The sequence below is a fragment of the Perognathus longimembris genome, chromosome 6 (genome assembly GCF_023159225.1).
Source record: "Perognathus longimembris pacificus isolate PPM17 chromosome 6, ASM2315922v1, whole genome shotgun sequence".
NCBI classification, from domain to species: domain Eukaryota; kingdom Metazoa; phylum Chordata; class Mammalia; order Rodentia; family Heteromyidae; genus Perognathus; species Perognathus longimembris.
Genome location: NC_063166.1, coordinates 43,490,760 through 43,612,655, shown reverse-complemented (window position 1 = coordinate 43,612,655; position 121,896 = coordinate 43,490,760). Strand labels below are relative to the sequence as shown.

General features: G+C 44.8%; 2 protein-coding genes and 2 long non-coding RNA genes across 4 annotated transcripts; 1 reads left to right on the top strand and 3 right to left on the bottom strand.

The window, feature by feature from the left end:
* Nucleotides 1-6,261: 6,261 nt before the first annotated feature.
* On the bottom strand, nt 6,262-73,884 carry Cmtm8 (CKLF like MARVEL transmembrane domain containing 8). Its single transcript, XM_048348614.1, has 4 exons — nt 73,391-73,884; nt 8,799-8,972; nt 7,849-7,965; nt 6,262-6,510 (listed from the first exon to the last, which is right to left on the bottom strand). The coding sequence occupies exons 1-4, from the start codon at nt 73,535-73,537 to the stop codon at nt 6,427-6,429; spliced, it is 522 nt and encodes a 173-aa protein (XP_048204571.1). The 5' UTR covers nt 73,538-73,884; the 3' UTR covers nt 6,262-6,426.
* On the top strand, nt 10,121-15,695 carry LOC125352404 (glycerol-3-phosphate acyltransferase 3-like). The gene is given in 3 exon segments (XM_048347491.1): nt 10,121-10,130; nt 13,760-14,617; nt 14,620-15,695. Coding segments are annotated over 3 exon segments (1,488 nt in total). The 3' UTR covers nt 15,240-15,695.
* On the bottom strand, nt 32,261-39,124 carry LOC125353137. Its single transcript, XR_007211274.1, has 3 exons — nt 38,864-39,124; nt 38,092-38,570; nt 32,261-32,317 (listed from the first exon to the last, which is right to left on the bottom strand). It is a non-coding gene; the product is annotated as an uncharacterized LOC125353137 (long non-coding RNA).
* LOC125353138 lies at nt 62,827-71,662 on the bottom strand. The gene is made up of 3 exons (XR_007211275.1): nt 71,066-71,662; nt 64,095-64,097; nt 62,827-62,838 (listed from the first exon to the last, which is right to left on the bottom strand). It is a non-coding gene; the product is annotated as an uncharacterized LOC125353138 (long non-coding RNA).
* Nucleotides 73,885-121,896: the final 48,012 nt, after the last annotated feature.

Below are 121,896 nucleotides of genomic sequence, written 5' to 3'. Positions count from 1 at the left end.
GGCAGAATGTTGTAGGTTGAATCATGAAATTGCCATTCTTGTAGGTCAAGAGTTTAATAGTGGTAATTTCACATGGCTCAGCCTAATAGTCTATCATTAAATGGGTGAAAATTATTAGCCCCTGCGGCTCATAAACAAAGAGCCATCCATGTGTTCTAGAAGCTATCAATAGTTGTATTTTCTTGGACATTCAGCTCATTTACCACTTGGTAGCTGTCATTTGTTAAGCATTTTTCTGCCAGTTTATTTCCCAGCACTATAAATGCTTCCACAGATCTGCCTCTGTTTCCAGGGTCTCTGCTGAAGCTGCCTGGTGCCATCTACCCAGGGACACGCTGGGACCTCCTGACCTACATTTAACCCTCTCAATCCCTCAGCAGGCTTCACAGGACCTCTCCTGGGGTTCCTTGTTTCTGACTTGCCAGAGCTGTGTGGGGTCCCAGGATTCTTCATGCACTTCCTGGTACCTTCGGCATCAGCAGATGCTTATGGTGTTCCAGGCACTGTGCTGAGCTGGTGGGGGCTTGGATGGGGGAGCCGGGCAGGGGAGAGGTAACAGGTGGGGAATAGGAATGAAAATCCACTATCTCCAAAAGATCCTAAACCAGATAGGCAGCAGATGCTAGTACACGATTTGATGGTATGGCAGATGGCCTAACTTTATATACTCTCCAACTTATAATAATACACACTATCATCTTCCTTGGTTATTCTCTTTCACAGGATTCTCTTCACAATGCACCACAGGAAGGTTGAAGGTGATCAGGAGGACTATTATTTGTTTATTTAGGTGCTGCTACTGGGGCTTGAAATCAGGGCCTGGCGTTCTTAATTGGCGTTTTGCTCAAGGCTAGTGCTATTCTATTTGAGCCACAACTCTACTTCTGGCTTTTTGCTGATTAATTGGAGATAAGTCTCATGGACTTTCCTGACCAGGCGGGCTTTGAACCTTGATCCTCAGATCTCAGCCTCCTGAGTAGCTGGGATTACAATTGTGAGCCATCGGTACTGGCTGCAAGGATATTTATTTAAGGCTAAACTACATGCTTAAACCGTCTCCTTCCAGTGGTCATGTATGTAGCACTATACTTCAATCTTTCACAATCCATCCTTTCCATTAAATTTCAATAAACCTATTTCTTCTATGAAAATCCATCGTGTTAATTAAAGTGGCAATTGCCTAAGGAACAGAAACAGACTTTAAGTTGATTTTCAACCCACAGGTGCATCTTCAGTTAGCATTTCCAAATATCTGTGCTCTACATAAATATTTTAGTAATTAAAATCTTTTGCTTCTTTTTTTTTTTTTTTCCCCTGGGGCTTGGACTCAGGGCCTGAGCACTGTCCCTGGCTTCCTTTTGCTCAAGGCTAGCACTCTACCACTTGAGCCATAATGCCACTTCTGGCTTTTTCTGTATATGTGGTGCTGAGGAATTGAACCCAGGGCTTCAAGTATGCTAGGCAATCACTCTACCACTAGGCCACATTCCCAGCCCAGTACTTAAAAATCTTTTATATGTTAATACCCTTGGAGGGATTTTCCTGGGAAGGGAGCAATTTATAAATCCAAAAATGTCTGAAATCAAATGTTCATGTCTCTGCATTTTCTTATAGTTTTCAAATGTTGGCTATTTTTGGGGGGTATGAGTTTGAAATAGCAATGTAAAATGATTAGTTGCCTAAAGCATTTTATTGATTTCCCATGAGTGGGTAAATATATCAAACTACCTTCCCCAGCTGCATCTCAAAGGCTATGAGAAGCTGAGCTGTGAACACAATGTTCCGATGTTGATATATTGTATATTGTAACTATTCCTGTAATAATATTTTTCAATCCCCCAGAAACTTCTTCTTAATGTTGTATTTTGTGAGGCTTTTTTTTGTTTGTTTGTTTTCGTCTTTCCTCCTTCCTTCCTTTTCCCTCCTTTCCTTTTTTTTGTCGGTCCTGGGGCTTGAATTCAGGGCCTGAGTATGGTCCAGGAGCTTTTTTGCTCCAGGCTAGTGGTCTACTACTTTGAGCCAGTGTCACTTCCGGTTTCCTGGTGACTAATTTGAGATAAGACTCTCTGAGACTTTCCTGCCTGGACTAGCTTTGAACTGTGATCCTCAGATCTTAGCCTCCTGAGTAGCTAGGAGGCGTGAGCCACTAGCACCAGGCCTGCCTTCCTTCCTCACTCCCTCTCTCTTTCTCCCCCCCCCCACCTAGTTCTGGGGCTTGAACTCAGGGCCTGAGCACCATCCCTAGCTTCTTTTTGCTCAAGGTTAGCACTCTACCACTTGAGCCACAGTACCACTTCTGGCTTTTTCTATATATGTGGTGCTGAGGAATCGAACCCAGTGCTTCATGTATTCGAGGTGAGCACTTTCCCACTAGGCCACTTTCCCAGTTCCCCCTTTCTTTTTTCTTTCTTCTCTCTCTCTCTCTCTCTCTCTCTCTCAACTCAGGGCTTGCCATTTGATAGGCAGGTGCATTACTATTGGAGCCACACCTCTAGCCCTTCTCTTTATTTTTCAGTTAGTGTCTCATGTTTTGTCCTGGGGGCAGCCTTGGACACATGATTCTCCTACCTAGGCCTCCTAGTGATGGAATGACAGGTGTGTACCACCAAGCCTAACTTGTTGATTGAGATGGGCTCTTTCTGCCTGGCTGGTCTCAGATCTTTTTTTTTTTTTTTTTTAATATATCTCAATTTCACTCTTTTTATTTTATTTTATTTTATTTTTTTTGGTTAGTTCTGGGCCTTGGACTCAGGGCCTGAGCACTGTCCCTGGCTTCTTCCTGCTCAAGGCTAGCACTCCGCCACTTGAGCCACAGCGCCGCTTCTGGCAGTTTTTCTGTATATGTGGTGCTGGGGAATCGAACCTAGGGCCTCGTGTATCCGAGGCAGGCACTCTTGCCACTAGGCTATCTCCCCAGCCCCCTGGTCTCAGATCTTAATCCTCCCGATAAGCATCTTCTAAGTAGTTGGGATCACACGTGTGAGCCACTGTATTTGGAGTCTATTTTCTTTAAAAAAATTTAATAAATCAAAACCAGCTCAAAGCATACAGCTTCATCTCTAACAATGAAGAAACATTTTATTGTCTTAAAACCCTAAACATAGAAATCTAAGATCAAGGTCTTTCAGTAGCCAAAAGAGGAACTAATGCTTGTTTTCTGGTTAAAAATAGATGCTTACTGTTGTTTTGGTGAATTCTCAGGGTAGCTTGAAGAGTCATGCTCCTGAAAAACCACAAATAAACACAATATGGCAAGTGCCTCTAGTTGAATGTGCCTTATCCTGGGCCATAGAAATCAATCTCTTCAGTGGTGTGTGTTCAAGAAAGGTATACAATTATAGTGTGCTTGGAGGACGTGAGTGTGTCTGTGTGTGTATGTGCATGCACGTGCACACATGCGCTTGCATGTCTGTCCTGGGATTGAACTCAGGGTCCAGGCACTGTCCCTAAGCTTTTTAGCTCAAGACCAGTACTCTATCTCCTGGGCCATAGCTGGATTTGGTGACAAGAGTCCCAAGGACTTTTCCTGACCAGGTTGGCTTTGAATCTTGACCCTCAGATCTCAGCTTGCTGAGTAACTAGGATTATAGGTGTGAGCCCCCAAGGGCCCAACATTGGGGTACACTTCCTACTCTGTAAGTTACCTCCTATATATCTGGCCATGACTATAGAGGCCACATTCTCCCTTGGCACATAGAAAAGGGAATCCTTTTAATCATTTAAAAAATCCTGTGGGTTATTGTCTTTCTGCTTTTTATGAGGTCTTGCCCCTGTGGGCATGTGAAGGGCGCCCATACCCCTGTGAGTGTGACAGGGAGCTGTGGGTAGAGAAGCAGAGCACACAGCTGATGTTGGTCATTTTGGCTTTAAAAAAAAATCAGTGTGGGGCTTGAACTTGCAGCTTGGGTGCTGTCCCTGAGCATCTTTTTGCTTAAGGCTAATGCTCTACCACTTTCTAGCCACGGCTCCACTTCCAGTTTTCTGGTGGCTAATTGGAGATAGAAGTTTCATGGACTTTCCTGCCAGGGCTGGCTTCAAGCTGCAATCCTCAGATCTCAGCCTCCTGAGTCCCTAGGATTACAGGCATGAGCCACTATCTTTGTGCACGTGGATGACAGAGGCAGCGCCACAGATGGCATATGGAGCTGCAGGCTGCCACGAGGAAGCTGGCCTTGCTAACTGCTGGCTCAGACTTTTCCTGTGTGACACTTGCCCACCCCCTGACAATCATTTTTGGAGTGCTCTCTCCACTACCTAAAAGAATCCTTCATTGGCACTTTTGAAGGTCTTGGGTGCTACTGTTAGATATTTCAATTATCTCACATAGGGGTAACGAGCTTGGAGAAGAAGCTAGAATCAAATAAATAGGAGGATGAACCCAAGCAACTCCAGCAGGAAGAGCTGGCACTATTTTGTCTGTGTGTGTGTGTGTGTGTGTGTGTGTGTGTGTGTGTGTGTTTGTGTATTGTGTGCCCAGGCTTAAACTCAAGACTTAGCTTTTTTTCACTCAAGGCCGGTGCTCTACTACTTGAGCCACAGCTCTACTTTTGGCTTTTTGCTAGTTAAGTGGAGATAACAGTGTCATAGATCTGTCTGCCTGGGATGGATTTGAACTGTGATCCTCAAGATGTTAGTTTCTTAAGAAGCTAGGATTATAGGTGTGAGTTAGCAATACTACTAAACAAGTGAGAGTCCAGGAGAAGTCTGGGGGAGCACAGGAAATCAGCAATAGCGCATGGCTTCAATTCTCTTTATGCCACCAATGCAAACATTTTGTTTCATTTTGTTTGGTTTTGAAGTTCATGTTGAAATTAGGTCCCAGTAGCTCACACCTGTAATCCTAGCTACTCAGGAAGCTGAGATCTGAGGACCACAGTTAAAAATCCAGCCCAGGCAGGAAAGTCTATCAGATGCTTAACTACAATTAACCATAAAATGCTAGAAGTGGAGCTATGACTCAAGAGGCAGAGTGCTAGTCTTAAGCAAAAGAGCTTAAAGATAGTGCCTAGGTCCTGAGTTCAAGCCCTAGGACCAGCACTAAAAAAAAAAAAAGTTCATGATGAAAATCATGCAAGATATCTGCTGTGCCAGCAAGAACCTTCCTGCCTAAAATCACCTTCTGTAAGTCCACACCTGCCTCCCTGTTTTGCCTTCTCCCCACCATTCGCTAACAAGCTTACAATACATTGTGCTAAAGATTTGAGATGTTGAAACTTTCTTGGTCCAGAAGTTTCCACAAAATTATGGTACTTAAATATCATCTCTAGGATCAGCCAGATGATTTCAAGGCAGATGCACATATTTAACCTTTTCAAGACCATACACGTATTTTAACTTGTATTAGAAGAACCCCATTTAGCAGGAGCTCATTAGTTGAAGGTGAAGTCTCAGTGCACGCTTTCTGGATTATTTGCAGGGATGGAGAGTCACAGACACTGAGATTCCTAGTTCCAAGGAGATCAGTCTCTCCTGCCACCCTACCCTGGTGACTGTGGACAGCATTCCTGGACAAAATCGCCCCTGGGCAGTGATGTGAGGGCTGGAGTTTTCTTACGGACCTGGCCTTAGCTTCTGTTTCGGTCTCCTTTTTCAAGCAGACACAACCTTAGTTGAGATTTTCCAACACTGAATCACAAACAAATCTGGCATTTTAAAAGTTAGGTTTATAGAGACCTACCTGCTTCCCTTCTAGCCCCAGACTTACACAAGCTGCCACTTGGATTAAGGTGCAGACGCCATATTGCTCCCTCTCCTGTAGGAGATATGGCCCCACTAAGGGGGCAGGGGGAATCAGGGAGGTAACAAATTGTACAAGAAATGTACCTACTGCCTTACATATGAAACTGTAACCCCTCTGTACATCACTTGACAATAAATAAGTAATTATTTTTAAAATAAACCCTCAAAAGAAGGTTAGGTTTATAAACTTGACCTTTTTTTGGAGGGAGGGGTGGAGGGGTGTGTGCTAGTAGTGGAACTTGTACTCCAGACCCCATGCATTCATTTAACTGGTGTTCTACTGCTTGAGCCACAGTTCCATTCTAGCTTTTTGCTGGCCAACTAGAGATAAGTGTCTCACAAACTTGTCTCTCTGGGCTAACTTTGAACCTCAATCCTCAGTTCTCAGTCTCCTGAGTTAGGAGGATTATAGACATGAGATACCAGCACCTAATCCTTGACACATTCTTAACATTAGCAATTTTATTGTCATATTATCTATGAAGACATCAACAAAATACTTGAGTTCATTATAAGCTACAGTACTTTGCAAATAAGTATCCAGTTTAATTGTAACAAACCACTGCCAGCAAATTTAACTAAGTATATAAAAACATTAGTTAAATACAATTTTGTGGAAATATACATTATACCTACAGCTGTTTTTACAGTGAGATTCCTCCCCTTTTTAATTATCAAAATGGTAAATCACTGGACAGTTCTGGATCTCCATGCTATAAAACTGAAGTAGGTGTTTCCAGCATAGCAGATGGTAACCAGGAAGGCAAAGAACTAGAGAAAACAAAGCATAACAGAAAGAGAGTCAGAGCACATTCTCAGTAGAATGAGTTCCATTTGACCTCCACTGAATCACTCACTTATAGCATGCCAGCTTTCTCAGACAAAATTACTTAATTGGCTCAGTTGTCTTCCTTTTCAAATGATTTCTGTTTTTTCTAGTTTCTACTTTTTAAAACAAATCTGAAATGGAATTTTACTCAAATAATGTTGAAGAGTTACTTAGAAGTGAATGTGAATCCAGATGCCGGTGGCTCACATCTACAATCCTGGCTACTCAAGAGGCTGAGATCTGTGGATGAAGGTTTGAAACCTGCTCAAGCAGGAAAGCTCATGAGATTTAATCTCCAATTAATCAGTAAAAAGCCAGAAGTAAAGGTATGGCTCCAGTGGCAGAGTACCAGCCTGGAGTAAAAAAAGAAAAACTAAGGGACAGTGCCCAGATCCTGAGTACTAAGCTGGGCACCAGTGGCTCATGCCTGAAATCCCAGCTACTCAGGAGGCTGAGATCTGAGGATCGTGGTTCAAAGCCATCCCTGACAGTCTGTGAGTCTGTGAGACTCTTATCTCCAATTAACCACCAGAAAATGGAAGCGACAATGTGGCTCCAAGTGGTATAGCGCTAGCCTTGAGCTAGAGCTCAGGGACAGCGCCCAGGCCTAGAGTCCAAGCCCCAAGACAGACCCCCCCCCCCCGCAAAAAAAAGGTCAGTATTGCTGTGCATACATGTGTGCACATCTCTCCCCCCCCACACACACACCCAAGTGAATGTGGTGGCTGTGCATCTGAGAAAAGAGAGAGCATCACTTCTAATTCATTTCTGGTGGTTAGTGGGAGGTAAGAAGCTCATTGACTTTCCTACCCAGTCTGGCTCTGATCTTCATCTCAGCATCCTGAGTAGCTAGGATTGATCACAGACATGAGCCACTGGTGCCCTGCTAAAACCAATTTTTTAAATTGGAGAAATTATACACCGTTATGGTTTAATAAACAGTATATAGCCATGTGCCAATGGCTCACATCTGTGTTTATACTCACTTCTTGTGAGCTCCCACACTTAGTAACTCACAACAGCTCTTCCCCTTCCATTCCTTGATCTAGCATTTGGCTCTCACTTACCAGCTTGGCTTTCAGCCTTGTGACTCTGGAAGGCCACCAGGAGGTCCCAACGATTTTTTTATCTTTTCCAACCAATCAGCCAATTGCCCATTGGCACTACTGCAAGTGGCACTCTGTCCTACAGGTAACTTGACCCTTTCTCTCCTGGATGCCCAGAAGGCCCTGGGGGAAGGAGATAGAGGACTGAGGGGTATGGGTAGAGAGCTCACTCACAGAGGAGGCCGCCCAGCTGTTGAAGTTGTGACTGTCCTTCTCTGGGGAGACAGAAGATGCGTCCACCACGGCAGCTGAGAGGTACAGGATGAAGGCACTGCCATTAAAGCACAGGCCCTGGAGAAGGTGGAGGGACAGTGTGAGCGAAGGGGGACCTCGAAGGTGGCCAGAACTGCACCCAGTGGTGATAAGGGCAGAGCCAAGTGCACAGCTGGGGAAAGGGGGGGGGGCAGTGCCTTACACATGCTAAACAAGTGTTCTCTGCTCCACACCAGCACCTAGCCTATTAATTTAAGTAGTATTGTTATTTTGCAGTCTCTGTGTTCACACATAGTATTCTTCAACATCCAAGAGCTTGACATACCATGGATTACAAAGAAATTTGAAGCCAGACCTCAGTGGCTCCTACCTGTAATCCTAGCTACTCAGGAGGCTGATATCTAAGGATCATGTTTTAAAACCAGCCCAAGCAGGAAAGTCTGAGAGACTCTTATCTTCAATTAACTACCAAAAAACCAAGTGGAGGTGTGGTTCAAATGGCAGAGTGCCTTGAGTGAAAAAATCTAAGGACCAAGATGTAGGCCCTGAATATGAACCCCAGGACTTGTATATAAAACAGATTTGAAGGAAAGAGCATCCTGCAGGGGCTGGGAGCTGACACACCTTTTTCCAGGTGGTACCATTTATAAAAAATTAATCAAAACAAATGTTTATCTGGAGAACCCAGCTGATCGTGATTCATCTTGAGAACTGGTTTGCTATTGGGCCTCAAAGGAATTCTAGATCTTCCAGTGTGCCTGGTTTCACGCTCAAGTGACACACTATAGAGGCTAACATGGAGATGACTTGCTGACCAGGGTCTCCAGGCTTGGCCCCTGTGTGCACTGAGTGGTGATCCTGAATTGATGATTGGATATGGGGCCCACCTCCCAGGCACCTGGCTTCCTTACCACCATTGTCCAGGGTACTTGCGGAATCCGGGTGTAGGTCATGGTGATGTAGATGATGAGGAAGAAGACAGTGAGGACCCAGTAAAAGACAGCCACAAACATGACCCAGCCAAATGCTGGGACCCGGAAGTACTCAGTTCCAGCAATCAGTGTCCATACCAGCAGGCCCAGGACCTGTGAAATGGCAGAGGCAGTGGAAAAAAAAGGAGGAAATGAAGAGAAAGAAGCAGAAACACAGAAAAACATAATCATTCAGAGGGACAATGACAACTTTCCTGAACACATATACAAGTTACAAATAGGGGCTGTAGCTCACTACTATAATTATAGCTACTTGGGAGAGTGAGAATGAGAGGTTCATAGTTTGAGGAGAGCTGGGCAAAAAAAATCCCATGATCCCTTCTCAACCTGTAACTGGGATGACGGCCTGGGCCTCTCAGTCTAGCCATGTGGGAGGCTGAAACCCCAAGGATCATACTTTCAGGCCAGCCTGGGCAGAGATCTGCAACACTCTATCTCTATGGAAAACACTGGAATGGTGGTGGCATGCCTGTCATTCCAGCTATGAGAGGAAGCCTAAAATAGGTGAATCAAAGTCCAGACATATGCTCAGGCAGGAAGTGCAGTCTAATCACAAAACAACCAGTGCCTAAAAGAATTAGAGGCTCAGCTCCAGAGCTTGCCTAGTAAGGGCAAGGCCCTGAGTTTAAACCCTAGTACTACCAAAATATAAATACAGAGGGGCTGCAAACTCATGTGCCCACAAAGGCCAGGAGGGTGAGATAAATGTATTTATTTGGGGGTTCTATGTAGCTCTGGCCAATTTCAGTAGACTAGTGTCACCCCTCTCACTCCCCAAGGAGAACATAGGAGCTGGTCTCTAGTGGCTCAAAGTGGTAGAGCGCTAGCCTGGAGCAAAAAAGCTAAGGCATAGTGTTTAGGCCCAGAGTTCAAGCTCACAACCACCACTACCACCACCACCACCACCACCATCATCAAAGAAAATGATGATATATTAAATGATTGTGACTCCAGGGGCAGTGGGCCGCACATCAGTGGGGTTTTTGAATGTGAGCTCATGCTGACAGGTGATCTATACACATTCCTGTGCATTGGTAGGACTGAGTGGTAATGGAAGTGATCAAGCAGAGCAGTGTCTGAAATTACACTGGGACCTCTAAATTCAAACTGAAAGGGTCAGAGCCCTTTGTTGATGAATACAGTAAAGATGTTTCTTGGGTTTCTCCCAGAGAGAGACAGGGTATAAATTGCTTGTACAAACTTGGGTCTTGCTAAACAGGTTCAAGTAACACCTCTCAACTATGAACAAAAGTAGGTAGAGCCTACTGCCTTAGAAGTGTATGGCTTCCTTTGCAAGCACTGGTTATCTTTCACATACACAATCATCATGCCTGTAATCCTAGCTACTCAGGAGGCTGAGATGTGAGGATCAGAGTTCAAAGCCAGCCTGGGCAGGAAAGGACTCTTACCTCAAATTAACCACCAGAAAATCAGAAGTGGAACTTTGGCTTAAAGTGGTAGTTGCTGGCCTTGAGCATCAAGAGCTCAGTGATGGTGCCCAGGCTGCAAGTTCAAGACCCATGACAGACAGGAAAAAAAAAAGTGCAGGAATACTTGGCCCATGCAAAAACAGCATAGAGGATGCCCCAGTGCAGAAGAGAATTGAAGGCAAACCTTTTATCTCCCACTATAATCAATACCAATGAAAATCGCGCTAAAAAACGTTACCTACTTTAAGAAATGTGTGTGTAGCTGATCATCTAGATTAAAATGGCATTTTCAAATTTGGCTTTCTCCTAGCAATGTTTATTTCATAACTCTGCCTATTTGTGGTCATGCAATTCACAGTCATTTAATTTAGTGTGTGTGGCACTACTCTAGGAGCCGTACTCCTTCACTTGTTTAGCCTAGGCTATACTACACACCATTCATTTTTCAGCTCTAAGGACATAAGTGGACACCTAGTATGGACTGTACCTGTAGCCATGTAAAGATACTTAGAATCTTTTCAGCATCAGTAAGATTTCACTTAGACACACAGATAAATTAGTCTATATAACATATGGAATTTTACCACTAAAATGTTCAACTGAACATTCAGTCCCACACTGAAATTAGCATTTTATTTTGAAAGAACCAGATTGTTTTGCTCTTCATTGAAACAAAATGATGTGCGCATTTTTTAAATGTCCTACAATTATGGGACACGTGACATGCACACAATTGGTCTTTGTTGAAGGCGCCCTAATTAAGTCCTAACTTCCACCATTTTGGATCCATTCTTTAGCTCCTCCCAAATACATGTGAAAGAGCCAGGCTAGTTTTCCAAAATAAAGAAATAAATTTTTTTTTAAAAGTAAACAAAAATAGTAGAGAGCAGTGGCGTGACAGAGGTGCCTAGCTGCTAGCCTGGGTGGGACTCTCATCTCCAGTAGCCACCCTCAAACCAGAAATACAATTATGGCTCAAGTGGTAGTGCGCCAGCCTTGAATGAAAAAGCTAAGGGATATTGCACAGGCCCTGGGTTCAAGCTCTAGTACCAGAGAAAAAGAAGTACAGTGGGCTAGGAATGTGGCTTAGTGGTAGAGTGCTTGCCTAGCATGCATGAAGCCCTGGGTTTGATTCTGCAGTACCACATGCACAGAAAAGGCTGGAAGTAGCACTGTGGCTCAAGTGATAGAGTGCTAGCCTTGAGCAAAAGAAGCTTAGGGACAGTGCCTAGACCCTGAGTTTTGACCCAGGACCAGGGCACGTGCGCACACACACATGCATGCACACACACACACACACACACACACACACACACACACACACACACAACCCACTAGTGTATTCTCTGTCACGGTCTCTCTCCTCCTCTCTCCTTCCCTCCTCCTTCCCACCCCCAGGTTTGAACTCAGAGCTTCAAACCTTTTCAAGTACAGCTAGCACTTACCACTTGAGCCATGCCTCCAGCTTAGCTTTATGCTGGTTATTTTGGAGACAGAATCTCTTAAATTTTTCTGCTGGCCTGACTTCAAACCAAGATCTTCCCAGTCTCGACCTCCCCAGTAGCTAGGAGAGTGACCTACACTTAACTCGTATTCTGTTTAGGAAGGTATTCTCAGCACATTACACAAACATCCTCTGTTCTTCTTGTAGCATTCTGTGTGTGTTTCTACCTCAAACGCAACTAGAGGTAAGTGAGAAAAGGTCAGTTTAATTTTTTTCCCAGCAAACTGACCCCTATCACCTATCGGTACCCTCTCACCTGCTGGGCAAGGGGGTGGCTCTGGGATCTTTTTCCATCCCATCGATCCGTGTCCATGCCAGGGCACACCACTGCAGCTTACACATGCACATTGTGCATTTAGCCTTCTAGGTCAAGAGGTCAGGCCAGACATGCTTCCTCCCCTAATGCTTCTAAAATGATAAAGAAGATGAATAGGAAAAAGGACAAATGACCTATTTTTGGAAATAACGCATATGGACAAGGGACTATGATGGACTTGGCTGCCCTAGAAACTTGAATTCTAAGCTGCTTAACAGTTAAGGAAGAATCAAACTAACCCCACTGCGAAGTCTGAAAGACCTAGTCTTCTTGGGGCAGAAGCAAAGGCTGGAGGTTAAACAAAGGCAAACTCACCTCTGATTGAGAACCTCCATAAAGAAGGTAAAACCAGAGTCTCTGGATTGAAAGACAAAACTGAAGGTCTAAGCATCATTCTGAGAATCAAAGGCTTAAATTCAGTGGGAAGACTCCCTCACATCATCAGTCCCAATCCTTCCTTTTTCCCCCCTGCCAGTTACAGGGCTTGAACTCGGGGCCTGAGTGCTGTCCCTGAGCTTTTGTGCTCAAGGCTAGTACTCTACCACTTGAGCCACAGCTCCACTTTCGATTTTCTGGTGGTTAATTGGAGATGAGAGTCTCATGGACTTTCTTGCCTGGGCTGGCTTTGAACTGCAATTCTCAGATCTCAGCCTCCTGAGTAGCTAAGGATTACAGGTGTGAGCTACTGGCACCCAGCCCAACCCTTCCTTTCTTCTTAGCTCTCCAAATATTAGCAGCCAAAGAGAACTCAGTATAGTTTTGAGATACTTTACTGGATTTAAATCACACTGCCTCATCAGTTCCTTACAACAGAGAGGCATTGGAAACAGCTGTTATTGACTTTTATGTGCTTTGCTATGAGACCACACCAGCTTCGCTATCTGACATGTACTCTATATTAGTACCCTTCATTCTCTTGAAGATGGCACTGAGAGATCTGGCCACCATCCCCGACAAGTCCTAACAACTAGCATTTAATTATAAATCTTGATGAGTCTTATGAAAACAAAGTCCAAGGATCCAATCAAGTTTGGATAGTTGGAGGAATTTGAGATTTAAACAAAAGTAGCCTGGCAAAATTTGGGTGGCCAGATGGGAGGCCAAGTTTCCCACCCCAGCTTACCAGAAGTGTAAGTCTCCTTTAAGTCCTGACCTCATATGATCATGGCCCCACAGAAGTTCAGTTTCAAAGGCTGCCCTATGCCTGGCATCTGATTCTGGCCTCTGAGGATGGCATCTTTTCCTGAAGATTTAGTCTATAAAGGGTTTGAAGGCCAAAGAATGTCGGCACTGGAAATGTATAAGTCTCTCTCTTTTTGTCTGTTGGGGGGCTTGAACTCAGGGTTTGGGTACTGTCCCTGAGCTCCTGTGCTCAAGGCTAGTGTTCTACCACTTTGAGCCACAGCACCACTTCCAGTTTACTGGGGGCTAATTAGAGATAAGAGTCTCAAAAACTTTCCTGCCCAGGATGGCTTTGAACCATGATCCTCAGATCTCAGCCTTCCGAGTAGTTAGGATTACAGGCATGAGCCACCAGTGCCCGGCTCGTTTATGTTTGTGTGCTGGTATTGGGGCACAGTAACTCAAAACCTGGTGCTCACCAAGCCCTTAGCTTAGCCTTGGGTCCCAGTGCTCACTGGCGGGGATCTGGCCTCGGGAAGGCCTGGCGGTGAGAGCCGGGAGGGGGCTGCATTGGTGGCACCGGAGCTGCGATTGGACTGCCTGGGGACAGGGACCAAGGGCGCCCTCAGCTCTCCAACACAGACCTCCCGTCCCGAGTGGGTGCGCGGAGCCATAGAGGGAGCAGATCTGGCGGGGAAGATCCTGTCCACCTGGCTGACTCTGGTGCTCAGCCTCATCCTGCTGCCCTCAGCATTCGGAGTATCCCTGGGCATCTTGGAACTTTACATGAAGATCCTAGTGAAAACTTTAGAGTGGGCCACAATACGAATTGAAAAAGGAACCCCAAAAGAATCGGTGCTTAAAAATTCAGCTTCTGTTGGTATTATCCAAAGAGATGAGTCACCCATGGAGAAAGGACTCTCTGGCCTGCGAGGAAGGGACTTTGAGCTCTCCGATGTGTTTTATTTTTCCAAAAAGGGGTTTGAAGCCATAGTAGAAGATGAAGTGACCCAGAGGTTCTCCTCAGAGGAGCTAGTGTCATGGAATCTCCTCACAAGAACCAATGTCAACTTCTAGTACATCAGTCCAAGGCTCACTCCGGTGTGGGTGCTGGGCGTCCTAGTACAATATTGTATTCTCCTTCCTCTGCGGGTTACTCTCGCTTTCATTGGAATCAGTTTGCTGGTTATCAGAAAGACACTGGTTGGTCAGCTGCCAGACAGCAGCGCCAAAAACTGGCTGAGTGAACTGGTGCATCTGACTTGCTGCCGCATCTGTGTTCGCTCCCTCTTGGGCACCATTCACTACCATAACAAGCAGCACAGACCCCAGAAAGGAGGCATCTGCGTGGCCAACCACACTTCTCCATCGATGTTTTGATCTTAGCAACAGATGGATGTTATGCCATGGTTGGCCAGGTTCATGGTGGGTTGATGGGAATTATTCAGAGAGCGATGGTCAAAGCCTGTCCACATGTCTGGTTTGAGTGCTCAGAAATGAAGGATCGACACCTAGTTACTAAGAGATTAAAAGAACATGTTGCTGATAAAAAGAAGTTACCCATATTAATCTTTCCTGAAGGAACCTGTATCAATAATACTTCTGTCATGATGTTCAAAAAGGGAAGCTTTGAAATTGGGGGAACCATCTACCCAGTTGCAATGATGTATAACCCTCAGTTTGGAGATGCCTTTTGGAACAGTAGCAAATACAACATGGTGAGCTACTTGCTTCGTATAATGACCAGCTGGGCCATCGTCTGTGATGTGTGGTACATGCCCCCCATGACCAAAGAGAAAGGAGAAGATGCTGTCCAATTTGCTAACAGGGTTAAGTCTGCTATTGCTGTGCAAGGAGGATTGACTGAACTTCCTTGGGATGGAGGGCTGAAGAGGGCAAAGGTGAAAGACACCTTTAAGGAAGAGCAGCAGAAGAATTACAGCAATATGATCGTGGGCAATGGATGTCTCAACTCAGAATTGGACTGACAGGCCCTATAGATAAACCCCGCTTCCCAGAGCTGGCCCATGGGTGTGGAGGGTATCCTCTACCCCAGGAATTTGCTTTATTTTATTGTTTATTGTTAATCGTTTCTACATGATGACTGTCTCTACCTCTTTGTGCCAGAGTCAGAACTTCCAGGTCCCCTTTTTGGCCCTTGTTGTTAGAGCACCAGCCCAATGAAATGCCAGGTAGTTTTCTGAGTTCAAGCTGAGTCTGCCTTCTATGATGGTGTCATTTGTGGTTGAATGAAATATTTACATGGGGGAAAAATACTTCTCCAGTGTGACTGCGACATGTGGGTGGGCCTTTCCCTCCATAGAGCCCAAACTCTTGTCTTCATCATTTTCTTTTCGTCCCCCTCCCAGCATCTCATAGTGGCACCCTATGTCAGTGTGGGGTTAGCATTATGGTGACATTCTGTTGGAAGGTTGGTTGAAAAGCAAAATGGGAGGTTGTCATGAAGGATAAAGACAACTTGGGCAGAAAGTGGGAAGGAACTATAAACTACTTCTTACTAGTGGATTAGAAGAGAAATGCTATTTGGTAGGCCTCTCGAAGGAAATTACATGGAAGTAAATGAGTGTGTGTGTGCGCATGTGCATGTGCATTTATTTATGTGGATGCAACTCCTAACACATTTCAGCAGCATCAGTGACAATGAGCTGAGTTTTTCTTGAGTACATGTTAGGGATCCTTTCCTATCTACTGATTTGCTTGTTTTTGTAACCAAACATTTTTAAATGGAAAGAGCCTATTTAAAAAAATATAACATATTGAAAACCAGATGTCAATGGCATGTGCCTGCAATCCTAGCTCCTCGGATCTCACATCTGAAGTCAGGATCCTGCCACTTCAGGCAGGAAAGTCTGTGGGATTTTTATCTTGAATTAACCACCAAAAAGCCACAAGTAGAGCTGTGGCTCAAGTGGTAGAGTGTCAGCCATGAGTGGGAAAAACTAAGGGAGAGGGCCCAGGCCCTGAGTTGAAGGTTTAGTACAGGCATACATGCACATGTGCGCGCGTGCGCGCGCACACACACACACACACACACACACACACACACACAATCATGTCGAATATCTTTGGTATGAATGAGTGAAAGTGTGTAGCTGTGCTGCCATCCTTTCCCCCTCACCTGCTTGGTTTATTCCCGAACTTTCCTAGTTACTTAAGCAGAAAAGTAAGTGGTATAATTATCTTTTGGAAACTGAGCCTTAAATTTTTGAAAGGGGGAAATAAGCATTCCCCTATTCAACTCGCATAAACACATGTGATAGCAATATGATACCATTGTGAACTCTTACGAGTATTATACCTATCTCTTGTGGTAACCCATGTACAGAATGTGAACTATCCTACCATAAATATAAATAAATTTTATATTAAAAAAAACAAACCTGGTGCTATTGCTTAGCCTTTTCCACGTGAAGCTGATGCTCTACCACTTGAGCCATAGTACCCTTCTAGCTTTTGGCTATTTAACTGGGGATAAGAGTCTCACAGACTTTCTGTCTGGGTTGGCTTTTGACTTTCATCCTTAGATCTCAGCTTCCTAAGATTCTTTTTTTAAAATTTAATTTATTTATTAATTGAACACAAATTTTTTTGACAAGGTGTTGTGCAAAAAGGGTACAGTTACATAGTAGTTCCTAAGGTTCTTGGAGCCCAGTAATCTCAAGGATTTCCAGCCCTTCATGTATAGGCTGAACACAAGGACCCCCCATCTTTCCTCTCCTTACATCTGCTTAGTTCTTTGTTCAGTTAAAAGGACTTCAAATGAGTCATCTCCACTGCCTACCAGGTGAGTAACAAGCATGGTTCCTGTCTCCACTTGTACACTAGAGGGCACCCAAACACTGCTGGTGAAGGACCACGCAGGCCCTGCTCACAGAGAGATCTGGGCTGGCAGGAGTCAGCATGTGTTCTACCAGGAAGGGGCATGGCGCAAAGATGCAGGATTTGGAAGAATACACACATTCTCACCGATGGGAACTGGACATTGCCTAGAAACACACCTGACTTGAGATAAAAATGACTGAATATAAAGACCTGACAGGCAAACTCACCTTATGGCCTCCTCTTCCCTGTGCCTGGGGCTTTTTTTTTTTTTTTTTTTTTTTTTTGTCATGAGGCTTGAACTCAGGACCTGGGCTTTTTTACTCAAGGCTAGTTAGTGCTCTACCACTTTGAGCTACAACACCACTTTGGGTTTCCTGGTAATTAACTAGAGCTAAGTCTCACTGACTTTCAACTACTATCCTCAGATCTCAGCCTTCTGAGTAGCTAGGATTAAAGGTGTGAGCCACCAGTGCCTGGCTGCTTATTATTATTATTTTTTCCTTCCTTCCTTCCTTCCTTCCTTCCTTCCTTCCTTCCTTCCTTCCTTCCTTCCTTCCTTCCTTCCTTCCTTTCCTTCCCTTCCTTCCCTTCCTTCCTTCCTTCCTTCCTTCCTTCCTTCCTTCCTTCCTTCCTTCCTTCCTTCCTTCCTTCCTTCCTTCCTTCCTTCCTTCCTTCCTTCCTTCCTTCCTTCCTTCCTTCCTTCCTTCCTTCCCAGACTTTAGCCTACTGTAACTAGGATTACAGGCCTGAGCCTAGCTAGAGATTATTTCTTGCAAAAAGCATAGCAGAGCTGGTGGCATCTTAATAGTAACCATCTTAGGAGACTTGTCATGAAAGATAGTGGGGCCTGGCTCCTGTGGCTATCATTAGAACCAATGGGCTGGGGGGCAGGGAGGGGAACTTCTGTAGCAGATATTGACACAAGTTTTTGGTAAAAGGCCAAGTAGTAAAAATCTCTGGCATTGTGGGCCATATGGTCCCTGTCCCAGCTATTTATTCTGCCATTCCAGTCTGGCAGCAGTCATGGACAATAACGGGGAGCTTGGGACTGCCCTGCCCAGGTTCCTCTAAAATGTTGTTTACAAACAGGTAGCAGGCTATAATTAGCCCTGCTTCTCTCTGTGTGTGTTCACAGCCCAAGTGGAGAATCCGCTTCCCTACAGCCTGTGAGGAACATAGAACTCAGTGGGCACCGGTGGCCCACGCCTGTAATCCTAGATGTCAGATGGCTGAGATCTGAGGATCGTGGTTTGAAGCCAGCCTGAGCAGGAAAGTCTGTGAGACTCTTATCCCTAATTAGCCCCCAGAAAACTGGAAGTGGCACTGTGGCTCAAAGTGGTACAGCACTAGCCTTGAGCAAAAGAGCTCTGGGACAGTGCCCAAGCCCTGAGTTCAAGCCCCATGACTGACCAAAATTAAATAAATAAATAAAAATAAATACATAAATAAAGCTTCAAAAGATTATTAGCATGGTCAGCCTCAGTACCCACCCACTTCACCCCTATACCCTCATCCCTGAGAAAATGAGTTTACTCAGATTGGCGCTATTTCACTTGAAAACTCTGTAAGTCTAGGTTTTATAGAAGAGACTTGTTAATTTAGATACCCACTGTGACATTTCCCTTCCAATAAGTTAAAAGAAAGAGAGAGAGAGAGAGAAGTCCTCTGCTGGGGGAGGCGGGGAGGCTCAAGGCTCAGCCTGTAACCCTAGCTACTCAGGAGGCTGAGATCTGATGATCCTACAGTTCAAAGCCACTCCAGGCAGGAATTAACCATCAGAAAAGCCAGAAGTGGTACTGTAGCTCAACTGGTAGAGCACTAGCTCAGAGACAGTGCCCAGGCCTCAGGACTGACATAGCCCCCCTGCCTCCAAGTCCCTCCCCTGCTCTAGGAGCAAGAATTGGCTATGCATGGCCTTTTATCAAAGAACAGATGCATTATAGAGGGCTTGCAGCTGCCAGTGTCGCTGTCCAGGCCTGCACTGGGACTCATGGTCCAGGGTCCCCCCCTAAAACACTGCAAAGGAGTGGAAATGTAAACAGCTCATTGAAGGAGGGCAGGATAGGCTATCCCCAAATACTTCACTTTGGCATAAAGATTAATTTAGAGGAAAAGCATCTGAAAAACAGCCACTGTGAGGAAAGTTCCCCTCTTTTCTTCCTGAAAACAGATACACCCATTTATGGGAAACATCTTTCCCTGTATCAGAAGACACACTGAGTGTACAAACAAGGAGGCCTCTCCCTATATTCCTGCATCAGGAAATTGTATCACTGTATCACTTCCAATCAGGAAGACAGAAACACTGTCATCACCCAGTGGGTGATGTCACAGCTCTCCTTGCACAATCCAGTTTATAAACACATAGACTTCATTTTCTTATGTGAGTTCCCAAATATATTGTCTGTCTGTCTATCTATCATCTATTTAGCTATATCTTGGTGTCCTTTTTTCCTGTCTCATCCAGCTTAAACCTCACACCCAGTCTTGGAGGGGGAAGTGCTGCCTTTCAATATTACCAAGCTTCTTCCCAAGCAAATTATCTGGCTAGTGAAGAGGTTGAATAGTGAAATGTTCCCTATCGAGGAAGACTGGGGCTATTGACATGGGCCTGTTAATGTCCTTTCCACCCCCCAGACAGGCCAGGGTTATACAGAGCAGCAGGACATGCCACCCCATGCTGGTGAGCCTGAGCAGATTACACTTCACCAGTGTCTAGCCCCAGCCCACCAGACTTCCTGTACGCCCTCCCACACCCCACACCCCCAATTTGGCACTGGGGCTTGAATTTACAGTCTGGGGGGCTCAAGGCGGCTCAAGGCTGGTGTTCTACCACTTGAGCCAAGCCTCCATTTCTGGCTTTTTGTACATGTGTTTGTGATTAATTAAAAATAAAAGTCTCATGAACTTTCCTGCTTGGGCTGACTTTGAATCACAGTCCTCAGATCTCAGCTTCCTGAGGTAGCTGGGATTATAGGCATGAACCACTGACACGGGACTTCCTGTTCACTGTACAGGGAAGAAGAGGAGAAACACTATGTTTTCCTTTTTATCAGTGTTTCTTGCCTCCTGGGCTGGCTAAGCACCACCACAAACTTCTGTCACTACTTCACAATGTCATCACTTCATCTGCCTTTGCTAAGTGGAGAAACAGAGGCAAAGTCAGATATTTTGGGACTATAAGGTCAGTCAGAACTACCACAGCACTAAAATCAGCAAAATTTTCTGAGACAGGGCCAGACAACATCAAAACCAGTGGGCACAACTGTGTTGGAATGACCATTACCAAAAGCAGTAGCTACTCAGGAGGCCGAGATCTGAGGATTGAGATTGGAAGCCAGTCAGGGTAGGGAAATCCATGACTCTTTTAACTCCACTAAACTTGAAGGTCAGGGACAGAGCCCAGGCCCTGAGTTCAAGCAAAAAAAAAAAAAAAAGCAAAGCAGATCAGATTGGCACCTAGATGTTGTTTACCAACTCGTGATGTAACAAATACAGCCACAATTTCCCTTCATGTTAAATAGAGTCTAGGGAGGGGGGAGGGGCTTGCCCCAGGAACAGAAAAGGACCCTTCAGCAGAACATAGCCCTGCAGAGCCCAGGGGCTCCCCATCACTTGCATACACAAAGTTCCATGAGCCCATTCACACCAGTGTGATCACACACATTCTGCTGGTTTCTGCTGGTGCCCCTCTCCCCACGGTGGTTTCTCTTTCAGCAGCTTTGGTATAAAGGATGAGCTTCCCCTAGGCCCCGGGTTATGTAAACAGTGCTTTTTGTTTCCCTGGGAACAGGGCTTGTCCAGCTGTTTCACCAGTAGGAAAACACACCATGGACTTGGTGTTATTTTTAAGTCTGTGGATTCATACAAATAAAAGGGTCTGTCATTAGCTGATACCAGCACAGTGTTTTGAAGACCGAAGCAATCAGGATTGCAGGAGATGAAAAGGAAGCCATTGACTGCCTTCCAGGAAGCACAAAAATGCTTTCCAATGAATGCATGTGAGGGGAGGGGAAGAAGTAAAGAAAGAAGGAAGCTACAACTATCAGACTCCTAAAGAAAGGACTGGAAGCAAAATAAGATTTCCTGGCCAAGGCTGGGAATATGGCCTAGTGGCAAGAGAGCTTGCCTCGTATACATGAAGCCCTGGGTTCGATTCCCCAGCATCATATATATAGAAAATGGCCAGAAGTGGCGCTGTGGCTCAAGTGGCAGAGTGCTAGCCTTGAGCCAAAGGAAGCCAGGGACAGTGCTCAGGCCCTGAGTTCAAGGCCCAGGACTGGCAAAAAAACAAACAAACAAACAAACAGATTTCCTGACCAAGAAAGTCACTACTGATTTACAGGTGAATTTGTGGAGGAAGAAAACCACAGGCCCTGGTGGCTTATGCCTGTAATCCTAGCTGCTCAGGAGGGTGAGATATCAGAAGATGGTGGATCAAAGCCAGCCAGGGCAGGAAAGTTCATGAGAGTCTCATTTCCAATTAACCACCCAAAAAGTACAGCTGTGGCTCAAGTGGTAGAGTGCTAGCCTTGAACAGAAGAGCTCAGAGACAGAGCCTAGGCTCTGAGTTCAAGTCCCTGGACATGTAAAGAGCTGAGGATCTGCAGGGAACAGACCACAGACTCAAAAATAAATCTTAACTAAGAGGTAGTTTATTAGCAAGAAAAATAAAAAGGAATTTACCAACAGCCAATCATAACTGGCCGAGATTGCTCCCAGGTATCAGAAACCCAGAAGCAGCCCCGAGTTTCAACAGGGAGGGGTTTTTATATGCCAAGAAGGTGGGAGGTCATGCCTCAGTGGAATTTACCTTCTCAACATTATGTAAACTGACTACAATCTACATCCTGTATTCGCTAATGGGTCTTTTGCAGGCGCATCCAATGGTTGGTGACAAGGCTTTTTCAACCTTTCTCATGACATCTCTCTTGCTAAGTGCCTCCTTTCAGACATATTGCCACACTTACAACCCCACACACCCATAACCACCCCCACCCCCCACAGGCACAGGTTAAAAGGAAGCCATCTCCTCTCCTTCCTCATATTACTTAGCACTTGTTCCCAAAACTCCAAAATAATCATACATGCCAATGAAGACACTTGGCCTATCTTGAGGCATCATATGTAAATAAACTCTGGTTTAATTTTGTTTTCTTTTTAGATACAAGAGTCTTGATTGCAGGTGTGAATCACTGGTGTCTAGCTTTCATTTCCTCTTAATGCAGTGGGGCTTTCAGACTTAGGGGCTCCATTAATTCCTTGTGGCCAGTCCTGCTACTGACCTCATTCCCAGGTGAGGACTGGGCACAGGTAGGGGTGAGTGACAGAGGATGCCCGGTGGGCATCACCTTCTCCTGGTACTGCACAGCCCTCCTGGGGGCTGGAAAACGTACAACTCGAGACTTTTCCCAATACTCCTCTTTTTTTCTTTAGGTCCGAGACCAAAACTTGAACTTGGTACTTGCTGCTTCCACTAACCAGCTAGCACTCTACCGATTGAGCCACACCTCCAGCCCCACTATTCGGTTCTTTTACAGTCATCTGTAAGTCTGGGCTCAGTGTCCAGACACTGGCTCATCCTGAATTTTTACTCATCATTAATGGAAAAATGTATTTCCACTACAGGAAATCTGGATTCACTAAAAGATGTTTGATCTAAACATTGAGCCCTGATAGGTTTATAATATTATAGTACAATATTATATTACAATATTATTATATTTGTAGTATTTATTTTCACAGCAAAAATGCTTAATAGTTCATATATTTTATACCTGGGGTGGGGAGGACTTAGGCTAGTTAATAGGAGTTCTCTAGCCATGGAAAAACTGATTTCTAAAAATGTGACTTGAGCTGGGTGCCAGTGGCTCACACCTGTAAATCCTAGCTACTCAGGAGGCTGAGATCTGAGGATCACAGTTTGAAGCCAGCTAGAGCAGGAAAGTCTATGAGACTCCTATCTCCACTAAATTACAAAAAAAAAAAAAAAAAATCCAGAAGTGGAGCTATGGCTCAAGTGGTAGAGGGGAGGAGGGACTAGATTGGTGCTTAATTAGCATGTGCAAGGCGCTGGGCACCCCCAGCACTTGGGGAGGGGAGAGTAAGAGGCATTTGGATTGTGTGTGTGTGTGTGTGTGTGTGTGTGTGTGTGTGTGTATGCATGGACATATGTATATGCATGTTTACATGTGCATATGTATGTGTATATATGTATGTGTGTGTGTGTGTGTGTGTACTGAGGCTTGATCTCAGTCTTGAGCCATAACTCTACTTACTGCTTTTTGCTGGTTAATTGGAAATAAGAGTCTCATGGACATTCCTGTCTGTGCTGGCTTCAAATTGTGACTTTCACATCTCAGCCTCCTGAGTAGCTAGGATTAAAGGGCACATTTGGCTTTTTTTTTTTTTTTTTTTTTTTTTTGCCAGTCCTGGGGCTTGAAGTCAGGGCCTGAGCACTCTCTCTGGCTTCTTTTTGCTCAAGGCTAGCACTCTGCCAAATTGAGCCACAGCGCCACTTCTGGCCATTTTCTGTATATGTGGTGCTGAGGAATTGAACCCAGGGCTTCATGTATATGAGGCAAGCACTTTACCACTAGGCCATATTCCCAGCCCCACATTTGGCATTCTTGAAAGTTATAAAGTGGCCAGAAGTTGGTGGATCAGGCCTGGAATCCTAGCTACTCAGGAGGCTGAGATCTGAGGATCATGGTTCAAAGCCACCCTGGGCTTTCCATGAGACTCTTACCTCCAATTAACTACCAGAAAACTGGAAGTAGAGCTGTGGCTCAAAGTGGTAGAGTGCTAGCCTTGAACAAAAAGCTCAGGGACAGTTCCCAGGCCCTGAGTTATTCTCTCTCTCTCTCTCTCTCTCTCTCTCTCTCTCTCTCTCTCTCTCTCTCTCTCTCTCTCTCTCTCTCTCTCTCTCTCTCCCCCTCCCCCACAGGACCTGTCTTCACACTCATAGCTACCCAAGGGCTGGCTCCTCCAGATTATATTCCAAAGACAGAACTCAAACTTCAGAAAATCTAGACAACCACGAGAGGAAAGAGGTCTGACTCATTTCCCCCTAAAACTTGAATGAAATGTCAGTTGCCCATAATAAATGACATTCATTTAAAATGGAGTTTCACAAGTTGACATATGTGTCATGTTCCATGACATCCATGGAACTCACATAAAAAAATAGAAAAATTTCATCAGCCCTCAAACTTGTCCCAAGTTCCCTTTAGCTGTCTTGAATTAGCTTTGCCATGCCCGCCCCTGGCAATCACCCATCTGTTTCCTGTCACTGTGGAAGGACTTGCATGTCACGTATATGGAGGGGCCAGCAGACAGTAAATATTTAGGCTTTGTAGGTCCTGTTGTCTCTGTCCCAGCTTCCCAGCTGGGCTCTAGGAGCACAAAGACTGGGAGACAGATCATAAATGAATGGCCCTGTGTCAACAGAACACTATTTGGTGACACTTGTGATGGAATTTCAAGTAAGTTTTGCATTTTGCAAAACAGTATTGTTTCAAAATTTTCCTAATCCTTGAAAACAACATAAAGTCATCTTAACTCATGAGCTTTCCAGAAACACAATGTGTCTGATGTAGCTTTTGGGCGAAAGTTTGCTGTCTGGACATTGTACTCTAGGATCTGGTTCTGATTACACAACACCAGGTCTGCAATTCACCTCTGCAGTTATGTACATCTGTAATTTATGATGCTGAGGCCTTCCATTGTACGCATGCTTGTTCATCCACTCGACTGTTTACACTTTCTTTGTTATGATTGTTAAATATTAAACACACAGTTTATACAGGTCCAAAATGAAAAGCAATAATATCTATACTAACACAGGTAGCTTTACATTTGCTCCAAGTTTCTTTTTTGCTGGTCCTGGGGCTTGAACTCTGGGCTGGGGTGCCATCCCTGAGCCTCCTTGTGTTCAGGGCTAGAGCTCTACCACTTGAACTCAGGGCCTGAGTGCTGTCATTAAAATTTTTGCTCAAAATTGGAGCTCTACCACTGGAGTTACAGCTCCACTTCCAGTTTTTTGGTGGCTCATTGGAGGTACGGGTCTCATGGACTTTCCTACCTGGGCTGATTTCAAACTTCAGTTCTTAGATCTCAGCTTCCTAAGTAGCTAGGATTATAGGAGTGAGTCAATTGTGCCTGTTCCCCCCACCCCCAACTTTCTATATGTCTGAATTTATAAGTTCTCCCTTCAACTTTCTACAATTTTGCATACGTGTATAACTTGTCACTCTATAGTCTCTTCTATTTTCCACTCTCCTTCCTTTTTAAATTAAATTGGTTTTTTTTTTTTTTAAATAATGCTAAAGATCAAATGCAGAGCCCCACACATGCTGTTGTAAGGCAGTAAGGGGGCTGAATCTAAGTAATTTCTCACAGCCATCCCAGGGCTTGGCCAGGTGCTGGGGACTTGGTTTCACAGACATCCTGACTCCTAGCCAGGTGACTGGGGGCTGTCCACCCAGATCCAAAGCCTAGAGGTTAGAGGCGCCATCCTTTGAATTCAGATGCCTGGACCAATGGTGAGAGCCAGGAGGGCCTTGCTTCAGAGAAAAGCAGATGTCATAGCCTTAGGAAAGCTTTGCATATAGAGAATGCTCTGGTTCGGCCTTGACTCCCTAAATGAGTCACCTGCCTCTGGGTAGCCTCTAAGTATACCCTACATGGGAGGTTGAGGCCTATCTTTCCTATATGGAAAAGTTCTGCTGGTACCTGGGTGCATCCATTTAAGGTCTGGCATCTTGCCCACATGGTGGGGGAAGGTGAAGCCCACCCCCACAGGTGATGGGCATTCCTAGATCCCTGGAGACAGGGGTGGGCACACTTGGCTGATAGGTTGCTAAACCTAGTGCCTGGTTTTAGGAGCTTCCTGTGACCCTGTGCCCTGCCCTGATCCTATTTAGGGTCAGGAGAGTTCAGGTGTCATTACACCATGCCATGTGTGTCCCTGTTGGCATTCTGTGTCCTGTCTCCTGGTTCACCTGCAGTCACCATGGCATCCCACTTCAGCTCTTCATTTGAGTTGAATTAGTTTGTTGGTATTGCTTTTGTTCTTTCTTTCCTGTCGGCCTGTTTCCCAATAGTGGTAAATGTATTGTGGGCTGCAGGCCTTTGTAACAACTGGCTGCCTGCAGACTGCTAATGCTTTAATAATGACTCCCAAGATTCGATCCTTCAAAATGTGGTGTCTCTGACAATTTACCTTACAACAATGTCAGTGCTCTGCCACTTAGCTACAGCCCCTTTTCCCTTTAGAGGAGAGCTTCTAGAAGTCTAAAATGAGTGCTTTTCACTGGCATCATGATCTCCATTTATTTTTCCTATTTTTAAAAAAGATATTTAATATACAATAAACAAATGCCAATATAAAGACAAGTACAAGAGCATGACTCCCTACACTTTTACACATAATAAATAGAACTTGAAAAATCAACCAATGTGGAAACTCAGAATTTCTTTTCTTTCTCCCTTCCTCCCTCCCTCCCTCCCTCCCTTCCTTCCTTCCTTCCTTCCTTCCTTCCTTCCTTCCTTCCTTCCTTCCTTCCTTCCTTCCTTCCTTCCTTCTTCCTGCTTTCCTGCCTTCCTTCCTCCCTTCCTTCCCTCCATTCCTTCCTTCCTTATGCTGGAACTAGGGCTTGAATTCAGGAACTCAGGCTCTTGCTTAGCTTTTTCACTCAATGCTGGCATTCTACCACTTGAGCCACACTTCCACTTCTGGCATTTTGCTGGTTAAGTGGAGATAAGAGTCTGTTGGATTTGTTTGCCTGGGCTTCAAACAGAGATGCTGGGATCTCAGCCTGCTGAGTAGCTAAAATTATAGGGTATGCCACAAGCTCCTGGCTCATCTGTCATTTCTTGAGGCAGCACATCCACTTGGTTTGGTGATGGTGCTGTGGATGTCAGGCTACTCATGATGTCTTCCATTTGTCTGTTGTATCCTAACATCCAGTGTTTGAAACTGGAGTTCAGATTTTGTTGATCACGGCAGCAATCTTTTCAAGGTTCACATTCTTCACTGCAGTCTCAACAGACAGAGACCCCTACCAAGGACGAGGCTACTGTAACCCATTGTTACATGGACCCTAGCACTCATTCTAGACTACTTGGGTTTTCTGAGAGATTACACTGTCATTGTCAGCATACATTCTTACAACTTCTCAGTTGCCATTTTGAATGCCTTTCCAAGAGGACAAGGATACTCTCCATTTTTGGTTTTGCGGGGGGCGGGGGGTGGGGAGATGACACCAAGGCAGGGGCATAGGTTAGATGAGAAGACACCCAGAACACTATGCTAGTCCACGCTACCTGTAGCTCCATGTGTGGGTTTACAATCCCACTTCCTCTCAGCCCTATTCTCTTGTCTGCCAGAAGCCTAAAGTCTTTGCGGTATCTTTACTGACTTGTTTTTCTTTGTCTACTTCTTGAACATAGTTCTCTAACATCTTCTCCGTTTATACTGATTCCCTAGACTGATTTTCAAAGTGTGGTCCTAAACCAGCAGCAACAATGCAACTGGGAATTTGCTAGAAATGCAAATGCACTGGGTACCAATGGCTCACGCCTGTAACCCTAGCTACTTAGGTGGCTGAGATCTGAGGATCACTGTTAGAAGCTAGCCCCAGCAGGCAAATTGAAGAGACTCTTATCTCCAATTAACCAGCAAAAAGTCAGAAGTGGAAATGTGGCTCGAGTGATAGAGCACCAGCTTAAGAGTTCAAGCCCGAGTAACAGAAAAGAAAAGAAAAAAAAAGTGGAAGCGTTGACTGTAGGGCTGGGCACAGTGGGTCACAATTGTAATCTCAGTACTCAGGAGGTGGACATTAAGAGGATCAGTCCAGGCACAAAGGGAAGTGAGATCTCATGTCAACTAATAAAAGCTGGATGTGGTGTTACATGCCTCCCATCCTAGCTACTCAGAAGGCAGAGACAGGAGGATCTTGATGAGAAGCCAGCACTGACAAAAAAACATGAGACCCTATCCAAAAAAATTAGCAGAACAAAACAACAACAAAAGGGCTAGGGGTGTGGCTCAAGTGGCAGAGTACCTGCCAAGCAAACCTGTGAAACCCTGTGTTCAATTCCCAGTTCTGTCCCCTCACCAAAAAAAAAAATGGTTGTTGTTTTAAATCACTAACGTTTGGAATGCTCAAGCAAAAGCATGCTAACCAAGCATAACCTACGGAATACCAGGAAGCAAACAGAAGCAATAGGAGATAAGTCCACAGCAATATGACTTGATTAGCACAGCACAGGAAGAGAAATGAAATGAGATAATACATGGGAACAGGATTGTACTGAAGCATGTATACAAGTGTGTGTGTGTGTGTGTGTGTGTTGGCCTAGGGCTTGAACTCAGAGCCTGGGCACTGACCCTGAGCTTTCTTCTCAAGGCTAGCACTCTACCACTTGAGCCACAGCTCCATTTCTAGCTTTTTTTGAGTAGTTTATTGGAGATAAGAGATTTATAGACTTTCCTGCCGCAGCAGGCTGGCTTTGAACTGCAATTCTCAGATCTCAGCCTCCTGAGTAGCTAAGATTACAGACCTAAGCCACTGGCACCCAGCTAAATAGGTTAGTTTTTTAAAAACACTAAACATCCAACATTTACACTTAACACCTGACTCTGGTTCCCAGTGGTGTGGAGGAATGAGTGGGGAAGCCTCCACAGCTCAAGGCCAATGTTGTATGACCAGAAGAGCCATTTCCAAGCCTCTTACTCAGTCCTGTCTGCTACACATAGCCTGAAAGCTATAGCCCAAAGGAAGCGCCTGTTTATGGCCCCATATTCTCTGAGTTAAGAGATGGTAATTACCATAGTTAGTGATTACCTACTGCTTGTCTTCACAAGACTTAGTTTTCTTGGAACACTAATACCTCATATACTCTATTATTTGGAAATAAAAGAACCACTCCATAAAGCAGTTTTACAAACCTTAGCACTAGTGGCATTTTGTGCCTGATATTTCATTGGGAGCAGGGAGGAGAACAGAAGGAAATTTTAGGAGAGCATTGTAGGAAATTTTAGCAGCATATCTGGCCTCTATAACCAAGCAGCAAGCAACTGCACACTCCAACTTGTGACAACAAAAAGTATCTTCAGCCAGGTGCTGGTGGCTCAGGCTTATAATCCTAGGTACTCAGGAGGCTGCAATCTGAGGGTCACCGTTCAAAGCCAGCCCAGGCAGCAAAGTTGGAGAGTCTCATCTCCAATTAAGTATCAAAAAAATCAGAAGTGTAGGTGTGGTTCAAGCGGTAGAGCACTAGCCTTAGGCAAAAAAGCTCAGGGACAGCGCCTCTCCCGCCCTGAGTTCAAACCCCAAGACTGGCATAAAACAAACATCTTCATCTGGGCACCAGTGGCTCATGTCTGCAATCTAGCTATTCAGAAGGCTGAGAGGTGAGAATTGGGGTCCAAAACCAGCACCAAAGACAAATCCAAGAGAATCTCATATTTTATTATCCAGCCAAAAGCTGGAAGTAGAAGTGGCTCAAGTGGTGGAGCTCCAGCTTTGAGTGAAAAAGTCAACCAAGAGCACGAGTTCAAGCCCCAGTACAAGCACAAACAACAACAACACAACAAACCCACATCTTCAGACATTGGCAAATGTTTCCTGGGGGAACAAAATTGCACTCTGCCTGCGAACCATTGCTATAAATGATGAGGCTACAAAGCTACAATTCTAAGATGGCTTTGTAAGAAACCTTTACTGTATCTTACATAAATCATATTTGAGATTATTAAAAGTCATCATCCTCTACCTAGTTGTGCTCAAAGCGGATTTAGATCGCCAACATTTTTCCTTCTTAGATGCTTCTCCCCCACTAGCCCAAAGCTAATGTTTTAGCTCACTACCCTATGGGGAAAGATTAACTACAAAATGCACTAGAGCTTTTGTGTCTGCAGAGAAATATTTCTTCCTATAGGCTTCAGTGAAACTTTTTATTTACTAAGTTTAAATCTGTCTCCTTAAGTCAATGGTTTGTAATCTGCTGCTGGTTTGTCTCTATGACGCTGTGGAGGCTGTTTATCTAAGCTGAGTTGCTGAAGCCATTCCTGTTCTGTACTATTAACTAAAACATGAAAGGACAACATGCAACCCAGCTACAGGAATCTGACCTCGTTTATCTTGTGAGTAGCACCGGGGCAAACACCAAGCTTTTAATAACCTCTTCCTGACCTTCAGCAATCAGATCATTGGAGCCTCTTGGTTCCAGACAAATATTTGCCATGGAGGTTTCTCTATGGAGAGACGAAAAGTAAACTAAGCTTTTTTGGTTCATATAGATTAAATCTGAGTATTAACAATTTAGAAAACCTGGGTGCCAGTGGCTTATGCCTGTAATCCTAGCTACTCAGCAGGCGGAGATCTAAAAAGCATGGTTCAAAGCCGGCCTGGGCAGGAAAGTCCATGAGACTCTTATCTCCAATAAGCCCCAGAAAACTGGAACACGCACTGTGGCTCAAAGTGGTAGAACACTAGCCTTCAGCAAAAAAGCTCAAAGTGCCCAGGCCCTGAGTTCAAGCCCCATGACTAACAACAACAACAACCAACCAAACAAAAGCAAAAACAACTTAGAAAATATAGAACATTCCTCTGACTTATTTCTTGCAACTATCCAAGTAAAAGAACAATAACAATTCTTTCTTTATGTGTTTCCTTTCCCCTGGGTCTCCTTCAGTAAAAAATAAGCTGAGAAGGTAAGGGCCTCGCTTTATGCCCTAGCCAGCCTGGACTGTGATTCTTCTACTTGTACCAGCCATTGTGCGTGCTCCCTCTGTAGACTTGTACCACAGCACTAAGCCACTGGCTGATAGGAATCTTGTGAACTTTAATGCCCAGGCTGGCCTCAAACCCCACCCCCTAATTTCTGCCTTCGAAGTAGCTACGTTTGAGCCACCACACCTGACTAGTCAGTTTTTATTTCATTTATTTCTTTTTTTGCTGGTCCTGGGGATTGAATGTGGGGCTTGGGCTTTATCCTTGAGCTTTTCTGTGCTTAAGGCTAGCACCCTATCACTTGAGCCACAGCACCACTTCTGGCCTTTTCTGTTTAATTGAACTGAGGGCTTCATGAATGCTAGGCAAGCACTCAACCACCAAGCCACATTCCCAGCCCCTGAAGGTCAGTTTGTAACAGAAGATATCTTTATTTTTATTGTTTTTTGGGGGGTCAGTTGTGGTTGCTCTACCACTTTGAGCAACAGCATCACTTCCAGTTTTCTGGTTAGTTGAAGATATGAATTTCACAGACTTTCCTGACTACACTGGCAGTGAACTATGATCCTCAGATTTCAGCCTCCTAAGTAGCTAGGATTACAGGTGTGAGCTACCAGGGGGTAGGCTTGACGATATCCTTTCTAAAGTGGTGGAACATTCTGGGGGCAAACATAATTTGTGTGGCTTTGTAGAATCCCAGGCGCTTCTACAAGATCTAGCCAACTGCCCTGTAACTAAGTGGCCATGCTTGATGCACTAATGTCAGAAAACCTGTGATTACACACTACCTAGTGTGACCACATACTTTTGTATGAACTGTTTAACCTAACTCTCATCATGAACAACAAAAAATCAGGCTGTGGAACACTGTAGAAAACAACTGGCCTGGATGCTTGAAATACATGAATTTCATAAGGCAAGAAAAGGCAGGAGATTTCTAGAGTAGAGATCCCAAAGAGACTTGACAGCTAAATGGAATTCGTTGGGTTTTTTTGAGGGCTTGAATTGAGAATCTGGGTGCTGTCTCTGAGCTCTTTTATTCAAGGATAATGATCTACCACATAGAGCTCTATGTCTTACAGACTTTCCTGTCTGGGCTGGCTTTTAACTGAGATCCTCAGACCTCAGTCTCTGGAGTAGCTAGAATTATAGCATAAGTGACCAACATCAGGCTAAATTTGTTGCGTTTTGATTGGATTTTCGAACAAAGACAAATATAGAGGTCATCAATAGGATGCTTTGAGCACTCTAGTATATATGGTTGGTAAAGTGTGATGAAGGCCTTACAGTTATTTAAGAACCCCTCTTGCCATGCACTGGTGAAAGTGGTGCTGTGGCCCAAGTGGTAGAGTGCTAGCCTTGAGCAAAAAAGCTCAAGGACAACGCCCAGATTCTGAGTTCAAGCCCCAATACTAGCATACACACACACACACACACACACACACACACACACACACACACACACACACACACACACAGTACCCCTTGCCCTCAATCTAAATAGGCTCACTGGAGTGTCAGGTCTCTCTTTAAGAGGGAACACATGTATGCCAAATGCCCTGGGGTTCTTTTATACAATGTAGGAAAAAGACTAGTCAAACAGTCCTCAAATTCCAGACAAAACTTGTGGATCTCAGCTCTTCTCTGCCTCCAGATGAGACCAATGTCTTGTGATATCTGCTGTAATCTCTTTCTTGGGCTTGAACCACCCACCCACCCACCCAGGAAATTTCAAGCAGCACAGTGTTCTTCTAATCTCTAATTCTGCCTGTCTCTTCACAGATGTTGCCTGGCAGGGTGCCAAGTGCCTTCAGGAGCCCCATTTCCCTCATGCTTGCTTAGCCAAAGAAATCTTGGCTCTCAAGCTTAAAACTAACACAGAACAGGAAAGAGGACTAAGGGAGAGAAAATAGAAAGGTCCTTTTAAAGGCACTCTGTGCCATAAGTTAAACAGTAAAGGCAGGTTTTATCACATTTTATTAAATATATGTATATGCTTATTTATATATATTTACTACAGCTAATGTTCCATACAGAAAATCAATGCAAAAGTGGTTACTTATTTTTTGTATATTATTTCATTACATATGATCTCTGTGTGTGTGTGTGTGTGTGTGTGTGTGTGTGTATGTACTGTTGCATGAACATTAGGGCTCTGCTGCACTCTTGTTTGACTTTCCCCCCAAAGCTGGCACTCTCATCATTTGAGCCATACTTCCACTTTCAGCTTTTTTGCTGGTTAACTGGAGATGAGAGTCTTTCAGATTTTTCTGCCAGAGCTGGCTTTGAATTTCAATTCTTAAATCTCAGCTTTCTAAGTAGTTAGGATGATGAGTCGCTGGCATCCAGTACTTTGGCTTTTATTTATTTTTTTTGTTTTGTTTTTTGCCAGTCCTGGGGCTTGAACTCAGGGCCTGGGCACTGTCCCCTGGCTTCTTTTTGCTCAAGGCTAGCACTCTACCACTTGAGCCATAGCACCACTTCCGGCTTTTTCTATATATGTGGTGCTGAGGAATAGAACCCAGGGCTTCATGTACACGAGGCGAGCACTTTGCCACCAGGTCATATTCCCAGTCCTACTTTGCCTTTTATATAGGAAGTCAAAACTGGAGCTCTAGAGGAGGGGACCATTAGATTCTCAGTACAGACAATTTATATACATATATTATATAATATATATACATACATATACACATATATGCATATGTATATCATATATATATATATAAAATTTTATCTTTATTTTTTGTGCCAGCCCTAGGGGATAAACTCAAGCCCGGGCGCTGTCCTTGAGCTTTTTTGCTCAAGGCTGGTGCTCTACCGCTTGAGCCATAGCTCCGCTTTTGGCTTTTTGGTGGTTAATTGGAGATGACAGTCTCATGGACTTTCTTGCTCAGGTTGGCTTCAATCTATAATCCTCAGACCTCAGCCTTGTGAACAGATAGTATTACAAGTGTGAGCTACTGGTGCCTAGCAACAATGCTTGTTGTGCCAAGTTGCAAGACCACCCCCAAGAAGACCACCGAGATTCAGACACTCCGAAATGCAAAAGCAAGGCAAGGCTTTATTTAACGAGCTGCCAACTCGGGCCTCGTCCTACCCACCGACACAGCGGAGGTTAGGAGGAAGCCCCGAGCTCTGATTACACAGGGCTTATAAAGGCAAAGAACAAGGTTACAACCATCAGCTGTGCAAGCAAGATTAGAACACAGGTACAAATCTGATTGGCTCGGGGTTCGATTCTAAAATGGGGTTCACGTGGTGGGGCCTGACTTCAAAGTCTGGCACCTCATTTCCCCCTTTTTCTTTTTGGTACCTTGGGAGCCAATCATGGCTCCATTCTGTCCATTTCAATGGCTTGCATGTCTAGGGGATGATATAGAGGTAAGGCATGGGCCAGTAGGACCCAATGTAGTAACCAAAAGGCCTGTCACCATTTCTTACAAGAATATTCTCTGTACCTCTGTTCTGCATGTCTCTAGTTTATCCTGCCTCATCTTCCCAAAAACAACTCTGGTCCCTTGATTTTAAAGGGGGGCTGATGGGTGAAGATCATCCATCTTCTGTAATTTCTTCAGGCTGACTCAGGGGCGTTGACCTTACCTAGCCAGGAACCTATAACCTTAGTCTCAGTCTAACTTTCTTTTCTTGAGGCAAAGGCAAAGCGGCTGAGTTGGGTGCTTGGAGACCTCCCATGTTCCATCACGGTAGTTGTCATCCAGGGCAAAGGGGTCAGCTGGCCTGGCGTGGAAGCAATGAACCCAAGTGGCGATGCCGTCTAGGGTCCCTTCCACCGTGGTTAATCTGTTGATTGAGGGCATTGGCAAGCTGACAGGCCTTTAACAGATCTCAATAAGGACACAACACAATCTCAGGTCTACAAGCTTTCTTTCCTAAACAGATGTATCAGCTTAAAATTCTTACTGCCAGTCAGGGCTTTGAGTAAATGTGGGGGGTGAGATTTTAATCTATCTCATTTGACAAACTTACCCTTACTAACCACTATCACAGATGACTGGCAAATTCCTGCCCAGTAGACAGACATGTGCATTGGAAAGGCATGCTTATGAACTATTCTAGGACTTCCCGGCTTTGATTAACTTTTGAAAGGCCAAATAGGAGTGACTCTAGGATCTGACACCATCTCTGCCATCCAAGCAGTGGCTTACTGCCTCTGGATGCTCCATCACTTTTGTCCCAGGAGTGACTTTCGACTTGGACTCAGGGCCTGAGTGCTGTCCCTCAGCTCTCCAGCTCAAGACTAGCACCCTACCACTTTTGAGCTCCACACCACTCCGTTCCCAGCACTCTGATGGCTGATTAGAGACAAGTCTCTCACAGGGACCTTTCTTTGCCCGGGCTGGCTTCGAACCGCAGATTCAGATCAATGAGTCTTATAAGGGGCCACTTTACTCCAATTATAAGCAACAAGGTAGTCCACACAGAAGTAGTTTTTAAGCATGCTCTCTTACCTGGAACTTATTAAGGGCCAGTATTAGATCTTGACAAACTTGTAGGAATCACCTGTGCTTCTCTGTGGGCCTGCTGGAAACTGTTACAAAAAAAACCTACAAAGAAGCTGGAATGGCAATTAAACATTTTGGTAGCCATAATTCTCCCTTTCTTACTTTGCAATAATTACTTAGGACAATTTTACTTCCAAACTTCTTATCTAGAAATGTATTCTTGATTTCCAAAGCCTTTTTACTAACCCAACACTTTAGCTTTTATCTGCATTGGAAAAACTGAAGCTCACAGACATTCTGAAACCAGGTGCCGCCCTTTGCCTACAGACTGCTTGTTTCAAAAGAGCCTCTTTTTTTTTTTTCAGTCCCAGTTACTGCATGGCATGAAGACCTTTGAACTCACATGACAATTTTTCCTTAATGCAAGAATTACAATTAGAAATACTTATCCGTTCAGCTTTCCAATATATTAGTGAGAAACATTGGCCCATTTTGCCATTTCTTCCTACATACATAGAGTTAATGAGAGTTTACTTCTATGCCATTAGTTTAATATATATTCTGCTTAAGAAGGCTGGGTGGGGGTCCCCCCAGAGTTCTTTCTGTGGACACTCATACTCTAATTGTGAACCATCGCCTGTACATCTTTCCAATGAGCTATGCAGGTTTGACACAAGAGACTGTTAGACTTACAAACAACACAGAGATGACAGCGCGGCATGGTGAGGTCACTCCCTGCCACCTGTGGGTGGCTTGGGCTGGCCCTACGTCCACCCTGTCGGCGGCTGTGGGTCAGGACTTGGACTCGGGGCTGATGCGTCCGTGTCCTGGGCTGTCGGTGCCGTTGAGTTGACTGGGCAGGACCCTCCGGAGCGGAGGGCACAGCTGAAATATTTTCCTCAGAGTCCTCCTCTTGTAGAGTTAACTGGGGTGGGGAGTATGGAGCGGGAAACATTTCCTCCTCTGTGCTTCCTCCCTATGTCAAAGCTCCCTCAATTTCCTCAAAGGTGGACCATTCTGACTTGCACAGGGTGATCCACTTTTCCTTCTTAAGGGCCACACCTTGGTTCTGAGCTATCTCCTTAACCTCCCTCCAGTGAGCTAGGATCAAGTCTAGGGGGCTAGATGGAGGTCCTCAAGATAGAACGTTATCCATAGCTCTGATCAGATGTTCAGTCCAAAAGGCTACAAAAAACAAAACAATACAAAAGGAGGAAAACACACAGGCCTGAGAACAAGAAAAGCTACGAGTTGATCTCCCAAGCTGGCCCACAACCTCCTACAAGGGTGCAGAAGGAATGGACCCGAGTTGGCCCACAACCTCCTGCAAGAAGGAGTGGACCCGAGTTGGCCCACAACCTCCTGCAAGGGTGCAGAAGGAGTGGACCCGAGTTACGAGTTGGAGATCTCCCAAGTTGGCCCACACATCCCCCTGCAAGGATGCAGAAAGAGTGAATTCAAGTTGAAAGCGGGGCTCCAGAGATCCCCCTTTAAGGGTGAAGAGTCTGGGACATCCCCCGGTCTCACCAGGATTGTCAAGTAAGTACATCTGCTTCGACAACCCCTTCAAGAAATAAGCAAAAGCAAGACAAACAAACAGGCACATTACAGGACAAGACAAATGAACAGCGCTGTTTTCTTACCTTCGGAGTCTGGGATCTCGGGGTCTCTGGGGCTATCCCGGACGAAACCCCAAATGTTGTGCCAAGTTGCAAGACCACCCCCAAGAAGACCACCGAGATTCAGACACTCCGAAATGCAAAAGCAAGGCAAGGCTTTATTTAACGAGCTGCCAACTCGGGCCTCGTCCTACCCACCGACACAGCGGAGGTTAGGAGGAAGCCCCGAGCTCTGATTACACAGGGCTTATAAAGGCAAAGAACAAGGTTACAACCATCAGCTGTGCAAGCAAGATTAGAACACAGGTACAAATCTGATTGGCTCGGGGTTCGATTCTAAAATGGGGTTCACGTGGTGGGGCCTGACTTCAAAGTCTGGCACCTCATGCTACTCCTACTTTAAAAAAAATCCTGACTGCTCTTCTACCAAAAAGCATGAGTCAACTTCCATTACCTAAATTTCAGCACCAGAAGAATTGCTAGCAGCTATAGGATTTAAGCATCTCTTACCCTACATTTGCAAAACCAAAGAGTTGTGATTTACCAATATCCATGCTTGACTTGTCACAGACCCCAAACTCTTGATGATTACCCAGGGTTCTCTGGGGTATCACCCAGCTTCTCCACATGTATTTCTCTTTGGAAAAAACCCAAACAAACCAACAAATGCTAGTTTTCTTTTCTTCTTGGCTAAAAGTACTATCAGTGATGATGAGAACTACCAGGCAGAAAAGAAAAATCACTTGAGTAAAACTGTTAGCTTCAAGAATCCCCTCCCCCAACAAAAAAAAATCCAAGCACCAGTGGCTCATGCTTATAATCCTAGCTACTCAGGAGGAGACTGAGATCTGAAGATGGTGATCCAAAGCCAGCTTGGGAGGGAAAGTCCATGAGACTCTTATCTCTAATCCACCTGGTATCTTGTTAAATGAAAGAATTAACAGTAGGGCACCAGTGACTCACACCTATAATCCTAGCTACTCAGAAGGCTGAGATCTTAGAATGGTGATACAAAGCCAGTCTGGGCAGCAAAGCCCCCAAAAATGAAGCTGTGGGCAAGTAGTAGCACTAGTTGAGCAAAAACAGTCAGGGACAGCGCGTAGGCCCGAGTTCAAGCCCAAGCTCAAGAACTGGTGCTCACACACAGATACACACACACACACACACACACACACTACAGTATCCTTCCTGATGCCTGGAATAGCCATACTGGAGGTAGTAGGGCCAACTGAGACCAGGTGGGCACAGGAAGACCCTGTTTATTAACCCACAATCTCTCTTGATTATTTTCTGTTAAATCCCCTGCACTGCTTTAGATAAATCTCTCTCTCTCTCTCTTTCTGTCAAATTATAATTTTTGAAAGTTATATACTCAACCCACATAAATATAGTGTTAACATGTCAGCTGTTTCTATAATCATTCATGAGGAAATGAACAGAATGACAGGGCTGCCTCATGGAGGGCACAAAACCTAAGTGGAGAGAAATCTATAGGGAAATGAATGCTGAATGGAAATAGAAACCTAGAGTTGGCCTGGCACCCGTGGCTCGCACCTGTAATCCTAGATACCCAGGAGGCTGAAATTGTAGGACCAGGTTCAAAGCCAGCTCAGGCAGAGAAATCTGTGAGGCTCCAAGTAACTATCAAAATACTGGGAGTAGAGGTATGGTTTAAGTGGTAGAGCTCTAGCCTTGAACAAAAAAGCTAAAGGGCTCCAGAACCAGGAAAGGATGGAAAGAAGGGAGGAAGGGAGGGAGGGAGGAAGGGAAGGAGGGAGGGAGGGAATGCAATAGAGAAGGAAGGAAGAAAGGAGGAAGGAAAGAAAAGGAGAGAGAGAGAGAGAGAGAGAGAGAGAGAGAGAGAGAGAGAGAGAGATCCAGCCTCAGAAGTGGTTAGTGTCCTGAATGTGGGAACAGAGAAGGGCATCAGACAGAACTTTGCTACCTGAGGAAATGATTAACATCCTGACTAGACAAATCATTAGCAACTTCCTAATATTAGCCTTCTGTTTTGTAGGGCACACAAATATATAAATATAAAAGCAAATATAAATAAAAGTAAAAATAGTATTTCATACATGTTAAATGGTATGAAATCTAGGTTTCAGCATCCATAGTAAAACCCTGAACTCATCATCTTTGTGCATTTCTGCTGTTTTTACACTACAATGGTAGAGTGAAACAGCTGGGGCAGGGTGGGGGAATGTTGACCTGCAAATCTAAAACATTTTCTATCTAGAACTCTATAAAAAAAAATAAAATAATGCTGGCTTCTCTTCTATAACACCAAGTAATCAGTGGTGTGTTCGTTAGACAATGTTCCAGCAGGGGCTGAAGGGCACTGTCATCCTTTTCTTTTCTCCATTCTTTTCTGCCTTCTTTCCTTTTTAAATTTAAATTTCAAAATTTTCTGTTTTATTTTGTATTTTGGTGCTGGTGCTGGGGCTTGAACTCAGGGCCTCAAGCTTTTGCTTAGCTTTTCTGCTCAAGGCTGGCACTCGACCACTTGAGCCACACCTCCACTTCAAGCATTTTGCAGTTAATTGGAGATGAGTCTTTTGGATTTGTCTGGCTGGCTATCTCCACATTTTGATCTTCAAATCTCAGCTTCCTGAGTAGCTAGGATTGAAGACATGAGTCACTGGTATTGGACTTCTCTTTTTCTTTATCTTTTTGTAGTTGGAGAGCTTGAACTCAGAGCTTGGACACTGTCCCTGAACAGAAAAGCTCAGTTTAGCATGCTTTTCCCACGCACCAATGACTCTCAGGAAAGAGAGCTTTGGCACAGAGAGTGCTGAGCTAGGCAGAACTGTGCTTCCTATGCATTCACAAAACACAAGGTAAACTAGCCCAGCACTGCCATTCATTCTAACTAATGCGCCCTTTTAATATTCCTCTCCAAAAAGGAGGGGTGAAAGAAACATTACATTTTGAAATGTTGCCTTCGCAGGTGACATTGCCCAATAAGAGAAATATACTCATAACCTAACTTATGAATGGTAACCCCTCCGTGCAACACCTTAATAATAACAATAAAATTACATCTAACAAAATATTGCCTTCACAATCTCATCTCACACTGTGAGGGCTTTTCAAGGTGTGACTCCAAGAGGAACTTCAAGTAGCAATTTGGTGAGGAGGTGGATATAAGGTAAGAAAAGCACATAAAATATGAAGTACAGGATTGTAGGAGATTTGTGTTTAATTTTGTTTGAGACACAGAGCCCAACTATGTATTCCAGGCTGGCTTAGAACTCAGGATCCTTTTGCCTGGGCCTCATGAGTGCTGGCATCCAGTTAAAATTGTTTCAGTTTAATCAACAGAGCTAAATAGGTGGCGGGGGGGAACCCCAAAACTAAAAAGGATCCAAGTCTCATTCTGAATTTTTTTTAGAGAGGAGAAAGATTTCAGAAAGCCAAAATTCATATGTGTTCATAGTAGTTCTGTGTTTCAAATGCTCAAGTATTTATAAAATGGCTTTAAATCCTATAATCTTAGCTACTCAGGAGCAGAGATCTGAAGATTGCAGTTTGAAGACAGCCCCTGGCAGGAAAGTATCCATGAGACTCTTACCTTTAATTAACTAGCAAAAAGGTAAAAACGAAGCTGTGACTCAAGTGGTAGAGTGCTAGCCTTGAGAAAAAAAAGTTCAAGGACAATACCCAGGCCCTGAGTTCAAGCCCAGTACCATCATTAAAAAATAAATAAATAAAAGATTGTAGAGCTTTTATTGAAATTTAATGAGCGATGAATGCTGCAGCTAACATGCTTAAGAATATAAACCAAACCCCTTAACTTTTGCCCTTGAATTTCTCATTGCCTTTGATGGTTCATCTGTATTCTAACCCTGGGCTCCCTCATAAACACTTCACATCCTTAAATAAGCACCCAAACATTTCCCCAAGCCCTTCCCACCCACACACCCTACTTTCCCACGTGCAAGCTTTTATCTTAAACTGCCAAATCCTGGAGTTTAAGAACTTTATTTTTCCTTAGCTACCACAAGCTGATAATTAAATATTCCTCTAGACAGAACTGGTGAACAATGGAAGAACCAGTTTTCTCTCTCATGGTGGTCAGCCATGTCTGACCGCTCTCCAGGGATCCGGAGAACAGGCCAGCCCAGAGTGCCCACCCCAGCAGCAAGTGGGGTGGATGCCAGCAGCCCCATAGTGTGAGGTTACCGCAAGCCACAAACACGGTTTACAGAAGACAAGGGCCTTGTCAAGAGTGCAAGAATGAACTGTATACATCCAAGGGGAGAAAATGGGGTGGGTTTTCTTCAAATATAGAGGGTAATTTCCTCCAAATTATCTTGTTTTCACCAGTCCTGGGGCTTGCACTCAGGGCTTGAGCACTGTCCCTGGCTTCCTTTTGTTTAAGGCTGGCACTCTACCACTTGAACCACAGCGCACTTCTGGCTTTTTCTATGTATGTGGTGCTGAGGAATCGAACCCAGGGCTTCATGCATGCTAAGCAAGCACTCTACCACTAAGCCATATTCCCATCCCTGATCTCTCTCTCTCTCTCTCTCAAACACACACACACACACACACACACACACACACACACACACACACACACAAATACAGCCTAGGGAGATTTATTTTCCCTGTTCAGTGGTTATACACAACTCTTCTACATATTTAGAAAAGGCCAGAAGTGGCGCTGTGGCTCAAGTGGCAGAGTGCTAGCCTTGAGCAAAAAGAAGCCAGGGACAATGCTCAGGCCCTGAGTCCATGCCCCAGGACTGGCAAAAAACAAAACAAAAAATGTATGTATATATGTGTTCTCTGTCTCTGTCTCTCTGTCTGTCTGTCTCTCTCTCCTTCTCCCTTTTTTATGGGGGAAAGCCTAGGGAGATTTATTTTCCCTGCTCAGTGGTTATACACAACTCTTCTAGAAAAACATTCTTTTTTTTTTGGGGGGGGGGGGGGTCAGTTGTGGAGCTTGAATTCAGGGTCTGAACACTGTCCCTGAGCTGTTTTGCTCAAGGCTAGTGCTCTACCATTTTGAGCCACAGCACCACTTCCCAATTTCTGGGGGTTCATTGGAGGTAAGAGGCTTACAGACTTTCCTTCCCCGGGCTGGCTTTGAACTGTGATCCTCAGATCTCAGCCTTCTGAGTAGCTAGGATTATAGGTGTGAGCCACCAGCACCTGCCTTACTTTATTTTTATTAAGAGGCAACTTATGGTAGGAAAGAGGCACTGTGAACTGTAGCAGTTTCTAGATGGCTTAATAAAATAATTACAGGGCTGGGAATATGGCCTAGTGGTAGAGTGCTTGCCTCGCATACATGAAGCCCTGGGTTCGATTCCTCAGCACTACATATATAGAAAAAGCCAAAGTGGCACTGTGGTTCACGTGGTAGAGTGCTAGCCTTGAGCAAAAAGAAACCAAGGACAGTGCTCAGGCCCTGGGTTCAAGTCCCAGGACTGGCAAAAAACCAAAACCAAAATAAAATAATTACAATGTGGACTTAATGGAGGGTAGTTCTGCTACCCTCTACTGTTTAGGAAAAACACTGTCCTCCTCAACCGCATCCACATCTGCCACTTGAGCCACAGCGCCACTTCTGGCCTTTTCTAAATATGTGGTGCTGAGGAATTGAACCAAGGGCTTCATGTATACGAGGCAAACACTCTTGCCACTAGGCCACATTCCCAGCCCCTACATACATTTTTTTTGAGATTATATTTTCAAACTGTTTGGGCTTATACACAAAAACTGATTATGTATACTATGATCTTGCTCAACACTATAATTCTAGATCATATGGACTAGGAATAATGACAGGGTTTTTTTCTTTCAAATTCTTACATTTCTTATTTCTTTTAGTCTTACTGCACTGGTGAGGGTTTCTGGTGCTATGATAAATATAAAGGATGGTAGTAAGCATCTTTATTTTCCTGATTCTTAATGTTCCTCTCCTTTAGAGGACAAAGCTACTCAGGTTACATTACTAAATGTGCAGTTTGCTGGAGGTTTTGGTGGCTGGTCTCACATTTCTATGGATTGGTGTCACTGCTGGTATTAGGACATCAGATAACATTGAGTGTTGTGTCTCCTCACCCCCACCCCCAAACTTTTTTGTGTGCTGATACTGGGGCTTGAGCTGAAGAGCCTGGGCACTATCCCTTAGCTTTTTTGCTCACGGCTGGCATTCCATCACTTGAGCCAGGCCTCCACCTCCAAGCTTTTGGGTGGTTAAGTGGAGATAAGAGCCTCACAGACTTTTCCTGATTGGGCTGGCTTTGCACTCCAGATCTCAGTTCTCAGCCTTCTCTGTAGCTTGGATTACAGGTGTGAGCTATACATTCTCTCATATCACTTCTCCAGACTGGAAGGTTTCTCTTAAGGCCCCTTTCTGATTTTCACCTGGAAGCCTTCCCTAACACAATGGTTTTATGAAGCTTCCTACTCATTTGGGGGAAATGCCGTCGGAGTTTTTCTTAGTGGCTACTGAGTAGAACAGAAAAGCTCATTGCCAAAATTGAGGCTCAAGGCCAGGCACTGGTGGCTCAGGCTTGTAATCCTGGCTACTCAGGAGGCTGAGATGTGAAGATCTTGGTTCAAAGCCAGACGGAGCAGACAAACCCAAGAGATTCTTATCTCCAATTGGCTAGCAAAAAGCTGGACGCAGAGTGGTGACTCAAGCAGTAGAGTGCTAGCCTGGAGCAAACAGCCATGAGTGAGAGTCCCTGAGTTCAAGCCCTAGTACAGACAGACAGACACCGACAGATAGTCAGACAGACACAGTCACAGACACACAGACACAGACACACAGACACACACACACACACACACACACACACACACGGCATAATGACCAATTCTGTTTAGTAAGTATAGTGTTGGTAAATATAGTATTTTGAGAAAATCTGAAAAGATTAATAAGTTTTTAAGTTAAAATTCAGATTGACTGCTTCTCTGAACCATCAGATCTGCTGCCATTGAGTCCCTCACTTCTCCACAGTGACATTCAGTGTGTGGTTGCCAAGGATCAGGGCCCTCCTCAGACAGAATCTGCAGTCTCAGGTTCACAAGAATCCTTGCTGCCTTATAACTAGCAACTGTGTTCGCTTATGTGGCCTGCCTGACCTCCGCATGCAGCATGTAGTGATTTTATGAAAGCTGGTATAAAATGAACTTTAAGAGACAAGATGGAGACTTGTGGTTTTAGCACTTGCTGCATAACCTTAGGAACATCACTTGGAGTCTTGTTGAGCTGAGGGTTAATCCATAAATGTGGCAACTTCAAGTGAAACAACCTAAGTAATTTTGAAGTGCCTAAGCAATGAAAGCTGTGTGTTCATCTTGTTACTCTCATGTATAAATTCCTCACCTATGTTATAAGCACCAGGGCAAAGATAAGTCCTGGACACAAAGAACAAAATAATCCTCATGGCTCCATCATAGTCAAAGTTGAAATCAACATCTCTTCTCTCACCATTTTTTTGTGGGGAAGGAAGGCTGGGTTTGAACTCAAGAGTCTTGCACTTGCTCAGTTTGCTTGTTCACAGTGGTGCTTTGCCACTCAAGTCATGCCTCCAGCCCAGCTTTTTGCTGATTTCTTGGAGATCAAGTCTCCTGGACTTTTCTGCTAGTTGGTACTGATGGCTCAAGCTACTCAGGAGGCTGAGCTATATTATGGTTTGAAGTCAGCCCATGCAGACAAGGCTCTGATCTTCAATTAACCAGCAAAAAGGTAGAAGTGGGGCTATGGCTCAAGAGGTAGAGTTAAGGGACAGTGCCCAGGCCCTGAGTTCAAGTGCCAGTATGAACAAAAAATAAATCAGTTGCTGGGTGCTGATGGGTCATATCTGTAATCCTATCTACTTAGGAGGCTGGGATCTGAGAATCATGACTCAAAGCCAGCCCAGGCAGGAAAATCATGAGACTTATCTCCAATTAACCACTAGAAAACCAGAAGTGGCACTGTTGCTCAAAGTGGTAGAGTGCTAGTAAAAGAGCTCAGGGATAGTGCCCAGGCCCTGACCCCTCCCCATCCCCCCCAAAAGAAACAAAAATCAGTTGGTTAGAAAACAGAAAAAGACACAAGTAGCACTGTGGCTCAAGTGGCAGAGTGCTAGCCTTGAGCAAAAAACTGTTCAGGGACAGGGCCCAGGCCCTGAGTTCAAGCCCCAGGACTGGCAAAATAAACCCCAAAAAACCAGTTAGCTAATCAATCAATCAATCAATCATTCTTGGAATTGTTGGAACTGAGAAGCCCCAAGACTAGCACAAAAAAAACCCAACAAAACAAAGCAAAGGGATGGGGGTAGACAGCTAGGACCCCCTGTGCATACCTCTGTTTCAGAGTGGCTGACAGTTTCCAAAGCCTAAAAGCCATGGCTTCATGGAGTGGGAGAAGCTGAGAGGGAGGCTCTGTACCCCAATTCATTGGGCCTCTCTACCACACAGAACCCTCCACAGCAAGGGACCTAGAACTGAAGGAACCTCTGTAATTACTCCCCCATACAGAAACAGTGCTCCCTAAGGAAAATACAGGTGGGTTTTCTTAGGCCTCACAGTGGCCTTCCTCCTAGCCCAGAGAAACTCAGGATGCAGCCCCACTTTGTGGAGTGCTGACATCTCCACCAAAGCACAGTGTTTTTCATCCACGAGAGAGACAATCCAATACCCTGTGGATGCTGGAAATTGTGCACAGTACCAAATTCTACCTAGCTATAGCTTTTGCTATCCATACTTACCTATAATAAAGCTTATTTATAAGTTAGGTTCCATAGAGATGAACTACAACTAGTACTAAGGTAGAACAATTACCCCAGGATACTCTAATGAAAGTTAAATAAATATTCATTGCACTACCCATGCTCACCTCAGGTAAGTGAAAACAGAGCAGGACAGCAATAGAAGGGTGAAACCATTTGTGCCTACAGTGACTCCCATATTCAAATATTTGGGCTCAAAAATATGGGTGCCGGGGCTGGGAATATGGCCTAGTGGCAAGAGTGCTTGCCTCGTACACATGAAGCCCTGGGTTCGATTCCCCAGCACCACATATATAGAAAATGGCCAGAAGTGGTGCTGTGGCTCAAGTGGCAGACTGCTAGCTTTGAGCAAACAAGTGAGGGACAGTGCTCAGGCCCTGAGTCCAAGCCCAGGACTGGCAAAAAATGTGTGTGTGTGTGTGTGTGTGTGTGTGTGTGTGTGTGCCAAGCACTTATACCAGCTGCTGGAAATTCAGAATTAGAATCAAACAGACCTAGGACTCTGCTTTCAAGGGATTTCTTTTCCCATGGGGGAGTAAGGCTAACAGCAAATATAATCATGTGCAGCAGAATGATGTCTTAGTCCACAGAGGGTAGCTTATGTGAGGAAGTGGTCCTATCAGGTCATTCTGCAGCTGAGATTCCTATTGTCCACTGACATCAGAGCTCTCCTATGTTTAAGTGAGTGCATTACTGATCTGCTCATGGTGTTGCTGATATAAACAAACTGCCTGCACTACACTCATATGAAAGTGGAGTGCAGACAGGTGCTAGTGGCTCACACCTATAATCCTGGCTACTCAGGAGGCTGAGATCTAAGAATCTTGTGTTGATATCTAGCCTAGGCAGGAAAGTGTTCCACTCTGATCTCCAATTAATCACAAAAAGCCAGAAGTGGTGCTATGACTCAAGAGGTAGAGCACTAGCACAAAAGCTCAGGAAAACACCCAAGCCCCAAGTTCAAGTACAAGGACCAGCAAACACACACAAACGTATAGTGCAGAGTTACACATGTCATACAATATTTAATAATGATGATCTAATTATGGATTCATATATTTACTCTACAATGGTTTTTATCATTATTTTACAACATACTCCTATTTATATTATTTATATTTTTTAAAGTCCAGGCATAAGTAGCAAACATTTACAATCCCAGCACTTAGAAAGCTGAAGGAAAAGGAGCTCACTCGCATTTGAGGACAGCATGGGTTTCATTATGAGTTCAACACCAGCCTGAGCAGGAAAGACCAAAAGGCCCTTACATCCAACTAAGAAGAAAAAAGCCAGAAATGGAGCTGTGGCTCAAGTGGTAGGGCAAAAAAGCAATAGACAGTGCCTAGGCCTTTTCAGGTCAAGGCCCAGTACCAACATAAAAAAATATTTGAAAGTTAACTAATTTACCATAAAACACTATGCTGTTTATTGTGTCACCAGTTTTTGTGCTTCACTTAATCTGTTTTTGTCATCATGGTTCTAACAGCCTTACACACATGCATGTGTGTGCATGCGCACACACACATTTATCTGTGCACACTGCATTAACAAGATGTGTAGGCTGTACTACCTAGGGCTGTACAGTACAATCTATGATATTCCTAAAATGACAAAACTGCTTAGGGAGCCCATTCAAATAACCTCTGGGTTGGCCTGCTCTCCCCTCACACAAGGAATGGGAGCAACAGCTCTGCATCTGAATTTCTCCCAAGGTTCCTTGAGAACAAGACAAAGGACACATTCAAAGTTCTTGATTTAATGGCTTACACTAGACCAAGAGTCCCAAAATAGAGACAGGAAAAAACAAAAACCAAAACCGTTCCCTCCAACTATTGTCTGGCTTCTTCCTTTCCAGCCAGAACAGAGAAACCAGAATGAATTCAGCGATTTGCTCTTACTTCCAGGTGCCTCAGGATAACAAACATACACAGTTCAGGTACCCTGGGAGCTGTACCACAGGCAGAGGTGGAGACAGGCAAGAATCACCTAAAATCACTACTGGAATCTACCTTAACAATGATGCTATATATTTATATGAACTTTAAAATACAAACCATGGGGGGGGTGCAAATGAGGGAGGAGGTAACAAGTTGAACAAGAAATATACTCACTGCCTTATATATGAAACTGTAACCCCTCTGTACTTCACTTTGACAATAAAGAAAAAAAATACAAACCACAACTTGTGAAAAGAAAAAGTATGAATGACAACAGAAAAACCAGCAAGACTGCAGGCCTAGAGGAGGTGAAGCCCCAACCATCCCTCCCAGATCTAGGCCTGGCTTTCTATCTCAGCCCTGCCCACACTCAGGGCTCTCCTATCTGCTTTCCTCCCTCTATTAATTTAATTTTGTCTTATTTGGCTTTATTTTAGAATGGGGGGGGGGTGTATGTGTATACACAGGAAGCTACTTCCAAGCCTAGCACCAGTGGCTCACAGCTATAATCCTAGCAAATTAGGAGGCTGAGATCTGGGGATCACAGTTCAAAGCAGCAAGAACGTCTGTGAGACTCTTATCTCCAATTAGCCATCAAGAAACTGGAAGTGGCACTGTGGCTCAGTGCCATCCTTGAGCAGAAGAGCTCAGGGACAGTGCCTAGGCTCTGAATTGAAGCCCCAGGACCAAAAAAAAAGAAAAGAAAGAAAAAGCTACTAGGGGCTGGGGATATAGCCTAGTGGCAAGAGTGCCTGCCTCGGATACACGAGGCCCTAGGTTCGATTCCCCAGCACCACATATACAGAAAACGGCCAGAAGCGGCGCTGTGGCTCAAGTGGCGGAGTGCTAGCCTTGAGCGGGAAGAAGCCAGGGACAGTGCTCAGGCCCTGAGTCCAAGGCCCAGGACTGGCCAAAAAAAAAAAAAAAAAAAAGAAAAAAAAAAAAAGAAAAAGCTACTACCAAACCTTTCTGAAAAGTGAACTATAAATATTTACAAATTGGAGTTTTCCAGAAAAGATACCATAGTTACCTTCTTTTAAGCACATTTATGATCATAATCCAATAAACCTTTCTCCAAAGGCTGATACATTGTAACATTAAAAAAAATCATTGTTAATGTTGAATTAGCATAAGTAAGTTGACCGACTCATTTTGTTTGGCACTTTGAAATAAAATTATTGAAGTGCAAAACAATAAAAAATAAATGAATTAAACCAGCAGTGTAGAGGTGCACACACCTACAATTCCAACCTTCAGGAAGCTGAGATTCGAGGACTCCAAGGTCAAGGCTAACCTGTACTCTATAGTAAAACCATCTCAAACAAAACAACCACAAACAAATAAACAAAAAGCCTGCAGATCATTTGAATCCTGCATAGGTTACATCCACCCTCTCCCTCCTTTCTCTTTGAATACCAGTACTGGGGCTTGCTTAAATGCAGGCCTAAGCACTATCTCTTAGCTTTTATGTCCAAGGCTAGCTCTCTACCACTTTAGCCACAGCTCCACTTCTGGTTTTTGGTAGTTAATTAGAGGTAATTAGACTTTCCTGCCTGGACTGATCTGGAAAATGAATCCTCAGATCTCAGTCTCCTTGAGTTAGTATTACAGGCGTGAGTCACTAGTGTCTGGCAACAATCTTTTTGTTGTTGTTGTTATTCCTGTTCAGAGCCTCACCGACACCTCACTTCTCAAACTGAGTGTAAGAAACAAGTAAAATAAAAGCCTAAGAGCCAGAGAGGGCATCCACGCAGCCATGGCACAGTCCCACCCACAGGCAACTGACCACTGTAAAATGTCAAGGTAGGATTCCTTCCCATTCTGCTCTGCAGGCTCCCATTCAGGTGTGGGGAAGATGCTAACTGCCCTGAGATGTGCCATTCACTCTACACATACCCACAGCAGGTGACAGCCTCACCTCCAGCAGAGCACAGCCTGCTACACCTGCTGCACCTCCTCACAGGACCAGACAAGGTGACTGTAAGCCCCAAAGCACAATCTCAAGACATGGGCCCACTGCCTGAAAGGAAGAAATCCATAAAGTATTTCCCTCAATTAGAGCCAACTCCAAAGTCTTGCTGTCTGCCATCTGCCATGTTGATGCTGCAGATAGAGCAGACTGTCTATAGGAAAAGCAGAAAGAAAAATGCAAATACAATAATGACTCTAAAGGCAGATGTAAATGATTCCTTCACTTGAGGTGAAACCCTTTCTACATTTTTTAAATTTTTATTTTTTTAATTATCTGTAAATGTGATACATGGAGGGATTACAGTTATATAAGTCAGGTAATGAGTACATTGCATTTTGGACAATGTCACCCCTTCCCTCTCTCTCTCCCAGTTTTTCCCTCCCAACCCCACCCAAAAGGTGCACAGTTCATTTTCAGCATAGTGCCTAGTGAGCACCACTGCTGCATTTATTCTCCCTTTGTCCCTGCATTTCTGCCCCCCCTTTACTCTCCAAAAGACAGATAAACAAGAAAAAAAGAGAAGAAAACAAGAACAAGGAAGAAAACTGTCTTATTTCCTTTTTTTTTTTTTTTTGAACATTTCTACCTTTTTTACATTATTACCCATGATCTCTTTTTTCTTTTTCTTTGCCAGTCCTGGGGCTTGAACTCAGGGCCTGGGCACTGTCCCTGAGCTGCTTTTTGCTCAAGGCTACTCTTACCACTTGAGCCACAGCACCACTTTTGTCTTTTTCACTTTATGTGGTGCTGAGGAATTGAACCCAGGGCTTCACACATGCCAGGCAAGCACTCTACCACTAAGCCACATTTCCAGCCCCTCTTTTTTTTTCTTTTTAATGCTGGTGGTTCATGCCTGTAATCCTAGCTATTCAAATAGCTGAAACCTCAGGATTGAGGTTTGAAGCCAGCCTGGTCAGAAAGTCCATGAGACTCTTATCTCTGATTAACCAGCAAAAAGCCAGAAGTAGCTGGGCACAGGTGGCTTACTTCTATCTACCAAGGAAGCTGAGATCTGGGGATCAAAATTTGAAGCTAGTATGAGAAGAAAAGTCCATGAGACTCAGCTCCAATTAACCACCAAAAAGGTGGAAGTAGAACTCTGGTTTAAGTAGTAGAGTCTTGAGCAGAAAAAGGTAAGAAAGAGCTAAGGCTCTAAATTCAAGCCCAGCTACCAAGGAAAGGTGAGAGAGAGAGGAGGGGGGGAGGGAAGGGCAAAGGGAAGGAACCTTTTTAAACATCTGTTCCCTAAAGCATGCTGGAAGACTGGCAGGAAGTGGACAGGAGGTCACAGAAGCTCCAGGTTTGCAGCTTGAACAGACTTTGCTATTCCATGACGTGTTTCTCCAGGATCACATGGCTGTTATGGCCTGGGTGGGGGGTGGGGCAGGACTGGAGGTAGAGCTTAATGTAGAGGACTTACTTTAAACCTCAGTACCACCAAGAGGGGGGACCTGAAATATTTTTCCTCTAATATAATCATACTATCACTATCACAGGTGAAAATAATTAACAGTAATTATTTAATATAAAATATCTATTTGATATTAAAATATTCCTGACCATCTTATAATTATTTTATTTATTTATTTATTTATTTTGGCCAGTCCTGGGCCTTCGACTCAGGGCCTGAGCACTGTCCCTGGCTTCTTCCCGCTCAAGGCTAGCACTCTGCCACTTGAGCCACAGCGCCGCTTCTGGCCGTTTTCTGTATATGTGGTGCTGGGGAATCGAACCTAGGGCCTCGTGTATCCGAGGCAGGCACCCTTGCCACTAGGCTATATCCCCAGCCCCATCTTATAATTATTTTATGTGCTTGTTTGAATCAAAATCCAAATCGAACCTATACATTGAGATGTTTACCTCTGAAATCTCTTTTTAGGCTATAGGTTTCTCCTTTATTACTCTCCTCTCCCATTTTTCCTTCAAATTTGTCGTGTGTGTGTGTGTTCTGGGATTTTTTTTTGGTAAATGTAAGTTTGCTGTAGACACAGTCTGAATTTTGCTAATTGTATCTTTACAGGTCCTTTTTGTATTTTTCTGCTCCTTTGCCCCAAACTGGTTCTTGGTGTCAAGCTGCCTCTGAGACAATCCAGAGTGAGTTTGGGACTCAGGAGACAGGAACTGGAAGTCACAGACATGTAGAAATTTAATAGTAATGAGGAAACAGTGATCCTGGCAGAACCCACTGAGGGACTTTAAGTAGACAGAGCCAGAGCCCAGTGCTCCAGTATATAGGGCAGATAAAGGGACTAGGAGTAGGCCTGGGGGTTCTTGCCTGTAATCCTAGCTACTCAGGAGGCTGAGATCTGAGAATCACAGTTTGAAGTCAGCTCAGGCAAGAAAGACTGTGAGACTTTTGTCTCTGATAAATTACCCAAAAAGGGCCCTATCATTGCATAAAACAAGCTCAGGATCAGCACCCAGGAAGATACTAGGAAAGCAAATGAGATGCATATACAGAGAGAGAAGAGACAGAACAAGTGTGGGAGAGTGACTTCAGCCTCAAAGCCATGAAGGAGGAGGAAGTGGCTGGCTATGTCCATGTCCATGCGCTTCCTGAGCTTAGCAAGGCAAGGACTGAAAGTTTACCTTGGTTTGGGGAAAATGATGGAAGCAGTTGGATGGAGCAGTGACCAGCCAACTGCAGTGATCTGCAAGGGGTGGCAGGATTCAAAAGCAGAGAAGAGAGGCGACAGCCAGTGCTAATGGCTCTGTGCTTATGGCTCATGCCTGTAATTCTAGCTACTCAGGAGGCTGAGATATGAGGATCACGATTCAAAGCCAGCCCAGGTAGGAAAGTCTATGAGACTCATCTCCAATTAACCACTGAAAACTAGAAGTAGCGCTGTGGCTCAAAGTGGTAGAGTGCTAGCCTTGAGCAAGAGAACTCAGAGAGAAGTGTTCTGGCCCTAAATTCTAGCCCCATGACTGACAAAAAAAGAAAAAGGAAGGTCTGTTACTTCCTGGTTGTCACTGAAGCCCATCACAGTTCTTTTCATCCTTACTTGTCTCGTCTGAAAAATTTAAAATGCAGTCAGACAAGTCTGCCTGTTCCCAAGGAAAGATCTATCTTTCCTTCCATGTAAGCTGAGTGGAGTTTACTCCACCTCCTGGCAGCAGAGGAGCTAGGTGTGACCAGAGCACTCTGACCTGGGTCAACAGGGACTAAGATTAGCCACGTGACCAAGCTGGTCCCTCACAGACCTCCTCCCATGTTTGGTTTGTACCTGGCATAAACAAACCCCAGTTCCTTTTCTCTGGAATCAATAACTGTAAGGATAATGCAAACCATCATCACACACAGGAAGCTTCAAGAGACTGAAGCCCACATGGAAGAAAGCACAGCCAAGAGATGGTGAGACAGTCCTCAAGCACTTAGCTTCCAGATCCAGCCATACTGAACCTAGATCTATGCTAGTACAGAACCTAAATCCATCACGGTAGGGAGCCTAGATCCATGCTAGTACTAAACCTACACCCATGCCTGTTCCAAACCTAGATTTATACTTTACAGAATCTAGAACCATGCCTTTTCTGAACCTAGACTTATTCAATTTGTCAGCTACATCAATTTCCTTTTTGCTGTTTAAACCAGTTTGGTCAAATTTTCATCATCTACAACTGTGAAGGCCAAAATTAGTACATGATTTCACTGTTCAGTATTAAAAATAATGCTGGTCTGCCAGGCACTGGTGGCTCATGTCTATCATCCTAGCTACTTAGGAGGCTGAGATCTGGGGATCATGGTTCAAAGCCTGCCCAGGCAAGAAAGTCTGTGAGACTCTTACCGCCAATTAAGTATCACAAATGTAGAAAGTTAAAACTGTGGTTTAAGTGGTAGAGTGCTAGCCCTGAGCAAAAAAGCTCATGGACAGTGCTCAGGCCCTGAATTCAAGCCCCAACACTAGTGCACATGTGCATGCACATGCATGCATGCGCACCCACCCTACATCCCCACAGCAATAATAATGTTGGCCAAAGTTGTAGGGAATGTCTTTCTCTGAAGGAACACCCAGCAAATGGTACTGATCACTGTCCTATTATGTAAAAATGTTGTGCCAAACAGAGTATATAAAGGGAAGAAAAACTAGTATAAAATAAGGCCAGGTACTGGTGGTTCATGTCCTAATCCTAGTAGCTACTTGGGAGGCTGAGATCTGAGCATTGTGGTTCAAAGTCAGCCATGGCAAGAAAGCCCGTGAGACTCATCTCCAATTTACCACCAGAAATTGGGAAGCAGAGCTGTGGCTCAAAGTGGTAGAGCACTAGTCTTGAGCAAAAGAACTCAGGGACAGCACCCAGGCCCAGAGTTCAAGCCCCACGACTGAAAAAAAAAAAGTAAAATAAGATGTGTCTATATTAGGATAGGCTAAAGGAAGGTAATTCTAAACAGAACCAACTACATACATAAATCACAGAAGTGCCTCAAGAGTGACTGCTGGTATATACATAAGAACACATGTCTATCAAGACCAAGTAGGCAACAGAAATAGTGAAACACATGAGGCAATGAAAGGCCTCAGTCAAGAGAGACTTGGAGTAAGAGCCGAAGACAGCAGAAGATAGGAAAGTGCACAGGATATACTTGTCCACATTCTCTACTCTCACCTTCTCACTTTAGTAAGAAGTTTTCAGATACTCCCATGGGCACTTAGGTGAACCCATATTCCAGATTCATCTATAGCCAAATGTGGCCATGCCAGTATGTTCCGACCAATAGGATAAGAAAGAAAATGATCCATGCTGCTCCCAGGTAGAGACTCAAAGAGGGATGCTCTACTTCCCCTTCCTCCTGTAGGCTGGACAAACTGACCAGAGAAGGGCCCAGAAGAAAGGACGTACAATAGAAAACAAAGAGAAAGCAAGACAGAGGCAGCTTGTGCCTCTACTGCAATGAAGCCATCCAGTCTACCCTGGGCAACAAGTGCTTTGACTATCAAATGAGAGAAAAACAGCTATCTGCCGTAAGCTGTTTACTTGGTCTTAGTTTTAGCAAACACACATCTTCTAAAACTTGTTCACAAGTAGAGGGCGGCCACTTCTCTCCACAAGGAGAACCTGTGGGCTCAGGATGCACAAGTGTTCCAGCTGCCAAAAGAGCTACACTGGATTTTGTTGTTGTTTGTTTTTGCTGCTGCTACTGGGGCTTTAACTCAGTACCTTGAGCTCTCCTTTGAGTCACTGGCTCAAAGTTGGTGCTCTACCACTGGTATCACACCTCCACTTCTCTCTCTCTCTCTCTCTTTTTTGTTTTGTTTTTTGTACTTGTATTTGACCTGTTCATAGTAGCCCAAAATTCAAATTAATTTTTCATCAAAAGAATGGAATAAAAATAAACTAAGGGTTAGGATTGTGGATTAATGGTAGTGGTAGTGCCTAGCATGCACAAAGCCCTGGGTTTGATTTCTCAGTACCACATAAACAGAAAAAGCCAGAAGTGGTGCTGTGGCTTAAGTGGTAGAGTGTAGCATTGAGCAAAAGAGGCTCAAGGACAGTGCCCAGGCCCTGAGTTCAGCCCCAGGACTAGCAAAAACAAAAAAACTAGGAAATACTGATACAATAAAATACTACTCAGAAATAACATAATAAACTATTGTCTAACATAGGTGTGTCTGTAGTTCTAGAGAAGGAAGAGAAAGAACAGAGTAGCTAAGCCAGGCATTGGTGGCTCATGCCAGTCTCATGCCGGGCATCCTAGTTACTCAGGAGGCTGAGATCTGAGGATCAAGGTTCAAAGCTGCTGAGGCAGAAAAGTCCTTGTGAGACTCTTATCTCCAATTAACCACCAGAAAACTGGAAGTGGCTCTATGGTTCAAAGTGGTAAAGGCTAGCCTTCAGCAAAAGAACTCAAGGACAGTGCCCAGGCCCTGAGTTCAAATCCCACAACTGAAAAAAAAAAAAAGAAAAAAGCTGGGAATGTGTCTTCGTGGTACAGTGCTTGCCTAGCATGGAGGAGGAGGAGGAGGAGGAAGAGGAGAAGAGAGAGGAGGAGGAGGAGGAGGAGGAGGAGGAGGAGGAGGAGGAGGAGCTGGGAATGTGGCCTAGTGGCAAGAGTGCTTGCCTCACATACATGAAGCCCTGGGTTCGATTCCCAAACACCACATATATAGAAAATGGCCAGAAGTGGCGCTGTGGCTCAAGTGGCAGAGTGCTAGCCTTGAGCAAAAAGAAGCCAGGGACAGTGCTTAGGCCCTGAGTCCAAGGCCCAGGACTGGCAAAAAAAAAAAAAAAGAAGAAGAAGAAGAAGAGGAGGAGGAAGAAGGACTAGCTGCATTTTTTTTATAAAGGTGATTCTGAGGACTTTTCAAAGCAGATTATATACTTTAAGCCACATAGCCACTTAATGCAATGAACTGCAATCAGGCTAAACACAAAGGGAAACAACAGATACATAAAGTTTAACTGTTGGAAACCAAAGCAGAAATCTCAAAAAATTCAATGAAACAACAATAAGATTGAGAGCCGACTTCTTAACAGGGCTGACAGAAGCCAGAAGCCAATGGAATAACATCACTAAAGTGACAAACATGGGTAGACTAGAACTGATTTATTTGTGTGCCAGGCTCTGGGATAAACTTTTTATGATCTAGCTTTTTTTTTTTTTTTTTTTTTTTTGCTGGTTAACAGGAGATGAGTCTTACATGTTTTTCTGGCTGGGCTCTCTTGGAATCTCAATCCTCAGGTCTTAGTCTCCTCAGTAGGCAGGATTACAGTCACAGGGCACCAGTACCTGGCTTAGACATCCTTATAGATGAAGTTCTTTTACATATTGGTAACTAATTCTGATTGTTTTCAACACTAAAAGCCTATACTTGTCTGAGAGACAGCACCATTTTCCTCTATTAGAACAAACAATATAGAAGGTTAACATTGACAAGATAAAGTCCTGCCAATCTGGGCAACATCCCAGCTCTCGTCACCATAGAAAGCAGAATGGTCTGACCGGGTCCCTGAAGTCAGTAGCAGCAAGAGCTGTGCAGTAAATACTGCAGTGTTCAGTCCTCTTGCAGGGCCTCCCTCAACACTTGTGGCCTTTGCCAGGGTGAATCATATTCCTTTCCCTCCTATTCTACCACCTTTCAAGATAAAAAGTTCCTCCAGATGAGCACGTGGCTCAAGCTCATACTACTAGCTACTCAGGAGGCTGAGATATAAAGGTCACAGTTCGAAGCCAGCCCAGGAATGAAAGTCAATGAGACTCTTATCTCCAGTCAGCCAGCAAAAAGCTAGAAGCGGAGGTGTAGCCCAAATAGTAGAATGGCAGCACGGAGCAGAAAAAACTCAAGGAACAGCACCTAGGCCCTAAGTTCAAGCACCAGTAGTGGCACGCACAAGCACACAACGACAGAGTTCCTCCAGAAACCAAGCTAGAAAATAATACATGGGAATGTTAGCCACTTATGCAAAAGCAACAGCTAGAAAAGGCAGCCCTCTGTGTCACCTGGAAGTCTGGGAGCCTCACCAAACAAGTTCACCCAGACAAACAGCTCCTTGGAGGAGTGGGAGGTGGGCAGAGAAACACATAGAAGGGGGCAGTGCCCAGTGCTCACAAAGTAGGAACGGATGACAAGATGGGCTACCAGGTGACAACCCAAGTCCCACAGGCAGGATGCAAGTTGATGCTCTAAAGAAGGAAGATTTGGGTGACCTCACCTCAGCTGAGCCCCTTTCCTCCCCAGGATTCAGGTTGAACAGCTTAGCAAAGGTTCCTGGGCGGCCACAGACAAGTGCTGTAATTGGTAGCTGGGCAGGGACTCCATAAAGAAGTTGCCCACGTGGGCTCAATCCCCTCCCCCCACACTAAACCCCTCAAGCCAATGAGAAAACTGGAGGAATGCCACAGCACAGTCTTGAGGCTGCACAATGAACCAATTTGGTATTACACAAAAGAGGATTCTATTTAGCACACCATCAGCCCTCCAGGGAGCTGGGAGCTGGTTTGGCAGGGCCCTGTGTGGGGATTCCTTCCCCAGGTTAAATGGTGTAAGTCTGCAGGAAAAAGCTGGAGACAGCAGCAGGAGAGGAATACGAGGGAGGATGACAAAAACAAAATGAGAGCAAGGGCAAAACAGAGTGGAGGTGGGTGAAGCCTCCCCAAAAGCTCCCTTCTCCCACTCTGGTCAGACACTAAAACCAGCCCACCCACTCAGGGTGTGTAGACTCCCTGTGGACCTCAGAAATGGCCCACAGCAACGAAGAGGGCAGAAAATGCTAACTCTGCTTCTTTGAAATTAACTCAAGGATGTGGAAGCCAGTGAGCCAGTGGCTCACACCTGAAATCCCAGCTTCTCAGGAGGCTGAGATCTGAGGACCGCAGTTCAAAGGCAGCCTGGGCAGAAAAGTCCATGTGACTCTTGTCTCCAATTAACCACCAGAAAACTGAAAATGGAGCTGTGACTCAAAGTGGTAAAGCACTAGCCTTGACCAAAAGAGCTCAGGGAAGTGGGGTCAAGACGCACGACTGACCAAAAAAAAAAAAAAGCTGGGGGCTGGGGATATAGCCTAGTGGCAAGAGTGCCTGCCTCGGATACACGAGGCCCTAGGTTCGATTCCCCAGCACCACATATACAGAAAACGGCCAGAAGCGGCGCTGTGGCTCAAGTGGCAGAGTGCTAGCCTTGAGCGGGAAGAAGCCAGGGACAGTGCTCAGGCCCTGAGTCCAAGGCCCAGGACTGGCCAAAAAAAAAAAAAAAAAAAAAAAGCTGGAAGAGGTTCTTATATCCAGTGAACCATCAAAAGCTGCAAAAGGCCAGGTGCTAGTGGCTCATACCTGTAATTCTATCTACTCAAGAGACAGAGATCTGAGGATAGGAGTTCAAAGCCAGCTGGGGCAGAAAAGTCCATGCAACTCTTGTCTTCAACTAACTACCAGAAAACTGGAAGTGGAGCTGCCCTTGACCAAAAGAGCTCAGGGAGGTGGGGTCAAGACCCATGACTGACCCCCCCCCCAAAATAATAATAATAAAAAGCTGGAAGAGGAGGTATGGCTCAAGTAGTAGAGGACTAGCCTTGAGTGAAGAAACTGGCACACACACACACACAAAAAAAAAGATGTAGGAGGACTTAGAACTCCTTACACAGAGATGCTGAGATCTTAAACCTTCACACCAACACCCTTGAGGGACCATGCATTACTTATTCCATAATATCGTCTCTCCCAAAGCAAGAACTATGTGTCAGGCACTGGGCCAAACAATTCGGAGGCATTCGTACTGAATTCTTTCAAGCCACCATGCCCAGCTGGTACATTTTTTTGAATTAAGAAATGAAAGGAATTCTATTTGTTTCCAGGATTATGACAGACTCCTCCCAAATTAAAGAAAGAATGGATAAAAATTTAAAAACATCTTAAAAGATGTTGCTAAGGCTAAGGTAGTATGAGAATTGTCAAGAGGCAGAAAAAAATGAAATAAAAGAGGAACCCTAGGGAGGAGCTGCATGCTAAAGCCAAGTGCCAGGTGCCACAGGAGAGGCTGTCGAATCTTGCGGATCCTTGTTGTCCTTTTCCTAAATAGTTTCTCTCTCTCTCTCTCTCTCTCTCTCTCTCTCTCTCTCTCTCTCTCTCTCTCTCTCTCTCTTTCTGTGTGTGTGTGAGAGAGAGAGAGAGTGATGGGATTTAAACTTAGGGCTCTCTAGCTCTTCTTGACTTTTTCACTCATGGCAGGTGTTCTACTACTTGAGTAACAGCTCCACTTCTGGCTTTTGGTGGTTAATAGGATATAAAAGTCTCATGGGCTGCCTTTGAACCTTGATTCTCAGCCTTCTGAGTAGCTAGGATTACAGGAGTGAGCTTATTTGCTTTGCCAAGCTTCTATCTTAAGATGGTAGAAAACAAAGTTCCCAAGGATGAAAAGCCTAATAGGCAAGCTCTTGTGTAAAGCTGAGATGGTCTGTAAAAGGCCATTCCTTCAAGGTTAGAGTAGATGAGAGCAAACACCCCATCCAGAGGGGCCAGCATGGGAACTCAGATACCTGGTCATGGCCATGAGTAAAGTGGGAGGGGATCTCTTTCCATTTCCAGCCAAGTTCAGTCCCTCGTTTGGGTTGGGTCTGTGTCTGTGGAAGTTATAAAAAAACATAGTAGATCTGAAAAAGTTAAGGAATTCCAAGAAACATAATTAGAAATTCAATGGATGAATTCAGTAACTATTTCAAAGAAAAGGTTATTAAAATAGAAGATTTACTGAGCTCTAAGGACCACAGTGTGATGCTATCCCAGGCAGGAAAAAAAGCAGGAAGTGGAGCTGAGGCTCAAATGGTTAGAGTATCAGCCTTGAGTGGGAAAAGCTAGGAGAGAGCACCCAGGCCCTGAGTTCAAGCCCCAATACTGGTGAAAAAAGTACATAACAACAGTAATAGTGTATCCCAGAGAGCCAGACCTGGAACTTATCATTTCACAGACATGGCAGGTAGAGCCTGATTATTTAACACATGAAGTCTCAAAAGGAGTTGAAATAAAACAGGAGTAGCAGTATATGCAACATGGCTAAGACTTTTCTGGCTAGAGGATCAATGATTCCAACCAAACCCAAAGATAAGAGATCCTCAGCTAGATATAATGAGGGTGCTATATACAGAGATGAAGGAAAATTTCAAAACAAAATTAAACAGAAAGAAATGGCAATGTACAATGTGACCGCTAATTTTGCTACCACGGAAACCAGTGAGACAGAAGAATGACACCTGCAGTGCACCGACACAAAAATAGCTATCAGTCTGGAGTTCTGGAACCTGTGTGATTATCTTTCAAGAATGAGGAAGAGGGGGCTGGGGATATGGCCTAGTGGCAAGAGTGCCTGCCTCGGATACACGAGGCCCTAGGTTCGATTCCCCAGCACCACATATACAGAAAACGGCCAGAAGCGGCGCTGTGGCTCAAGCGGCAGAGTGCTAGCCTTGAGCGGGAAGAAGCCAGGGACAGTGCTCAGGCCCTGAGTCCAAGGCCCAGGACTGGCAAAAAATAAATAAATAAATAAATAAATAAAATAAAAAATAAAAATAAATTAAAAAAAAAAAAAGAATGAGGAAGAGGGGCTGGGGATATGGCCTAGTGGCAAGAGTGTTCGCCTCGTATACATGAAGCCCTGGGTTCAATTCCCCAGCACCACATATACGGAAAAATGGCCAGAAGTGGCGCTGTGGCTCAAGTGACAGTGCTAGCCTTGAGCAAAAAGAAGCCAGGGACAGTGCTCAGGCCCTGAGTCCAAGGCCCACGACTGGCCAAAACAAAACAAAACAAAACAAAAGAATGAGGAAGAAAATGAAAAACAAAAACAGATGGGAGGTCTGAGATGCAAGAAGAAGCAATGAGCAAAAAGCAAGCGTGTGGGTTGTACGGACAGCAAAATTGTTGGCTGCATAAAACAATTGCAATGCCTAACCTGTAGGTGGAAACTTGGACAGAATTTAAAAGAGAAAATACTATAAATTGTGAGGAGTGTTGTGTGAGCTTGACTTCTGAAGTCTTCATTTAGTTTAGGAGCAGGGTACAGAGACTGATTCATTTAACCTGAAAATTGACTTAGGTGTGCATGACTGAATCCACTAAAAAGACTACATAGAATGACTTCCAAAGTACAGAAAAAAAGGAATGAGAAATAGAAAAGAACTGAATCTGAACCCAGGAGGTGACAACACAAAATAACATGTTATGGTAAATGCATAAAATGGAATATTACATAACATTAAAGTTAATGAAGAACAGCTACATGTATCAACATCAAAAATACCCAATGATGAATGCACAGAACACATCATATAAGAAAATACCCATGTGATTCTACATTCTGCAACATTCAAGATTGGTTAAGGCTTAGCGACACAGTAGACCTTTGGTGTCCCAAGTATGAGGTTCTCAGGAGACCACTACTGAGGAAAACCCACACAGTGAGCACTGCAGTGTGCCTGCCCCATTCATCTCGCCTATAACACCACTCAGCTTCTGCTGAGGACAAGCCATCTTTGAACAAATGCCATACTGTCACTTCATCAAGTGGGCATTGGTGGTTCACCCCTATAATCCCAGCTACTCAGGAGGCTGAGTTCTGAGGGTCACAGTCTAAACACAGGCTCGGCAGAAAAGTCCAGGAGTCAGTTATCTCTAACCAGCAAAAAGCTGGAAGTAGAGCTGCGGCTCAAGTGGTGGAGCATCCTGAGCAAAAAAGCCAAGCAAGGGCTCCAGGCACTGAGTTCAAGTCCTAAATACTGGCACGCACGCGCGCGTGCACACACACACACACAGAGCGTACTACACATAAAGCAAAAAAGCTGGGAGTGAAGCTGTGGCTTAAGTGGTAGACTGCTAGTTTTGAGTAAAAAACTTCAGGAACAGCATCCAGGTCCAGAGTTAAAGCCAGCTAGAGACTCTTACCTCCAATTAACTAGTAAAAAATCAGGACTAAGGTGTGGCTCAAGTCAGAGAGCACCAGCCTTGAGTAAAAAAGCTAAGCAAGTGTGCAATGCGCTAAGTTCAAGCCTTACTACCAGCAGACAGACAGACAGACAGACAGACAGACAGACACACACACACACACACACACACACACGCCCATACAAATAGGAAAACCACTCAAGACTCATGTCACAGCCAGGCACTATTCTCACTCCTGTAATCCTAGCTACTCAGGAGGCAGAGATCTGAGGATTACAATTTGAGGTAGAAAAGTCTGAGACTCCAATTAACCGACCAAATGCTAAAAGAAGAGTCATGGCTCAAACAGAATGCAAGCCTGAAGCAGAAAAAGCCAAGTGAAACTGCCAAGCTCTGAGTGCAAGTCCCAGTACCAACAGGGACACATGCATACATACACACATGGACACATAATACACATGTGCACACACACATACACACACACACAAGTGAGAGCATCACATGTCAGGTTCATGCTATAGTTAAAGAAACTTTAGACAGATTTCCAGTGTATATGATAATAGAATATTCAATACAAACTACGTAAAGCATTTCCATCTGGAAACACAAGGGCCAGACTCTCCAAGCTACCAGACACCCGGCCCACACCAGGACTAAGCAAACCTGGGCTGAGGGGATGAGCTGAGCAGAGGAGCATTTCTCCTCTGGACTTTCGCCACGTTGACAGGCAATACACCAGTCTTCTGTCTCTGGAATATTTTATGCCACATTCCTTCAAACAAACCCTGCTGGAGGATTAGTGCCTCCAATCAAGCCTTTGTTTTTCTCAAGTAATCCAGTGGTTTTCAAGCCCTGATTGATACAGATTTTTCATTGCAACCTTTAAAGTCTCAATTTAAAGATCTCTGTCCTACTTCGCACTATTCAGAAAACAAGGCTGGTTTTAAATAAACACTAAAGTTGCCCTCCTCTGAATTCTTTTCCACCCCTCTCCCACATAAGTAGAACCTCTTTTAATTAGATTTTGGAGACATGAAGGAAAAGTCAAGGTGAGATAAGGAACAAGGTTTCAGCTGTGCAAGTTTTCAAACACAAGTCATTAAACCTAGCTGGAAAATGAACACCCCCTCCCCCAACACTAATGCTTTTAAGCTTCAAATCAAACCTATGGGAATGAAAGTAATATCTTTCTACTGTACCTACAAAGCTGTACAATTGGTCATTGTGGCTAGATTGTTCTGTTAATCTTTTACAAAGTCTAAATGTACTCACCATGTTAAATGCTAAAACACACACACACACACACACACACACACACACACACACACACACACACAGTAACTGAGTCTTAACCAGGCAGAGGTGGCTCACGCCTGTAATCCTAGCTACTGAGGAAGCTGAGATCTGAGGATCGCAGTTCAAAGCTATTCTAGGCAGAAGGTCTGTGTGACTCTTGTCTCTGATTAAGTACCAAATGAAAATGTTTAAATTGAGTAAGAGATATATAAGAAATACCTGTGGCAGAGCTGGGCATGATGGCCTATGCTTGTAATGCCACCAACTCAAGAGGGAGGAGCAGGTCAGAGGACTAAAGAAGAGTCAGGGCCACACAACAAACAAACAGAAAAGCTCACAACCTACAAAAAATTAGAACAAATGAGGTTAGCGAAGTTGTAAGATACTAGATCAAAAATGCAGAACTCAATTGAATTTCTAGCACTGAACAGTCTGAAAATAAAATCAAGAAAATAATTACAGGGGCCTGTAGATGTAGATCAGTTGTAAGTCACTTGCCTAGTACGTATGTACGTGTGTGGAAAGAAGGAAAGGAGGGAGGGACGAAGGGAAGGAGGGAGGAAGGAAGGAAGGAAAGAAGGAAGAGAGGGAAGGAGGAAGGAGAAAGGAAGGAAGGCAATCTCATTTGCAATAGCTTTAGAAAAATGAAATTATTAGGACTATAATTAATTTTTAAAAAGTACACGATATTTTGCTAAAAACTACAAAACATTGTTCATGGAAAATAAAGAACTAAGTAACTGGAAAGACATCCATGCTCATAAACTGAAAGACTAAGCGGGCACTGGTAGCTCACACCTGAGATCTGAGGATCAAGGTTCAAAGCCAGCCTGGGCAGAATAGTCTCCATGAAACTCTTCAACTAACTACTCAAAAGCCAGAAGTGGAGCTGTGGCTCAAAGTTGTAGAGCTCTAGACTTGAGCAAAGTAGCTCAGGAACAGTTCCCAGTCCCAGAATTCAACCCACAGAACTGGCAAAAATAAATAAGTAGAAAGATTTCGTTAAGATGGTAACACTCCTAAAATTGATCAGGAGTCAATACCATTTATAATTCATTCTTAATTTCAGTACCTGAACCAAATATTCATATAGAAATGTTAGAAGCTCAAACTAGGTACAATAACCTTGAAGAAGAATAAAGTTCAAAACTTATCACAGAGCTACAGTGTTAAATAGTGTGGTACTGGGGCTGGGAATATGGCCTACTGGCAAGAGTGCTTGCCTCCTACACATGAAGCTCTTGGTTCGATTCCCCAGCACCACATATATGGAAAACGGCCAGAAGCTGTGGCTGTGGCTCAGGTGGCAGAGTGCTAGCCTTGAGTGGGAAGAAGCCAGGGATGGTGCTCAGGCTCTGAGTCCAAAGCCCAGGACTGGCAAAAAAAAAAAAAATAATAATGTGGTACTGGCATTAATTAGAACATATAACAGGTCAATCACATGTGTAGTGAAGAAACTGAACTCAGAAGCCAGAAATAAGCCTTTATGTTTATGGTGATTTGATTTCCACCATGAGTGCCTAGAAAATTCAATGTCAAAAACAATCTTTTAACAAATGGTGTGGGACAGTTAGGTACACACACACACACACACACACACACACACACACACACACAGATGTATGCAAAAGATTGACATTAAACCCTCACCTCAGCTGGCGCCAGTGGCTCACGCCTATAATCCTAGCTACTCAGGAGGCTGAGATCTGAGGGCTGCAGTTCAAAGCCAAACTGGGCAGGAAAGTCCATGAGATTCTTATCTCCAATTAACCACCAGAAAACTGGAAGTGGCACTATGGCTGAAAGGGGTAGAATGCTAGCCTTGAGCTAAAGAGCTCAGGGACAGTGTCCAGGCCCAGAGTTCAAGCCCCACGACCCAAACAAAACAAAAAATAAAACCTTACCATACACATAAGCAAACTCAAGGGCTGGGAATATGGCCGAGTGGTAGAGTGTTTCCCTCATATACATGAAGCCCTGGGTTCGATCCCTCAGCACTACATATATAGAAAAAGCCTGAAGTGCTACTGTGGCGCAAGTGGTAGAGTGCCAGCCTTGAGCAAAAAGAAGCCAGGGACGGTGCTCAGGCCTTGAGTTCAAGCCCCCGGACTGGCCAAACAAACAACTCAAAATGAATCACAGACATACATGTAAGACCTAAAACTAAAAAATTCTTAGAGGAAAACACAAGAGTGATTCTTCACGACTGTAGGTTAAATAGTCTTCTTAGATACAACACCAAAAGCATAGACAACAAAAGAAAAAAATACAATCCAGGTGCTGGTGGCTCACATTTATAATCCTAGCTACTAAAGAGATCTGAGGATTGCAGTTTAAAACCAGCCCAGGTAGGAAAGTCCAATATAACCATCAAAAAAGCTGCAAGTGGAGCTGCAGCTCAAGTGGTAGAGCACTAGCTTGGTGCAAAAGAAGCTCGGGGACAGTGAGGCTCAGGGACAGTGCCCAGCCCCAGTTCAAGCCCCAAGACTGGCACAATAAAGGAAAGAAAAAAAAACCTCAAAACCCACATACATTGGACTTCATTAAAATTAAGAACCTTCAAAGGACACTACTAAAAAAGTGAATGGGGGAGGGGAGTTGGGGAGGAGAAAACTTGGAAAAAATGAGGGAAGATGACATTGTTAAAAAAGAAATGCGGGCTGGGGATATAGCCTAGTGGCAAGAGTGCCTGCCTCGGATACCCGAGGCCCTAGGTTCGATTCCCCAGCACCACATATACAGAAAACGGCCAGAAGCGGCGCTGTGGCTCAAGTGGCAGAGTGCTAGCCTTGAGCAGGAAGAAGCCAGGGACAGTGCTTAGGCCCTGAGTCCAAGGCCCAGGACTGGCCAAAAAAAAAAAAAAAAAAAAAAAAAGAAATGCACTCATTACCTGATCTATGTAACCATAACCCTTCTGGACAGCACCTTTACAATAAAAATATTTTTTAATTTTATGTACTTATTTTGTTTATATGGCACTGAGGAATTGAACCTAGGGCATGCATGCTGCCACTAAGCCACATTCCCAGACCCTAAAAATACATGTGGTTTTTTTTTTTTTTTTAAGTGAAAAGGACAACCCACAGAATGGAAAAAAAAAATCTTTTCAAATCATATATCTGATAAGTTTGTACCAGAATAACGTCAACAATAAAAAGCAAAATAAGCTAGGGGCCAGCTACAAATGCCTATAGTCCTAGCTACTCAGGAGGCTGAGATCTAAGGCTCTCAGTTTGAAGTCAGCTCTGGCAGGAAAGTCCATGAGATTTTTTTATCTCTAACCACCAAAAATCCAGAAGTGGAGCTGTGGCTCAAGTGGTAGAGTGCTAGCCTTGAGCACAAAAGCTCAGAGACAGGGCCCAGGCCCTGAGTTCAAACCCCAGGACTGGCACATATACACACAAAAAAAATTAGAGCAAAATAATCTAATTATTGACAAAGGACTTAAATAGATGAAGGCCCAACAGAACATAAAGATGCTCCACATCATTAGACATGATGGAAAAAACCCAAGCCACGAGGAAAAGTCACTTCATGCCACCAGAATGGCTAGATTCAGAGACAGAAGTAAGTCTTGGTAGGGGTGTGGAGAAATTGGAACCCTTTTATTGCTGGTGGGATTATAAGGTGGAATGAGTCCAGCAATGCCTTGAAATATCAAACATAGTCACATGTGACTCAGTAATTCCATTCCTAACTTATGCCCAAGAGATCTGAAAATATGACCACACAAAAGCCCTCATAGAAAGGTTCATTGCAGTATTTATAGTTGTTTGTAATAAGCAATACAAATATCCACCAAGTGAGGAATGGATAAACAATGTGTTAAATTGATAATGGATAAATAATGTATAAGATAATGTGTCCATCAGTACAATGGAACAGTATTTGACAAGACTCAGCCATCGTACAACATGGACACTGAGTGACAGGTGCCAGACTTATTGTCATGTGGTGCAGAGCTCCACTATTGAAAATTGTGCAGAGGGCTGGGAATATGGCCTAGTGGCAAGAGTGCTTGCCTCATATACATGAAGCCCTAGGTTCGATTCCTCAGCACCACATATACAGAAAAGGCCAGAAATGGCACTGTGGCTCAAGTGGCAGAGTGCTAGCCTTGAGCAAGAAGACACCAGGGACAGTGCTCAGGCCCTGAGTTCTCCAGGACTAGCAAATAAAATAAAATAAAATAAAATGATAATAATGTGGACTTGAAATTTGTGCAGAACAGGCAAGTCCATCGATGGAAAATGGATTACTGGCTATCCAGGGCTGAGGGAAGAGAGCCATGGAGAGCAACTCCTAAGAACCATGGGGGTCTTTTTACACTGAAGTTCTAAACTTAGATAATGGCTGCAGCACTCCGAGATTATCCTAAAATCTCCTAAATTGCAAACCTGAAGGAAGATCAATTTTATTTATTCATAAGTTTTTTTTTAGTGCTGGTACTGGGGTTCAAACTCAAGAGTCTCACAGTCTTCCTTAGTTTTTTTGGCTCAAGACTTCTACCACTTGAGCCACACTTCAACTTTCAGCTTTTTTTCTGGCTTAATTGGAGATAAGAGTCTCAAGTTTGTCTGTCCAATTTTGCACTGGGATCCTCAGATGTCAGCCTCCTGAGTGGCTAAGATTACAGGTGTGAACTGCCAGCATCTAGCAAGAAATATCAGTTTCATATATGAATTATATCTCAATAAAGCTACTTAAAGATGGGCATTGGTAGATCACACCTGTAATCCTAGCTGAGACCTAAGGATCGAGTTCAACAGACTGGGCAGTTAAGACCATGAGACTCTATCTACAATTAACACTAGAAAATGGGAAGTGGAGATATGGCTCAAAGTGATAGAGCACTAACCTTGAACAAAAGAGCTCAAGGACAGCTACCAGGCCCTGAGTTCAAGCCCTATGACCAACAAATAACAAAAAAAGCTATTTAAATGTGCACATGCACACACACAGACAAACTCATAGAACTTTATGCTAAAAACAGTGAATTTTACTCTATACCTAATCAACTTAGCTCTTAATAAGATTCATTACCCTTAAAAAAAAATCAATTCCCTTTAGAAAGCATTATAGAACATGCAGACAGAATTGATTTAAAGAATGTTTGTTACCATGGTGTTAAAAGGAGGGAATAAGTATATGTATTGGAAAGGAAAAACCTAGAACTTTATGGAATACTGTGTGGACATTAAGCATGTGGGAAGAAATTAATCACTTGAGACAAGGGTGTTAGTTTCAGCAGGAAGCCAGGCACATTCAGATTGGGTAATGACTGGAACTGGATTAAGGCATTTATTTGTAAAGCCAGGTGCAGGAAAACCACAGCAATAGGGCAATGATCAGAGCCCGAGCAAACAGCATGGAGAGGGCTGCAGACAGCCTACCTCCTGCCTTCCCTAGACAAGGCCAACCTGCTGAGATGCAGCAGCGGGGAGAAATCTACAGAAAGGATCCCCAGAACCTGTCTCCCTCTTAGCTACAACCACCTGCTGGAGTCCCAGAGAGTGGGGGAGCCCATGAGAGTCCAGGAGGTCAGCCCAGGAGAGCAGGTGAAGAGTATATCTAATGAAAAAAGAAAATATTCCAGCACTGATAGTGGCAGCAATAAACAAACAAACAAAAGGCATTTATGTACCTAAAAATTACATGTTGATAGTATATAACCACTTAAATTCTGGGAACAAGCTGGGTTCACACCTGTAATCCTAACTATTTAGGAGACTAAAGTCTGAGGATCACAGCTTAAAGCCAAGTCCCAGCAGGAAAGTGTGAGATTCTTCTGATCTCCAACTAGTCAACAAAAAGCCAGAAGGGGAGGTGTGCCTCAAGTGGTAGAGCACCAGCCCTGAGCAAAATACTAAGGGACCATGCCTAGACCCTGAATTCAAGCCCCAGGATACGAACACGAACGAACACACACACACACACACACACACACACACACACAGCACGAGAGAGCGAGAGAAACAGAAGCATTTACAAGGGATTATAATTTTTTCCCTAAAAAGTACAATATATAAGTACTTAAATTCTGGGAATGGTTCCGTTCAAAAGTTCCTCAAAACAATTAACAGTGAACCAACAGCTATTGGCAACCGGCGAACAACTCTTTGTTGTAGGAGCCGGTACCATGCATTTCAGGACGGTTAGCATTCCTGGCTCATAGGGCGCTAATCCCCAGGAGAAACCCCCAACATTTCTGTCACCAAGACAACTTTCAAACCCCTTTCTGTACCTGGGGAGGCAGGAGGAGCCACTGCGGAGAAATTCATGCTTACCTGCATTTTCTTATGTTTCTACAAAGACTAGGAGATATTGCTTCTTTTTTTAAAAAAAAATTCAATAGCACACATTAGTTTACAAGAGGAGGTTCATTATGACATTTCCACACGTGTATGGAATGTATCTTGATGAACCTCACCTCCTCTTGCACCCCCAACTCACTTCCTTTTGAAAACAACTTCAGCCAGTGTCATTGTTCTATTTTCACACATGCAAATAAAGGACTTCTACATATTTATCCTTTTTCACTCATCTTCATTCACCCTTTTTAGCCTCCTCCCTCCTCTCCCCAAACATCTAAGGCTGTGCAGGTGTTGCTTTTATTCATTCTTTTTCTGAGAAACTCACAAGATAGTAATTTAAATTCCAGCTCTCAGTAAACCCTATTTGTCCTTCCCCAGCTAAGTTTGCTCATGTCAATAAGTAAATACAAGGTGACCTAACATTATTACACTGATGCTATAATTGATTTTAAAGTCACCAGTAACAGAATGGGAATAATTAGCTTCTAATAAGTCACTTTTATTCTCCAAGTGAATGTTTACAATTCATGCAAGTACTGGAGCCTCTTGCTGTGTGTGTGTGTGTACTTGTACTAGGGTTTGAACTCAGGGCCTCATGCTCTTACTTGGCTTTTTCACTCAAGGCTGGCAGTCTACCACTTGAGCCACACCTCTACTTCCAGCTTTTTTTTTTTTTTTTTTTTTTTTTTGGCCAGTCCTGGGCCTTGGGCTCAGGGCCTGAGCACCATCCCTGGCTTCTTTCTGCTCAAGGCTAGCACTCTGCCACTTGAGCCACAGTGCCACTTCTGGCCGTTTTCCATATATGTGGTGCTGGGGAATCGAACCGAGAGCTTCATGTGTAGGAGGCAAGCACTCTTGCCACTAGGCCATATTCCCAGCCCCTACTTCCAGCTTTTTAATTGGCAATAGAGTCTCTAGGATTTGTCTGCTCAGGCTGGTTTCAAACTGTAATCCTCAAGATCTCAGTCTCTGAGTAGCTAGGAGCCACTGCAGAAATTTCTGCACCTGCAGAAATCAGGACCCTAGAGTAGTTTGGTTGTTTTTTATTCTTTTTTTTTTTTCCTGAACTGAGAGTAGCACTTTCTGAGAGCAGGAATCTTTTAATCTCAGGGACGCAACAGGGAGAGTTTGAAACATACGGATAGCCCTCCAGTTGCAGACAAAGAACCAGAGGTATTGTATCCCATGACATCCAAAGAAACATCATCTGTAAGTCACATCCTCAACTAGATGTTAAGCCATAACAAGAACAAAGAAATTTAGGCCAGTGGCTCATGCCTGTAATCCTAGATACTCATGAGGCTGAGATCTGAGGATGGCAGTTCAAAGCCGGCCTGGGCAGGAAAGTCTGTGAGATTCTCACCTCTAATTTATCACTAAAAAAAAAAAAGCTGGAATTGGAGCTATGACTCAAGTGGTAGAACACTAGCCTTGAGCAAATAAAGCTCAGGGACAGTGCCCAGGCCCGGAGTCCAAGCCCCAGGACTAGCATGCACACATGCACGTGGGTGCACACACACAATAATACAGTATATCATTTTAGGTGATATTAATATTTTGAATTTGAAGAGTCCACCTAAGAAAAGCACAATTAGTTTAACAGATCCACACTAGTGATGATAATTTAAACTTGCAAAATTTTAAGGAAAGAAAATTTCTAAATTACACACTCTATTAGTATGCTTACTTTTTGGCCCAAAAATTCAACTTTAAGGAACCTTTCTTCAAGAAAATCATTGAATGTGTGGAAAGATGGACAAAGGGTAACTGCTACAGCATTTGATAGTAAAAAGCTAGAAACATATTAATCCTAAAATGGAAGAGTGAGTTCAAGTGCAATGTTCTATTTTTCTTTATAATAGGAAAGTGTGGTCATGTGAGAGATCAGATGCCCTGACAAACATTGATAGCATAGTAAGTGTGAATAGGAGGTCACAAGACAGTGAGGAAAACTGAGAAAATATTGCATGGGGCCAGGTACGAGTGAGTGACTCATACCTACCTGCCTACCTAGTAGCTAGTAATCCTAACTATTCAGGAGGCTGAGATCTGAGGATTGCGTTTCACTCGAAGCCAGCCAGAGCAGACAAATCTGAGAGGCTTTCATCTCCGATTAACCAGCAAAAAGCCAGAAGTAGAAGTGTGACTCAAGTGGTAGAGCACTAGCCTTGAGTGAAAAGCCAAGTGAGTGTGTTGAGGTCCTGATTTCAAGCCCCAGTTATCATCACAAGCAAAATAAAAGTAAACTAAAAAAACCTTAATAAAATCTAGAAATACATGCCAACAGTGGTTATTTCTAATGGTGAGACTGGGATTCATTTACATCTCTTCTTTGCCTTTATATTTTCTGCAAAAAAAAAAGTACAATAGAGGGGATATTGATCCAAAATCAGAAAAAAGTCATTATGTCTGGTCCAAACTGGCCCCCTCTGTCATCTTAGCTTGTTTGCTCTGCTGTAGCAAGCAAGCAAGCCTGCCCACTTGTTCACTTACATAGCAAATATTTGTTGAGTTCTTTAAAGCCAGGGCTTGCAAGGTAATTCCAATACATTTGCCTAGGTATTGGGTCTCACAGATGTCCCCAGTATGGCTGAGAGAACCAGCTGGGAGATGGCTAAAATAGGACTTCCCAGAACTACCTGGGTTTGATTCAGTGCATCTGTGGTGACCTAAAATTTCTCAGAGGGGCTGTGCAAGTCGTGAGCCATTCATTCTCTAGCTCTCACCAATCCCACAAATGTTCACACCGAGTCTTAGAGATACAGCAGATGGGGCATTGGTTAGACAGCTGGAAGACATAGCTCTCAACAGTAAATAGCAGGAAAAGGTGGGCCTTGTTTTGAATGCAAACTCCTCCATCCTCTCCAGGCCTGAGTTTCTTCACATGGAACGTGGGCTTAACTGAAGGTACCTTCACCGGGAGAGTGCTGTGTGGACTGCGAAGGCGAACACCAGGCCTCTGAAAGTCCGGGCCCGGGTGCTCCCAACCCGAAGGACTGGCACAGACGTCTAGGGATATCTAGTGACATCCCCAGAGTCTCAGCCTCCAGGCCCCGGGACTGCACATTCCTGCCTCCTTCCTGGAAAGGTCTCCTCCCCCCCCCCCCCACCGGTCGGTGCCAGGAGGAGTGCTGCACCAAACCGGTGGCTCCTGAGTTACTTCAGTCTCACAAAGAGATAACTTAAAAGGAAAGCGTCCTCTTTCAACTGGTGTGTGTGTGTGTGTGTGTGTGTGTGTGTGTGTGTGTGTGTGTGTGTGTGTGTGTGTGTGTGTGTGTGTGTGTACGCGCGCGCCAGCCAGTACTGGTGCTTGAACTCAGGGCCTCTCGCTCTAGCTTGTTTTTTCACTCAAGGCCAGCGCTCTATCATTTGGGCCACTTCCAGCTTTTTTTCCCCTGCCAGGGATGACTTTGAACCAAAATCCTCCCATCTCAGCCGCCTGAGTAGCTAACATTTAAGCGTGAGCCACCAGTGCCAGGGCCCCAACTGATCTAAGCTCAGCTTTGCTTCAAGAAGTCATCTACGTGTAGCTCAGGTGTGTGGAGTCACTAGGTGTCTCCGAATCAACACAAACTCCATGTCCGCCAAGCATCCTGCTCCCAGCCTCGTCAGCGCCACGGAGGGGCCGCGCAAGCCCCGTGACTGCCCCAACACACAGCCTGCGGGTCTTGATCCTCTCCCCAAGGAAGCACAATGGACACGGCTTCATCCAGAGTCGTGCACTTTGTGAACAAGAGGAAACCGAGCAAAACGGCTTTGCCCGAAGCCCGGCCGGGAAGGAGCGCGCGGTGCCAGAGCGGGCGCGGGGACCCTCCGCCTCCCCACCCCCGAGGCGCGGGACTCACGATCTCCGCCACGATAAGGAGCCCGGGCAGGGTGCGGAGGAATTCGCGGTCGTAGGCGAAGCTGCTGCTGGTGGTAGAGAAGTTCTCGGCGAAGGAACTGGCGGTGGTGGTGACGGTGTGCGAGCGGGCGCGCTGAGGCTCCTCCATCGTCTCCGGGGACCCCGGCGCGTCCTCCGCTGGACGCGCGGCCCTGGGGCCGGGGTCGCCGGCGAGCAAGCGAGGAGCGCGCCGGGGTGGCCTCCGGTGCCAGGCCGGCTGGCACGCGTGTCCCGGGAGGGTCTGGCTAGAGCGCGGCCCCCGACCGTGGGCACGCGGGCTGCGGGGCTGCGCTGGGGCCCGGGGAGGAGGAGGAGGGCGCGAGGGGAGGCCGCGGGGCGGCCGGGAAGGCGGCGGAGGCCCGGGGGAGGGGACGGGAGTAGGAGAGGGGAGGGGCGTGGAGAGGGAGGCGGGTGGCGGGCGGAGAGGGACCGCCCCGGCGAGGTGCTGGGACTTGCGGCCCGGTCACCTGTTGCAGCCCCCGGAGGGCGGTAGCCACCGGACTGGCCGGGCGAAGGAGAATGCACCTCCTCGCCTACGCCCCGCCTCCCCAGGGCCCGCACCGCCTCCGACTTGGCTCCGTCCACCTGCGGGCGCGGGGCCGCGGGGACCGCGGGTAGCCGGCCTCTCGGGAGCTCCGGGGCCTGGGGGCGTCGCGGCGCCCAGACTCGGCCGTTGGGAGGCGGGGCGACGTCGGGCTGGAGTGGTGGCTGGAACTGCGACCCAGCCGGACCTTCGATCCCAGATCGATCTGGGATCGATACGGGCGACCTGGACTGCGGGAGGCGCCTGTCCGCCTCCGGCAGCGGCCGCCACGGTGGCCCCGGGCTATTTCCTGCCCCTTCTGTTGGGAACAATTTGAGGAACAACTGACTGGCCGGACTGCGAAGGCAAGAGGCTTCCAGGCGTGGAGCCCTGGAGCCTGGGCGACGTGGTCTGGTCTGGAGAGGAGGAGGAGGGAGACATTTTTGGGGTCCCTGGCCAAGATGAATCCGAATGACCTTTGGGGAGAAAATGTTTTATGAAAGGCTGTGCCAGGTGAAGGTTAGGACCCCTGGGCTGCACTTTCCTGGGTTCGAGGTTGCGGACACGAGGGTGCCTTGTAAGTAGCAGGTAAAGGTCAGCGCAGACCTGGGTTCAAGCTTGGGTACTTGCCCATTTATCAACCTTATATCTTAAGCAAGTGGCTCTATTTTTCTAGGCCTCAGAGGTGCCATCTCTAAAAATGCCAGGCATTGATGGATGGACCTCCAGCCAAAAAAAAAAGACCACCCTGTGCCCCTCCTGTTTTGTGAAAGGTAACAACAGATGTTTTAGCCCGAAGTATTCAGGGGAAAAGAAAGGGTCCCACCAAGGAAATTTCACAGTGAAGGCATTCCTGACCATCTGTTCCAGAACAGGTTTTAAAAAGAGGAGGGAGCTGGGCACTGATTACAGGCTCATGCCGGTAATCTTAGCTACGCAGGAGGCTGAGATCTGAGGATCACCATTTAAAGCTAACCCACGGCCAGGAGTCCCTGAAACTCTTTATCTCCAATAAACTACTCAGAAAAAAATCCGGAAGTGGCGTTCTGGCTCAAGTGGTAGAGTGCTAGCCTTGAGCCAATGAAGTTCAGGACAGCACCCAAGCCCAGAGCTCAAGCTCCGGGACAGGCAAAAAATGGTGGGATACTCACTGGACACTATGTTGAAAGTGAACTATACAACTTGCAGGGGAGGGGTGGGAGGGAACCGGCACACTATCCAAAGAGAAATGTACTCATTACCTGACTTATGGAACTAACCCCTCTGCACATCACCTTTATAATAACAATTTTAAGACATTTTTAAGAGGTGCGAAGAGGCATTTTACTCCAAAGTCTTATCAACTGAGATAAGAAGAAAACACTGGCAGCCAGACAAACTAATAAACTATGATTTCTTTTAAGTCTAAGGTTTGCCCAAGAGGATCTGAGAGAATAAAGGGCTTGAAGGCATAGCAAAGCTGAACCTTAGGGGTTCATCACCTTAGATATGGTAAAGACAATGAAAATGTTCATTGTAGCACTCCTTTTACAGCAACAGTTCTCAAAGTGTGGTCCCTGGCCCAGCAGTGTCTGCATCTCCTGGGAACTTGCTGGAAATGCCCCACCTCAGCTCCACTGAAGCTGAACAGCTGGGCGTGGTGCTCAGAACTTGTATAGGAATAAATCCTTCAAAGACAAGATTTGAAGCTGAAGCCTGAGAGGGACAGGTTTAGAGAAGCTGCTAAACTACTGAAAAATAAGACACTCAGAGCAACATGCATGCATGACATTTAGCAAATGTCTAAGATTGGAAGGAAGTCTAGACAATTCTATTTACACAATACAAAGGGCAATCCCTCCGGAAAACCCTTAAGGACAGATGGACTTTGAAACTTAGATTTTTCTTTAATAGAGAAAGGTAAACTGGATGCCAGTGGCTCACACCTGTAATCAGAAGTACTTTAGGGGCTGAGATCTGAGCAATGTGGTTTGAAGCCAGCTTGGGAAGATAAAACTAAGAGACTCTTATCTCTAATTAACCAGCAAAATGCCCAGAGTGGAGGTGTTGGCTCAAGTAGTAGATCACCAACCTTAAGCAGAAAAGCCAAAGGAGCACATGAAATCCTGAATTCAAGCCTTATTACTGGCATAAAGAAAGAGAGCCAGGTGTGTGTGGGAGGGGTGAATCACACCTGTAATCCTAACTACTCAGGAGGCTGAGATCTGAGGATCGCACAGGAAAGCCCATGAATCTCTTATTTCCAATTAATTACCAAAGAGCCACTGTGTCTCTAAGTGGTGGAGCACTATCTTTGAGCACAAAAACTCAAGGACAGTGCCCAGGCCCTGAGTTCAAACCCCAGGATGGGTACAAAAATAGAAAGAGAGAGGGGGTGGAGAGGAAAGAAAGAGGGAAAAAGAGAGAACTACAACCTACATGTATCATACATCACATAATGCCCTCAGTGAGGTCTAGGTGGCATTCTAATTAAATCTTGTATTTGTGAGGGAAGGAGGCCTTAGTGCTGTCACTGAGCTTTTTTGCTCAAGGTCGGCTCTCTACCACTTGAGCCACAGTTTCACTTTTAGCTTTGTGGTGGTTAATTGGAGCTAAGAGTTGCTATTTTTGTCTAGGCTGGCCTTGGACTATGATCCTCAGATCTAGGCCTCCTGAGTAGCTAGGATTATAGGCATGAACCACGTGTGCCTGGCTCCAGTCTTGTATTTTCTGCATTGAAAACACATAAATAATGTAAGTCTGTATTTCAGTCATCTATTGCAATGTAACAAGTGTTCCCAAATAGTGTCTTTGCTTAGGAATCAGGCTAGGAATTTGTATAGGGCTTGCCTGGTAGGTTCTGCTCCATTTTCTTGCAGGGCTGGGGATCACTCCATCCTCAGCCCTCCATGTGGTATTGATGGGAGGCAATCATCCAGCTACTTTCTGTTGAGGTCTAGGCAAAATGTCTCAAAAGGCTTTCCTCCCATTTTGGCTCTTCCGGGCACTAGCCTTCCTCCCCCACATCCCTATGAAGCTTGGCATGGTAGACTCGGGACTTCTATAGCAGCTGGCTACTATAGTGGACTTCCCAAAAGAGGCAAAGAAAATATTGCTGCTTTCTTAAAGCCTAAAATCTCAAAGTTCGTAACATCATTTCTCCTCCATTCTTCTGCTCAGTCTGCGATAAGGCCAGCCAGATTCAAGTGATTAACAATAGATCGTATCTGTGCCTGTGAGAGCAGGAGAGAGTTGTGACCTGCCAGGTGCCAGTGGCTCACACTTATAATCCTAGCTACTCAGAAGGCTGAGATCTGTGGATTGTGGTTCAAAGCCAGCCCTGGCAGGAAAGTCCATGAGACTTATCTCCAATTAACCACCAGAAAAATGGAAATGTAGCTGTGGCTTAAAATGGTAGAGCACTAGCTGCCTCGAATGAAAAAAACCTCAGGGACAGTGCCCAGGCCCTGTGTTCAAGCCCTATGATCAACACCCCCCCCCCCAAAAAAAAAGAATTGTGACCCTCTTCTAATTCACTGGGATAAATGAAGATGATAAATAATATCACGTCAGCTTCATTGGCATTTCTTTTCTTTAATGGTACTAGAATTTTTGTTTGTTTGTTTTTTTTTTTTTGGCCAGTCCTGGGCCTTGGACTCAGGGCCTGAGCACTGTCCCTGGCTTCTTCCCGCTCAAGGCTAGCACTCTGCCACTTGAGCCACAGCGCCGCTTCTGGCCATTTTCTGTATATGTGGTGCTGGGGAATCGAACCTAGGGCCTCGTGTATCCGAGGCAGGCACTCTTGCCACTAGGCTATATCCCCAGCCTAGAATTTTTAATTCAAGGCCTTATGTTGCTAAGTAGGTCCTCAGCTAATTGAGCAATATCCTCAGCCCTTTTTTGCTTTACTCTTTCTTTTTTTGTTGTTGGATAGGATTTCCTGCTTTTGGTCTGGGTTGTCCTCCAATTCATAGCTCCTGTGTAGCTAGAAGTATGAGCATGCATCACCATGTCCAGTTTGTGAGTTAATATGGAGTCTTGATAACTTTATGCCAGGGTGTCCTTGAACTAAGATTCTCCTGATCTCCACTGGCTGAGCAGATGAGACTATAGTGGGAGCCACCTTACCCAGCTTTGGATATTGTTTCTAACAATTACATTTTCTGCAAATTTAAGAAAAAATTGTTGGTTTTCAGTTTGGGGATTTCAGAATTACAGAGTTGTGATCATACCCAGTTGTCTGGAAGTTGGCTGGACCTTTCCAAAATGCTTACTTAAATTCTGGTGCCCAGCAAAGTTTCACGCCTATAATCCTAGCTACTCAGGAGGCTGAGATCTGAGGATCACGGCTCAAAGCCAGCCTGAGCAGGAAAGTCCATGAGATTTTTATCTCCAATTAACCACCAGAAAATCAGATTATTATTTTTTTTAAAAAATAGAAAAAGTCACCTTTTTTTTGTATATTCCTCTGAATTCCCATTTATTCTTCTTTGTCTTGTACTTCACTAATTCTATGTCCTCTATGTCCATGTGTGTGCACGCGCGCGCGCGCGCGCGTGTGTGTGTGTGTGTGTGTGCCCATGTGCGCGTACGTACTAGTACTGAGGGCTTGAACTCAAAGCTGGGGCATCACCCTTAGTTTTTTCTTTCAAGGCTGGTGCTCTACCACTTGAGATACACTTGTATTTCTGGCTTTTAGATGGTTAGTTGAAGATAAGAGTATTAAGGACTTTCCTCCCCTTGGCTGACTTTGAACCATAATCCTCAGATCTCAACCTCCTGAATCGCTAGGATTATAGATAGGAGCCATCGGCATCCAGCTTTTCTTTACCTCTTCTTTCCCTCACCCCAGCCACATGAGTTACTACATGAATACTGAGGTTCACAATGTATATGTGAGTGCAGAAAAAAGATGTCATGAAGAACAGGTCTTAGATCTGAAAATGGTGGGATATTTAAGTATAACAGGAAGCAGCAGGTGGGACATCACCAGGCCCCAGGACAGGCACAGAAAAGAAAAAAACAAACTCAGGGCCTAGGTACTGTCCCTGAGCTTTAGTGCTCAAGGCTAGTGCTTTGTCACTTGAGCCACAGCTCCACTACCAGCTTTTTGGTGGTTAATTGGAGATTGGAGTCTTATGGACCACCTTGCCTATGCTGGCTTGGAATCGTCACAATCCTCAGATATGCAGGCATGAGCCACCAGCGCCAGGCTCCTTCCTGTTTTGAACTGAATGACTGAAGCAGAGCAATCTCTGGGACCCCATTGGACACCTGGTATTGAGAAGAACTTCACACCACTTCCATGATATTCTCATTCCCAAGCACAACCTGTGATTAGTCATGAGAAAAGAGAAGGCACACCAAAATTGTGGAACGTTTTGGTAGGTGTGAAGCTTATGAAAGGCAGAAACTGAGAAAGTAGATCTGACAGCATAACACACTGAGAAGTCCTAGATAGATTGTGGACCTGAAAAAGAACAATATGGCCATTTGGTGAAATCTGCATAATTTTCATAAATCAGATAGTAGCATTGTATCTATAGTCATTGCATGATTTTGATTCCTATACTTCAGTGAAGTAAGAGATTTAACAATTAAGGGATCAGAGTGAAAATTTACAGGATATCTTTTTTTTAGCTTTAATTTTTTAAAACTTAATATAATTTTGGGGTTGGGAATATGGACTAGTGGTAGAGTACTTGCCTCATGTATATGAAGCCCTGGGTTCGATTCCTCAGCCCCACATATATAGAAAAGGCCAGAAGTGACGCTGTGGCTCAAGTGGCAGAGTGCTAGCCTTGAGAAAAGAGAAGCCAGGGACAGTGCTCAGGCCCTGAGTACAAGGCCCAGGACTGGCAAAAAAAAAATTTAATTTAATTTTATGGTAAAGGTGATATACAGAGGGATTACAGTTACATAAATAAAGTAATGAGTTTAACAAGATATCTCTATACATTTTTGCAATGTTTTGGCAAGATGATTATTTAAAAAATGAAAGTGGCTGGGTGCCGGTGGCTCACACCTATAACCCTAGCTACTCAGGAGCTGAGATCTGAGGATTGTGGTTTGAAGCCAGCCCAGGCAAGAAAGTCCCTGAGATTAATCTCCAATTAACCACCAGAAAACTGGAAGTAGAGCTGTGGCTCAAAGTGGTAGAGTGCTAGCCATGAGCAGAAAAGCTTAGAGACAGTGCCCAGGTCCTGAGTTCAAGCCCCATGACTGGGGGAAAAAATAAAAAAATAAAAATATCTATGATTGGGCTGGGGATATGGCCTAGTGGCAAGAGTGCCTGCCTCGGATACACGAGGCCCTGGGTTCGATTCCCCAGCACCACATACACAGAAAACGGCCAGAAGCGGCGCTGTGGCTCAAGTGGCAGAGTGCTAGCCTTGAGCAAAAAGGAAGCCAGGGACAGTGCTCAGGCCCTGAGTCCAAGGCCCAGGACTGGCCAAAAAAAAAAAAAAAAAATCTATGATTCATTAAAAAGTGGTTCTCAAGTCCCAGTTGTAGCTCAGTCTCCAAGCACATTGGGTTCTATGGCTTCTCCACCCCACAGCTTCCTGCCTCCCTTCATATTGATAATCATATTGGCCTTCTGGGGAAACCTAGACATTGGCTAATAAGCCATTAGGCGTCAGGTGCTGGGCACAAGTGGCTTACACCTGTAATCCTAGCTATTCAGGAGGCTGAGATCTGAGGATCATGGTTCAAAGCCAGCCTAAGCAGGAAAATCAGCAAAACTCTTATTTCCAATTAGCTAGCAAAAAGCTGCAGTGGAAGTGTAGCTCAAGTGGTACAGCACTAGCATTGAGCAAAAAAAAGAGGAGGGGTGGGGAGGGGGGAGACAATGCTCAGGCCTTGAGTTCAAGCCCCTGTATAGGCAAAGAAAAAAAAGTAGTTAGGAAAGTGGCTGGTCAGTCTAGTAGGAGCCAAACCTACTAGCCAGTGAAGTCTTGGATTTGGGGTTTGTTTGGGTCCCAAGAGGCCCTATCAATTTGATCAGAAGTCTTCAAACTATGCGGGGTTAACACATGTGGCCTTAAATATTAACTTGTAAAAGTCCTTTACTTAACACAAAATATATTCTCTCCTATTTCTTCTTGAAACATAAGACTTTCTGTGCCTTGCTGTCATATTTCCCTTTTAGTTTGTGACATATGGATAAGAAATATTTCACTTTTCTCTTTCTATAAAAAAATGAACATTTGGGGAACCTGAGAATGCCATGTAATTAGCCCTCCACATTCAGACTCTCCTGGGGGAGTTTTAGGGGTGATGGGCTCTGTGAGGAACAGAAGGACAAATACTCAAACCAGTTATCTTGGGTTCTTGTGCACCTGATGGTTGCCATGTAGAGCCTGGCATTGCCCCAAATCCTGATTTTTAAATAATGACAACTGCTGAACACAGGTGACTCATGCCACCCAGCTACTCAGAAGGCTGAGATCTGGGGATCACAGTTTGAAGACAGTCCAGGTAGAAGTCCATGAAACTTTTATCTCTAATTAACCACCAAAAGTCAGAAGTGGAGCTGTGGCTCAAGTGGAAGGCCTTGAGTGAAAAAGCTAAGGAACAATGATGAGGTCCAGAGTTCAAGCCCTAGTATTGGAAAGAAAAAAAAGCATAAAGTATAGAGTAGTGGTTAGCAGAGCCTGGGAAGGGTATGAGGCAGAGGGATGGAGAAAGGACCAGTACAGGTACCATTAGATAGGAAGAGCAACTTCTAATGTTCTGTGAAATAATTGGGTAACTATGGTTATGGTTGTCAACTACTAATTCAATATTTCAAAGTAGTAAGTAGATAGAATTTTGGATATTCCTAACACAAAAATATGATAAATGTCTCTAGATAATATGCCAATTATACATTGTATTCATGCATTGAAATGTCATACTGTGCCCCATAGTTGTGTACAACGACTATGTCAATTAAAAATAAAAAATATTTTTTAAAATCTGCTAGGACTGGATACTGGTGGCTAACATCTGTAATCCTAGCTACTGAGGAGGCTGAGATCTAAGGATTGCCATTCAAAGCTAGCCCTGGCAGGAAAGTCCATGAGACTCATCTCCAATTAACCACCAGAATACTAGAAGTGGAGCAGTGGCTTAAAGTGGTAGAGTGCTAGCTTTGAGCAAAAGAACTCAGGGATGGTGCCCAGGTCCTGAATTTAAGCCTCACAACCAATTGGGGAAAAGAAAATCTGCCAGGGTGCAGTATAGTTCAATGGTAGTAGCATAGTTTTGCTTGGCATTCATTGGCCTTAAAACCTCTGAGAGGCTTGATCTCAATGAATAAGATGGACCCTTCACAGTTCTTAGCTGTATTCATTGGCTCATTATTGGTTTACTGCCCCTGTTCCATGCACTACTGGAATACACAGCTCAGTAAAACACTGTTCCTGTCCCCTAGTGAACTCCTCACTGGTGGGATTCAGCAGCAGCCTGGGGAGCCCATCGGGCCAGCCCCACACAGGAGGAAGATGGGCAAGGTCAGCCTAGAGCTCAACCAGTTCCTTCCAGCCTGTTCTCCAAGGCCATTCATTCAAAGTTGGCTAAGCAAATAGCAAGAGGAAATTCCAGAAGGAATATAGCTCTTCAGCAGGAAGTTTTGGACTCAGGGTTCTCTTTCTGACATGCAGCTGGAGGGCCTTTCAACCCCCATGCCTTCCAAGAGGATGACAGTGGGCCTTCCCCTGTTGCATTCCTTCCATGAACACCCATCCAGCTGTTCTTGGCAAGGAAGGAGGCATAGAGCAATTCCACCTATGCCATCTATGAAATGGAAGGTCTGCCCACACGCCATGCTGTTTGAAGTAGGAGAGGTACTGATTATGTTATCATCTTTAGGGGCCCTGTACTTAAATATCTCTTGGTCTGTAGACTTGTTATTTCAGCAATTACTTTAATAAGCAAGAAGGAAACAAGGACCTATCAGTGTAGGAAGGGTCCTGGAGACTTTCTCTTCCAGGCCAGGCTACACAGCAGAAAATAAGAGATATGCACTGAAGAAAGGAAGGTCGAGTGTTCCTGGAGCACATCTGGCACAGAACTATTCATGGCATTCGTGCAGGAAACATACAGCCTTAGTCACAAGCAGGAGGCCATGGGTGAATTGCATATGAGCCTAAGGCCCAAGTGACATGTTCTCTGGTTTCCAAGAAGCAATCAGCTGAGTAGAGGAGCTGCCTGGAACCTCTATAAAATGTTGGGAACCTGGAAGGCAGGCTGCTAAGAATACCCATTCTTGTTACTAGCACCTTGTTGTGCATATGTGAGCCAGAGTCTACATGCTTTATTAGTAGCGCTGAATAGAATTCTAGCACTTGACAAAAATTCTAAGTGCTTTTTTATGTGCTTGTACTGAGTTTGAACTTAGGACCTTTTGCTCATTTTTTCCCCCACAGTGGCCGATGTTCTACCACTTGTGTCATGTGGCTAGCCTGAATTTTTGATGGTTATGCATTACTCTCATAGACTTTTCTGCCCTACCTGGATTTGAACCATGATTCTTCATATCTCAGACTCCTGAAAAGCTAGGATTATACTTTTATCTCCAATTAACTATAAAAAAAAAAAGATGGAAGTAGGGGCTGAGAATATGGCCTAGTGGCAAGAGTGCTTGCCTCGTATACATGAAATCCTGGGTTCAATTCCCCAGCACCACATATATACAGAAAATGGCCAGAAGTGGCGCTGTGGCTCAAGTGGCAGAGTGTTAGCCTTGAGCAAAAAGAAGCCAGGGACAGTGCTCAGGCCCTGCCTGAGTCCAAGGCCCAGGACTGGCAAAAAAAAGAGAAAGAAAAAGAAATGTACTCACTGCCTTACGCATGAAATTGTAACCTCTTCGTACATCACTTTGACAATAAAGAAATAACTAAAAAAATTTTTTTAAAAGATGGAAGTAGAGCTGTGGCTTAAGTGGTAGAGCACTAGTCTCCAGTGAAATAAAGCTAAGGGACAGAGCCCCAGGACTGGCACCAAAAGAAGAAAAAAACAAAAGAAGAAGAAAAGAAACAAAAACAGGAACTGAGCACTGGTGGCTCATGCCTGTAATCCTAGCTACTCAGGAGACTGAGATTTGAGGGTCAGAATTCAAAGCCAGGGCAGGAAAGTCCATAAAACTCTTATTCCCAATTAACCACCAGAAAACCAAAAAGAAAGTGCTAGTCTTGAGTGAGAGAAAGCTCAGGGACAGTAGGCTCCGAGTTCAAGCCCCATGACAGACTGGAAAAAAAAAAAAAAAGGACTTGAAAAGAGATGAATTTGAAAGTGCCAATGCCCATATCTTGCATTCATTAGTGTTAATTTGGCATTTAGTTGGAGACTACTTTACCCAAAGTGGCTGAATACACAAAGATCCGTCTTTCAGTACTGACCACACCCAAAAAGGCAGGATGCTTCCAAACACAGTCAGAATTAGACAGCAGAGAAGAAAAGCAGAATAATTGTGCCAAGCAAAGGCCTCACTAAGGCTTTCAAAAAGAAACTCATTAAACAAAGTTTACCAAATGGTTACTTGCTTGCCAACTACTTTTTGCTTTAGAAGAATTAATTGGAGGGTTCTTCTGAGCCCCAGAAGCCAAAAAGCATTTCAATGTTTGTTTATAGACGATTATCTACTTGTAGAGATAATAGAGCTGAGGAATTTAAAAATGATGAAGTCATCACAAAAACCATCAACAAGAAGTTAGGTGCCAATAGCTTAGACCTGTAGGCCTAGCTACTCAGGAGGCTAAAATATGAGGATCACAATATGAAGCCAGCGCAGGCAGGAAAATCCATGAAACCCTCATTTCCAACTAACCACTAATAAGCCAGAAGTGGAGCAGTAGATGAAGCAGTAGAGAGCCAGCCTTGAGTGAAAAAGATAAGGGACAGCGCCCAGGCCCTGAGTTCAAGCCCCAGTAATAGCACGAAATAAACAAATAGAGAAAAGCATAAGTAAACCACCTTTTTTTTTTTTTTTTTTTTTTTTTGCTGGTCCTGGGGCTTGAACGCAGGGCCTGGGCTCTGCCCCTGAGCCTTTCTGTGCTCAAGGCTAGTGCTCTAACACTTGAGTCACAGCGCCACTTCTGGCTTTTTCTGTTTATGTGGTACTAAGGATTTGAACCCAGGGCTTTGTGCATGCTAGGCAAGCACTCTACCACTAAGCCATATTCCCAGGCCCTAAACCACCAGATTTGTACAAAAAATATATTTATGTAGTCTTTAAGAATTGCTGGCAAATAAAAGGTAAGATGTACTATAAAATTGTTGTGGATATCCTATTGCTTATTTGTTTATGCGAAGAATCATGTTGTACTTTCTTTTGTCTTTTATCTCCAGACTGAGTCCCCTTGACTAGAGTAACTGTTCTTTTGGTCCTGGCCTGGACTTGCTTGGGAGCTGGGTTTGGCTACAAGGCCTCAGTTGCATGAGCTGAAGTAATAGTAGCATCAGGCTAATTACTAGATGACAAACCCCTCTGTTGACCTGAAGCATCTGTAACCAGAGAAGCCTGTCAGCTCTCCTGGCTCAGTCAGAGTGTGGGGGTTGGTGTGAGGAGCTGGGGAGCCCCCTTCACAAGAGTAAAGGATTCTGGGGCCTTACCTGGGAGAGCTGTAAGAAGTATCAGAAGCTGCTAGAGAGCAGAGTCAACTGAAGACGCTAGACCATGTTACAGTCCTGGCCAGATGTTAAGCATGCAACAAGAGCTCAGGAGAGGAGGGAGGAGAAAGGATGCTTTGCTGGGTGCAGGTGGCTCATACTAACAATCCTAGCCACTCAGGAGGCTGAGATCTGAAGATCATGGTTCAAAGCCAGTCTGGACAGTACAGATCATAGGATTCTTATTTCTATTTTAACCACCAAAAAGCTGGAAGTGGAGCTGTGGCTCAAACTGGTACGGTGCTAGCCTTGAGCACAAAGGCTCAGGGACAGCATCCCAGGCCTTGAGTTTAAGCCCCAGTTCTGGCTCATACACACAAAAGAAATGATGTTTTTCACAAAACCAGAGCATTGTAGGGCTGTAAACAATATTCCTGGACAACGGAGACAAAGATTCTTCATTGTTATTGTTACCTTCTATCTCCAGGAGTAGTTCCCATTCACCCCAGAACACAGGGAGGAATACATGTGGGCTAATTAAGATAGCTGGGCAACAGTGGCTTGTGTCTGTAATCCTAGCTATTCAGGAGGCTGAGATCTGAGTATCATAGTTCAAAGCCATCCCAGGCAGGAAAGTCCTTGAGACACTTATCTCCAATAAGCCACCAACAGGCTGGAAGTGGAGCTGTGGTGGTAGAGTACCAGCTTGGAGCCAAAAAGCTAAGGAACAGTGCCCAAGACCTGAGTTCAAGGCCTCCTACAGGCACACACACACACATACACACACGAACACACACAGAAGAATTCTAAAGTTTTAGCTGAGTACAACACCATCTAGAAACAAGTATTTCCCATATTCCCTTGTAGTTAGGTTTGATCATGTAACTAAACAAATAAAAATGACCAGGCCAGGACCAAAAGAACAGTTATTCTCTAGTCAAGGGGACTCAGTCTGGAGATAAAAGACAAAATAAAGTACGACGTGATTCTTGGCATAAACAAATAAGCAATAGGATATCCACAACAATTTTATAGTACACCTTACCTTTTATTTGCCAGCAATTCTTAAAGACTACATAAATATATTTTTTTGTACAAATCTGGTGGTTTAAGGGCTATACTCTCAGGGATATGCTATGTAGCCATTCCAACCACTTAGTTTCCACAATAACTTCACGAAGTGTTAGGAAACAGAGGAACAGAGACTTTAAGTGACTTGGTCAAGGCCACACAGCTAGAGAGAGGGCTGGGCTTCCAGACTGGAGGTTTTTCATGTATCTCTGCTTTTTAGCCTGCAAGGTGAGTGCTGGCTGGATCCTCAAGGGAGGAAGGGCTTGCTAGCCCCTCTCTGTCCTTCCTGTAAGCTGGAACTCCTAACTACAGTTTAAACTGTAAGATGGAAGCCATGGATTTAGGACAGCAGGACAACAGGAAAGAAAGAGACTGGATGTCCAGTGCAGCAAATATCTATTAGCATTGTGATGCATGAGAAGGAGAGAAAGTTTTATCTGACTTTTGTCATTGCTATTTGGGGAGGAAGCAGTGTTTATTCTAAGAAACAATAACAAAAAATATAGCCTGAGTGGTCTACCTTATATAAACTGCTGGGTCAGGAATGGAAGGGAAACATAACTTTGAGCACCTATTATAATCCCACATTCTCCACCCATGATCTCATTTAACTCTCAGAAAAGTTCTATAGTTGGGCACTAGTGGCTCATGCCTGTAATCCTAGCTATGCAGTAGGCTGAGATCTGAGAATCATAGTTGAAAGCCAGCCTGAGCAGGAAAGTCTGTGAGACACTTATCTCCAATTAACCAGAAAAAAGCCAGAAGTGAAGGTGTGGGTCAAAGGGTAAAGCTCCAGTTTCCCCCCCCCCCTTTATTGTCAAAGTGGAGTACAGAGGGGTTACAGTTTCATATGTAAGGCAGTGAGTACATTTCTTGTCCAACTTGTTACCTCCTCCCTCATTTTCTCCCCGCCTCCCCTCTCCAGAGCTCCAGTCTTGATAGAAAAAAAAAACAAAACAAAACAGAGTACAAGAACCTGAGTTCAAACCCAGTACTGGCATTAAAAAAAAATTCTAAGGATCAGAGAGGAGGGTAATAATGGGGAGAGCAATGGAAAAAGTGACACAAATCTAGATTTTTATTAAGTTCTGCAATGCCGATATTGCTAACCAGTATCTGCAGTGAACAATCTGGCCTGAGTAGTTGAGTGATTTGCTTCAGAACACATAGCTGGCTCAGCAAAGAGACTAGGATTTCAACACATCTCCAAAGGCTCATTTTCATTCTACAGCAATGCCTCTTTGCAAAAGGTGAGCCATTCCTAGGAGGCATTTCTACAACACCTGTATCATGATTTACAACCCTTTCATTTGTTACTCTTTGCAGCAACCTGATCTGCTTGGTTCTCTTCGTTCCATTTTATAGGTAGGAAAACAGGTCAGACAAGCAATTATATACCCAAAGTCAGCAGAGGGCCTAGATGGAGAAATTCAAGGCTTGCAATTCCTGTACAAGTAGAACTAGTCTGGATACTGTCTCAAAGCTTGAAAAAGCCCTGATCCCTCCTCCCTCTCTCTCTTTCTCTCTTTGTGTTATAGTACCAGGGATTGAATTCAGAGCCTCACTTGTGGCTAGACCACTTGAGCCACACCTCCAGCTCATAATTCTTATTTTCATGCATTTCAAAGGAGGACAGCTAGCCACTAGGGACAACACAGTGTGTTGTGTTTGATTGAGTTTAAAAGAGTTTTCCTAAGCCTAGTGCTGGTGGTAATGCCTGTAATGCTATCTCCTTTAAGAGGCTCAGATCTGAGGATCCAAGTTCATAGCCAGGCCCAGTAGATGAATTTGAGAGTCTCTTATGTAACTAGCAAAATGCCCCAGTCTTGAAAGGAAAAAGCCAAGCTAGAACAGAAGCCTCAGTCTCAGCCCTCCACCCCCCAAAAAAAGTTTTGTTAACAAGTTGTTGTCAGTTATGGGACTTGAACTCAGGGTCTGGAAGGTGTCCCTGAGCTCTTTTTCTCATAGCTAGTGCTCTAACACTTTGAGCACCACTTTCAGTTTTCTGGTGGTTAATTGGAAGTTAGAGTCTGATGGACTTCCCTGCCTAGGCTGGCTGTGAACTGTGATCCTCAGATCTCAGCCTCCTGAATAGCTGGATTACAGTCATGAACCACTAGCACCCAGCTGCTGCTGCTCCTCCTCCTCCTCCTCTTCCCCCTCCTCCCCCTCCTCCTCCCCCTCCTCCCCCTCCTCCTCCCACATCTTCCTCCTCCTCCTCCTCCTCCTCCTCCTCCTCCTCCTCCTCCTCCTCCTCCTCCTCCTCCTCCTCCTCCTCCTCCTCCTCCTCCTCCTCCTCCTTCGTTGTGGGGCTTGAACTCTGGGCCTGGGCACTGTCCCTGAGCTCTTCAGCTCAAGGCTAGCTCTCTACCACTTTGAGCCACAGCACCACTTCCAGTTTTCTGGTGGCTTATTGGGGATAAGAGTCTCATAGATTTTCCTGCCCTGGCTGGCTTTGAATCACGATCTTCAGATCTCAGCCTCCTGAATAGCTAGGAATACAGGCGTGAGCCACTGGTACCCGATGTACCCAGCTTTCTTAATGAATTTTTAAAAAATAATTTATTTATTTATTAAACAAATTTTTCTGACAAGATGTTGTGCAAACGGGGTACAGTTACATAGTAGGGTAGTGTGTGCATATCTTGTGATATCTTACACCCTGTTTTTCTTTCCCTACCCTAGGTCAAGTAGACATATATACAATACACAGTGTACCAAAAACATATACAGTAGCCACGTGGCCTACGCCAAAGGAAATTCGCCTAGGGCTTGAAATGTAATGTTGGCAATAGGGTTTGCTTATCCTTCTCTTATATGAATGTACATACATAGCTTCTGAGCTATTGTGATACACTGAGAGGTCTATTTTTGACCTTTATATGTTGAGTAATTGTTTGGTTTTAGTTACATAATGTAGGGTCACTGACCCAAACCTGTGGGCAATACCATTTGAGAAGAAGTTTTTGGTTGCACAGACCTGGTCTCTACTGTCTCCCCCTCCCTCCACCTTAACAGTCATATATCAAGGAGATCATGCCCCTTTGTTTTCTGTGTGCTAGGCTTGTCTTGCTCAACATTATTTGTTCAAGTACTGACCATTTCCCTGCAAATAACAATATTTCACCATTCCTAATCGCTATGTAGTATTCCATTGTGTATAGGTACCATATTTTTTGGATCCATTCATCTGTGGAGGGGCATCTGGGTTGTTTCCATATTTTGGCTATTGTAAGTTGTGCAATGATAAACATGGAAGTGCAGATGACTTTTTGATATCTTGAGGCCTGTTGTTCAGGATAGATGCCTAGGAGTGGTATGGCTGGGTCATAAGGAGGTCTATGTTGAGTTTTTTGAGAAAACTTTATACTGTTCTCCAAAGTGGCTGTACTAATTTGCACTCCCACCAACAATGGAGAAGGGTTCCTCTTTCCCCACACCCCCTCCAGCATTTGTTGTTGCCTGAGTTCAAAGTATAGGCCATTCTAACTGGAGTGAGGTGGTATCTCAGGGTTGTTTTTATTTGCATTTTCCTTTACTGCCAGGGAGGTTGAACATTTCCTCATATGTTTCTTTGCCATTGTTATCTCTTCTCTTGTGAAGTCTCTCTTTAGCTCCTTTGCCCATTTCCTAATTGGTTTACTGGGCTTGGAGGGGCTTAGTTTTTTGAGTTATCTATAGATGACAGATATTAGGCCTTTGTCTGTTGCTGTGCTGGTAAAGATCCTTTCCCATATGGTTGGCTGTCTTTCTAGTTTGGTGGCTATGTCCTTAGCTGTGCAAAACCTTTTTATTTTGTAGTAGTCCCATTTGTTGAGTCTCTCCCCTATCTGTTGTGCCCCTGGGACTCTGTTCAGGAAGTTCCTTCCTGTGCCTATAAGTTCTAACGTCTTTCCTACTCTGTCCTTCAGTAGTTTCAAGGATTCAGGTCTGATGTTGAGTCCTTGATCCATTTTGAGTTGATCTTGGTGCATGGTGATAGGCTAGAGTCTACTTTGAGTTTTCTGCAAATGGCTGCCCAGTTTTCCCAGCACCAGTAGTTGAAGAGGCTCTGTTTTTTCCATTGTATGTCTTTAGCTCCTTTGTCGAATATCAGCTGACTGTAAGTATGCAGATTTATTTCTGGGTCTTCAATTCTATTCCATTGGTCTTCAGGTCTGTTTTTATACCAATACCAGGATGTTTTTGTTATGATGGCTCTATAGTAGAGCTTGAAGTCTGGTATTGTGATATCTCCTGCACTGCTTTTTTTGCCTCAAATTGCTTTGGCTATTCTAGGTCTTTTGCTGTTCCATATGAATTTATGGATTGCTTTCTCTATTTCAGTGAAGAATGTAGCTGGGATTTTGATGGGGATTGCATTGAATTTGTATAACAATTTGGGCAATATGGCCATTTTGACTATATTGATTCTGCCTACCCATGAGCATGGGAGGTCTTTCCATCTCCTTGTGTCTTCTTTGATTTCCCTTATTAGATTTTTATAGTTTTCATTAAATAGGTCCGTCACGTCCTTGGTTAAATTATTTATTCTTTTTTTGGCTACTGTAAATGGAATTGTTTCCATAAATCCTTTTCTGTTTGAACATTGTTGGTATACAGAAAAGCTGCTGACTTTTGTGGATTGATTTTGTATCCTGCTACTTTGCCAAAATGTTTTATTAGGTGTAGGAGTTTGGGGACTGAGTTTTTTGAGTCCTTCAGATATAAGATCATGTCATCTGTGAATAGGGATAGCTTGATTTCTTCCTTGACGATGTGGATCCCTTTGATGTCCTCCTCTTGCCTTATTGCTATGGCTAGGGATTCCAGCAGTATGTTGAAAAGAAGTGGGGAGGGCTGGGAATATGGCCTAGTGGCAAGAGTGCTTGCCTCCAACACATGAAGCTCTTGGTTCGATTCCCCAGCACCACATATATGGAAAACGGCCAGAAGGGGCACTGTGGCTCAGGTGGCAGAGTGCTAGCCTTGAGCAGGAAGAAGCCAGGGACAGTGCTCAGGCCCTGAGTCCAAGGCCCAGGACTGGCCAAAAAAAAAAAAAAAAAAAAAAAAGAAGTGGGGAGATTGGGCATCTTGTCTTGTTCCTGAGTTTAGGGGGAATGATTTTAGTTTCTCCCCATTTAATATGATATTAGCAGTTGGTCTGTTGTATATGGCTTTTATTGTTTTGAGGAATGTTCCATCTACTCCTGTTCTCTCCAGAGCTTTTAATAAGTATGGATGTTGTATTTTATCAAAGGCTTTTTGGGTATCGACTGAGATAACAATGTGATTCTTGATTTTAGTTCTGTTTATGTGGTGAATTACGTTGATTGATTTACGGATGTTGAACCATCCTTGTGACTGTGGGATGAAGCCTACTTGGTCATGATGTATAATTTTCTTGATCAGTTTCTGGATCCTGTTAGCTAATATTTTATTGAGGAGCTTTGCATCTGTGTTCATTAGTGATATTGGTCTGTAGTTCTCTTTCTTGGTTGGGTCTTTGCCTGGTTTGGGGATGAGTATAATATTAGCTTCATAGAATGGGTTTGGGATTTCTCCCTCTGTTTCCATTTCGCGGAAGAGTTTGAGGAGTATTGGTATTAGCTCCTCACTAAAGGTTTTTATAGAATTCGTTGGTGAATCCGTCTGGGCCTGGGCTTTTCTTTGTTGGGTGGCTCTTGATTACCCCCTGTATCTCACTGTAAGTTATTGTTTTATTTAGTTGATTTATTTCTTCTTGATTCAGTTTGGGCAGTTTATACTTCTCTAAGAATTGATCCATTTCTGTAAAATTATTGTTTTTTAGTGAGTAGAGGTTCTGGAAATAGTTCCTTATGATTGTTTGAATATCGTGTGTATTTGTTGTAGTTTTTCTGGTGGAGTCCCTGATTTTACGTATATGAGTCTCTTCTCTTCTTTTTTTGTAAGTCTTGCGAGGGGTCTGTCAATTTTATTTATTTCCTCAAAGAACCAGTTTTTAGTCTTATTTATTTGTTGAATGGTCTTTCTATTTTCAATCAGATTTATCTCTTCTTTAACCTTTGTGATCTCTCTCCTCCTAGTCATTTTAGATTCAATCATTTCTTGTTTCTCCAATTGTTTTAGTTTCATCGTGAGGTTATTCACCTGCTCTGCTTCCATTCTTTTAATGTGAGTGCTGAGGGCAATGATCTTGCCCCTCAGTACTGCCTTAGCTGTGTCCCATAGGTTTCTTTGTGATGTATTTTCATTGTCATGTGGCTTATGAATTCATTAATTTCATCTTTAATTTGGTCTGTGGCCCAAGTGTTAGATAACAGTGAGGGGTTTAGCCTCCAAGAATATGTATAGCCTCTGTGGTATCCTTTGTTATTGAGGGTTACCTTTATTCCACTGTGGTCAGATATAATACATGGGATGATGTCAATACTTTTGTATTTGCTGAGGTTCTTTGTGTGGGCTATGACATGGTCTATTTTGGAGTATGATCCATGGGCTGCTGAGAAGAAGGTGTATTGGGTCTCTGTAGGGTGAAAGACTCTGTACAGATCTATCAGATCCATTTGGGATATGGTGTTACTAAGGTCCTCATCTCCCTTGCTAATCCTCTGGGTGTTGGATCTGTCTCTTGGAGAGAGTGGGGTATTAAAGTCACCCACTATGATTGTGTTTGGGTCTGTCTTGCTCTGTAGTTCTGTGAGAATTTGATTGACATACGTAGGGACTCTTTTGTTCGGTGAGTATACATTTATCACCATAATGTCTTGATTCTGGATTTTTCCTTGTATTAAAATGTAGTGTCCTTCTTTGTCTTTTTGAGTTGATTTTAATGAGAAGTCCAGCTTGTCTGAAATCAGGATGGCAACTCCTGCCGTTTTGGTAGGTGTGTTTTTTGGAAGATCTTGCTCCATCCTTTCATTTGGAGCCTGTTTTTATCCCTTGCTGTAGGATGGGTCTCTTGAAGAGAACAGATGGCAACTTTTTGTTTGTGGATCCACTCTGTCAGTCTGCTCCTCTTTATCAGAGAGTTTATGCTGTTTATATTCAAAGAGATCAAGGATAAGAGTGTTTTTTCCCCTTCCATTTTCCTGTTAGGCTGTTTTTCCTCTCCTTTTTTTGTTGTTGTCTTTAATGAGCTGCTCTTTCTGTTGGGCTCTGGCTATTGTAGTTTCTTTCTGTTTCTGTCTGTGTGTTCTGTACAATTTCTGTTGGGTGGGGTTCCCCTCTTAGAATTCACTGTAAGGCTGGTTTATTATTCACATACTCCTTTAGATCTTCTTTGCTATGGAAAGATCTGGTTTTTTCCTCAAATGTGAATTCTAGTTTCGCTGGATATCTAATTCTGGGTTGGCAATTATTGGCCTGTAGGACTTGGATTGTGTTCTTCCACACTCTTTGTGTGTGGTAGGTTTGTGTGGAGAGGTCTGCTGTGATTCGGATCCTTTTCCCATTGTAGTAAATCTCTTTCTTCGCTTTGGCTGCATTCAAAATTTGTTCTTTATTCTTGAGATCTGAAGTCTTGTATGTGCCTGGGCGAAGATTTTCTAGGGTCTGGTCTGCCAGGCATCCTATAGGCTTTGGTTACCTGGGTGAGGTCCCTTGTGAGATTGGGGAAGTTTTCTGCAATAACTATTGAAAATATGTTGAAGTCCTCTGCTCTGGTATTCAGTTCCTTCTTCTATTCCAATTATGCACAGATTATATCTCTTGTCTTTGTCCACTAGCTTCTGATTAATCTGCCCTGGAGTTTTACCGTTTCTTGGAGTGTGGTAATTTTCTGGTCCTTATCGGCTGCATCATCATCCAACAGCGCGATTCGGGTTTCAATATGATCTATTCTTTGTGATGTGGTTTCAAGTGTGGAGTTTATGGATGTCAGGGAGCTATTTTTTTTTTTTTTTTTTTTTTTTGCCAGTCCTGGGGCTTGGACTCAGGGCCTGAGCACTGTCCTTGGCTTCTTTTTGCTCAAGGCTAACACTCTGCCACTTAAGCCACAGCGCCACTTCTGGCCGTTTTCTGTATATGTGGTGCTGGGGAATTGAACCCAGGGCCTCATGTATACGAGGCAAGCACTCTTCCCACTAGGCCATATCCCCAGCCCCGTCAGGGAGCTATTTATGGTTGCCAGATCAGCTCTGATCGTGGAAATTACTTCCTTTAAAGAGTTGTATTTTAAATCTATTTTTTCATGCATTTTGTTTCTCAGGATGTTAAGGTCTTCTTTAACGGAGGTTTGCACTGTATCCATTTTTGCTTCTATTTCTTTCTTGAGTTCCTGAAGGTCCTTTGAGAGTTCCATTCTAAACTCCTGGAATTGTTTTCTGAATTCATTCCTGAGGCTTTCCATCATTTCTGCTATCATAGCCTCAGTTGTTTTTTTTATTCTCCATCTCCTCTCCAGTCGTACTGCTTTTTGGAGCTGGCGAGTTGGCTTGCCCTTTCATGAAATTTGTAATATTTCTTTGTGATTTGTGCATCTGGAGATCTGTAGGTGGTGTCCTTGGCTTGGCTTTGTGCTGGCTCCCACTGGTCCATGAGTGGAGACTTGTTTGTGTCCTGGCTCTGGGTTTGAGTTTGGCTGTTGAACCTTACTGCCCAATGCGTGACCATCTCGGTTGTTGCCGGGGTGGTCACCCTCACTGCACTTGGGGGTGGGTAGGTTCTGTGTCTTTCTCTGCAGGACAGTGACCTGACGCTGTGTTGTGCTGACCCTAGTGTGCCCCTAGTGGGGGTTTGCAGGTCGCTGATTCAGCATGGCGTGGAGACTTTCCCTTCTTTGGTTCTTTTTCCCACTTGGTACCGTGGTCAGAGAAGCTCACCTCTCAGATTGAGATTTGCTGCTGAAAGGCAGCTTGCCCACCTGTGTGGAGTGCTCCTGTTGAAGCAGGTGTTGCTGTTGAGGGGCGGCCCACCCACCTGTGTGGAGTGCACCTATCAGAGCGGGTGCTGCCACTGGGGGGCCCTGCCCATCTGTGAGGAGTGTGCCAATCAGAGCGGGTGTTGTAGTTTGCCCGCTTGTGCGCTCCCGCTGGGGTGTTGGGCAGGAGATCCTCCTGCTGGAGGGCTAGCACGCTGGTCCATGCTGGCCCTTGTTGGGTGGGGGGCAAAAGCGTGTGCTCTCTAGTGCTTCCTTTGGGGACTTGCTGCCCCGACTTGTTGGAGGGTGCTTGTGCCCTCTCACGAGTCTGCTTTGGGGGGCAGTATGCGTGGACCCGAGCAGGTTCAAGTGTCTGGGCGCGGTTTGGTGCCCACAGACTCTCTGCGCCTCTGCTGTGAGGAGGGCATGTGTTTGATCCCAGGTGTCCCTGCTGGGCTGGTATTGCACACCAGCAAGCCTGTGACTGTTGTTCAAAAAGTCCTCGAGGACCAGGTGCCTCAGGTGGGGCTTCCAATGCCTACCAGTCTCCGGGCCCCTGCTGAGGAGGGGGCAGGGCTTGTGTGGCCAGATTCAGGCTCCTCCGCTGGGGATTTGCGGGGATGCCTGACTAAGGTGTTTCCCAGTCCCCTTGTTGGGCGCTGCTCCACCTCTGCTAGCTCCCGTGTCCTCCCAAAGGCTGTAGGTCCTAGAGCCGCAAGATATGGGGCTCTTTTGTTCCTTCGAGGTAGGGAGGGGGAGGGAGGGAGCTCTAGCTTCTTTGTAGGGTTTGGATCTCTGCTAGAGCTGGCCTCCCATTGCGGGGGAGGGGGCAGTAATGGGGAACTTACTGGTCCTGGATTGTGTGTGTCCCGCGCTGCTGTGGGCTTTTCGGGGCTGGGGTGCTGGGGTGTGGCAATTGGTCCTTTGGTGGTGGCGGTCCCGGCTCTCCCCATCTGTCTGGCTCTCCCTGTCTGTGCCGCCTGGTTCCCCTGCTGTTTAAGTCTGTTCCTGGCCGTTTGGTCCCGCGCCACCGTCTGTCGGTCGGTCTGCACTCTGTCTGGGGTCCGTGGAGCTCCTGCTGTCTGGACTCTGCACTCCTGGTATGCACTTTCGGCTGTTGGTTTGCTGGCGCTGGGTCCCCTTTCCCAGCCTGGCCCTGTTCCGGCCGGGGTCAGCGGGTGGGTGGGGGGTACCCCGGAGATTTTCTGGCTCCGTGCAGGTTATAGGCTCTTCTTTTTTTGTTCTTTTTCGTTTCCTGTGTTTCTCTGTTGCTTCTGGTTGTTGGGTTTGCTGGATTCTTTTTTGTTTTGTTTTGTTTTTGTTGCCAGTCCTGGGCCTTGGACTCAGGGCCTGAGCACTGTCCCTGGCTTCTTTTTGCTCAAGGCTAGCACTCTACTTCTTGAGTCACGGCGCCACTTCCAGCTTTTTTCTATATATGTGGTACTGAGGAATCGAACCCAGGGCTTCATGTATACAAGGCAAGCACTTTACCACTAGGCCATATTCCCAGCCCCGGGTTTGCTGGATTCTTGATGGGGTGTTGGGTGCTGGAGTTCCCAGCTCACTATTCGGTTGGAGCGAGTTGGGGTGTCTCCCTATTGTGACGGCGCCATCTTCCCTCCGAATTTTTTAAAATTGTTGTTATAAAGGTGATGTACAGAGGAATTACCATTATGTAAATCAGGTAAAGAGTACCTTTCTTTGTGGACAATGTCACCTTTTTCTTCCCTCTTTTAGCGAGTGTTTAAGGCATGTTGATTACTTTGGGCCTTCCAGGCTGCAAAGGCAGTCTCATGAGGCCTCAGCATGGAAGCTGGCCCTCTGCTAGAGACTAGAGTTTTGACAACTGGAGTGTGAGCCTCACACTGCCACACAGAGACGCAAAGTCCTAAGTACTTCTTGGCAGCTTCATGGGTTTCCTGTAGGAAACAAGCTATCTCTGCTTGGAGACTACAGGGGAAAGTGGTGCTCAGCAGTTCCAAGGACCCATTTCCTGGGATAACAAGGTCAGCCAAACTACTGCCCCCTCCCCAGGGAGGGAGCCCAGAGTTGTGACTTAAACCCATTCACTGCCTGTCCCCCCATTCAAGCAACAGTGGTCTGTGTGCTGAGACCATGTTGGTGTAGGAGGAGGTTGTTCCCATGGAAACAGCAGGAGCCAGCTGACTGACACCTGGGCTCCTCAACCTTGGCTAGACAGAAGCATTCCCTGGAAAAGTTGAAAACCTCCCACCCTGAGACAGTGACTGCTTAGTGTGTTAACAAAAAGTGACTCAGGTGATACTTTGTGCTTTTGAGCATTAGCAGCAAAGAGAAACCTTTCCAGAACACTGCCAACAGGAGCTATGTGTTAAAAAGCCGTTTTTCCCCTGCTCTACAATTTATCAGTGGCTCCATTCACTTCTAAGGTTAAAGGAATATCTAAAGATCTATTAACAACTGGATGTTGGTGGCTCATTCATGTAACCCTAGCTACTCAGGAGGCTGAGATCTGAGGATCACAGTTCAAAGTCACTAGGGGCAGCAAAGTCAGTGAGACTCTTATCTCCAATTAACTACCAGAAAACCGAAGTGGAGCTGTGGCCCAAAGTGGTAGAGTGCTAGCCTTAACCAAAAAAGCTAAGGGACAGCATCCAGGCGATGAGTTCATGACATACATACATACATACATACATACATACATACATACATACAATCTGTTCACTAAAGGAATCCACAGACCAGTGCCCTCACCTGGGTGCTTGTTAGAAATACAGTTCCTCTACCCCCACTCCAGACCAGTGGGACTAGTCTCAACTCTATGTGTGTGGGGGTGGGGGTAGGGTGGGGGTGTGTGCACATGCTGATACTGGGACTTGAACTCAGAGCCTTGTGTTTCACTTGTTTTCTTTTTATTCCTCAAGGTTGGTGCTCTGCCACTGGAGCCATACCTCCACTTGAGTTAAGGGATTTTCTTGCCCAAGCTTGCTTAGAATCCGTATCCTCAGATCTTAGCCTCTTGAGTTGCTAGCAGTTCAGGCTCCAGCCACGTGTACTGGGCTTAGTGTCTGCATTTGAATAAGGGCAAGACCCTCATTCCCAGATCTCCTTGTATATCAGAGTTGCTTGGAGACTTTTGTAGCACACTGAGGCTTGGTCTCTCCTCCAGGGGCTCTCACTGAGTGGGTGTGACATAGGGTCTTGGAGATAGGCTTCCTAAGAACTTTCTGGGTGACTGTAACAGTCAGGAAATAGCAAACTTGAGGTCCCTGGCCTGAAGGTCTTCCCTCCCCTCATTCCCACATTCCACTTTCTTCCAAAACTACAAGTCTATACTGAAAACCCCATTTCTAATACCATAATGAGTTCCAAGAAAATAATTACACTCTTGTGCAATTTGATTTAGAATGAAGGAATGTAAATAGCTCAAGGCAAAAATATAGCCCTAAAGATCCCCTGGAGTCTTTACAAGAACTGATAGGAAAAATTCTGCCTCCTTCTGTTCCTCAAATCTTTGGAGCTGCTCACACCCCTAGGGATCAACATGTACTTCATTTGCACGCCACTTTTTGAAGGCAGGGGAGAAAAATATAAATATTAGGCTTTTTGTTTACCTCCTGTTCATTTGTTATTGACTTGATGTCTTAGCCTGGAAAAGCTTTGATTTTTGCCTAGGGCCTCAACCATTTCTGCTGTTCAATTTATATTTCACCTGCTGTGAACAGCTAGACTGAAAGGACCTGCAGAACCCATAGGCTGACCTTGATTTTCTCTAGGCAGGTAACATAGGGAGGGTATAGCTGAAAGCCACAGAGACAATCATCCTTGGATGGGTGGTGGTCCTTAAGGGGGTGTATGTAGGGCTCAAGAGTGGCAAGGGGGCTGGGGTGTCCTCTCATACGTGTAAACCTAAACTACTCAGGAGGCTGAGATCTGAAGATCAAGGTTTGAAGCCAGCTCAGGCAGGAAAGTCAGTGAGACTTTTATCCCTAAGTAACCAGCAAAAAGATGGAAGCAGAGCTGTGGCTCAAGTGGTAGACAGCTAGCCTTCACCAACAACAAAAAAGCTAAGGGATAGTGCAGTGCACAGGCCCTGAGTTTATACCCACCCAATCACAAGGAAAGATTAGCTTTCTATGGAAGGGTCAGTGCTCTCCCTATAATGTCCACCATTAATTGCCCAGTCCTAGCTCCAGTGAGGCTAAAGGTGAGCAGTACTTCCCTCCCTCCTCTCTTCTTTCCTTCTCTTCCTCTCTTCTTTCCTTCTCTTCCTCTCTTCTTTCCTCTCTCCTTCCTTCCTTCCTGTCTTTCTTTCCTTCTTCCTTCCTTTCTTTTTTCTTTCTTTCTTTCTTTCTTTCTTTCTTTCTTTCTTTCTTTCTTTCTTTCTTTCTTTCTTTCTATCTTTCCTTCCTTCTCTCTCTCTCTCTCTCTTTCATTCATTCTTTTTCCTTGAAATTATGGTTCTAAAATGAGCAGGGACCAATGTTAAATTCTAAACCATGGCACCCAAGTCTATAGGAGGCAGGCAGCCTCTAATAATGGGTGATTTTCATGAGATAGCATGTGTCTAGTAAACACAGAGGTTGCCTCTGCATCATCCATCAGACCCTTTCCCATGGAGGGCTGTGATAGGAGAATGAACTTGACCCAACCTCTTGCTCCACATTTAAACTCAGATTAATTAGTTCAAGGCATCTGGGGGGAGGGGGGTATCCTCAACTTCTCTTATCATCACGATTGGTATGAAGGGAAGCCTGTCATAATGTTAAAGAACTTTATACCAAATGTGTAGCCTTCTCTTTGGGATCTCAGGCATTTGTTGGCCTTTTGCCTGATTACCCTTTCTTCCTGATATTTGCCATACTCCTACTCAAGCACCAAAGCACCAAAGTTGAATTCAAGTCTATTCTTCTCCAGGAGTTTTTCTTAGACTCATGGATAACAATTAATCATAAGCTAGGTGCAGTGGCTCACACTTATAATCCTAGCTACTCTAGAATGGAGATAAAAGGATTATGGTTGCAAGCCAGTGTGTAGGGAGAGTTTGAGACTTCATCTCAGTAGAAGAGGCTAGGTATGGTGGCCTATGACAATCATACAACTGCATGGAAAGAAAAATAGGACAATTTTGGTCCAGGATGGCCCCCAGCAGATGGAAGAACCCTTCAAAAATAATGAGAGCAAAAGAGGCTGAGGAACTGGGTGCTGGTGGCTCACACCTATAATCTTACCTACCCATGAGGTAGAGATCTGAGGACCACAATTCAAAGCCAGCCCAGACAAGAAAGTCTGTGAGACTCTTATCTCCACAAAAACTCTGGAAGTTATAGCTGTGGCTCAAGTGGTAGAGTGCTAGCCTTGAGGAAAAAGAAGCTCAGGGATAGAGCCTAGGCCTTTAGTTCAAATCCCAGAACAGACACACACAAAAAAAAGAGGGACTGGGATATAGATCAAGTGGTAGAGTTCCTGCCTAGCAAGTGCAAAGCCTTGAGTTCAAACCCTAATATCATCAACAAATGAGTCATGGCATCCTTTAGGCTATTATTAGACTATGAGCAATGCTGTGGTTCTAAAATGATTTTCATAGAGTTAGGGAAGAGAACTTAAGGGCAGATGTCTCTGTTCCCCTAGTGATTAATGTAGAGCTGGACATAGCTGGTCCTCAATGCTTGTGGGTTGGATGGCTGTATGGATGCTGGAGCTGGTGACTGGAGCTTAACTAGAGACTAAAGACAAACATCCAGTTCTATAAGACTTCCTGGTTTTGATGCTGGCCCTTCAACACACGTTCTGTTTGGGGAGTTGGTACTAGGTACTCAGGGCCTACCTGCTATCCTCAAGCTTTTTTGCTCAAGGCTAGCTCTCTATGATTTGAGCCACAGCTCGACTTCCCACTTTTTGTACTTTAGTGAAGAAAAGAGTTTTCACAAACTTTCTTGCCTAGGCTGACTTGGAAACAAGATCCTCAGATCTTAGCCTCCTGAGTAGCTAGGATTGCAAGCGTGAGCCACTGGCCAGAAGAAGGGAAACAGTTAAAGGTAAGTTTCTTTCTGCTCTTTGACTAAATCAAGGGGCAGGAAGCAAAGAGTCTGGAAAGGAGGTGGACTGCAGTATTCCAGGGAGGGCAATGGTAGCTCGATCCTGGAAGCCACCGTTGAGCTGATGAGAACTGAGTAATTACATTCTGGAGATATTTCCGAGAGAGAATCAACAGGTTTTTGGATGGGCTGCACGGGATGTGGAAGAATTGACAATGGCTCTGAGGCTTCTGGGCGGGGCCTCAGGAAGAATGGCTTGCCATTAGGGGTAAGTGGGCAGCCAGTCTGTGCTAGGGCAGGAAAGAGGACTTAGCACTGCCCTGGGGTGACATCACCACTGAGGACTCAAAAGCTTTCACTCTCCCAGTTGCTTTTGTGTCATCTCTGAAATCCAGGGAAGTATAACAAACAAACAAAAACCAAACAGGTGTTTGGTTTTTTCCCCAAGACCTTTGGAGGCCAAAGCCATAGTGGTGGCCGCTGGGATGTGGCCCAAGAGCCTGGAAAAGAGCAATCTGTCTTTGTAATCAAAAGTCTGGAAGCCAGGTACTGGTGGCTCACACCTGTAATCCTGTCTACTCAGGAGGCTGAGATCTGAGGATTGTGGTTCAAAGCCAGCCTCGGCAGGAAAGTCTATGAGACTCTTATATCTAATTAACCAGCAAAAAGCTGGAAGTAGAGCTATGGAGCTGTGACTCAAGTGGCAGTACACCAGCCACCAGTGAAAAAGCCAAATGAGAACATGAGGCTCTGAATTCAAGTGCCAGTACTGATGTATACACACACAGAGAGACACACACACAGACACACACAATCTTCAGCTGGTGTGAAGGCACAGGTCTGCAATCCCAGTGCTCAGGAAGCTAGGATAGGAGGATGAAGATTTCCAGGCATCTGGGCACTGACAGCTCTTGCCTCTAATCCTAACTATTGAGGAGGCTGAAATCTGAGGATCTTTGTTCCAAGTCAGCCCAGGCAGAACGGTTGTAGGAACTCTTATCTCCAATTCACACAAAAAAGCCAAAAGTGGCGCTGTTGCTCAAGTAGTAGATTGCTAGCCTTGAGCAAAAAAAGCTCAAGGAGTGCCCAGGAACAGAATACAAGCTTCAGTACACACACACACACACACACACACACACACACACACACACACACACACACACGAAAAATGCTATATAGCAACATCTTGGAATCAGCTTGGTTCACATAAAGCATGTGGAAGGTATTGCTTCTCCTTATTCTGCAGATTTCATCCAGCTTTCCACCCAGATTTCCAGAAGATGATGTGGCACTAGATAGAGCAGAAGTTGCTCAGAAAAACCTAGGTTATAACCTAATCATCTGGGCAGTGCTAGGAAAGTTACTTAAGTTTCCCTTCCCTGGTTTCCTAATCCAGAAATAATAATGGTTGTCATAGGGTTATAGGAAATAAAGGCGGGTGTTCTCACTCTTGCTGCATAACTAGCTCCCCAACGTGCCTGACTAGAATAACCACCATTTAATTGTGTCTCAGATTCAGGGGGTCAAGAATATGAGTGGGACTTGATCCTTGTGCTGGTAGTTGAAGCTGCCCAGCTGGCACATGACTGATATGGAGGGTCACATTGACCTCACTCAAGTCTGGTGCCCTGGTGGGGAAGCCAGAGACTGTGCTGGAACTGCGGAGTAGGGCACAGTGTGTGGCAATCCTAGGGAAGTTGGACTTTTTTTTTTTTTTTTTTTTGCCAGTCCTGGGCCTTGGACTCAGGGCCTGAGCACTGTCCCTGGCTTCTTCCCGCTCAAGGCTAGCACTCTGCCACTTGAGCCACAGCGCCGCTTCTGGCCGTTTTCTGTATATGTGGTGCTGGGGAATCGAACCTAGGGCCTCGTGTATCCGAGGCAGGCACTCTTGCCGCTAGGCTATATCCCCAGCTTTTTGGAGGTAGTTTATTGGAGAAATGGGATTCTCATGGACTTTCCTGCCAGGCTGGCATTGAACCACTATCCTCAGATCTCAGCCTCCTGAGTAGCTAGGATTACAGGGGTAAGCTGCCAGCACTTAGTTTCTTCTACCTCCTCCTTGTCCTCCTCCTTCTTTTCACTTTCTTTTGGTTGCAAGTGAGTAATAAGACCAGACCAGATTAAAAAGTGTAGGAATCAGACTTAAGATGGAAGAGTGTATATGATAAATCATAGAAGAGAATGTGGGAAACAGTTTCTTTTTGACCAGTCCTTGGGCTTTGAACTCAGGGCCTGAGCACTGTCCCTGAGCTTCTTTTTGCTCAAGGCTAGCAGTTGACCACTTGAGCCCACTTCGGGCCTGAGCACCACTTTGGGCTTTTATTTTCTGTTTATGTGCTGTGGAAGAATCAAACCTAGGGCTTTATTCATGCTAGGCAAGCACTGTACAGCTTAACCTCATTCCCAGCCCTTGTTTCATCTTTAATAAAAAGTAAGGGGAGCTGGTGCCAGTGGCTCACACCTATAATCCTTAGCTACTCAAAAGCTAACATCTGAGGAATGAGGTTTGAGGCCTTGAGCAAAAGAGCTCAGGGACAGTGCCCAGACCCTGAGTTCAAGTTCCATGGATGACCAAAAAAAAGAAGAAAGAAAGAAATACAAACCACACAAAGAGGCTATGATAATCAAAGTACCTGAGACAACCAACTTATTAAGAGGAAAGATATATGTATGCATGCATGCATGCATGTATATACATACGTATGTATGTATGCATGTATGCCAGTACTAATCTGAATCTCAGGACCTGGACGCTGTCTCTTAGCTTTTTCCATGCAAGGCTGGCACTTGCACCATATTTCTACTTTTGTCTTTTTGGTGGTCAGTTGGAGATAGGAGTTCACTGACTTTCTTGCCTGGGCTGGCTTCAAATCAATATTCTAGATCTCAGTCTCTTGAGTAGCTAGGATTACAGGTGTGAGCCACCAGTTCCTAGAGAAAGATTTATTTGGACTCATGGTATCAGAGGTTTTATTCCATGGTTGCTTGGCCCCATTACGTCTGGACTTATGACAAGAAAGGATATCATGGTGGGCAACATGTGATAAAGGAAAACTGCCCAGGTGACCCACAATTTCTGAGGACCCCCTAAATGCTCCTATGACCTAAATGCTCCCATTAGGCCCCACATTGATAGCAGAAAGCTGAGGGAGGACTAAATATATAGGCTGCTGGTGGGCAGTCAAGATCCAGATAATAGCAAAAGCTGTGTGAGGGGAGCCTGGCTGTCCTAGTTGAGTCCTGTGATCACATCATGTCAATCCAAGTATCAGATGTGCATGAGCCTGGTTTCTGGTTATCTATCTACCCCGGGTTACAGGGCAAAGATGAACCAGCCCTTTGGTGCCGTTTCTGAATCTCTAAGCACAATAACATGGTAGCTGCCTCCACTACCGTCGTTTGGAGTCGTTTGCTTACACAGCAGCAGAGCCAATTGGCCAGGACTTGGTTTTTTGCCTTGTTTATTCTACCCACACCCTCAGCCCTGCAGCTGAAATACAGGTGAGAACAGGATACCTATTGTTCAACTGGGATTTGGTGAACACCAAATAAAGACTTGTATCTGATGTGTAGCAAGTGTCCAAGGACTACTTTCAACTCTGTGTGTGTGTGTGTGTGTGTGTGTGTGTGTGTGTGTGACTGTATTGGCCCTTGAACTCAGGACAGGATATCCTGCCTTTGCTTGACTTTTTTCTCAAGGCTGGACCTCTACCACTTTAGCCACAACTCCACTTCCAGCATTTTAGTGGTTAATTGGAGATAAGTCACAGACTTTTCTGCCCATGCTGGTTTCAAACCATGATCCTCGGAACTCAGCCTCCTGAGTCGTTAGTATTACAGGAGTGAGTCACCAGTGCCTGGCTCAACAACTATTCTTATTGGTGCAGTTCTCAAGGCTGTGATCTTCTAGCACTGTTTTGTAACTAATTATATGGGTTTTCATTGGGCCTGGGAGGTCTTTTTTAAGTAGTCTCCATTTTAACATCAAGCCACTTCCTGTTTCTACACCTGCCACAGGTGTGTTGCTACTGCTGGCTTGGGGATTTCTGGATGGCAGAAATCTGGGTTCACTGTGGTTTGCATGGCCTTTTCTCTCTCCCTTCCTCGGTCGTTACTTGCGCTGTCAGAGGGACAACAGCATCTCTAATTCTTCCAATATCTGGGTCAGTGAGCAAGCTCTGTGCAGTGCCGTGGGGCTGGGGCTGGCTCTGCCTCTGGATCTGGAGGCAGAGGCTGGGTGGGAGTGGTGTAGGTATAGCCTCCAAGGCAGAAGCATCTGCCTTCAAAGAAGCAGTTAGCAGAAGAACTTTAATAAAGAGTCTCTAGCTCCCCGAGGGTCTCCACTGACAGGTTGTCCAGGGGGCCAGGCTGCCTTCTGGCCAAGAGGGAATTAGGAAAGCAAAGTGAGTTCTCAAGGATACAAGGACACCTGACAGGGGTGGGGGTGGGGTGGGGGGTGTACTCTTCAATCTTTGACTCCAAGTTCCTTGGAATTGTTAAATTGTTATAGAGGACGATTTTCTTTGTTTTGGAAGAGTGGTGTGGTGGGAGTGGGGTATGACCAGAATATAACCAGAACCTATTTGGATTGGCTTTCAAATTCCATTTTTGGCAAGTAGCTTCATGGGGAAGATTCTTTCTGCTTTCTGAGTCCAGGCCTGGAGCTGAGCTAGTGGCAGGGAGTAGGGTTGAGAGCCTTAAGTCAAACAGTGATGGAGGTAACTCCTCCTTCCCAAATATGTGTGTGTGTGTGTGTGTGTGTGTGTGTGTGTGTGTGTGTGTGTGTGTGTATTTTTTTTTGTCAGTAGTGGGGCTTTAACTCCAGTCCTAGACAGTGTTCCTGAGCTCTTTTTTGCTCCAGGCTAATAATGCTCTGCCACTTTGAGCAACAGTGCCACTTCAGGTTTTCTGGTGGTTCATTGTAGATAAGAGTCTCTTGGACTTTTCTGTCCAGGCTGACTTTGAACTACGATCCACAGATCTTAGCCTCCTGAGTATCTAGGATTACAGGCTTGAGTCACCGTGCCTGGCTTGAAACCAGGGATCCTAATAAGAGCACTTGATTTCTTATGCTATGGTGAGAATTAGGTTAAACAATACTGTTAACACGTTGAGGACAACCACTGGTTGGTACTGGGTATCATAACTGTGTGTTATCTTCCTTAAAAGGGGCCCTCAAAAGTGCAAAAGCTGCTGGGCATGAGTGGCTCATGCCTGTAGTATTCACTACAAGAGACTGAGATCTAAAGATCATGGTTCAAAGACAGCCTGGGCAAACAAAGCTGAGAGACTTATTTCCAATTAACCAACAAAAAGCTGGAAAGGGTGGTATAGCTCCAGTGGTAGAGTGCCAGCTTTTAGCAAAGGTGCTAAGGAATGGGGCCATACCCTGAGGTCAAGCCCCAGTACTGGCACCAGAAAACAAAATGAAGCAAAAAATATCCAAAAGATTCTGACCTCAAAACCTGAGCCTAGGGGCTGGGGATATGGCCTAATGGCAAGAGTGCTTGCCTCGTATACATGAGGCCCTGGGTTCGATTCCCCAGCACCACATATATAGAAAACGGCCAGAAGTGGCGCTGTGACTCAAGTGGCAGAGTGCTAGCTTTGAGCAAAAAGAAACCAGGGACAGTGCTCAGGCCCTGAGTCCAAGCCCCAAGACTGGCCAAAAAAAAAAAAAACAAAAAAACAAAAACCTGAGCCTACCTACTTAAGCTTGCTTTTGCTTGTTATCATTACAATTTGGGTGATAAATCATTATATGTTTGGAAATGCAGTGAGCTCTTCTAGGATTACCTTGACTTTTTTTTCTTCTTTTTGTCAGTCCTAGGGCTTGAACTGGGCCTTGGCAGTGTCCCTGAGCTCTTTTGCTCAAGGCTAGCACTCTAACACTTTGAGCCACAGTGCTACTTCCAGTTTTCTGTTGGTTAATTGGAGATAAGAATGTCATGGGATTTCCTGCCTGGGTTGTCTTTGAACCACGATCCTCAGATCTCAGTCTTCTGCATAGATATGATTACAGGTGTGAGCCACCAGCACTCAGCAACCTTGAATCTTTATGTTTATAGGTACCCCAAAAGGTCCAGCTGAGGGTCTCCAGTCATGTGGGGGCACATCTTCCTGCTGTCCTGTTTGACAAGTCCTGTCCCTGTGCTGTCCTGTTAAACCTGAAAGTTTATTTGTAAGGAAAAGCTTGCATCGGCTGCTTCTAAGTGATGAATTATCCCTGGGGGAGGAGGGGGTGTGGAGTGGACTAGGATTCTGGGGTTTTAGACTTTATGCCCAAAGTCCAGGAATTCCAAGTTAGGTCTGGCCACTCTCTCACACATGCCAAGTTACATGCTCATCTTTAGCGTTAAGGACATTGGCTTCAGGTTAAATGGGTGTAGGCAGGGAGGGAGAGGGTATACATAATTAAAACAGTCCCATAGGACAGGTGTGTGGATTTGACCATTATCCCAGTCTGTTTTTGTCCTGTTTTAACCCCTGGAATGGTCTAGGAACAAATTGCCTGGCAAGCGAGCTCCTGAGTTTCCAACTGTTTCCTTTAGGATGATAAGAAGGCACTGGCTGGCTGAGGGACAGCCTGCCTTCTACACATGCTAATGCTTACCAGAGAATTGTCTCTTCTGGAGCCCAGCATGATCACAAAGGGGCTGCAGCAGAGAACAGTTCAGATCAAAGGCACAGATACAAGGTTAGGGTCAATCACAGGGCCAACTGAAGCATCTTTTAGGTTGTATCTTACAGATGGAGCCCCAGTTTTCTACACGCACCTGGAAGGCTGGTCCTCTCGGTTAGTATATGAGTACAGTACTCCTTCCCCAACAGCACAGTGGATTCAGCATCCAGACCACTGGCAGTTACCTTTGTCAAAATTCTTGTTTGAGCTAGGCACTGGTCATGCCTGCAATCTTAGCTATTCAGGAGGCTGATATCTGAGATGGAGGCTCAAAGCCACCTGGGGTAGGAAAGTCTGTGAGACTTTTATCTCCAATTAACCACAAAAAGCCAGAAGTGAAGCTGTGGCTCAAGTGGTAGTGTGTCAGCATCAATCAAAAAAGCTAAGGGACAGTGCCCAGACCCGGAGTTTAAGCCGCAGAACCAGCTCACACACACACACATACACACACACACACACACACACACACACATACACACACTCTTTTCTGTTCTCTCAGTGTACCCATAGCTTCCATCTTGCTACACACATGCAAATGTAACTCCTGGCCTGCCCCACTGAGTGACCTGTTTGAATGGCAAACAGGCCTTTGTTTTCTCTAAAAGCCTCTGCCCATGGTAATATGGGTGCCCACCTGATCTCCTGCAGCTCACTTGGAATAAATGCATCAACAGCATTTGTCCATAGGACTCTACATTCCTTTAGAAAAGCCTCTGTTCTCTGGACTGGAAATATCTGTGAGTAAATTTGCTGTAGCTTGGCATTTCACACTGCAGCAAGGTGTGGTTTCATAGATATCTTTGCTATTTATTGCCATTCAAAAGTGTACAATGGGGAGCTGGGAATGTGGCTTAGTGGTAGAGTGCTGGCCTAGCATGCAGGAAGCCCTTGGTTTGATTCCTCAGTACCACATAAATAGAAAAAAAAAAAGCCAGAAGTAGGGCTGTGGCTCATGGTAGAGTGCTAGCCTTGAGCAAAAATAAAACAATGAATAAATAAAATAGAAGCTCAGGGACAGTGTCCAGGCCGAGTTCAAGCCCCAGGACTTGCAAAAAAAAAAAAAGAAATGTACAATGGAATTGCTTGTCATACTTGTCATATAGATCTTTGCAAGGATTTGCATGCAAATTTAATTTACTCCTTAAGCCAGAAAAACATATGTAATTATCTGCTGTAACTAGCATTGCAGTTTTGAACAGTGCTGTTACTAGCAATGGGAGAAAAAGGAGAGATTCAGATAGGAGCTCTTAAACAATTACTCCATCAGAGCTGCTGAATGAACTTTGTTATTGGGGCTTGAACTCAGGGCCTGGGCACTGTCCATTAGCTGTTTGGCTGCAGGCTAATGCTCTTCTCACTTGAGTCACAGCTCCATTTTGAATCTTTTGATGGTTAATTATAGATAAGAGTCTCTCAGATTTGTCTGCCTAGGCTGGTTTTATCCTCAGATCTCAGCCTCCTGAGTAGCTAGGATTACAGGAGTGCACTACTGGCGCCTACCTTGCAATCTTGCATTTTAAAAACAGTGCCTTTCAGCCAGGTGCCAATGGCTCATGCCTATAATCTTAGATATGCAGGAGACTAAGGTCTAGGATTGAGGTTTAAAGCCAGCCCAGGCAGATACATTCAACAGACTCTTTTCAATTAACCAGCAAAAACCCAGAAGTGGAAGTATGGTTCAAGTAATAGAGTACCAGCCTTGATCAAATATGTGAGGCCCTGAGGTCCAGCCCCAGTACCAGCACAAAGAAAATGAGCCTTCTTCACAAGCAAACTGACTTAATTGTTATGTGACTTTTAAGTGTGCAGTGTTTAAAGTACTGGCAGATATAAGAAGAGTAATGATTTGTTGTTGTTGTTGTTATTGGTCATGAGACTTGAACTCAGGGTCTGGTTGCTGTACCTGAGCTCTTCTTCTCAAGGCTAGCACTCTACTGCTTTGGTTTTCTGAGGATTAATTGGAGATAAGAGTCTCATGGACTTTCCTGCTTGGGCTGGCTCTGAACTGTGATCCTCAGATCTCAGCTTCCTAAGTAGCTAGGATTACAGGGATGAGCCACCAGCACCAAGCAGTAGTGATGATTTTTTATTTCAGTTAGCTTACTTGCTCCACTAACTCCTCCCTTCTTGGTCCTGTAACACATCCCATAAGCTTTCATTAGAGTCAGGCATTGTCTGAGCGTACAAGTCTTGTCTCCAAGGTATATCAATAATATCCCTTAGCTGGGCACTACTGACTCACACCTGTAATCTCAGCTACTCAGGAGGCTGAGATCTGAAGGACTGCAGTTTGAAACCAACCTACACCGAAAAGTTTGAGACTTCATTTCCAAAATAATCAGCAAAAATCCAGATGGGGATGAGGCTCCAATGGTAGAATGCCGAAGAAAGTAAACTGAGTGAGCACACGAGCTTGAGTGCAAGCCCTAGTAACACCAAGTGAAACAAACAGAAAAGTGTCCCTTTTGGCTCTCAAAACTCTATCGGGACTGGGGATATGGCCTAGTGGCAAGAGTACTTGCCTCATATACATGAGGCCCTGGGTTCAATTCCCCAGCACCACATACATAGAAAACAGTCAGAAGTGGCACTATGGCTCAAGTGGAAGAGTGTTAGCCTTGAGCAAAAAGAAGCCAGGGACAGTGCTCAGGCCCTGAGTCCAAGCCCCAGGACTGGCCAAACAAACAAACAAAAAAACCCACACAACTCTCCTATACTGGAGATAAATTACCTGGGCTCCCTGCTCATATTGCTGTACATTGAGTTCCTCTTACTGCATTGTGGTCTCTGAGGACAGGGGCCCTGGATTTGGTTTCCTTATCTCTAAGGCCTCACAACTAGATTAGAATGAGGAGTGGCTAGCACACAGGCAATGCTTCCTAAAGGACCAACTGCCAGGCATTGGAGGTTGGGAAGTGCCTTTTGGGAGGTATTCATAGGGCCTCATCTTACTGATTTCTTCCTAGCTACTGGCTTTTTCTTTAAAAAAATATTATTATAAAGGTGATACACAGAGGGGTTACAGTTAATGTAAGTCAAGTAAATAGTGCATTTCTTTTTGGACAATGTCTCCCCTTCCCTCACTCTCTCCTACTGTTTGCCTCCCGTCCCCACCCACAAGTTGTATAGTTCATTTTTCACAGTGTCCAGAGAGTACCACTGCTGCATTTGTTGACCCTTTGTCCCTCCATTTCTGTGTCCTCACTTACTCTCCCAAAGTCAAATAAATGAATGAACAAGACAAAAACAATAACAAAGAAAAAACCTTTTGTTTTCATTTCCTGCACTTCATTTGGATAACTATTACTTTATATGATCAGAATACTGGCTTGTTCCTGAGTCTATTAAGGAATCAGTTATTGGCCATTAAAGTGGTAGAAAAAGAAAAGATGACCTTGAGACTCCTCTGTCAGGATGAGTGATAGTTACAATAAGAGCCCAAGCTAGCTCCCTTGGCTCACATGGTAGAGTGCGAGTCTTGAGCAAAGAAGCTCAGGGATAGTGCCCAGGCCTTGAGTTCAAGCTCTACAACTGGCAAAAAAAAAAAAAAAAATCAGGGTTAATATCATGTATTTCACTTTTACTTAGCAGAGTAGTAGAAACACTCGTTTTGGTTGACAAATTTATTGCCATGCTAAATGATTCCTAAATCATAAATCTCATATCTACTGAAAATGGAAAGAGATTTCCCTCTGTCAGAGAAGAGCATTCAGGGACATTTTCAGGGTAGTCTCTTAAGGAAGTATTATTGTGAACACTTTTCTCAAGATTAGGAAAGCAATAAGGATGCCTTGTGTAACAGCTCCTCAGTAATGAAATGCTGAGGTGAACATGACTTTCTCCATGTACTAGGCTCCAGAAATATTCAGCCTATGGTAAAGCAGAAGCAGGCTGCTTGAAAAGACATCTTTAAAGTAAATACACCTCTCTCTCTGTGTCACACACACATACACACACACACACACACATACACAAATACATATAGCAGGCACAAAACATGCATGCTCCCCTACACACAACACACATGCTCTCCTATACACAACACAGATGTTCTGCAGAGGTCAACTCTGCTTTTGTGTGGTGTGTAAATCACCTTACTGTCATATTCCTAAAATCAAGGGCCTGGGCACTATCCCTGAACTTTTTTGTTCAAGGCTGACACTGTATCACTTGAGCCACAGTTTTACATCTAGCTTTTGGCTGGTTAATTGGAGATAAGAGTCTCATGGACTTGCCTGCCTGGGCTGGTTTTGAATTGTGATCCTCAGATCTCAGTCTTCTCAGTAGGTAGAAATTATAGGAACAAACCACTGGTAACTGGACAAATTTATTTCTCTTTTTAAAAAGTGTTTTATTATGGAATTATTTCAGTCTGAACAAAATTATAAGACAGTATAGAGGTCTCAGGCATGTGAATCCTGCTCCCTCAAAGGTTACACCTGGCATAACCACAGAACCCAACCAAAAGACGTGACCAAGAAGCTGGGTGCCTATGACTCACCCCTGTCATCCTATCTCCTCAGGAGGCTGAGATCTGAGGATCACAGATCAAAGCCAGCCCAGGCAGGGAAGTTTGTGAGACTCTTTTTTTTTTTTTTTTTTTTTTTGGCCAGTCCTGGGCCTTGGACTCAGGGCCTGAGCACTGTCCCTGGCTTCTTCCCGCTCAAGGCTAGCACTCTGCCACTTGAGCCACAGCGCCGCTTCTGGCCGTTTTCTGTATATGTGGTGCTGGGGAATCGAACCTAGGGCCTCACGTATCCGAGGCAGGCACTCTTGCCACTAGGCTATATCCCCAGCCCTATGAGACTCTTATCTCTAATTAACCATCAGAAATTCAGGAATGTGCTGTGACTCAAAGTGGTAAGCACCAGCCTTGAGCACAAAAGCTTGTCAGCTGCTGGTGACTCACACCTGTAATCTTAGCTACCCAGGAGGCTGATACCCGAGGATCTAGGTTCAAAGCTAGCCTGGGCAGGAAAGCCCATGAGAACTCTTATCTCCCATCAACCATCAAAAAGCTGGAAGTAGAACTGTGATTCAAGTAGTAGAGGACTAGCCTTGAGCAAAAGTCCAAGGGACAGTACCCAGAGTTCCAGTCCCAGTACTGGCACAAAACAATACAATTAGAAAGAACAATCTCAGGCTCCTGCTGGGAGCCAGTGATTCATGCCTGTAAATTCTCACTGCTCAGGAGGCTGAGAGCTGAATATCTTTCCAGCTAGAGCAGAAAAATCTGTGACTCTTACCTTACCAGCAAGCTGGAAGTGTGGCTCAAATGGTAGAGCACCAGCTTTGAGCAAATAGCTAAGGGAGAGTGCCCAGACCTTTAGTTCAAGTCTCAGTACTAGTATGTGTACACACACACACACACACACACACACACACACACACACACACAGAGAGAGAGAGAGAGAGAGAGAGAGAGAGAGAGAGAGAGAGAGCTCAGGCTCCTATCCTCAGCCCCATTGTTCGAGGGAAGCCCCTCTCATCAGTCCTCCAGTTCGGGGGTGGATCGCTGGATCAGTTCCAGTGGTAGGACATTGAACAATGTTTTTAGCCTACTTTGGGTCTGCCACAACCATCTGTGAGGGAGATTTGGAAGGAACTGGTTCTACAGAAGTGGTTTGGGGCAGAAATGGGTCCAGGGGAAGAGTCAGGGCAGGCTATGCCGAGCCAACCACACCTTCACTGTTTACCACAGGTGAGAAGGCCTAGTTTTAGGGCATTCTGCCTTGAAAGAATTCCTTTCTGTGTCTGCTTCTCCTCTTCTCCCCTGTATGATGATGATGATGGCTGGCGCACTGACAAATGAGCTCCCCACAGGCCCCCCAAGTGAGAACTTGTACCACTTTATAGACCTAGTTCTAACAAGGAGTTAGATGTTTATGTGGATGTTGTGGAGATTTATGTTTAAAGCAGCCAACCCAGCAGGGTTAGCAATAAATGTAGTCCATTTCTTTTTAGAGTTTCTGCTTTGGGAAGTGTGTTAGTGCAAGCTTTCTGATCCTTGATGCCTGCAAATGGCCCAAATGTGTTTCTCAGAACAGCTTCTTGGGCTGAGCACTGCAGATTTTGATTGCTGGCTTTGGTCCTAAAAAGAAGAAGCCACTTGGGACCTAGTGAATAAAATAAAATTTTGGGGGACTAGATATTCAAGACCTTCCTATATATTCAAGACCTTCCCTTGTTTTCATCTCCTTGAAAAATATAGTGTTCACTAGCAATTTAAGCATCAAGAGGTAGAATTTAAGCAGGGCACTAGGGGCTCACATCTACAATCCTAGCTACTCAGGAGGCTGAGCAATTAGGCTCACCATTGGAAGCCATCCAGGGAGACAAATCTGAGAGATTCCTATCTCCAGTTAACCAGGAAGAAGCAGAAGTAGAGCTGTGGCTCAAGTTCTAGCCTTTTATGAAAAAGCCAAGTGAGAGCCCAAGGCCTAGAATTCAAGCCCCAGAATACTCTCTCTCTCTCTCTCTCTCTCTCTCTCTCTCTCACACACACACACACACACACACAATGTTTATTATTGGGTGTTGCTATGTAGTCTAGTCAAACTTTTTTTTTTTTTGCCAGTCCTGGAGCTTGAACTCAGGGCCTGAGCACTGTCCCTGGCTTCTTTATGCTCAAGGTTAGCACTCTACCACTTGAGCCACAGCACCACTTCTGGCCTTTTCTATATATGTGGTGCTGAGGAATCAAACCCAGGGCTTCATGTATATGAGGCAAGCACTCTACCACTAGGCCACATTCCCAATCCCAGTCTTAAACTCTTAGTCCTCCTGTCTTAGCCACTGGAGTGCTGGGATCACAGACCTGAGCCATTATGTCCAACTTACATACTTTTGAATACTTGGATTTTTTAAAACCTTTAGTGTTTGCTTAGATAGTAAATGATGGCTTTTTCTTTTCTTTCTTCTTAATGCTTTTCTGTATTTGAGAGAATGTCAAAAGCACTACTTCAGAGAGCATAAAGTTCTTCCCTAGATAGAAACGCTACTGGAGTCTCAGTGTGAGACACGCACTGCCATGAAACCCTGGCCATCGTCCATCACCTATGAGGACAAGGATTACATTGGGCCTTACCCTGCCTCGCTTGCACCCATGCCTGTCCTAGGCTTGGACCAAGAGTCAAAGGCCAAGCCCTCTGTCATCTGGATTAATGATATTCAGGATCAAGGTGCCCCACTATCCCAACAATCTTTAGCAAGCTGCATCTGCATTTTCAGTAGGAGTAGAATAAGGAGTCCTAGATGCTGGGAGGCAGGAAGGAGGAAAGTCTGGGAATGGTTGGTCAATGGGCTCAAAGGTACAGTGAAGTATAAGAAATGAGTCCTGCTGTCCAGTTGGTCAGTGGGAGCAAAGGTACTCAGGCCCAAACTCCAAGACTTTCATGTGTCAGGTTCAGGCAGTCACCCTCATCTGCTAAATAAGGAGACATGAAGAGCACAGAGAAAACAGTTATTACATGGCACCCACAAGAAGCCAGAACTTCAGTACATTCTCCACCATCTTTTGGAGTACACTATCTTTTAAGAGTACATTTGCCTTAGCTTAATTAACTAATTTATTTATGTGCCAGTACTGGGGCATGAACTCAGGACTTTGGGCTCTTGCTTAGCCTTTTATGTTCAAGGCTGATGTTCTACTACTTGAGTCATACCTCCCTTGAAGCTTTTTGCTGATAAGAGTATTACAAACTTTGCTACCTGAGCTGGCTTTGAACTGTGATCCTCAAATCTCAGTCTTCTGATTAACTAGGATTATAGGTGTCAGCCACCAGCACCTGGTTTGTCTTAGCTTTTCATAGGGAGAATTGGGGCAGGTGGTCAGAAAAGGATACAGAGCTCCAAAAGTCCCAAACCACAAATGTGGTGTGGTTGGCCATTAGCTCAATCTTTGTCATCAAAGGAGTTCTGAAGAAGCTATCATCCAGCCATCACTCGAGGGGAACAGAAACGAGTCATTGCTGTAGCTTGGCAGATGGTCTGTTGCTGAGATTCTGCTTGTTCTCTTCCTTTGGAGCAGCTTTCCCTTTGTGCCACATGACAGAAAAAAGAACGGCAAGTCTCTGGAGCTTGCCTTTGGTCAAAAGATGTTTATCTGTGGTAAATCCTGTCTTTACTAGAACCCAAGATGATTGCAAAGTGATTACAGGAGAGATGAAAGAGCACAGATGTGATCCTCAGATCTCAGCCTCCTGTGTAGCTAGGATTATAAGCATGACCACAGATACCCAACATTCATTGTTGTTTAAAATCATCCTTTATGCTGGGCCTGGTGGCACATATCTATACTCTTAGAATTTAAAAGGCAGGAAAATAATAAGTTCAAGGGCAGCCTGGCCTCCGGTGTGAGGCCCTGTCTCAAAAAACTACAACATAGCTAGGAGCGTGACTCAAGTGCTAGAGCACCTGCCAAAAAAGCATGGCCCTGAGTTCAAATCCCTGCACTACCAAAACCAGCTAATCACTCATCTTTCCATTCATCTAGCCATCCTTTATATCCTGAGATAAACTGTCTGCTTGTTAGTGGAATTGCTAGTGGAATTTCCTCCTTTGCTCATTCTCTTCTCAACTTATTAGGTAAAAAATTTCATCACACTAACTCTTCAAATAAAAGAGGTGGCTTATTCCATTAAAAAAAAAAGGCAATGGCTCACGCCTGTAATCCTGGCTACTCTGGAGGCTGAGATATGAGGCTCATGGTTCAAAGCCAGCCCCAGCAGGAAAGCCCAAGAGACTCTTCGCTACAATTGACCAGAAAACCAGAAGTGGTAGAGCACCAGCATTGAAAAAGAGCTCAGGGACAGCACCCAAGCTCTGAGTTCAAGCCCCATGACAGAAGAAGAAGAAGAAGGAGGAGGAGGAGGAGGAGGAGGAGGAGGAGGAGGAGGAGGAGGAGAGGAGAAGGAGAAGAGGGAGAAGAAGGAGAAGAAGAAGGGGAAGGGGAAGGGGAAGAGGAAGAGGAAGAGGAAGAAGGAGGAGGAGGAGGAGGAGAAGAAGAAGAAGAAGAAGAAAAGAAAAAGAAAGGCACAGATGCCAAGTGGAGGGCTGGGTGCCCAGTTTTTATCTTGCTTTTGGTTAGCTCATGGGCCCAACAAAAGCAGCTCTTTTCCCCCTTTTCTTTTAGTTGCCAGTCTTGAGGATTGAACTCAGGGCAGTCCACTCTCACTTGGCTATTTTGCTCAAGCCTGGTACTCTAACACTTGAGCCACACCTCCAACTCTGGCTTTTTGCTGGTTAATTGGAGATAAGAGTCTCATCTCACAGACTTTTATGCTCTGGCTGTGTTTGAACTCAGAATTCAGCCTCCTATTAGCTAATATTGCAGGCATGACCTACAAGCACCTGGCTAAAAGCAGCTTTTAAGTTGCCCCTTACACACATTATACCAATAATGAGTATGATTTTTATTCATCAATTTGAAAAATGTGGGATCTCTCTCTCTCTCTCACTCTCTCTCTCTCTTTCTCTGCCTGCCTGCCTGCCTTCCCAGTGTGTTAGTGACATCAGCCAAATTTGAGACACAATATATATGGGTGCTACCCTGAGCAAGGTCACTGAGACTGGCCACGCATCAGACCCTTTTCTAGGCAAAGTTCACAGTGAAGCAGCTGGAGAAGCTATCTATGAAAGACAACCAATCAGGAACTCTACTTCCAAACAGGCCAATATGAAGGACCTTTAGCAGAAAAATGGAGAGTGCCTAAGTGCAAGCTGAAAGTAACATTCACAAGAGCAAAGGTATGATCTGGCTCTGTCTGGTACCTTGCTTGGGTGCAATGCCTATTCATCTCCAAGCTGTAAACAGCCATGACTATGAAGAGGATGGCCAGGAACGTGGTGCAGGGGCCAACAGATCAGACCAGACCCTGATTGCCATGGATCTGCAGCAGGTGAGCTCAGTGACGAGCTCAGAGGAGTCGGTAGAGAACCTGGATGTAGAAGATAACATGCTGCAGTTGAAGTGAATAGTATACAGGCAAAAGTGAAGGCCTTTCAGTTTTAATTGGCAAAAAATGGGTTGCGTGAAAATGTACACTACAGATGAGCTCCACAAGAACAAAGACCTTGACATAGTGCAGAATCATCTCCAAGAGCCACACAGCTGTGACCACAAAGGAGGTAACATGTCTCAGGGACCGAAGCACTGGACAAGACCTTGAGCATCATGCATCCACAGGCGTGGTCTGCTGTGCTGGACAGGCAGAAGACCTGAATATCCTCATTTCCCTGATGAAGGATGCCATGAGTTTGGCCACCATGGTCTCTCAGCCTCTCAGCCGAGAATGGCCTTAGAAATCCTGCATTAGCTCACATAGCTGCCAGACAGTCCTCTGCTATAGGCATGAGCTGGTGTATAGCCATTGAGGGAGCTGGCTGTGTCCTGCATGGGTGATGCCTTCTGTAACATGGTGGAGCCTTCATTCCTCCTCTCCTCCACTGACTTTTCTGACTCTTCAGAGCTTCATGGGAGCCTGGCTTCAGTTCCTCCCAGCTGTCAGGCCATGTGCCTTAGAATTGTTCCTTTTAGGTATAGGTAAATCTTTGTCATGTGTTGAGTGTTGGGGTCAGCTGTGCCTTTAAGAGGCCACAGCTGGCCTTGGCCTGTCTCCTCCCCTCTTCTTCTGCCTTTAACAGGAAGAGAAGCCCCTGCTCCTGGGGCGAGCACGTGTGCAATGACGGGGGTACCCCAGAAACCCAATCCTTGCCTGGGGGGCTGGGCCTCCACCCACAAGGGAAGTCCCTTGACATCACTTGACGGACAGCTCTCGTGGCCAATCTGTTCTCCCTCTCTTGTGCCCGCCTTTGGGGTATATCTATGCCTCCTCATTTGAATAAAAATAGAATCATCCCAGAGATGGTCTCCAAGGCCCCATGCGCTCGTGTCTTCCTTGGGCTGGCGAGTATGGGGGTCTCGCACCCACACGTGAACCGAGGCTAAGCCTGGGACCCTGCTCCTGTGTCTAAACCCTACCGGCTGGGGGGATGTGAGAGAGTGAGTATGGATCCCAGACAGAAGAGATAGATAAGCCCAGGACCCCTCCTCACGTGGATTGGGAGGGGTAGAGTGAAGCCCGGCAATTTGGAGCCCAACAATTGGCGGCCCAGCGTGGGAGCACAGAACCCACTGGAGTAAGCCTGTGGCTTCTGGTAGCCCTCGGGAAAATGGAGAGAGGAATTCTCCAGGACATGTTGGTTCCCCACCAAAAGAAAGAGAAGGTGGGGCAAAATGGATCTGTGTCCAAGAGACCGGATCGAATTTTTGGCATGGGCCAATGACCGAGAGATTTCTGCAGCCCGCGGAGATGGGCGCGCAGCTTCGCGCATCCCCGGGCACCAGGCAGGGCGGCGGCCTCAGTCTAGTCCAGGCCCCCCCCCCCACCCCGGGACTTTTAAAGTCCTGTGCCTCCGGGAACTCGGGACTCAAGGCAGCGGCGCAAATTCCGCGTACTGCCGTGAGAGATCGTGGTCCCAGCTGGGTTGAGACATGGCGAGCATAGAGACTCGCCGGGCATCGGGAGCGGCTTGCCCTCACACCGGCGCCTGCTTTTCTTCCCTTTTTTGGGCCACCGAGAGGGGCAGCGCCGCCGAGTGCCTAGCGTGAGAATCTTTGGGCCGCCGAGCACCCGCACCAGGGTAGCAAGAGCGGCTTAATGCAGCAGCGTCCCAGGGCGCAGAGCTGTGCACGCTCTCTCCCAAAGCTGGCCCCAAACCCACTGGATTGGATTATATGGCCGCTGAAAAGAGACAGGATCTTAGATTTCTGTTATCAGTGCTTGCTGAGGCAGGTTGATCTTCTCCCCGCCCCCACCCTTGCTGGTAGGCCCGCGGAGGCTTTTGGGGCGGAAACTGCTTTGTGCTCCCTCCTCCCGCCCCGCCTCTGAGTCCTGGGAAGGCTGGATAATCTGCTTTAAAGGAGACAAAAAGGGTTCTCAGTTTTTTGTCAATGTTCACTAGTCGGAGGCTCGTTAATTCTGAGTTTGTGGGCTAAATTCTAAGCTTGGTTAACAGATAAAAAAGATTCCAAATTTTTCCCACCGTTACCGCAGATGGGCGGGGACTCAAGAGACCAGCGATCTTTCTGCAGCTGGGCAGGGCTAACACCTGCGTCTCTGTGAAAAAAAAAACCCTGCTGTGTTTGCCTGCATCCTTTGCAGCTACAGGCAGAGAGAGAGAGAGCAAGAAAAAAAAAAAGCCTCAGACTTCCGAAAAATACCCAAAATAATTGGAGGTATTTTAAAAAGGCGAACAATAGTTTTGATACAGCAATAAATAATTTGGTTGGATTTCCTATAATTATCAGCTCAGAGATACCAGAAATTGAAAGAGTTTTTCTAAATGGTTAAAAGGTTTGCTTGCCTGAAGTGATTAGATCCTGCGATACTCTTGTAACTTGGAGATATTAGAAAAAGCAAAATGCTGAGGCCAAAATCCCTTGTGTTTAAACCCTGGCAAACACGACTAAGTTATCTTGGATATTAGTCTGATGATTCAGATACTGAATTTCCATGTGAGACTCCTATCTTAAGTTATATAGAATCAGGCAAGCGTTTAAAGTATGTTTGATTAACTATAGGGATAAGAGTTAACTCTTGTTAACCCTGTATGTACTCAAAATATAGCAAAATAAGCTAATGATTCTCACTAATTTATTAAAAAGCTAAATGAATAAGTGCCTCTAAATTTGTAATTATGATTCCTGCATTAAGGAAAAAATTGTCATTTGAGTTCAAAGTCTTTCTGATGCAAGCAAGGCCAAGACAAAGGCCTGAAAGTACATTCCTAAATGAAAATTTAAACAATCAGAGTGCCAACAATTGCCAGATCAAAGGCACCATAGTTGTTAAAAGCTACAGAGTGATCTTGGGATTTTATAACTAGGAAAATCTCTTAAAATCATCACCCTGCTTAAGCCAAAAGGGCATCTGCCTACAAGGCCAGGAAATACTCAGCAACCAACCAGAATATGCTGGGGGATTTAAATGTCCTTAACCAGTCTACTTTTCTGGCTTATGCCCAGGATATATTTTATGCCATTCATGCCAACCAGCTCTGAGAACTTGTCAATACTTTGCTTGATCTTTTCAACAGTCTCTTTTTGACAGAATAACATCTCCCTAAAGTCACCACCTGGAAACTTGCAGTTCAAGGCCATCACTCTTCCATACTGCTGGGCCAAGCTACAGGGTGCCCAGATGAGACCAGGACACCCATTGGCCCAGATGGCCATTCCATTCTTGTGGTAATGATAAGAACTTTTGCCAGCAACACTGGATGGTGCCAGGCTGACCAGGCCCCCCCCCCTTGACCACCTCGCCCCCTTACAGCAGGAAGTAGCTCCAGAAGAAAGACCACCACCCTTATTCCCAACCCAGCCTGGTGCCCTGCCATGTCATAAGAAAAAAATAATAATAAAAATAAAAATTGAAAAAAAAAAGGGAGAGAGAGGGGAAGTAGCCCTCATGATTAGTAAGGATAGCTATGCTTATATCATATATCTTAAGAAATATCTTAAGAAATTTTAAATCTTCCCAAAACAGTGGGAAAGAGCCTTATAAATGTTTTTACAGATTGGAAAACTAAAAACCCAGAGCACTTGCTCTGGAGAAATGTCTCTTCTTGTTCTCTTCAGGAAAACAAGGAACATACTGGATTCCTTCTGCTCTTCTAAGAGAATACAGAAAACCTGCCTGCATGCAACAGTGGTAGCGGTAAAAAAGCAACCAGCTTCCTTCTCCGTTTGTTTGCTTTCTAAACTCTTCCTTGAGTGTTTCTT

Bases quoted from the DNA above. Each gene is read 5' to 3' on its own strand.
- Cmtm8 (XM_048348614.1), bottom strand. From the start codon at position 73,537: ATGGAGGAGCCTCAGCGCGCCCGCTCGCACACCGTCACCACCACCGCC. The intron at 8,973-73,390 runs GTGAGTCCCGCG...GCCATTTCACAG, and splicing joins TCCTTATCGTGGCGGAGATC to GTCCTGGGCCTGCTGGTATG. The intron at 7,966-8,798 runs GTAAGGAAGCCA...CACCTTCTCCAG, and splicing joins AAGTACCCTGGACAATGGTG to GGCCTGTGCTTTAATGGCAG.